At 40.1% G+C, this 115,868-nt stretch overlaps 2 protein-coding genes across 4 annotated transcripts; one reads left to right on the top strand and one right to left on the bottom strand.

The window, feature by feature from the left end:
* Positions 1-10,907: 10,907 nt before the first annotated feature.
* Slco1a2 (solute carrier organic anion transporter family member 1A2) lies at positions 10,908-104,047 on the bottom strand. 3 transcript variants are annotated; one of them, XM_037204008.1, is made up of 17 exons: positions 104,032-104,047; positions 101,140-101,272; positions 60,022-60,201; positions 49,330-49,442; positions 46,824-46,965; positions 44,507-44,639; positions 39,153-39,259; positions 34,970-35,116; positions 30,147-30,245; positions 28,853-29,074; positions 27,172-27,336; positions 25,944-26,139; positions 21,788-21,953; positions 19,701-19,873; positions 16,600-16,664; positions 15,450-15,567; positions 12,073-12,292 (listed from the first exon to the last, which is right to left on the bottom strand). In XM_037204008.1, exons 4-17 carry the CDS (start codon positions 49,387-49,389, stop codon positions 12,073-12,075), a joined length of 2,013 nt encoding a protein of 670 aa, XP_037059903.1. In that variant the 5' UTR covers positions 49,390-49,442; positions 60,022-60,201; positions 101,140-101,272; positions 104,032-104,047. The 3 variants fall into 3 exon arrangements, with proteins under 3 accessions (XP_028735713.1, XP_037059903.1, XP_028735714.1); XM_028879880.2 differs by lacking the exon at positions 104,032-104,047 and having other exon boundaries at positions 10,908-12,292; positions 101,140-101,362; XM_028879881.2 differs by lacking the exons at positions 101,140-101,272; positions 104,032-104,047 and adding an exon at positions 65,478-66,314.
* LOC114700297 (islet amyloid polypeptide) lies at positions 79,606-87,245 on the top strand. The gene is made up of 3 exons (XM_037204009.1): positions 79,606-80,341; positions 80,642-80,736; positions 85,534-87,245. The coding sequence occupies exons 2-3, from the start codon at positions 80,657-80,659 to the stop codon at positions 85,730-85,732; spliced, it is 279 nt and encodes a 92-aa protein (XP_037059904.1). The 5' UTR covers positions 79,606-80,341; positions 80,642-80,656; the 3' UTR covers positions 85,733-87,245.
* Positions 104,048-115,868: the final 11,821 nt, after the last annotated feature.

Below are 115,868 nucleotides of genomic sequence, written 5' to 3'. Positions count from 1 at the left end.
TTCTATTTCCACTAATCCCATAATCCACTTGTTTTATTTTGACTCTTTACAACTTTTCTTAAGGTGTAATATCATCTCAAAATTTATAAAATTAATATATATTTATATATATTTTAAATTTTTGTCATGATAGTAATGGTCATATAGAAAACTAATTACAGAAAAAGGCTTCATCTAACTTCTTGTATATGATTTTAGGTGTGAATATCTATCGGGTAACTAGGAATTAAGCTATTGTTCTTTGGATGTACATTTAAAAATGTGGTCCTTTAACCTCTTTGAGATCTGCTGCATATGACAGGTAAAACTAAAAACTAAACTAAAAACACATTAAAAAACAAAAAAAAATAAAATCTAGGGTTCAGTAAAAGACCAAACAACTAGACAGAGTTTTATACATGGTTATTTATGATCTATATACTATATATGGACAAAAATGTCCCTCCCTATATAGGTGATATGTAGATACACATATTTATATGCAATGCAGAAAGGTGACATGAGCTATGTGCAACTGTACTAGCCTCATCAAACTATTTTGTATCTTGAAAGTAGGATATTTTAAATCACCATTGAAGTAGTCTGCCTGTAATTGGCCCCCATAATCTTATAGGAAGTAGCACTATTCGGAGGTATGGCTTTGTTGGAATGATTATGGCCTTGTTGGAGGAAGTGTGTCACTGTAGTGGTGGGCTTTGGGATATTTTTTAATGCTTAGGATACTGCCCAGTGTCTCAGTCTACTTCCTGTTGCCTGTAAGATGTAGGACTCTCTGCTACATCTGCCTGCATGCCACCATGCTCCCCACATGATAAAATGGACTGAACATCTGAAATGTAAGCAAGCCACTTCAATTAAATGTTTTCATTTATAAGAGCTGCCTTGGTCACAGTGTCTCTTCACAGGCTAGAAACCCTAAGTAAGACAATCATCAAAGTCTTTTAATTTCATATTTATTCCAGAAATCATTTCAACATACCAGTATGATTTCTCAGCAGTATCCACAGCACTAATTTATGAAAATCCTCTGAACAATGCCCATTTAACAAGTAATCCTGAATGGCTTTAAGTTTGCTCTATGTTTTTAAAATATTTTAAAAGATTACCAGAGTTCCAAGTCCCAGGTGCCTCCGAGGGATTATATATGACCATGGACGTCTCTACTGCCTTGCAGTGCGATGAATTCTTATTTAACACTTGCTATGTACCAGTCACTGCATGAAACACCAAGACTGAAAAAGGACACGATAAGCTTGTTGTTCTACAGAGAAGTGAAGTTATTTACTTTGCCTCAGTCACCACACAAAGTTTCTTGGACCCAGATCCCTAGAAACCTGTGGTTTTCCTGGGAAACATAAAATATTTTTAAATAAATAAATGTACACTGGGATAGAAAGGGACCATGTAGACTGAAGTATAATTTACTTGCTGTGAGGAAAGAAAATGTATAGACTATAGATGTAAATTATAGAGACTGTCCAGGAATCTCTCAATGTTAGTGATTATTGTCCTTTCATTTCACCAATATTTATTATGCCTTTACTCAATTCCCATCAGAGTAGTAGGTATCAGGGATCCAAAGATAAATATATTGTGCTTTCTCTAAAGGTCTTAGAAGCTATTGGAAGAGATAGATAATTAAGTGGTGTACTAGTTAATAAGACAATAGCCCCCAAAGAGAGTGGCACCATTAGGAGATGTGGTTTTCTTGGAGTAAGTATGGACTTGTTTGCAGAAGTGTGTCACTATGGAGGCAGACTTTGAGGTTTCATATATGCTCACACCACACCCAGTGAGACAGACCACTTCCTGTTGCCTTTAAGTGAACATGTAGGAACCTCAGCTACTTCTCCAGCACCATGTCTGCCTTCACACCAGCATGTCCCACCAGAATTTTCATGGACTAAACCTCTGAAATATAAGCCACCCCAATTAAATGCTTTTCCATTATAAGCGTTGCTATGGTCAAAGCATCATTTCATGGCGATAGAAACCCTAACTAAGACAGAAGTGTGGTATGGTTGTGATAGGCCTGACCATGTTTTGGTTTCAAAGAATTTGGACTTTGGTACATTGGGTTAGGAAAGCAGTGGAAAGTTTTAAGTGCTGTTTAATGGGTCATGATAGTGGGTGCATGGAAGATTTGAACTATGAAGGCCTGGCTCAAGAGGTTCAGAGGGGAAGAATATTAATTTGTGTCCTGGAGATCATTCTTATGATATTTTGTGAAGAATATGGCTGCTTTTTCCCTTGTTCAGAGTCTGCCTGAGGCTAAAACAAAGAGATTAGCATTAATTCCACTGCCAGTGGAAATCTCAGAACAACTTAGTATAGACTCTGTCATATGGTTATTAGTGGTAACTCTAATGAAGATTTGTAATGAAAAGAAGGAACAAATCAAGAAGAAAGATAACACCAGGAAGCAGAATGGAGCTAAGTCCTATGTTCAAGGAAATAAACAGATTAAGAAATGGAATAAAGGAAGCTGTGACCTCAGGGCAAGATCCCACCCAGCTAAATTTCCAACTTGTGAAAAGAAATTAAAGAAAAACATAGGTAAAGATGTGATAGAATACACCTTTAAGAAGAGGTAGAGAGCTAATGCTTAGGAGTTCTTGCTGCTTGGCCTGAGAACTGCACATTGGATCCTGGCATTGGCCAGAGGATTGTGCATGGGACCTCAGCAAACACATCAGGTAGCATTCAAACACCTGGAACTCCAGCAAGGGATGCCAAAATCCAATTCTGGCTTCCATAAGCAATTGCACACAAGTGCACAGACACATAAGTAAATGAATAATTTTTTTAAAAAAATGATAGTAAGAACAAGCCTATAATCCCAGTTTTATCACTTCAGAGAGAGAGAGGCAGGAGGATGGTTGTAAGTTTAAACTAACCCTGGTCTTCATGGTGAACTCCATGCTAACCAAAGTACACAGGAGGAACCTTCCTCAAAAAGAAAAATATATATATAACAGTTGTAAAATTAATCAGTGTTACTGGAATTGACCTTTTAATATAAATAGAATACTATGCACTTCTGAGCCAGACTGATGTTACATGGTAACTATTTTTGTTAATTACCTAAATATTTTAATTTCACTCTGCACATCTGTTTAGTCTCCTCATTTGCTTCCTTCTCTTGCTTTACATAGATTTGAGTTTAATGAGACAGTCCAAGGCCATCCTAAGCTTCTAAGCAGAGACATTGAATGGCCAACAGGTGCCTTGAGTCACCACTCAGAATGCCCTACTAGCTGCATATTTTAGAGGTCTCAAGCAGTCCTCCAGGTCAGCTTCAGGTCACTTGGTCATCTGCTTGATATGAAAAGACAAGTGTCTCCATTGAATGTAACTCCAGCACAATGTCAATGCTGAAGATTCATAAGCAGCAATGGAAGAGGTCAAGGGATGCACCAGTATGCATGACCCACATCCATTTCTATCATTACTACCATGTCTTCCCCCATGCTATTCTGTCCCACTGGAACATCCTGCTTTCTCTCTTGCAGTATCCCACTGACACCTCAAAGTCAAATATGTATGCATGGATGTGTATGCATGTGTGTGCATACGTGTGTGTGTGTGTGTGTGTGTGTGTGTGTGTGTGTGTATGTGTGGGGGGGCATACACATGAAACCAGCTGAAAATACCTCAGGTCCTAGCCTTTTGCTTTGTTTTTATGTGCTTTTACATGTAAGATTCTGAATTACAATTTCATTCTAATTAATTCATTTTGGTTTTATGTACTTGCACTGAGGATTAAACCTGGGGTTTTGTACATGTGAGAAAAGTACTCTGTCACTGAGCTATCTTTTCTTTTCAATCTACTTAAATTAAATTAAATTTTGGTGAGCCAATTGTGTTTAAAAAAATTCATCTATTTCTTCTTTTTTTCCAGTATTTTAGTGTGTAATTTCTCATAATAGTTTCTTATGATCTACACTGTGTAAATATATGTCACTGTGATTAGTTTAATAAACAAGCTGACTGACCAATAGCTGAACAGGATACAGTTAGGAAGGAAAGCCAAACTGAGAATGATGGGATGAGAAAGGACACAGTCTGAGGAGTCACCAGCCAGATGCCCAGGGAGTAAGAGATGATTCTGCGATGCTAATAAAGGTACCACCATGTGACAGAGCATAAATAGAAATATGGATTAATTTAAATGTAAGAGTTAGCTACCAACAATCCTGAGCTATTCATCAAGCATTTATCAATAACATTAAGTCTCTGTTTGGTAATTTGGAAGCAGCTACTGGGATGGGGAATGGGTAGTCAGGACAGGAAAGCTTCCAACTACCTATGGTGGCCTAATGTTGGGTAGGAGTTACCATAAAAGACCTAAAAATGCTTAAAGTGGATTCTATACACAAAAGTGGACTCAAGAGCAGCTTCATGGTAACTGTCTTTTCTCTGGTAGGCTCTGTTTGCTGGCAGCAAGGAGAGGTGTGGCTCCTTTAAGAGATGGCTTTCTGGCTCAGTGCTAGCAACAAAGACAGGCAGCTTTTGAGAGTCCCTACCAGCAAACACTTATGTGGTGTTTATGAGCATTTGGCGTCATCTACTCTGTGTCCGGCTGGACCCAGAAACTTCCCAGAGTTAGGACAATAAACACGGCTCCCAGAACTGGCGGTAAATATGCCTCAGCCATGAGATTAGACGCTCAGGGAACAACAGGGGAAGAGCCAGTACAAGCATGCCATGATCTGAGCAGTTGGTTTTGTTTGTTTGTTTGTTTTTTGTTTTTGCTCATGCAGACAGAATTGGTTACAGATGTGCAGTAAGTACAGATTCAGATAAAAAGAGCCTCTAAGCAGGTCATGGTATATATATATATATATATATATATATATATATATATATATATATATATATATAGAGAGAGAGAGAGAGAGAGAGAGAGAGAGAGAGAGAGAGGCATGGAAGAGAGAAGAGAATAAGTATATACAGTCTTCGATTTAAAAATACAGTTTTAAAATAACAAAATTAAGTCATTAAAAGGGGAAATAAAGTAATATAAAGGAAATAAGCCATGTAAATATGAAAAATACACAGAGTCTTGATTATATATATTATTGTGTTGTCTTTGAAAGTTTTGGCTAAGAAGGGACCTTGGAATATGGAAAATGCTAGATTAAACCAACTTATAGATTTTAAAATTATCTTCACTTCAATAATAAGTCAAAAGATATGTCACTTTGGGAGAGAGGGTATGCTTTTGTTTCCACAGGAAATAAGAGGTGATGGATTCATTCTATGTTAAGGAAAATCAGATTTGATCCAGGAAGACCCCCTGAAATCGTGGCTACATACATAAAAATTAAAACTATGAAAACTATAAAACATATAACATATATTTTACCTGCCCAAACACATAACAAAAATCATCTTTGGCTGATTTGTGTACAATGGTTAGTCTACACTTTTATTAATATAGATATGTATGTTACCATTAAAATTTTGTGTGTTTTCAGAGTAAGTAAACCACACACCAATAAAAACTGAATGGCCTAGATGATCCAACATCCAGAAGGGCTTCAAGGCTGCTAACTGAATTGATGCAGCCTCACAGAATACTCCAGTCAGGACTTGACCATAATCCTGAATTTTCTCAGGATCCCCCAAAGATTACCAGTTCCCCCAATCAACAGGAAGTAGTCTCAAGAAGTGTGCCACATTCCCCCAAAAAATTAATTATAGAAGTTTGTCTTTGTTTAGGGGGGTTGGTTGCAAGTTATTCTTGGTCATGTTAAAAAAAAAAACTAAAGGAGTTAGATTTAAAGATCTCTTTCTAAAGGAAAGGGAGAAATAGGATACAGAAACATGGGAGAAAAAGGTAGATTATTGAATCTACATTAATTCAAAAGCAACTATTAATCTTAAATATTTCACATTGGTATGGATTTTGGTTTATGGATATAAATTTAAAGTTAATTTTGTTATACTATGTGTATATTTCTACTTTTGTGTGGGTTGTGTTTATAAAGTTTAAAAATTCAATGCATAATAATAAATACAGTTTGATAGTCATTTATAATGGTCAAACATATAGTCACAGTAAGTATATTTTCAAGGTTAAACAGCTATATTTAGACAGAGATATGGTCTTCAAGCACTTCAAAGATCTACTGAATATGGCATTTAATATGTTTAATAACCTAAGGTGTTTCATGACAGTAAAACATATCTTCTCCAGACAGCACTAATCTACTTCAAAGAAGATGATAGGCATCAAAGATACTCCACAGGGAGTTTGTTTTCTTTATGGCAAAAGCTGGCCAGTGGGGCAAGAAACTGCCCTTGCCACAATTGCTGACAATTACTGTCCAAACTGAGCCAGCAGAATACAAAAAAGTCAACTGCAAAACTTTGCCAAGGTAATGTAGGACAGTCCTTCAGAATTCCTTCCTTCATAGGAAGGTCTGTCAGATATGTTAGGCCTGTAGGCCAAGGTTGGATGCTCCAATATTGCAGAGGAAGTTTGAGTGACTATCCAGGCAGCCTGAGGTCCCCATCCTTAGGTAACATTTCACCATTCTGAAGTCTTTGATGAAGCTAAAGACTAGATAGTTATAGTTAAGGTTTTCTAAGTTGTAAGAAGATGTAAATTAGATATAAAACTTTAAACTCTCCAAGATAAGATAGATAATAGAGTATCTTCTCTGATTTTGCTAAATACAAATGGACGGCATTGTAACTGCAACTCTTACTTGATAACTGTTTTTGTTGTATATAATTTTACTATGTTGAAGTTAAGACCTTCTTTTATAATTAGACAAAAAGGGAGAAATGCTTTGGAATAATCCTTCTTTACCCTGTGAATGTGCATTACTCTCATTAGTTAATAAAAAGCTGATAGACAAGTAGTCGGGCAGGAAGTATAGGTGAGGCAGCCAGAAACAGAGGACTCTGGGAAGAAGAAGGCCAGAGTAGAGGAGATGCCAGCCAGCTGCCAAGCAAGCAGGCTCTGTAGAAAATGAGGTAACAAGCCATTAGCCATGTGGCAAAGCATAAATAGAAATATGGGTTAATTAAAATATGAGTTCGCTAGTAATAAGCCTGAGCCATTGACTGAACATTTATAAATAATATTAAATCTCTGTGTGGTAATTTGGAAGCAGCTGCCATGATGGGGAGCAGGTGTTCAGGACAGGAAAACTTCTGACTACAGCTATTTCTGACTCTTTTGCTGGCTTTTGCAACCCTTATCCTCATACTGGGTTGCCTCATCCCACCTTCAACACAATATCCCATGTTTGTTTGATACCTGTGGAAGGCCTGCACTTTTCTGAATAGACATGGAAGAGGGCTGGATGGGGGGCAGGCATAGGGGTGTTGGCAAAGGACTAGGAGGAGAGGAAGGGGGATGCAGAGGGGAGGTGGTAGTGTAAAGACTGGGAGGAGAGGAAGGAGAAGAAACAGCAGTTGAGTTGTAAAAAAAGTAAAATAAAAAGAAAGAAAAGGCAGACAGGTTTGCCTTCTTTACAGGTTTCATATAAAAGAATAAACAGATTTCATGTGTAACTGTCCCCAAAAGGAGCATTCTTTGCAATGATTGTTCTAAGTAAAATTTACTCATGTCTCTGGTAAATGATTAGATTTTTTAAAAGTCCATGCAAGGTCTGATGATATAAAAGTTTAAATAAGTTCCGAGAGTCTAAGAAATAATTTAAGCTATATACATCAGAGTTATTTCAGATTTGTCTGTCCACTTCTATGCTTTGTTACACTGAGATTTCAAAGATTCAGTTTTAACATTGATCAATGGAGTTCTGATAAGCTAGTAGAGCACTGACTACTTACAAGTCAGTCACAAGCTCAAGATTTCAACTTTGCTTTGTTTTTTAAGTGTATACTTAAAGGTGCTTCTCACTGGGCTAAAATCATCTCTGTCTGAGTTATATATCCTGCTCTTGAAATAGAGCAAATAATGCTCATGCTTTTTATCCCGAAGCTGAAGCTTTCACTAGGACTTCAAAGACATGAGTCAACTCCTGCGGTTTTAAAGACAGATGTTAACTGCTTTTTCTACAATGTGGATTTCAGTACATTGATAATGTTAATATATCTAAAACATTTATCCTTTTTTAACTAAAACATTTATGAATTAGGGAGTTAAAAAAATCATCGACTTGAATCCACCTGTCAGAGGTCAAATGGCCTCCAGATAAGTACAGCCTAAGTTTCCCTACCTGTCTATTCCTGAACTTGGGCTCTCTCTCCACTCATCTTAGGATGGGGTGGTCCCAGTGTCCCAGACCAACCAGCTTGGCTACTCCCTAGACCCACATCCTAGGCCTTGGGTTGGCCCATCCTAGCATCTACCCCATTTGTGACCTGCTGTAGTGCATGAAGGAACTTGTCCTGCAGAATGATAACTACAGGATCTCCCTGACTCTGGGCGACAGCGAGATATCCAAGAGGAATTTCAGTGAGGTCCAGTGATGATGGTGCACCAGAGGCCCTGGAGCAGAACAAAGTCTCATTGCACTGATCATTTTGCTGGCGGGGCTGATTGGACAGAAGGGTGAACTGTGTGGCACACCACAGCCTCTAATGACACTGGCATGAATGGAGAGGTGTTGGAAAGACAGAGGAGTGAGGTGGAATTTTTTATTTGTTTGCTTTTTGTTTTAATTAGCATGGGGAGACATTCTGCAGCATTGAGGGGAGGATACGGAGGGACTGGAAGGTGAGCAGGATTGGGGTACACCATGTGAAATTCCCAAAGAATGAATAAACAATTAAGTTTAAAAATACCTAAAGTGGAGATAGCACATCTTGCACTGGCTTTGTCACCCTTTCCCAGCATTCCAATGACTGTTTGAATAGTCGTGTGCATTCTCTCACCATCTTCAGATGGAAGGTTTCTTGGGGAAAGCAATACTGCATCTAGGACACAAACTCAGATTCCAGTGTGTTTTTCATGAGGAGTGGTGGTCCTTTCAGCTAACTCAAAAAGACAATGTTCCATTTAGAACAGCTTAAGGTGCTGTTATTGCTCACTAATCAGTTCCCAAAATCCAGCCCCATGACTTGAATGTGAAGAACTCTACAGTCTGCTCCCATCACTGTCAAGAACATCTTCAAACAGAGAAGGCCCTACATTGATAGATCATGTTTTCTACTATATTAAATCTATCAGTTTTCAGATTTACAGACCAAATTCTAATCTTAGCTGTTTTTTAAGAAAAGTCTGGAAACACTGGCAAAACTCTTTAAAGCATTAAGTCATTTCTTTGAAGTACGGTGTTCATGTGTGCTGCAGCTTCAAAGAAGGGATAATATCCCTGAGATGACTACAGGTGAGAAATGTGGATTGCACTGGGTGTGGTGGCACACACTCGTAATCCCTGCACTAGAGAGGGGCGGCAGGAAGACGATGCTGGCCTGAGATTAAAAAGTGGAAAACTGCTTCAAAAAATGAAAATGTTGAAACCAACATTTGGGTCCTGCAGTGGGCTTTCACTGTTTCTAACTATCAAAGAAGAACCTGTGCTTTTAGAGTGAAAGACTATCTCCTTCATAAGCAGTGAGTCCCAGGCACTGGGTATATGCATGTGAGCACATGTACCTCAAAGATCAGAGACATCATCCCCCAGAGCTGAGGTCAAAGGTGGTTGTGGGTGGTGGGAACCAAACTTAGAACATATGCAAGAGCAGCACATGCTCCTAAGGGTGAGTTCTCTCCATCCCCATGACATTTTCATTTTTAGGACACACTCACTAATTCAGGAAACCATAACATGAAGGTAACTGCAGAAAGACTTTCAGTTAAGTTGTCTACTTTCTCTTCACTGTTGTTTGGGTTTGATCAATCCCCCAATGTGTTAAAATCTTAGTCTTCAGCAAGGTGCTGTTGGAAGGTGGTTGAAGCATTAAGAGGTGGGGCCTGGAAGGAGGAAGTTGGGTCCATGGCCATAAGCCCTTGAAGAGATACTAGGCCCTTTGCCACTTCCTTCCCTCTCTCAGATTCCAGGTCAATGTGAAGTCCCCAACTTCCTTCCTATGAGTTTCTTCCCCAATGTGCTGTATAGACACAGGTCCAAAGCAGCAGGGCTGAGTGAGCATAGCTGGAGAGCTCTGGAGCAAAATAAGCCTTTTCTTCTTGGAAGTGGATTGGTTTCAGTTCCATTAACAGAAACTGTCAACTTAACTCTCCCATAAACATTCTGGTTCCCTTTAATAGCTTTTCAGATTGTGGCTGCCTGCATTCTGCTCTAGCAGGTAGATGTGTTCACTTTATTATGCATAGATAACCACAGCATATTGACCTCCACCCCTCATCTTTCCTTCCTTCATTCTCCCCATCTTTAGGGATTTATGCCATTTTTATATTATGGACTTTCATTACCAAGGGAAGGAAAATGAGGAACAGAAAGAAACAGTTTTGATCATGCTATTATCGTGAACCATGGCTCTACAACAACAGACAGGCTTGTTGTTCCTTAAAATCTCTTCATTCTTTATCAGCCACAAAGTAAGATGACTTCTGTATCAGTTACTTTTCACAAAGCAACCTGTAGAAGAAAGGAGTTTATATTTGCTTATGATTCCAGAGGGATAGAAGTCCCTCATGGCAAGGAGGCATGACAGTCACCAGCAGACATGGTGACTGGAGCAGAAAGCTGAGATTTCAGATTCTCCAGCAAGGCACAAAACACTGGGAACTGGAAGTAGGTGAGGCTTTTACCAATTAATGCCAGCCTAGTGACTCACTTCCTCCACTAAGGGCACACTCCTAGTCCTCCCCAAGCAGAGTTATCAACTGGAACCCAAATGTCCAAATTCCCGAGCCTAGGAGGGACAGTTCTCTAACAAAGTACCACAACTTGATTTTGTTTTTAATGTGCACCTTAAATTTTACTAATCACAATTTTATAGGAAAAGACACACTTTGCAACTTTCTACATTTTTTTATTTATTTATTTATTTGTGGATGAGGAAGTACAAGAAAAGAGGGAATGGAACAGCCTGCAAGAGATGGTTTTCTTTCTCGGTCCCAGGGATCAAAACCACCTTGTCAGGCTTGGCAGCAAACACCTCTTTTCACTGAGGCATCCAGCTGGCCCCTGTTACATGGTTTTACTCTAAGATGTTTTTGAATATTAGTATCCACGTGTTTTGAGGATACATGAGTAAAATGAACACTGGGCCAAAGAGGCCACCAGCACATGAGAAGGTAGTTTTTTTGAGAATATCAACACTTCATCCAGCCTTTATTTTTATTTTATTTTATTATGAGTAGTAAAGTCTACATTGTTGTTGAGCCCAGGGTCTCCCACATACTAGGTAAACATTGTACCAATGACATATTGCCCCATCTCTACAAAAGGGCCTTTGAAAGGCCTGGCTTTCTCAAATATTTGCTTTTAAGAAAGTTTCATTACCAGATTTGTATTTCTAGGGGAACAAAAGTTCCTACCAGCTTTGCTACATGATTTTAAATAGCCAGATTAAATCTATCAGTGCTCTAACAAAATGATCAAACATGTGATGTGAGTAACGAAGAAGGGACTGAAAACAAGAGATGTCACATTAATGAGTAGGCTAACTTTGGAAGCATCGTGTCTAGAATAAAAAAAGAGAGCTTACAACTCCTAAATAGGTAAAGAGGTATTCATATGTCTTGTACATAGAAAAGATAAATTTAAATAAATTATCCCAATGTAACACAACCAAGATGTAAATTTTCAACTCTAAATACCTCTAACATTGAAGTATAAATTTAATGAAATTGAATTGTGTTTCAGAAATGGACAAGCTTTAATGCTTTTTGAAGATATGTGAGAAATATACACTTGCTATGATTGAGTTAAAAGAGAAAATGCTCTTTGAAAATGAAGACAGCTTTAAAGTTCAGTGTTGGGTCACCATAGACTTTCCTGGGAAAATTTTAAGTGCCACCCAATGTTCTAATAATGCTAACAGTAAATATTTTTATCATGAGTAAAATAATTTTTGAGGTCCTTAAGGATAAGAAATGAGTTTGTATAATATTCTCATGATTCAAAAGAACCAAATGCATACTCTGTCATGGGCTTGTGCAGGCCAATAGAAAACTCATTACAGCTTAGTTTTTAGTTCTCTGTCATTCTCAACCTCGGGACTTCTGTGCACATCCACACACTCGCTTTTTTTCTCTTTGAGCTTTGTCTCTGCAAGTTCAGTTTCTGAAGAGTCAATTTCCCCAGGGAGTTGTCGCTTCCTCATGAGTATTAAAATGAAGAGCGCTGGGAGAAAGCTTGATCCTCTTAGTGCTGCAGGCACGCCGATGTAAATGTTCCTAGTGAAAACAACTGATCTGTATTAATATAATTCTTAATGCATTCAGTGGAAGCTAATTTTCTATAGCCTTACAGACCATTTATTCCTGGAAAAAAAAACAGGTGATTACTTTGCCCATGTACTTTATATAATCTATTTTGCTGAGTTATTAAGTCTGTTTAGTAGAATGTCAAAATTTTTTCCAACATAAAATCTTAAATGCATTTTCTTCATTTTGGTGATGGCTAGTTTCCATTGTCAACCTGACTGGATGTAGGATCATTATAGAGAGACATCTCTGGATGTGCCTATGAGAATGTTTTCAGAAAGGTTTAGCTGAAAATGAAGTTCCTAACACAGCATGCAACATGACCATGACCAGCCCCCTCATACTCTGCCACCATTTGTCCTCTGCCATTACGTCACACTCAGCCATGGTTCTGCCATTATCATATGGTCCTTAAATAACGAGCCCCCCCAAAAAAAAACCCTATATCAAGTAAAGGGAACCACTCTTTTCTATTTTGTTTGCTCTGATTTTGATTACACATGTATAAAACACATGTATAGAACAACATACAGTCACTTTTCAAGATTTCTACTCAGCATTTGTTTGCTGCATTATACCAATAGATTTTATGATACTGGAATCATTCTGTATCTGAAATAATCATATTGCTCATTTGTATATTTAGTAGATTCAATTTGTTAATTTTCATGCAGAAGCTTGCTTTTGCAATCAATTACTTTATCTTATAACATTTTACTACCTTTAACTATGTGTATGTGTTGGGTCTCTGTGTAGATATGTATCCACGAGTCCTGGACACCTGGGAGTTCTAGTAACAGGAATTTGTAGGCTGCCCAATATGGGTTATAGGAATTAAACACATGTTCTCTGCAAGAGCAATGTGTGCTCTTAACCCCTGAGCCATCTCGTTAGCCCCAAATCCTTTCCATTTGCTGAACTTGTCCAGTTTAAGCATGAAGACTACAGAAGCTTCCTGAAATGAATTAGGTAATTTTCCCTTTCACCTTTTCTTAGAAGAACTTGTAAACTGTTAAAACTTCATTCCCTGTAATTTGATAAAATATGCCTTAAATTTCCAGACTTAATGAATATTAGAAAATTTTGACATATGAACATTTCTAAATTACTATGAAAAATTCCTTCATTTTCTCAATGTTTATAGTAAAATCTAGTGTGATGAATAGTGTTGTAAACTTAATACAATCTATAATCTCATGGGAAGGAAGTTTTAGTGAAGGACTCACATGTGGATGTGTGACCTGTGAATGTATCCCTGGGAGATATTTTGATTACATTAATTGAGGTGAGAAGACCCAGTTCCACAGTGGGTGGTACCATTCCTTAGGTAGAAAATCCTAAACTATATAAGCATATAAATATGATCATGGCTACTTCTACAGTGGGAAAGTATAAGTTTAGTATATATGTATAGATGCTTAAGACCAGATATAACAGTCTAGAAATATAATTGAGTTTTTTTTCTAGATGGGTAATAGATTAACAAATATCTTAGTTTATTTTCTTGCCACTGTTATAAAAGACCCTGTCAAAACCAATTTGAGGGAGAAAGGGTGAATTTGCTCATAATTCTAGGTTACAGTCTACCATTCTGGGGAAGTCAAGGCAACTGGAGCTTTAACTAATGCAGACACACTGACAGAAGTAGTTGAGCCCTTCCACACATTTACTATAGGCACGCCAGACTGAGAATGGGGATAGTAGCCACCCCCAGCTATACACAGTTGGGGACAGGAAAATAGCCAGCACTTTTTCTTTCTCAGAATTTTTCAGTATCCTCCTCACCCAGAAACAGACAGAACTGGGTCATACCTTCAGAGAGCCAAAATTCCTTTTGGCTGAAGGGGTTTTACAAGCAAGGAGGAGCACAGTGTAGTCTGTAGTCTGCGGGCTTTTGGGGGCCTCCTGCCCTATAGGGACAGCAAGGTAACAGCCTAAGTCTGGCTCAAGATCAGCCTGTCATGACCTCTGTGCGTAGGTCAGCAGGGAACCCATAATTCTTTCCTATACTGTTAGTGACAGGGGCCTGTGTAGAACAAGAGTGGTGGGAACCATGCAGGTAACTGTCTTTAGTCTAAACAGCAGCAATACCCGGATCTCAGAGGCCAGGCCCCCTGGTCTGCTGGCTCTTGAGGTTAATGGTTTCGGTTATGTGTATGTGTGACAACATCCTCCCCCTTTGTGAAACTCTCAGCCGGTTTGTACCACAACCGCTCTACTGAGCCAGGTAATGTCCATGAGGCAGCCAACCACTAAGTGCAGTGGAGCATCCGTGGGTTCCCAGAGATGAGATCCGTCAGTCAAATTCAGGTGGCAGGCCCCTTCTCAAGGAGGCCCCTGGTAACAGCACCTGGCATGCTGTTAAACTGCAAGGGCCGTCCACAGACTTGGGTTCTTATTATATCAGGCTGCAAGCATGAGAGAGCTGTGACCTTTCCAGGAGCTAGAACGTCAGAATCCCTGCTGCTTGAATGTGCTGGGACTGCCATACTGATCCCTGCGGAAGGGAAAAGTCCTTCTCTCTGTCATAGGTATGGGATGGTGGGAGCTGAGATATTTGTTTCCACCAACAGTGCCATTATCTCTGGTCTCTGGATATTGCTGCCCTGTTTATCTCCAGTGTTCTGCCATGCTAGCTCAGCTCCAGATGCAGCTCTCCCCCTACTGCTCCAGGGCCTCTACACAGACACCTGCTCCCTTTTAAAAGTATTATGAAGGGTTAAGTTAGGAAACCCACACATGCTTAATTGTATCAAACATTTTAGAAATAATGGGAAATATTAAAATACATAATAAGGAAGTTATACCATCCACATGCATTCTGAAAATGAAGCCAAATGCCATCTTATCACTCAAGAAAATGTTAGATTATGAATGGGGACATTTTATGCACTACAAAAGTAGGTCTCAAAAATTACCTTTACCTTTGGGTCTGAGAGATGGTTCAGCAGTTAAAAGCACTGACTGGTCTTCCAGAAAACCTGGGTTCAACTCCCAGCACCCACACGGCAGCTCCCAAACTGCCTGCAACCCTACCTCGAGGGGATCTGACCCCTCACACAGACAGACATGCATGCAAATATCCATGCACATGAAGTCCAAGAAAACAGTTAAAGATTATCTTTACCTGAAGTTATTTATATCATACATCCTGCACGCCCCTGGTTCTCCACATTTCAGAGTCCCCCAGTGTAAACAGGTTCTGTCTATCAAGGCACCAAAGTAAATAGGTGCTGGAATGCCAGCTGCAGTGAGGAGAGAAAGAAAAACAGCCCATTGCCAGGAAGAGAGAAGAGAGAGAGATGTGTTATTTTATTTGGAAGTACTTCACTTTTTTCTCTTAAAAACAAACATAACAAATTATGAATCAAAGGTGCTACACTTATGTTTAGAAATTATAAGGTAATTTAATGTTTCTAGATCACAACATATGAAAACTATGTATAAGATGCTAAGAAAGAATCTATTGAGTTCATAGCCATGAGCTTCATGTATTTTCTGAAATGTCTTGTTCTGGTTTTCTATACATCTAAAAGAAACATTTTCCATTTTATTTTATTTTTATTTATTTGATATAAAAGATCAAATTTGTAATTAAGTTCAAGTAAGCTCTTTAAAGACAAGGGGAAATATTTTTTCATGTCTGCAGTTACCTTATTCTCAGACTAATTACAAGTTGCCATTTCTAAACACATGTGCTTGTGAACTCCAGTGGGTACAGCACATGTTCATTGAAGATTCCACCAGGTCATTGGGACCTTCTGGTTGAGGACAACTGGGATAGTGTAGATCCAGAGACAAACTACCTTTCATATTGATCATGCATTGCCCCTCCCTCTGTCTGACTTTATACCCATGTAACTATCACATGAAGCCTTTGATGGGATATATTCACTTAACAGGTTGCTAGCTTCCACTCAAACAAACACTAAGAATGTCATCAGATATCAGCTGACCCTACAGAAGAGAATTCCATGCTTTGCTCTCACCAACCCACTAGATATATTTGAGAAGTGTTGTATTCATGACTTCCTTTGTTCTCCAACTATAAATATAACTAACTGTCACCATGTTGGAACCTGATATTCGGATGACCTGAATCTCTGTTCCCGTTATGATGACTTATGTTTGATTCCAGATCAAAATCTCTTACTCCCTTTAAGATGAGGGTTGTGTTTTGAGTTGACAAGAGAGCTGCTATCTTTTTACTAAGTGAAAAATAATTGGTTTACTAAGTACTTAATATTGGTCTGATATGATGGAGAAATTGTTCATACCAAATATTCTTGTGCAAAATGCATGTAACCCAATTCCAAGTGACTTCTCTTCAGACTTGATACACCTGAAAAATACATATACATAAATAGAAGTTCATCATGCAAACCCATATCTGTCCTAGCATCCTCCCAATGACAGGTGTAGTTCGTGATCCTAATGGTTAAGTTTTTCATTCTGAAGTGAGGATAATACGGTTCTACTATTAAGCCCACACAGAGGGAGGAGAATATGACTTCTGAAAGCTGTCCTGTGACCTCCACACTTGTAAAGCAGGGTGGAGCCCCTTAACCTTGGCTGCTAACCTAGATGAACAGTTTTTTGGTTACCATGAAGAACACCATGCTATCCCCAAAACTTTGAAGCCACAAACCAAATAGATAGATCTTCTTCTCTTAAGTTGTTTGCCAGGCATTTTGTCATGTTGATTAAAAAAAAACTACTGAGCCGGGCAGTGGTGGCGCACTCCTTTAGTCCCAGCACTCGGAAGGCAGAGCCAGGTGGATCTCTATGAGTTCCAGGCCAGCCTGGCCTACAGAGTGAGTTCCAGGAAAGGCACCAAAACTACACAGAAAAACCCTGTCTCAACTCCCCCCGCCAAAAAAAAGAAAAAAATGCCTTTGTTTTACAGAGTTAAAAACATTGGACCTTTGTCTTTCCTGTACTGCCTACAAAATTAGATGAGATGGTTTGAAAATTACATACAAAGGGGAGACTTATAATGCAGTCAGGATAAAAATCTGAAAAATGTTCTTATAAATTAGGAATGTGGAAGTCCTTTTAAAACATTGTCTTTCCTCACCAAATACACATGGGTAAGAAAAGCATAATAAATGCAGCTATTGAGACTTCATTTTGGAAGTGATTCCATGAAGAGTTCAAGAAAACACAACAGATTAGAAGAGTAAAGATTGTGTGCGCACGTAGGACTGTGTCATCCCTCATTGACATTGCAATCATCAGTTCAGCAAGAAAGAGCAAAGAAACATGAGAAAAAAATAATTTAAATAGACCTTAACTTCATTAAATCAAGAAATCATACATTAGGGCCTAAAAGATGGCTCAGTGGGTAAAGCTGCTTGCCACCAAGCTTGACAAACTGAGATCAATACCTGGAGCCTACATGGTGGCAAGAGAACCAAATTTTACAAGTTGTCCTCTCATTTCAACATACATGCCATGGCATACAAACACACACGTATGCGCGCGCGCACACATACACAATGCTTTTTTAAAGCCATACAAGAAGCCACATTTTCATACCCAGTGAAGAGTCAATGTCAGAAGGTAAGATAATTGAGAAAGTGAAGAGCATGACAGTGAGTCATGGAAGTAGGAACAGGCATGCAGTAACAGGAGAGAAGACCTTGAGAGTATTTGGATGTTTTAACAAGAATGTACAACTGCTGACAATTCCCTTCAACTATAATGATCCTCCTCTATGAAGAAAACACATCCTTATCAACTGAGCACGCTGCTTTGAAACGGAGGCACCAGAGTAGTGAAGGAGAAAGAAAACATCATGTAGCCACATCAGCTAAATCAGCCTGGCATGTGATGGGGTGACATATGTCACAGCCAATACTCTCTCACTTATAAGTCTTAAGAACTAGCAATACTGGTGCCTTTATCTGTCTGTGAACCTATGAACAAGGCATATACCACATCTCCATTTGTGTGAATATAGGAACATAACATCTTACAAAGGAAAATGAAAATGTAAGGATAGATAACGAGTTTGTCCTAGTGAGTATCTATGAAGTGTGGAAGCAGGGGAAAGGAAGAATTAGGGGAAGGGAAGAGAAGGGAAGGAAGGGGAGGAGAGGGTGAGGGGAAGGTAACAAAAGGGGGAGGGGAGAGGAGAGAAGAAGAGAAGAAGGCGAGAGGAGAGGAGGGAAGCAAAGGAGGAGGAAAGGGGAAAGGGATTTTGAAAAAGAGTAGAAGGAGAAGAGGATGGGGTAGAATGGGAGTGTTGGCAAGGTAACAGAAAAGCACAGGGAAAGGAAGGAGCGAGTAGGAATCTTGGTCCAGTCTATGGATAAAATACGACAAATCATCAAATGGTACGTAACATTGTGGTTAACTCAACATTGCTTCCGAATCCCAAAGATACAAGAAAAGGTGTTTGTGTGGGAGGGAACTGCTTCCCCGTTGTTTGTGGGTATGAAATTTGCTAGGCTGGAAAGAATATCTACTTAATAAAAATACCTTGAAAATGGGCTTTGAAACTTTAACACTTTATCTTAGAAAGCTGAGTATCTGTTATTGAATTCATATATCTCCTGGTTAGATAGTGTCTATTACTGCATTCATGTTTTTTGTTAAAGACAGGTTGAGCTCAGGATGTCAAGGGAGCCTGGTCACTTTTATACAGAGGGTTTCACACTCTGCCAGTCAGTTAGCTGAGCCTAGGGAATGAGTCCTAAACAACTCCTCTCTCCCTGCCAAAACAAGATGTCCCTTAATGTAGGCTTAAGACATAAGGAGGCAAAATAGGAAAGGGCAGGCAGGAAAATTCCAGAAAATTTTAAATAACTGTTAAATATAGCAATGATCAGTATAAGAACCTTGATAAAGGTATTTCAGAGCATTGAATTTCTGGGAACCTTGACTCCAAGAGTCTTTCTTGGGAAATGGAATTTCAGTAAATGACAAAAAAAAATCTAAATGGCATTGATGGGGTGCTCAGTATGTAAAGTTGCTTGCCAGAAAGGCTATATGACCCAGAACCCAGGAACATATGTAAAAAAAAATAGTTAAAAAGCTCAATTCAGGGCCATACATCTGCAACACCAGCATTCCCATAGTGAAATGGGAGAAAACAGCATTGCTTGGGAACTTGAGGGCCTGGTATGCTGGAGTACACAGCCAGGACAGCAGCAGAGGAAAGAAGAGAGACCCTGCCTCAAAACAAGAGGAGCAGAGAACTGATTCCCCAACACTGTCTTCTGACCTCCTGTGCTCTTAGTGGCACTCAGGAGCCCCACACACACAGAGAGAGAGAGAGAGAGAAAGAGAGAGAGAGAGAAACATCATACACTTGCATATGCACACACTACTAAGAAAAAAAGACAGAAAGATAAATGAACAAATCACTTATTACCTCAGAAGAACCATATACCCAGGTATGGCTGCTAGCGAGTAGATGAAACAGCCAATTACTGACATGATTAAAAAGTACTGCAGCTTGATAGTACAGTCAGGGCCTTTTTTACACAGCCCAAGAATTGCAGATGCGTTTCCTGAAGACTGGATGCAGCTGCAATTTTGAAACACCTGTAAAAAAAATGTCCTATTTAAGAAAGAAAAATATTGGGCATAAATCTTCAGTGTTTTCTACACAGCCAGTTAGATGAAAATGGAGAGTGTTGGGGCCAAAGACATGGCAAATAGGAAGAACACTCACCCAGTTTGAATGAGGACCTTAAATTGAGCACAAGCACCATTGAATAAAAAAAATACTGAATAAGTAAAATAGAGGTTTATTTTCACCTTTATTTTCATCTCTATTTTGGTATCTTATAATTTTATTATAAAATATAAAGGGGTACTGTGGTTGGTATGTAAAGTGAATAGAAAATTTCTTAATAAAAAAATGAAAAGGAAAAAATATAAAGGGGTAGATTTTAAAAATAAGTATTTTTTTCTAAATGCATAGAGTAATTTGCAAAATTCAATTACACTGAATTCACATTTATTTTGTTTTTTATATTTATTTTCATGTGTGTTTGGTCTTTGTTGGTGTGTGTACATATATGTGTGTATGTGTGTTCATGTGTGTGCATGTGTGTATGAATACATGTGTGCCACATCAACATACATATAGAAGTCAGGGGATAAACTATGAGACTAAGTTCTCTCCTTTTACCATGTGGGTTGTAGTTTTGATGGGAAGGTTTGGTGGCAAATGCCTTTACCCACTCTACCAACTTTCTAGCCTGTACATAATTTTATAACAGTCAATAAATACTGCTTTGTTTTGTTTTGACCCTAATACAAAGAACTAAAACAAAACAGATTTCAGAATGATGATGGAATAGTTAGATGCTTACTAATAAACAAAGTCATGTTCCAAGAAAAAGTTTATTTAAACAATATTTCAACTCTTTTTTGAATTGTTATATTTCTCAGTATATTAAGAATCAAAATTTATATTTCACTTTGATTACCAACCAAGTCTGTAAGTATTATAACAAGTTTAAGACAAGGAAAATGCTTAACTACTTCCTGCTAAGCCATCACGAGGAGATGGCACAGTCGATAGAGTCCTACATGAGCATGAGGACCCGAGTTCAGGTCCCAGCACACATGAGAAAGATGCACGTGTGGAGGATGCGCGCGCAACACTGGTGCTCTGAAGATGGGAGCAGGGACTCCCTGGGCATCACTGGCCAGGCAGCTAACAGAATCGGCAAATTCCAGGCCATGAGATCCTGCCTCAGAAGCACAAAGTGGGTGGGACCTGAGAGTCAACACACGAGGTTGTCTTCTGACCTCCATGTGCACAAGCACCTGAATACACACACACACACACACACACACACACGCACACACACACACACACACACACACAACTACAATAAATAAACAAATAAATATAAGACATTCATGATACCAAAAGATAAGTTTTCTGCCTGCCTCAACTACATAGCTAGTTTGAGGTCAGCCTGGGTTTCATGAGATCCTATCACTGAAGAGGCAGATTTTTTTAAGTTGTAATTTTTATGTTTTCTTATGTATCTGCTTCTCTGTCTGTGTGTATACAAGCAGGAGCATGTGGGTGTTTGAGGGAGGCAAAAGAGAGTGTCAGATTGCCAGGAGCTGGACTTGGGAGATGTACAAAGTTGGTGCTGGGAAGCAAACAGGTCCTCTGAAAGACCAGCAAGTGCTCTTAACAGCTAAGCTAGCCCTACAGCCCAGCCAGAGTATTTTAACTCCAATCATTTGAATAATGATCTCAACTGCTTTGAAATTACAAAATAATTCTCAGACTCTGTCAAGGTTTTATATAACATCTAGAAATTGTAAGGTCAGGTATAAATATATAAAAGAATTTAATTATTCATAAAATATATTAATCTATTTTAAGCATGGACTAATTTTTGCTTTTTAGCAGATGTAGGTTTAGATCATAGCACATATTAATGTAGTACACAAAACATCAGCCCAGATCACTGAATGGGTGTTTACCATGTTGATTCCTGTTCCAACAGACTTCTCACAGCCTGCAAGGCAGGCTGACATGTATGCTAGGCCATTCTCTCCACACACTGGGTCCCACGTTTTAGTTAAGCAGTTACACCTTGTGTTGCAGTCAGCAAGGACATTATTCTCCACATACAAAGGCTGCTGGATTCTGAAATGATTGTAAATAATGTTATAGATACTGCAAAAACCACAAAAGTACTTTGTTTTCTTCTTTTCATCCCAGTACCTGCACACACACACACACACACACACACACACACACACACACACCAGAGTGACAGAGAGAAAGGGGGAGTGAAAGAGAGTAAGAGACAGACAGAAAGAGAAACATTTCATCTTCTCCCCAGGACAGAAACAGAAATCAACCATCCAAATATCAACTAGTGGTCTCTATACCGTGTTTCTGTCACACAAGTAGCAGGACTACTTTTTCAATTACTTCAAAAACAAACATTAAGTGCCTACCCTATAAGAAAGTACCATGCTGTTAGAGCTAAAAAGGAAGATGGTAATCTCTAATTGACCTGCATGATAAGAAATCATGAAAGAGGGCTGGCTGGCTTGAGAAAAATCTGCAATTTCCATTTATACAATAAATGCTGTGGTTTCTCCCCCAAAACAGAGTGGTTTGAGTGACCAGGCATGGTCTTCTGAGATATACAGAACCCAGCACTTACAATGGGATTGAAAGAGGATAATGTAGGAGTCTAGAGTCTGAATTCTCATTGTGTCACTCAAACACAGTGTGGAGTCGTCATGACTGGAGATGGAGTGAGAACATACAGCTCTACCTTGGCATTGTTAAAGCCATTTTCTGTAAACTCACTAATTTTCCCTTGAGTTTCAATTTCTACATGTACAAAGTGAAAAGAATCAATCCTGTCTTAAAAAAAGATTCAGACAAAGTGATATATATTTTATAATACAAAAATCTAAGACTACAGCATATATAAGATTGAACTATACCAGTGACACACACACACACAGATAGATAGATAGATAGATAGATAGATAGATAGATAGATAGATAGATATAGATATAGATATAGATATAGATATAGATATAGATATAGATATAGATATAGATATATTCATTAGTTGACTTACAATGTATTAGATTCAGTTGTGCTAAATTTGAGCCCATTGTAGAGCCCTATGAAGACTTGCTGGCCTGCATAGTCAACTTTTAAAGCTATATGCTGTAGAATAATCTTCTTATACATTGTAAAGATGTGTCACTCAAACTGGTTTAATAAAATGCTGATTGGCCAGTAGCCAAGCAGCAAGGATAGGTGGGGTGACCAAACTAAGGATGATGGGAAGAAGAAGGGCAGAGTCGGGAGTTGCCAGCCAGGTACAGAGGGAGTAGGACATGAACATGCCATGCTAATAAATGTACTGCCATGAGGCAAAGCATAAATAGAAATATGAGTTAACATAAAATCTAATAGCTAGTTAGTAATAATCCTGAGCTTCTGGCCAAGCATTTATAATTTATATCACCTTCTGTGTGTTTATGTGGGACTGAGTAGTTGGGACAGGAAATGTCTGATTATATATGGCACTCAAACATTTGGCAAGAATTTTCACATAAAGCCTGAAAAACCTTTAAAGTGGATTCTAAACACACAAAAATGGAGTCAAACTCCTCTTCTTGTTAACCGCTTTTTCTTGGATAGGCTCTGTTTGCTAGCAGCAAGCAGAGGTACGGCTCCTTTAAGAGACAGCATCATGAAACAGTGTTAGTGGCAAAAAATGAGTGGTTCTTTTCAAAAGCCCTGCTACCAAACACTTAAATGGAGTCTATGAGCAGCAGGTGGCACACTACTCAGTGGTGGCATGGACCCAGAACCTCCCTAGAGTTGGAGTGGTAAACATGGCTCCCAGAGCTGGTGGTAAATGTCCCTCTGCCATAAGACTAGCCTCTCAAGGAACCAAGGAGCAGGGCAGAGCCAGCTGCCAAAGCTACTGCTTTGGTCCTAGCCACACTGCTTAGCAGTTTAAAGACTCAAGTGGTCAGCAAAATAGAGAATATACAGTAAAGACAGATTCAGACAAAAAAAAAGCCCTCTAAATGGGCTACAGTGTATTTAAAAATATACATAGGTTTGGGAGAGAAAAGAAAAAGGGTAGAGAAAGTCCTTAAAAAATATAGTAATAAAAATATAATAAGCTACATAAAGATGAAAAATACACAGAGAATCTGGATTCTGTATGTTATTGTGTTGTCTTTAAATTTTTTTACTACTAATGAACAAATAACTGCTGAGAGACATGTGATTATGAAAGATGCTAGGTTAAACCAACCTATATATTTTTAAAAATAACTTGACTTCAAAATTTAAGTCAAACATATGTTACTTTGAGAAAGAGGTTCTGCTTTTATTTCCACAGGAATTGAGAGGCTCTAGATTCATTCTGGGTTCAGAAAAATCAGGTTTGTTCAAGGAAGACATTCTGAAAAATCTCCAATGGTAATAGGTGGCCCAGATGATCCAATGTTTCAGAGATCATCTGTTGCAGTTTCCTCTGAATACTACATCCAGAACAGCTTCAAGGCTGCTGGCTGAGATGATGTAACATCACAGACTACTCAGTCAGGACTTGACCACAATCCCAAATTTTATCAAGGTTCTCCAAAGATTAACATTGCCCCCAATCAACAGGAAGTAGTCTAGAGAATGCCCACATTTCCCAAAATAAATTATGAATGTTTGTCATCCTTTAGGGGGGTTAGTTGCAAGTTTTTATGGATAATGGTCAGGAAAAAAGCTAAAAAAGGAGATTAGATTCAGGAATCTTTTTTTTTGAAAAGAAAAGTAGGTTATAGAAATGATAGATTAAAAGGTAGATTATTGGATCTACTTTAATCCAAAAAGCAACTATTAATCTTACATATTTTACAATGGTATGGATTTTGGTTTATCAATACAAATTTAAAGTTAATATTGGTATACTATATGTATATTTCTACTCTTGTTTAAGGTATGGTGTTTATGCAACTCAATTAAAAATATATAATGTATAATTAAGAAATACAGATTAATAGTCATCTATAATAGTCTGACTTATAGTTATGGTAGATATTTTCCAAGGTCATAAACAGATATATTTACATAGATAGATGGTCTTCAAACACTCCAAATACCTACAAAATAGGCATTTAATATGTTTAATAACCTAAGGTTTTTCATGACAGTGATACACATCTACTTCTGGCCGCACCAATCTACTTCAGAGAAGACAATGGGCATCGAAGAAACTCTGTATGAGTTTTTTTTAATGGCAAAAGCTAGCCATGTGGGCAAAGAAACTGCCCTTGTCTCAACGGCTGACAGTTACCATACAAGCTGGACCAGAAGGATGCAAGAAAGGTGACTGCCAAACTTTGCCGAGACTAGGTAGGACAGTCCTTCAAAAATTCTCTGCTTCACAGAAAAGTCTGTCAGATATTCTAAGCTTGTAGGCTGAAGATGGATGGTTCAATGTTGCAGAGGAATTTGAGGTGACTATCCAAGTAGCTTGAGGTCCCTGTCATTAGGTAACATTTCACTCTTCTGGGGTCTTTGATGGAATTGAAGACTAAATAGTTATAGTTTTCCTTAGTTATAATAGAAAGTAACTTAGATACAAAACTTTACACTCACCAAGGTAATATAGATAATTAAGTATTGTCTCAAATTTTGCCAAATGCAAATAGATTAATAGTGTTACTGTAGTTCTTACTTAATAACTGTTTTTGTTGTATATAATCTTACTATGTGAAAGCAAAAACCTTCCTTTTAATATAGGCAAAAGGGGAAATGCTGTGGAATAATTCTTTTGTACACTGTAAAGATTTGTCACTCGAATTGGTTTAATTAAGTGCTGATTGGCCAGTAGCCAGGCAGAAATTATAGGTGGGGTGACCAAACTAAGGATGATGGGAAGGAGAAAGGCAGAATCAGGAGTTGCCAGCCAGATGCAGAGGGAGAAGGAGTGTGGTCTGATATAGGAATGGTGAGTTGAAGAAAAATACAAGATAACCATGTATCACTGCCACTAATTTGTAATAAAATGATCTTGTCATACACAATCCTTGAAGAAAATAGACTAGCCATTGTAAAAATATTATGATCTTCATTAGGAAGCAACATACCCTTCATAAGAAGTAGTTAAGCCAGCAACTGGGAAATTATCACAGGTCATCATGAAATTAAAGAAAGATAGAAGGTACTCAGTCAGGGATAGGCAGTACGCTATGTATGCAGCTTTCTTGACAGTAATCTTGAACTTCTTCATAATCAGTCCACCAATCAAATATCCAACACATATTGGAGGTAAGTTATAAAGACCTGTAAATGTGAGTAAAATAGTATTTTTAAAAGATAGCATTAAAATAAATATGTTATCAATTTATCTAATACATCTTATTTAAGAAACTATTTAGCTCTAATATAGTGACCCTAACCCCTACAGACTCACATATTAAATAAAAAGAGGTTTTTAAGTGTCCCATAATGTCACTTTAAAAAGACTATTACCATTTATTACATCATTTGCAGCAAGTTATATATAAGTATCACACACATACATATATGATATTAGATATTTCATGTATTTTTTTCACTCTGTTTATTGGGAATTTGACTCAGCTCAAGATGATTTAGAAAGTCACTGTAATGTCCAAGCTTATCAACTGCAGAATATTCCACGTATTGTTGATATTGCCCATTATTTTCCTCTCTGAAGAATGTTTACAGCTCCATACCATTGCATTTAATTTTACCCATCTAAGGGTAGTGGCTGGGATTTGGAGGACACAGAACTCTAGATAATGTAGATGCTGTCTTCCTGTGATTATCAGTTATCAAGAGTAAAAATAACCCAGGAAAAATCCAAAGTTGGATATACCCCAGGATTTAATGTACTAACAAGAAAAGCAGAGTGTGGTTGCACAGACTCATCAGAACAGGGGACCCAGTGACTAAATAAGGAGTAATATAGAGGGTAAGAATTGAAGCCCAGAAGTAAAATCTGGAAATAAAATACCAATGAGTTAAGCCTATTCCTCTCTTAATTAACATATTTACTCTTGAAAACTGACTGATATGAGCATGCCCCAATATTTCCATAATGATGACAATTTTCATTCTGATTGGAGAGAGAATAGAGAGGATATTTCTGGCCTCTCCTTCTCTCTATCGCTTCTTGATTTCCCTGGAGAGTGGAAAGAAAAAATTTACAAGAATGTCCTAACAGATTTTAATTTTGTTGTAGTCTCCTAGTCACATTATCTTACTGTTTATCACGCCCTTGGGGGGTGCTGTTTATCATGTCCTTGTGGAAGGGAGAAGTGGTACTAAAGAAATAATGAGACATCATACCTATGAGAAAGACTATCTCTGCAGTTGATTTTCCATACTGCTGTTCCAGGTATTTAGGCATGAAGGTAAATGTATTGATAAATGCATTGAACTGGAGCACACTTATGAGGATGAAAAGCATGTAAATCGGATTACAGGAGAGGCTCTTCATGAATGGCAAAAAATCTGAAACAAGAGAGTGTCAATACAATCAAGCTAACTTGACCTTGCATTTTATATCCAGTGTTCTCCTAAAATCTTCTCACAAATTCTGTGCTGTGACACAAATATATTTGATAAATCTTTACTCCTTGGGGATAAAGTTCTATATTATTGTTTAATTCACTTCTAGAAGTTAGTGATACAATTGGCCATATAAGAATCAGAACCCAATTGTGCCATCATTCAAAACTATAAGGAGATGGAATCAAATCTATGGCTATACTTTTTCTTTTTCTTTTCTTTCTTTTCCTTTTATTCATATCTTGTATTCACTAGAGAGTGACTAGTCTGTTCTCTGGAATCTGCAAGGTACTTTTTGATGAAATTTGAGTTCAGACGTTGATGCTATCACTCCTTTGTGCAAGAACAGACAAGTTAAACGCTTAGGAATGCTCCAGGAATCATGCTGCAGCTCAGCCTACCACAGCATCCTTGCAGCACTTCACAACAGAACATTCATTAGAATCACCTAGTGATATTTTCAAACATCTCAACACGAGGATTACTATAAGGAATGCTGACTCATTTGGTGTATACTGAGTACTTTTCAACTGATGTAACCAGAACTTCTCCTTGTTTAAAAAGCTGAAAGTCAAGTTTGTAGCCTGTCTCTAATAAATGGACTGGATCTCACAGAAAATAATGAACTTCATTCTTAATAGACTCTTTCCTTTTCCTGTCTTCATGTTTCCTATCTTGATTTTCAAATTTTGTACTATTCTTAATTAAATTACCTAATTTTTTTAGAGAGTAAAGTATAAAGAAGAAACAATTTAGAAGTTAAGGCAAAGAAGTTTAATAAAAAGAAGTGAAGTCTAGTGGTAAAATTATCTTTAGGAATGAGAGGGTTGCAGTCAGAATTTCCAAGGGCTTTTGAACTCACTCATGTTTGCTGACATCTCTGTTCTCCTAAAAGAATTTTCAAAATTCACATTTATTTTCTGTATCTCTTATATTATGCTAAGCTCTCTTATAGTTTTGAAAATCAGGTTGACCTGGCAGACCACACAGTCTAATATAACAACCAGTATTATTCCTTTCAGAATTGTTAACATGACTATGATTCTAAGAATGTTCAAGTCTCTGAATTGGCTCCCAGTGTCCTCACAAACTTATCCCCAATCCTTAATCTTTTGGCTTCAACATGTCCCAACCTCCTACTAAGGCAAAGACTCTCTGATCTACCAGACGCAATAGCTGTAAGAAGTCAAGCCCCCAATGTGGGCAGAGAAGCTTGCTCAACCCTAGTCCATACTGTCCAGAAGACAAAATAATAAACAGAAACCAAGGGAACAAAATCCAAGGAAGACAAACTCAGAAATTGACACCTAGACCGACAATCACCCCAAACCTAGATTACTAGACACCAGCATAAGAAATAATCAAAAACAGCCAAAGGAATATGTCAAAGCATGACAAACACTGCACAAACTGCAGACCCATCTAAACCAAATACAGGGTTTAAAGTTTTTCTGTTTGCCTTTAGTGATTCCATGTTTTTCCTCCTTGGCTTTTCCTCCGTGTTTCTCTTCTTTGTCACTTTTAGTCACATCCACATTATCCTCTAGTCCTTCCTTTGGGAGTGTTTTAGGGAAACAGAAAAAGGGAATGCTGGTCAGGACATTCACTCCCGCACAGATCAAAAAGCCGACCCACCAAGCACCGACCCAGCGTGTGTCAGTGGGAGTTATGGTCAGGTCATCTGTGGAGAAACACAGACATTTTATTAGCTTGCACCATTCTTTCCTGTGTAAACTGCAGAAAATTACTAAGGATCCTAAGCCATCTAAACACAGAATTTATATATTATTTGTAAACTTTTCACACATTAGTTATTCTTATTTGGGCCTTGAACTTATCATCCTCTGCCTCTGCTTCCTAAATGCTGGGATTACAGGCATCTGCTACCCCCTGGGTGAATTCAGACATCCAGAAATAGTGCCTGAGGTTAGTCAACTGGGTGAAGTTGAAATTAAGTAAGAAGAAAAAATTCTGGATTGCTACATGACGTAACAGTTGAAACTTCATTTCAAAAAGATAGAAAAAGATTTGAGACATATTTAAGCAACCAGGTTTAACCCGATGTATTCATATCTCAAAACATCACAGTGGGGAAGACAGGGGGCTGGAGAGACAGTTCAGTGACTAAGAGTTATTGGTGCTCTGGTAGAGGTCCTGAGTTCAAATCTCGGCACCCACATGGAAACTCACTACTGCCTTTAACTCTAATTTTAGGACATCTGAATCCCTCTTCCAGCCTCAATAGGCGCGTGCGCACACACACACACACACACACACACACACACACACACACACACACACACAAAGATAATAAAATAAAACATCACATGTTATCCTTTTTTTATGGTTTGTGTGTGCCTTAAAAAATATTATCTGATTTTATCTAGTAATATAGGTGATGTATTTTCCAGCAGTAAATGAGAATTTCAATCTATCTTGTGAAAAGTTTATAAATTGGTGCTTATCACATAACAAAAAGATCTGTTTCATTTTCCCCAGTGACTGCCTCATTGAGAAAAACCTATGTAAGTAAATCTTTTGAGACCAAAGGTGTGGCTGAACTGTACTGGGAGAATGGTGGATTTTTTATCAGAAGGTGACATTTTGTCCTTGTCTCTGCTCCTCTTAGGTCTGCAATCTGTAAGTACTGATAATTTGTCAACTGAGGATCAAAGGAGGCAGTGGCATAGTATTCTGGAACATTCTCCCACACTCTAGGGACTGGACTGTATAAATACAATGTGTTGTGTTACCTGTATTCACAGACCCAGTGTCTACGTAAATATTTGCACAGAAGGATCCCAACAAAAGTCCAAACAAAGGGCCAATGACCATTCCTGTTTCTAAGATCCCTGGAAGTAAACAAAGAGAGGAAGTTACACAAACACACAAAGAATTTGCTTACACAAAAAAGCCTTGGGGTTGAATTGTTTTTAATATTAGATTTATTTTTCTTCCTTTGCAGAGTTGGGTATCAAATCCAATAGTCTAAGCAAGTGCTCTACACCTGAGCTACAGTCCCCACTACCTCAGATATTTTTATATCCAACATATTAGAAAAATTAAGCTTGGTATGTATAAGTACATATATACATATACATATATATGTGTGTGTATACATATGTGTGTATGTGTTACATGTACACATGTGTGTTGCATGTACATATATTGGTTTTTATAAATATTGAGAAGGAAGCTCCCATTGTTTCACTATGGAATGTTCCCCAGAAACTCTTGTGTTACTGACTTCTTCCCCTGGGGACCCCACTAGAGTTCAAAGGAACCCTTCTGATGCAGGGCATGGTGGTGGGTATTCAGGTCATCTGGAGTAGAACCATAGCCCCTTCAGCATTCTGTTTTGCTTCCCAGTCACAAGATGAATGGTTGCACTCCACTCATCCTTCCACCACAATGAGCTGCCTCATGACAGGCCTCCAAACCACACAGCCCAGTGACATAGATCAAAACTTCCAAAGCACTGAGCCAAATGAATCCTTTATCTTTATAAATAACTATCTCAGTTATTTATTAAAGTGATAAAAATCTGATTGACACAAAAGCTTTATCACTTAAAACCACCTTCCAAATTCTCTTTTATGCTGAGTTGAAGGCAAAGGCTATACCATCACAGGCAATCCCATCAAGCCATGATGTGAGCAAGGTCATTTTAATGCTTCCATAGCCCTGTTTCAAAGGGACTCTGATAAGTAGCTACAATTGTCATCTTGACACAGCATTGATTTACATGGGGGGGGGTAGGATTTTAATGAAGCATTGCCTACATTGGGTTTACCTGTGGCATATCATCAGGAGGCTGTCTTAAGTTAATTGATGTGAGAAGAAGCAGCCCACTGTGGGCAGCTTCATTCCCTAGTCAGGGAGTCATCAGCTATGTGAGAGTGGGGAAAGAGCTGAGCACAACCAGGCAATCAAAGACATATGCGTGCATAATTCACTCTCTCTGCTCTTGTGGGTATGGCCAGCTGCTTCAAGTTCCAGCTACCGTGTGACTTCTCTGTTGTAGTGAATTGTAAGTCAAATGAACCCCTTACTCTCCAAAGTTGCAATTTCTCACAGCAACAGAAATGAAACTCACACAGTTTCACAAGCAGTGTGAGCTGTGATGAATTTCCTGTGATGTGTCTTTTTTTTTTTGTTGTTTTTTTTTTTGTTTTTTTCGAGACAGGGTTTCTCTGCGTAGCTTTGCGCCTTTCCTGGAGCTCACTTGGTAGCCCAAGCTGGCCTCGAACTCACAGAGATCCGCCTGGCTCTGCCTCCCGAGTGCTGGGATTAAAGGCGTGCGCCACCACCGCCCGGCCTCCTGTGATGTGTCTTCATCAAAGCTCTTCTCCTGAAACTTCCTCCCAAAGAGAGAATGTGTCCTCATAACAGCACTTCTCTTGGATGCTATCCTGGTCCTCTTTCTTTTTTCTTTTTACATGGTTTTTTTTTAATTTATTTTACAGGCCAACCACAATTTCCCCTCCCTCCATTCCTCCCATTTCCTCCGTCCAGCTCCCATCTACCCTCTTCCCCATCTATACTGGTCTTCTTTCTTATCTTATTATTTTTATTTTCTTGGTCCCTTCCAACCACACCTGGCTTCTTTGAACCACCACCAGCATCTCCCAACTTATCTGAGTTCAGAATCTCTGCTGAGCCATCCCTACTCACAGAAAAACCAGATACAAACAACTTCAACTTCCTGCCTTCTCTTTACATTTTGATTTTTCCTCTTTCCCTGTGGTTCCATGGGTTAGTCCTCCTCTGTGTGCCTGACTTCTCAATACCAACCCTTCTGTCTTCCTTGTTCTCTCCAACACTCTTCACTGTTTGATGCCCTCTATGCAATGATTCCTATAAGATTTCCAACCTCCACTGAGTTCTTTCTTGTCCTACGTTGTCTGCCTTGACACCTAACCTCTCATTCTGCTCAGACCCTTTCTAATTCTAAGATACTCTCTTGGTACCACCAGTGATCTCCATCATGGATCACTGTCTTCACTTTTGATATTTTTATTGCTTATTATGAGTTTCACATAATGTACCCCCAATCATATTCACTTCTCAGTCTTCTCAAGTTCACCCTCTTCACTGTGACCTCCCCTAAAGAAAAGAAGAAGAAAAAAGAAAAGAATACAAAGTCCAATTTGTGCTGCCATAAAGAAAACTGAGTGATTCCCCACCCCTATTCCTGCCAGAAACCATCAACTATGAAGAGCTATACTTCTGGATCCCTAGCACAAATTTTAAGAATTCTCTTCAATGGATTCCTCTCTGGACAGTTTCTTTTCTTTTGGGGGGAGGCGTGGTTGTGGGGAGAAGAGGCTGTCATAGAAGCCATCTATGTCTCTCATTCTCAACTGTGAGTCGGCAGTCATCAACAGCACTGCAAAAAGAAGCTTTCTTGCTCTTTACAGTCTGTGGCAGAGTGGATCATGGACTTCCATATAGTTTCTGGTGGCAGAACAGACCACAAACAGCAAAAGCACAGCCCTCAGATGCAGCATGAAACACAGACACTATCATGTTCGTCGCTGGCAGAACAGGCCACAGACATCAACATGACCTCCAGAGGCAACATGGGTCAAGGACACCAACATGACTTCAGGTGATAACAGAGACCATGGGCATCTACATGGTTTTCAGTGGTAACATGGACCATAGACATCAACATGGCCAATAGCAGGAGCACAAACAATATGGACATCCACATGGCTTTGGACAGCTGTATGGACCACAGACACCATCATGCAGCCCCCTGTAGTAACAAGGCCCATGGACATCAACATGCCCTTTAGTAGTAAAACAGGCCACAGGCATATACAGGGACCCTGGCTGAAGCAAAAACACAGATACCAGCATAGCCCTTTTTGGCAGCAGGGACCACAGATATCCACATGGCCACAGGCAGCACTACAGGCCACACATATCAACATGAACCACAGACATCAACATGGCCTCCAGGGGCATCACAGACCTTGGAGACCTTTCAAGGAGTCCCAATCCAGAAAAAGAATCATTCTCCATCTCTGATACCCTGTCATTATTCAGAGCCTGGGAGATTTGCAGCTGGGCAGGATGTTGGGGATTATTAACTAAGAGATGCACATTTTTTTCTGATAATTTCAAGTAATACAACTCAAAGAATGTACTTGACTATTTGTTAAAACTATGAAGAACCCTGTCTAGGCTGAGGGATTATAAGGAAGGAAACTGTCATTAACTCTACAGAGGAGCAGGGTGCAGAGCTCTGAGTAGTAAAAGAGCAGATGGAAAATAAGAAACTAGGTATGGTGAACATGACTGAGAAGACACGATTCTGTATCATCACCTTCATAGAGAAGCAGGATGCAGAGACCCAAGAAGTAAAAGAGAGCAGATGGCAAACAAGAAATCCCTTGGTGAACATGGCTGAGAAGACATGAATTTTTTTTTATTTTTTTCATTTTTCTTTATTAAGAAATTTTCTGCTCACTCTACATACCGCCCACAGATCCCACCTCCTCCCTCCTCCCACCCTTCAGCCCTCCCTCCCAAGCCATGATTAAAACCATGCTTGGTAAAGTTTAAACTGCAAGAATGTTTATTAGAATGCAACAAGAGAAAGCACTACAGAGCTAGGCTAATGACTCAGGCACTTGTCCATGAAACCTGGCCCAAAGATTTCCCTTGGAACCCAGGCCAACTACCAAAAGCTGTCTTTTGATCACAACAATTTCATGCAAATTCTCTCTCTCTCTCTCTCTCTCTCTCTCTCTCTCTCTCTCTCTCTCTCTCACACACACACACACACACACACACACACACACACACACACACAGAGTGGGAGGAGAGTAAATAGTGTAAAACTGTATTTTAAAATCCTACAGATACAAAATGGCCAATGTTGGAGACATAATGACATATAGATGAAAGAATGAGAAGCTAAAAGCAGAAAAAAAAAGAAAAAACAATTGAATTTATGGAAGACGTTCCAGGAAATATTGGTGAATCTCTAATGCTTTAAAGATAGTGTGGCAGCATCAGAGGGTGTGTGGATCAGAGGGATTTCCAACAGTGAGAAGCAACTTGATGACACACTTTGTCTGGAACTACCATTTAATTCCCTCATTGAACAATCTTATGACCTCTGCTCATGGTCCTGGAAACCACAATGCATCCAAATCAATAACTGATTTCTACCCTCCCAGAAAGCTTGATTTTTCAAACTTACTATGGCAGTTTGAAAGAAAATGGCTCCCAAAGGAAGGGGCACTATTAGAAGCTGTGGCCTCATTGGAGTAAGTTTGGGCTTGTTAGAGGATGCATGTTACTGTGGAGGTGGGCTTTAAGGTCTCATATGTTGTCAAGCCATGCCCACTGAGACAGTCTACTTATTGTTGTCTGCATATCAACATGTAGAACTTTCTTCAGCACCATGTTTGTCTGCACGGCACCATGCTCCCCACCATGATAATAACAGATGAAGCCTCTGAAAATGTAAACCACCCCAATTAAATGTTTTTCTTTTATGAGAATTGCCATGGTCATGGTGTCTCATCACAGCAATAGAAATCCTAACTAAGACACTTACCAATGTATAAAGGGGAGTTTTCAGATTTAGCAAAATCTTCTATGTAGGAAATACCCAAGGGCATGATGGGAGTTTCACCAATTCCACGTATAACATTTCCCACTACTGCATATATCCACATTAATGATTTAATTTCTTTCACACACTCTGCATTAAAACAAGAGAAAATAGCATGAATATTTTGACAGTCAAGTGTTGCTAACAATTAATTCAAAAGTTTCTGTAAGCCTTTCTCAAGTCACAAGCCCATGATGACCACCAAATGACTTAGGTAACTATGCTGGCTTTGAAACAAGGGATCACCCCTACTGCATATTGGAAAAAAATATTTGGCAATGGAGTAAAAGTGCTGTACTGGAACCAATTCCCACTTGGGTGGGAGAGATGACTCTACAGATAGACACCACTTTCCAAGTCAGTGTTCAGTGACAACATTGATTGTGAGAATTTACACAAGCAAAATAGGAAAACAGTAAAAAATGAGGACTTTCCCTTACTTCCAGGGACCCAGATAGTTAATATGTGCACTACCTCACTCCTCCACAACTTTGAGGAAGAAAAATGGAGCACACATGTACATATATTTCTGACAATTCATGCTGTACTGACACAACACAGAGAACATTAATGCAAGTTTGAATACCCGCCAGCCTCAATTACTTTATAGAAACTAAATAATTAGCTGAAGAGTAAACATATATTTTTTTCTATAGAGTCCATCTTTTGCTATCAACCAGCAGATTGAATAGCAGATAATCAGTGGAATAACACAAACTAAGCCAAATGGACTTGAAAGGCAAAAGGAGGCATCTTTGAAGGTTTTCATGTACCTCCCAAGTTTGTTCTAAGCTAAATGAACTTCCACTCCCTAGGGAAGCTGGACATTGTAGTTTCAGGGAAGTGAAGGACAATGTATCCTGAACTGTGGACTGGATGGAGGCTGCTCATAAACATTCTAAGCACAACTGGGTCATGAGGTTTAACTCTTACTTACTCTTTGTTCAGTAAAATCAGTTTTCATCTCTAGGAATTCAGATTCTTATCTTTGATAAACATAATTTCTGTCTACAGATCACAGGGAGACTATAAATCCTCCTCTAAGGCAGAACTGAAAATATCAGACACTGCAAGAATCAAGTGCTTTGCCAGGGCTCTGCACATGGGAAGATTTTAACTTATCCACCATAACGCAAGGAGCAAAGGGGAGGTTTTTTCAAAAGTCAGTGCAGGAGATGAGAACAAGCTAGCATTGAGGCCACTGTTTCTGGTTGCTTTGCTTAGAGGGTTTCTGTGGCTCAGAGATTCAAAGATGGCTGCTCTTTGATTCTCAAGTTACTTTTATCTCCACCAATTCCCGGAAACAGTGACAGTCTAAGCTTTGGAGACTGCTGCAATTTCTGTGGCATGGATTATGACAAAATGGAGATGTTCTGGCCTGAGGTGATTCTGTTGAGACAGCTCCAGACTAAGTGTCCATGAGACTTGTTGGGTCCTTTAGCATATGTGAGTTTGTTGGAACACAGCCAAAAGAATGATGCATGGTGAACAATACCCTGGGGAACTGTGAGAGAGGCTCCAGGTACAAAGGCAGAGGGCCCTTTACCTCAAGAGCATATCATTCCCCGGATTGTTCATAGACATTATTTTGTGCACCTGTGACAAACAACTACATTCAATTTATAAGTTATGTTGATTCTTGTTGGAAGGGAGAACATAGCTATGGAAGCCAACCTGGTCAGTGTGCCTTGAATCTGGATATTCCCTTCTGCCTTGCTTTCACGCTTTCCCAGATATAATCTACAGTCTGTGCCAGGCAATTGTGTTTAAATTGGCCTGCCCTGAGAAAGATTTGGAGGGGCTGCTCTGTTAACATTTAGTATGTGCTTGCTGATGTTTATTTACATGTGTTTCTGATCCCAAACAATGCTCTCGAGACCATTGCTTTCATTGTTTCATTCATGTATAAAGTCTACTGAAACTGAAGCAAGGTTGTCTCAGTATCAGACTGTATCCACCCCATTCTTCTAGGTTCTCAAATCCTGATCCCAGATACAGCAGATCTGCACAGGTCCACTGAAAAGTCAATAATTTTAATACTTTTTATAAATGTACATGTAAATGTGTGTACCTTCATGTGCATATGTGCAACTTATGTGTGCAGGTGCCCAAGAGGGCCAGAAGAGGGCACCTAATTCCCCAGGACTGGAGTGACAGGGATTGTGAGCAATCTGATGTCAGTGCTAGAAACCAACCCAGTCCTCTATAAAAATGATGTGCTTCTCTGAATGGAAATATCCCCCAGAGGCTCCAGTATTAAATAGTTAGTCTCCAGTTGGTGGTGCTATTTGGGGAGGTGGAGCTGGTGCTATCTGGGGAGGTAGAGGAAGACTGTCACTGGAGATGGGCTTCAAGGGCTTAAAGTCTCACTTTAATTCCATTTTGCTCTCTCTGCCTTATGCTTACAGTTGAGATGTGAGCTCCTCATTCCTGCTCCTGTGCCTTTCTCTACCATGATTGATTCTCACTCCTCTAGAGCAGTGGTTCTTAACCTGTGGGTCATGACTCCTTTGAGGGTCCAATGACACTTTTAAAGAAGTCATCTAAGACCATCTGAAAATACAGCTATACCTTATCATTTATAATAATAGCAAAATTATAGTTATGAAGTAGCAATAAAAATAATATATTGTTGGAGTCATAACAACATGAGGAACAGTATTAAAGAATTCCAGAATTAGGAAGGATGAGAACCACTGCCCTATAACCATAAGCACAAATAAACTCTTCCTTGTATAAATTTGCTTGGTCATAGCATTCTGTCAAGGTCAAAGAAAAGAAAATAATACATACAGTAAGTACCTTTACCCAACATCTGACTGTGTCTGTGAGTCATGTACAGAGACAGGTCACCATGGCTCTGCTATAATCATTAATGAGCTAATCTGTTGATGGAGTTATGAGATGGGAACTATTGATAAGTACTGAAAGGTAGCAGGTGGACCTAATTGGAAGTTAGTCATTGGGGCAGCGTGTACATAAAGGCTATTTTTCACCACTTCCTGTATTTTGTTTTCTGTTCTTCCTGCCTACCAAGAATTGAAGAACAGCATCACCCAACACTCATATCACCATGATATTCTATCCATAAACATGGAGCCAAGTTCCCATGAACCCTCTAAGACAGTGAGTGAAAACAAATCTTTCCTCTCTTGAGTTGTTCTTTGAGGTTTTGATCACAGTGATGTAAAAGTTAGTAATATAGCATATGAAGGGCAGGAGCCAGAATCACAGTGCCTGGGCCCCTAGGATAAGGGAACACCACTCTTTGGTTGAACTGCAAAGTAATGTATCTGTTAAAGAGGGAAAAGGAGACTGAAAGACGAATTTCTGGATAATCAAGGGATTCTGAAATGTGGCATAGTCATGCGCTTTCCCGTGGTACATCAGGTGCACAGCATAGAATGATGGAAGCTTCTTTCTGGCTATATTTCTTATTTGTATAATCACTGGTATGGCTAGTTTTTGTCAACTTGACACAAATCTAGACAGACCTGAGAAGAGGGTATCTCAACTGAGAAACTGCCTTCATCAGATTGGCCTGTGGGAATGAATGTTTATGAGGCATTTCCTTCTTGGTTAACTGATGAAAGACAGCATAAACCACTGTGGGCAGTGCCAGGGCTGGGCAGATTGGCCTATGCTGTATAAGAGAAGTAGCTGAGCAATCCAGTATGCAAGACTCATTGGTGAACTCTGCTTTGTTCTCTACTCTCAGGTTCCTGCCATGGCTTCCCATATGATGGACAGCAATTTGTAAGCTATGTAAACTCTGTCTTACCTGAGTTGGTTTTAGTCCATGTTTTTGCAGCAACAGAAAACAAAATTAGGCCAATCACATAGACCTCATCATGTGTCTAAATCCATCTTTCTAAGTCATCTTCCCTTGTGCACTAATTCTGCAGTGGTGCTGCAGTGGATACCTTTGGCTCATTTTTAAAACACCCACTTTAAGAAACAAAGGAGTCTTAATAAGCATATTCAAACTCAGGAGGCAGAGCATTCTATGTTATTAGACAACTCCCTTTCCTGAAGAGAGAAATAAAGTTTGTCCATTTGTCTTGCGTCCCTACTAAACCCAGTCTCACATTCAAAGCCCTTCATAAAAGAGTAAACATTAGTCAACCTGCTGGGTCATGCGTTGGCGTTAAGGTCTGGGTTCTGTTTCCCGAACACAAGAAACTGTTTGAGGACAAGTTGCTTGCAGGTGAAATTGTTGTTTCATATTCATATCTGTGTGGACACAGGAAACATTCATTGTGAGGATCTGAGTGCAATGAGAGCTTCTGCAAATTAGTGACTCCTGCTTCCCTGAAAACATAGCATCCAGAACCTATACAGACACATTTCCACAGCAGTTGTTGTCATCATCATAAATCCTATTGCAGGGCCAGCAAGATAGATAAGTCAGCAGGTAAAGAACTTTCTGTATAACCCTAATTACCTGAGTTCAATCCATGGAAATCACATAAGGTGGAAGGAGAGGAATGACTCCATAAAGGAGTCCTCTGATCTCTATACTTGAACACCTACACACACACACACACACACACACACACAGAGGCAACTCAAATATATACACAAATACATATGTATTTGAGAGAGAGAGAGAGAGAGAGAGAGACAGAGAGAGAGAGAGAGGAAGCCATCTGTATCATTAGGCTGGACATGTAGTTCTAGATTTAAACTCTAGAACTACATAAACTGGTTGTAGTCACTCATGCCTCTCACCCTAGCACTTGAAAGATGGAGAAAGGAGAATCGGAAGCTGAAGGCCATCTTTATCTAAGCAGCAAGTTTGAGTCCAGTCTGGGCTTCATGAGAGCTTATCTCAAAAAAAATAGGATGGAAAGAAAGAAAACAATGACCTGAATGAATAAAAGTAAGTAACATATATCATCAAAAGAACTTGAAGCCGGGTGGTGGTGGCGCACGCCTTTAATCCCAGCACTCGGGAGGCAGAGCCAAGAGGATCTCTGTGAGTTCGAGGCCAGCCTGGGCTACAGAGTGAGTTCCAGGAAAGGCGCAAAGCTACACAGAGAAACCCTGCTTGAAAAATCAAAAAAAAAAAAAAAAAAGAACTTGATAATCACCAAAAATGTGCCCCTCTTTTACAGTTAGATCTCAAATCTCTACATGTAGGTAACATTGCCTTCAGATTCTCTAATGTTAATGCTCTGTGATTTCTTTTTTTAACTTTATATTTTTATGTATGAGTGCTCTGCATGTTTATCTGCATGCCAAAAGTGGTCATCATATAATTTATAGATGGTTGTAAGCCATCATGTGGTTTCTGAGGACTGAACTCAGGAACTCTGAAAGAGCAACCAGTGCTCTTAGCCTCTGAGACATCTCTCCAGCCCCCTCTGTGATTTCTAAGTGACTATTTCTTAGACATAATTGGGGTGAGATAAAGAAAGAAAGCAAGAAAAAAAAAAGAAACTCACTGAAGTAGAGTTAAGATGATAAAAGTTTTAGAAAGACACAAAATAACACAATAAATCAAGATACCTGCTCTATATTCTCTGAACTGTGGTCCTACCCTTCCTCAAACAATCATTCTCCCGTGTATTCATTAAGCCAAACAGAAGAAAATGTTCACATGTCATAACAAGAGATGACATTATCCATCACCTGACAACACTGTGCCATGGGACCAAAGGTGCAAATAAACTGTGGTCATTTAACTCGATCAGATCACCAAGGGTCAGCTTGTCCTAGAGAGAAATGACAGAGCAACAGTAGAGGAGAATGTGTCAGCTAAGTCCCTCTCCATAGTAGGTATGCTGGATTTATCTCTAAGTGCTTTTGAGAAAAGAGATAACCAGAGAAAACCATGGGCTGCTGAATTCTGTATGAGTAGGGAGCTATACTTGCCAAAATTCTAATTTCTGTGCTGCATAATATAGCACAGAAGTCAGAATCACTTTCCCTTAGAACAACTGCCTTAATATCCCCAAAGAGTTGGCCAGTGAAGTGTGGACAAACTTATGTGTCTCTCTACTCATGATCCCATGAGGCAAGTCAGTTTCAAAGAATGACTTGGGAGAATGTTGGAAAACACAATAATAGTCAAATATTTGTTGATAGAATAGAAACTAAAAAATAATTTTTAAATTCCATCCACAAATTTTTAGTTCCCTTCAAAAACAACTGAGAAGATAAAATATCCTTCATTTAGTTCATTATCCACTTAAAGTTCAGTTGTTCACTCAAGGTCCATTTATTCCCCAATTGACAATAAAATTGCAGAAAAGAGTTTCAAAAAAATGAGGAAAGCTCATTTCCTCAAAAACAAAGAACTCCAGATATGGGGATGATTTCAATTGCTACATTGGTGCATGGCATGCACTAATACTGGGTTTGATCCTGAGCACAAAATAAAACAAGATATGGTGGTCCATACCAATAGCACCAACACTCAGGAGACAGAGGCAAAAGGATTAGAAGTTCATGATTATCCTTAACTACAAAGTGAGGTTGAAGCCACCTTTAGCTAAATGAGACTCTCATTCAAAGAAAATAAAAATAAAAGTCTTGTGAGATACCCGGTGCCTCTATGTGTACAGGTGCTTGTGTACAAGCCTGACAACCTAGATTGTATTCCAGGACCTACAGCGTAGGCAGAGAGAACCTAATCCTGAGAGTGGTTTCCTGACCTCACATAAAAGCACACACACTCCACCACCACAACATATACAACAAAATAGATAAAAATAAAAAAACTGTAAGTGAGAGATTGAAAGTGTAGACAACTTAAGCTCAATCAAATCTTGAGTTTGGGATATGGATGTGAGAATGGTCACCAAATCAGAAGGTAAAGGAAATATAACCATCATGCTTTGGGGAGTAACAGGGTATGTTCCAAGTCTCTATTGAAAGTTGCATGAAAAAACTACTAATACAGGGCCTGGCTGGGCACACAAAGCAAAGTCTAAAGTGTGGGTTAAAGTGCACATAAGGAATAGCTAGATCCTTAGACTCATCCTCCATCTCTCCAAGTGGAAATGCTCACAGACAGGAGAGGAGCCAAACTGGTACACTGGGGACACAGGACAAAAAGGAGGATCATTATGTTTTAAAACTATACACACTGAAAGATGATGTTTCCGTTCCTTTCTAGATAGTAGTCAGTTTCTACCTTTTTAGCAAGTGCAGGGAATTCCTACCTAGGATCACAAGTTATACACATTTCCGAGATAGCTCAGTCACCACCCAGTCCAGCTCAATTACCACCCAGTCTAGCTGAGTTACCAGCCAGTTCAGTTCAATCACCACCCAGTCCAGCTCATTCATCAGCCAGTCCAGCTTATTTACCATCCAGTCCAGCTCAATCATCAGCCATTCCAGCTCAATCACTACCTAGTCCAGCTCAGTTACCACCCAGTCCAATTCAATCACCACCCAGCCCAGCTCAATCACATTTTGATTCATCCTACTGCAAAAAACAGAAGACTCCCATTAACCAAGTCTATAGTTATATACAGAATTTCCAGTTAGCTTTCCATTGTAATTCTCAATTAAATATGAACCAATAACCAAGAGCCATCTATGGGGGAGACTCTATTACAGTAAGTCAAAAACAAACAAGAGCTACACTTGAAGAGACCAGAGACAAAAGAGACAGATAAAGAGAGTCACACAGGAAAAGACACTCAATTCTTAAGAAAATAACAAGATGTCCCCTCAGAGGAGATAATCAAAGTAGAGAGGTGTCCTTGGGTGACAAGCCCATCCAAGAGCCTGATGACAAAGATAAATCTCCCAGGAAGTACCTAAGAGATTCAAAAACGTGAAATTAAAAAGATGACAAGATATGAATGAAATCTAGGATGCCAGTGCTCAAATAGGAGCTGAAAGAGTGGGAGAAGGAGAAAGTTATCATCAAATAGAAAGGAGGGGGAAAAGTACAAAAACTTTACAGACTGTCCTGACTGAAGGCACCTGATGGAGGTGGCAAAGGACTTAAACCAATCGTCATCAGTGTCAGACAGTGGAGCTAAAAGAGAAACCAGTCACAGGAGTCAGAACACTAACTCTACTTCCAAAACACACAAACTTTGAGGCAATGTCTCCAAAGGCTGTAGGGAATCTTTTTTGTGTACAGAAAGAAGTGAGGTAGAGTAAGAGGGAAGCAGAGTAGGATGCTCCTCCAGTGAGTATGTAAGAGCAAGAAAGAGGCGAAGCAAGGCAGTTGTGGGGGCTCATCCTTGGAGTACCAACACTTGGAAGGCTGAAACAGGAGGATCACCAAGACTCTGAGGCCAGCCTGAGCTACATAGTGAATTCTAGCCCGGGCTACACAGCAAGACCCTGTCACAAAAAGAACAAAGCAGGACTGGAGAGATTGCTCAGTGGTTAGAAGCACTTATTGCTTTTGAAGAAGATCTGGGTTCATTTTTCCAGCACCCACATGGTAGCAGACAACCATCTCTAACTCCACTTCCAGAGGAAACGATACCCTTCTGATCTCTGTGGGCCCCAGACACACACATGGTTCACACGAATACAAGCAGGGAAAACACTGACACATGTCAAATTGATGAAAGATCTTAAAAAGAAAAGGAAAGATAGAAGAAGGAAATGATGAAGAGTAGAGGGGAGGTGGGAGGAAGAGGAGGGAAGAAGCAGACAAATTCATATGGAAGAGAACTACGGGGAATTACAAGGAAATGGCACTGAGCTGGCCTAGAGGTTTGCAGTTCAGAGGAAGGTGGAGAACAGCAGACACCAGCGAGAGGCATGCCCGGGACAACCGTGCAGCCCTGACCTGTTCTGAGGGAAGTTCACCCTGCCAGCCTGTGAGAGCTAGGGAGACGGGGAGAGACTCAGAGAGTCAATCGAATGGGGACATGAGCTAAGCATTCAATCTAGAGAAAGAATCGAGCTCCATAACAAAGAATAGCATGACTCTGTGGTAGGAAATATTATTTTGTGTATCATTGAATATTAAGGTGTTAAAAACTAACAAGACACACACAGGCAAACAGAAGAAAGAACTGAAAACTTTTCCCAGAAAGCAGGAAAGTGGGGGGGGGGCACAACATAATTTTACTTTTATACTTTCCTGTGTTATGATACATTGGTAAATGTGAAAATAAATCAGCCTTGACATTGGTCTGTCCCTTGCTGACCCATGATTATGTCACACTGTAGACCCCTTGTAACTGGAGTGTCTAAATAGTCCTGATGAAGGACTCAGCACAAGCTTTGGCAGATTCAGAGAATCTGTTCAGGTGTCTCAACTTCATGAAAGCAATGTCTCAAATTCCCACTTCACAGTGGACAGGACTGGACCTGAAATGGACCCAGGCTGCAAGAGTCACAGATCACACCAGCAGAGTGGAGAACATAACTTCTAATTTCCATATTAGCATTCTGAACTTTAGGGGAACATTGCTCCTCACAGAGACAAAATTCTGAACTTCATTTCCTGTAGGGAAAAGTTGAACCTAAAACATCAAAGAATGGAATACTCACCGGTCCATCAAGAAATGAGGTAGTGATATTATGAAACACCCTAGGCCCATAACCGCACATCCGACACCAATCACGATAGGCCTGTGCAGTTTTGTTCCAAAATAACTCACAAATATAATCAACAAAAGGTTTCCTAGGAGAGAGGAATGAGAATGCTTGTTTCAGTAAAGTAATAGCAGATCTTAGTCAACAGCCTCTCCAACATTTGGACTCTAAGTTTCATTGTTTAAACAACTACCTTAAGGATACAGGAATGGGTGCTTGGGAGGTTTGGGCATTGTGTGTGTGTGAGTGTGTGTGTGTGAGTGTGTGTGTGTGTGTGTGTGTGTGTGTGTGTGTGTGTGTGTGTGTGTGAGTGATCCTTCTCTGGTCTATTATGACCCTGATGGAAGGTTTTCCTCCATTTTGGAGAATATTAAGGGCTCTTTTCAGGATTATCCAGCCCTTGGGAATAGATACAAAAGCAGCTGTCAGCCTGCACATCACCTCTGACCTGTCCTCTCATGTCAAAAAGTCAAACCAAAAATTTATCTGTGGTTTAGGAGAATGCTTAGGTTTAAATAAACTCACTGAGAAATATTATTCTGACAGAGAGGCCTTTGATGAAGATGTTAAGAGATGAAAGAACCAGTGTGGCCTGGTGGCACAGACCTGCCATCCCCAGTTACAGGGAGGATAAGAGAAGAAGACTACAAGATCAAAGTCACCCTGGGCTACAGAGGGCGTTCAAGACCAGCCTGGGCATCTTACTGAGAACTTCTTCAAAATAAAGAGTAAATAAAGGGGTTGGGGATAGAGTGGTAGAGTGTTTGCCTCATGTGTGGGAGGCCCTAGGCCCAATCATCAGTATTATGTACATTAAAAAAAGGATTTGAATAGAACCCAATATATCAGTAAGTTCTCAAAGAGGCACTAATTTTTAATTTGATGAAGAAATTTACTATGATCATACTACACATAAAGGAAAGATCAGAAAACTCAAACATACTTCTTTGATGACTTAGCAAATCTCTAAGTGATCGCAAATATTTGAGAGATATTGAAAGACTTTTTCTTCCAATTCCATTTCTCTCTAGTCTGCTATCTAAGTAGAAGAGATGTTGCTTTATTTTGGATGGGGGTGTGTCCCACATCTATATCCTTATTACCCTAGAGCAGCTTCTCTTTATTTCCAAAGTCCCTGTCACCGAGGTGATCATGCAGAAGGTAATGTCCCAGGACACCCACTGTTTGAACTTTCTGTGCCTCTTGCTAGTCTACAGCTGTACCCTCCAGAACACACTGGATCTTGTCTGAAATCTCTATTGTATGAGAGGAAAAGCATCCACCCTCCCATAACACTAGGCTGACTTTGTCCACACACAAACCATTTGATGTTTTACCTTCTACAGAAATCCCTCCTTCACATTTACCTCTCCATTTCCCCATCTGGAAAACCTTTCCTCCTTTAGGAGACTGTCTTCCCAAGCACAGTGTGTCCCATAGACCTTGGATAACCAATGGGCTGAACTTGCTGCATCTAACACACTAGAATGTGACTGAATCTGTGAAAGGTCTATGGAAGGCATTCATCCTGACTGCACTGTGAAGGCCAAGGACACAGGGGCAGAGCAAGCACTAAGGAGATTGATCCTGGAGACAGGATGGAGCATCCTCAGTGTGGGTTTGCTACTTCACCAACTCGATTTTCTTTGCTGTTTTCAATAAATACGTTAAAGGCAATTTCACCTTGAAGGAAGTAAAAACTTAGATTAAACTAGAGGTGAGAGACGCCAAGATCTCCAGGTCACTTTGTCTAAAGAGGGCATCTTTCCCTCCTTCACCCTTTGTACTCTCGTGTCCCAGTTCATTACACTGAATCAGGGGCTGAAGTTCATTCACTCTTCTTAGCAATCATGTCTGGCACAACTCAAACACAGGAAAGCACCCTCATCTTACAAGTGACCTCACAGACACAGTGGGGGAAGAGAAGCACTTGCTGTCTTCTTCAGGACCCTAGTTCCTCCAGGCTCCCACAGCAACCTTGTAAAATGCCAAGAAAAAGTGCCTAGTGTCTCTTTGAGTTATCAAGTGATAGAATTAAATATTAATTCTCTAAATCTTCTGCCACTTGTCAGAAAAAAGAAACCATGTCAGGGTATGCGGCAAAAATTGGGTTCCATCATGGGGATACTTGAATAAGTATTTTCTTCACACCCAAACAAGGCTACTCAATCATATCAGGAAGGATATAACTCAGTCATACCAAATAGTCTACTGAAGGAAATAAGGAGAGAATATCAATGTATAACAATAAGTAAATGTGAAAATCACTCACCAATCTCAAAGCTGCCATTGATAAATCCAACTGTAGATGTCGGTATATCAAATTGTCTCTCTATTTGTGTGAGCATGGAATTCATATAAGTTCCTGATAGTGATTTGGATACAAATGCCCATGTTAATGCCAACAGAAACATCTAGGAAGAAAAGTATTTAAGAAAAAGTAAGGGCTTTGTTTCTCAAATGTATATCTGCTATCTGTTGACAAAACAGTGTTGTGGGATATCTGTATACTGTGTGAAGGTTTATGGCTGTGATTGGGGTAATGAAAAGTTGAATAGCCAATAGCTAGGCAGGAGGTATGGGGGAAGAGGAGGAGAATCTAGGCACCTGGGAGATACCAGGAGACTCAGAGAGTCAATAGGAGGTGTGAGATGGAAGAGAGGTAACACCACGTGATAAAATATAGATTAACAAAGATGGCTTAATTTAAGTTATAAAAACTAGTTAGGAACAAGCCTAAGCTGTAGGGCAAGCTTTCATAATTAGTCTTTGTGACATTATTTGGAAGTGGTCTAGTTGGACAGAAAAAGACTCCTTACAAAACAGCCTCTACCATGAGATGAAGGATTGTATCCAACATAAACAGTCCTTGAACTTGCAAAAAACTTTGAAGTGTAATCGCTGCTCGGTCATGGTGTCGTAACTCTGGAAAAGCAGGGTTAGAAGAGCTGGCTAGCAGTGCTGAGTTCTGTAGGCTTTGCTCATGTATCAGTGTCCCTTATTCACACAGAAAGACAGGCAGTTATTCTATGCAAGACACAGCTATTGATTGCTCTTCAGTACTATACAGTTATCTGCAGGACAAGTGTTGTCCACTTTACAGAAGGGAAGGAACAGGACACAGAATTACACCACGGCATCATTTCTGCAGCAAGCCTACTCTGTTCTATCTGCAGGAATGACAGGTCTCTGGATGTTCCTGGCCAGTTCAACATTTTGCCCTCTTTCTCTGCATCCTTGAGAACAACAAGCTACATTCTCACTGATGGAGGCAGCATGACCTGTTTTATTTTTCTTCCTGGGGCAATATGTCCTATAACCCTTTATCTCAGTAGTCCAAGTGGTGTTCATGGCATGAAGACACAGGAAGAACATTCTGGGGGTCTCTTGGGTGCAGGATGAAATGTGGCTGTGTTCTTATAAGACTCCCCACTACCTGCCTGTTACTAATGAACTCGTGAGTGATGTAGTAAATGAGCTTCCTGTTTCCCTCAACTTCTCTTCCAGCAGCTGGTTGATGGCAAGTGTCATCAATCCAGCGTCTGTGTACTATCAAAAGTCTAGAGAGTACTTCCATATTATCTCCTCTGAAATAATAGGCAGATCATACTGTGTTAGTGTCACCAGTACCAATTAATTTGGATAAACGAGAACAGAAATAAATGAATAAAAAAAAGAATTGAGAAACATGAACACCAAGTTCAGTATAGCTCAAAAGTACTCTATGATTGTACGAAAGTGTGACTCCAGCTCTAGAAGTTTGTCTTCTAACTCCAAATGCCATTTGCAGAGAAGTTCTCTCTTCCCCCTACAAATCCTTCAGAGGATGTGATTGACACTTGGTAATTTTCACATGGGTTTTATAACTCAGGTCCTATATTTAAAAGCAAGATATATCAAATTAAAAAAAAAAAACAAGCTTAAGGAGATCTTTTATTTGATTTGTGTTTTTGAAGAGAAATCTAAGCAGGTAGTGAGCACAGTGCTCTTTCTCTAAAGCGTTAGGTTCTTGGCAGAAAGTGAACAAAACCAGTGTCCATGCTGGTTCAGGTCCACTGATACGCAACATCTGTATTTATAAAGCTAATCCTGCTGACTGTTCACCTCAGCACTCTAGAGTCTGAAGAAAACTCCTTTGGAGCTGTCTTTTTATTTCTTAAGGGAGTTCTCTTTTTTCTCTTTTTTCTTTCATTCTTTTTCTTTGTGTATGTGTGTGCATGTTAGTGTAGGATGAGTTTATGTGTGTACATGCACATGGGGAGACAGAAGACAGTATAATACACACCTATAACTTTTTAGATCTCACCCTCCTTTAAGACCCTCTAAATCAGTGGTGCTTGACCTTCCTACTGCTGCACATTTAAATACAGTTCCTCCTGTCATATTGACCCCAACTACAAAATTATTTTATTTGCTACTTCATAACTGTAATTTTCCTATTGTTATGAATTGTAGTATAGATATCTGATATGTGGTGTATTTGATATGTGACCCCTGTGAAAGGGTCATTTGATTCCAAAGGCATGGTGACAGACAGTTTGAGAACCCCCACTCTAAAGCATTCTTACTAAGTTTCCTGGATGAATTATCCTGGTTAGACATCCCTAATTATAAAACCAACTTCTTTAAGGCAAGAAATTAACAACAACTTGGGTAGAGGCAAAATGGCTTTTGTGTTGGAAAAATTCTTGTAATCTGAGCAATGTTACAAGGACTATCAAAACTTTCTTAAAAGATTCTCGTGCACATATACATGCATACAAACTAACAATCCATACCTTGATCTTGGAAAAACATTTCACTCCATGAGTCGCAACCCTGTTCTCAGGTTCTGCCATGTTGTTCTTCTGATTCTTCCCAGATGTCTATGCTTTAAATGTCCTGCTGATGTCTTTGCAAGAAAACAGACAGTTGTTAATTATTACTAAACAAATCATTAAAAAAAAACCTCTCAGAACTGGAGTGTATCTTTTTTAAAAATATTTTTAAACAGAATTCTTTATTGATTCTTTGGCAATTTCACAACATGCACCCCAATCTCACTCACCTCCCAGTCACTCCGTATCTGCCTATCAACTCTACAGCATACCCTCCCAAAATTAATTTAAAAAATCATCACTCCTCCATCTTTCCAGCACCTCTTCATTCATCCTAATGACATCAGAAGCTGCAGCAGGTCATGCAGTATACTCTTTTGTCCAATCTGTCCCACTCACAAAATGTTCATGGGTTTTTTTTTTTTAGGTTTGGGGGGGTTGTTGTTGTTGTTGGTTGTTTATTCTTTGTGTCTTAAACATCATGCCTCCAGATCCCACCCATCTTCTTCCCCACACCAAAATAAAATAGAAGGGAAAAAGAAGGGGAAGAGACAAAGAAGGGGGAAATCTCGTCATGGAAGCTGCAGTGTGACACAATGACTCACAAAGTAAACCTGTTTATCCATATATATTTAGATGCAGATTTTATCAGAAAGAATCATTTGTCTGGTTCACGGCCCCTGGTCTCTGCTGCACCATTGATGATGGTCCCTCACTGGGACTCTTCCTCGACATCCTGTTGCTGCCCTGTGTGTGGAGATCCTGCACAGGACTGACACCCCCACTCCCTAGCCCTCATGCTCCAGCAGATCACAGATGGGGTGAATGTTGGAGTGGGTGAGCACATAACCCTGCTTCTGGGCCTGTGTGGTTGCAGGGTTGGTCAGTCTGCCAGCTCTCCCCTGTCTTGGCCACCATCTAAAGAGGTGAAAAAGGTGAGGAGTGGGATGAGGTGTTTATTATTTTTTAATGAAACATTGGTCTGGTTCAAGGCCTCTGGCACACCATTATCACTGGACCCTCACTGAAACTCCTCTCAAATATCCTGCTGATGCCCCAAGACATGGGGAACCTTCAGTTATTGTTCTGCAGGACCAGTCTTTACATGCAGCAGGTCATAGAGGTCATAGATGGGTAGATATTATGATAGGCCAACCAAGACTCAGGATGTTGGTCTGAGTGGAAGCTGAGCGGGTCCTCGCCTCGTCACTGGGACTGCCACCTTCAGGCAAGGGGCAAAGCCAGCTCTCCCAGGCCCATGGTGAAAGGTGGGGCCATCTCTCCCAAGTGTGTGGGGGGGGTACAGCTCTTTCATGGGGGCATGGGACCAGCTCTCCTGCTGCAGTGTCCAGCAAGTGGCTGGACCAGCTATCACAGGGCCAGTGTGGGGCTGACTGGCTCAGTATGGCCCTTGGATTTCAACAAGAATGGTTCTTATTTCCCTCTAAGGTAATGTGGGTAATGGACATAATCACAGACTCCAGCTGCAGCAGGAACATGGACCCAGACATACCCTTGGCAGCCACTCAGGCCTAGACATCACCATGGCCCTGGTGGCAGCACAGGCCACCCAGATCAGTATGGCCCCAGCAGCAGCAAGGCCCTTCCTTGGACACCAAAATGATCTCAAGTGGCTATCCAGACTCCAGGTATCTGTATGGTCTTTGGGAGGACCATGGGCCCAGACATGGTCCCTGGCAGCAGCCCAGACTCAGATGTCACCATGGCCCCAAGGTGGCAGCTCAGACCCTTGGTGTTGGCATGGCCTTTGCTGGTATCAAGAGCCATGACATCAACCCAAACTGTGGCTGCAGAAGGGCCACAGAGGCCTGGGGTGTCTTACTCAGGGTGTCTATTACTGTGAAAAATACCAGGACCAAAAGCAAATTTGAGGGGAAAGGGTTTACTTTTGCTCACAGTTCTGTATCACAGTTCATCATCCAGGGAGGTCAGGGCTGAACTCACAGCAGCAACCTGGATGCAGGGCAGATGCAGAGGCCATGGAGGAATGCTGCCTCTGCTTTGCTTCCCAGGGTTTGCTCATCCTGCTTTCTTATACAACCAGACCTGTCTGCCAGGATGGCCCCAGCCACAGTGAGCTGCGTCCTCTCACCTCAGTCATCAATCAGGAAAATGTACCACAGGCTAGACCATCAGTCAATATCCTGGGACATTTTCTCAGTTGAGGTTCCCTCTTCCCAAATGACCCTAGCCTGTGTCACATTGATATAAAACTTTCCAGTCCAGCTGTGGAGGTTGTGTAATGGGTAACATGTTTGATTCCTAAGCTTGAGAATCTCAGTTTGAACTCTTAACAACCAAGTAAAAACCAGGACTTTCTTTGCACCTGTCTGTAACCCCAACACTGGGAGGACCCAGACATCAGGATCACTGCAGTATGCCAACCTGGCACTCTAACAAAATGAACAACAGACAAGTTCAGTGAATAGACTCCATTATAAAACCTAAAGTACAGCATTCTAGAGGAAGACACTCAGCATTGACTTGTTGCCTTCATAATATGCACACCTGTTTATGTGCACTTGCACCTGCACACATACATGTATATATACACGCAAACCTATTCACTGCATGCACACACACACACACACACACACACACACACGGTGAAATGTGCTCCAACAAATAAAGCTTGCCTGGAAATCAGAGTGCAGAGCTAGCCACCAGAGGTAAGGCAGTGGTGGTACACGCCTTTAATCCCAGCACTTGGGAGGAGGAAACAGGAAGTGATATGGCTGGGTGGAGAGAGGAAGTGATAAGTGAGGTGGAGATAGGAGCTCCCCCTTTTGGTCTGAGTATTCAGTAGAAGTAAAGAGTCTCTCTAGTGGCTGGCTGCTTTGCTTCTCTAATCTTTCAGCATTTACCCCAATATCTGACCCCAGGTTATTATTAAGATCAATTAGAACTTGTGATACTTCTGGGATCCAACTAGTGGGGCATGAATTCACAAAAAAAGCTGCTTGCCTTTGTAGCCATGGCACAGGCTGAAACTACATGAGGCGGGAGTCACTACCCCAATGGCTAAGTTTCTGTTGCAGCCTATCTGCAGCAAACGCCATAGGCTTTTGGGCTCCAAAAACCATAGGAGTTGGCTGCTCTTGCACATTACCCACATACAGATGGCTGGCTCTTTGGCTTCTTCTCTCCTGGTGGGTTGTGGGCTCTCCCTGGAACCACTCTGTGGGCTGCTACCACACTAGGTAGCTGCCTTGTAACCTGTCCTAGCTTCTACTGTTCTACACAGAAGCATTCAACTTCACATTTGAATCATCATTGTCAGCAGATTTGGTGAGACAATTGGGGGAATTAATTAAAAGAGAGTTTTTTCCCACATTGAAAAATTGGAAACACTATTATAATGGAGGAAGTTAGGTCTCTGAATGATGATACACTGGATGGTTTGAAAATGGAACAATTAAATGAAAGGGTAATTAATTTAGATGGGATTTATATAATGTCAATTATAAATATTATCTGTTATTTTTGTTTATCACTAAAATATTTGGTTAATATGAGTGCTAAGACACAAGTTTTAGAATAACTTACTAAAACAGATCATAGAGATATTCAGACCCAGACAGAATAATTTAAAGGAATACCAATCTCAGCATTGCATTATAAGGATAGAGAGAAATAGCCTAAGGTTTTCAAACAGCCAACCTTAATTTATCCTGTAACCTTACAGGAACTGCCAAATGATAGATAGCCTCAAGGCTGTGTGCAAAGGCAGACACTGAACTAATGAATGTAGATCAACAAGAGACAGACAGGGTAACCTTTTGCCATTGGGAAATGCCTTGGTGGCCTCTCACAGACCACCATGTCAAATTCAGTTCAGTCATTTCCTGTCATCATTAAGGAAACTCCTTCCCAGAGCAATTAAAGAACCCAATGCATATTGGAAAAAAACATACTGCTCTGGATGATAGAACAGCTGTAGAAGACAGAACAAAAAATTCAGGAGAAGCCATAAAGCAAATATTTTGGCAAGCTTCTATAAATGAACAAAGACCAAAATTAAAAATACATATAAATGACATCATCATTGAAGGTCTTGTAGACACAGGTGCAGATGTAACAATAATTGCACCAGAATCTTGGCATTCAAACTGGCCTCTTCAGGAAGTAAATGTTCAGCTTTTAGGGATTGGAACAGTATCTCAGGTAAAACAGAGCATGATATGGGTCAAATGTATAAGGCTAGAAGGACAAAGAGGAAAAATTAAAGCCATATATGACTAACATAGCAATGAATTTATGGGGATGTGACTTGTTACAGCAATGGAATACTCAGATTAACATTCGTCCAATCTCAGAAACAAACTATAAATTAACAGATGTTTCTGGGAAGAATATTAGAATATAAAGAACAGTCACCTAACATTCAGGTTGTACAAGAACAGGGCACAACAACTGCTGATATTTCAAAGGCAACAACAGCTCTACCTTTAAAATGTTTAACAGACAAAGCTATATGATTTGAGGAATGGCCTTTAACATTAGAGAAACTACAGGCCTTAGAACAGCTGGTGTAGAAGCAGCTAAATGCTCAACATACTGAAGAATCAGCCAGCTCTTGGAATTTTCCTGTATTTGTTACTAAAAAGGAATCTGGAAAATGGAGAATGGTAGCAGATCCAAGAGCTGGTAATAAGGTGATTCAGCCAATGGGCTCTCTACAGTCTGGAATTCCTTTGCTTTCTCTGTTACCTAAAGGAAGTCTTCTTATAGTTATTGATTTAAATGACTGTTTCTTCACTATACCTTTACAAAAAAAAAGACAGAGAAAAATTTGCCTTCATGGTGCCTACTTATAATAATTCTCAGCCTGTTAAGAGATATCAATGGAGAGTTTTCTCACAGGGAGTGTTAAATAGCCCCACCCTGTGCCAATATTTTGTAAGTCAACCATTGGGAATGATACATACACAATTTCCTCAATCTATTAATTATTTAGGATATAAAATATGTCTTCAAAAAATTAGACACCAAAAGGTACAAATTAGTAGAGATCAATTGCAAACTCTTAATGACTTTCAAAGATTGCTAGGAGACATTTCCCATCTACAGTCCACTATTGGAGTAGAAAATAAAAAACTGATTAATTTGTTCAAAACCTTAAATGGTGACAAGGACTTAAACAGTCCAAGAAAATTAACAACTGAAGCTGAGACAGAATTGGCTTTTGTGGGAAAGAAATTACAGGATGCACATGTGGATCATTTGGATACAGAGCTTGACTGCATTCTGATTATTTTACCCTCTACACATTCTCCTATAGGAGTATTAATTCAGAGGGAAGATATTATCTTAGAATGGATCTTTTTACCAATAAACAAAGTAAAACATTAAAAATGTATTTGGAAAAGGTCTCTGAGTTGACCCTAAAAGGAAAATTGAGACTTCATCAATTAGCAGGAATAGACCCAGCAGAAATTGTAGGACCTTTTACTAATGATGAAACTGACAAATTATGGGCATAAAGTGAACCTTGACAAAGAGCTTTCAGTAATTTTTTGGGAGAGGTTAACAACAAATATCCCCAAAGCAAAAGAATTCAATTTATAAAAAGAAGTAACTGGATCCTTCTAACAATTGTAGGAGGTACACCAATTTATGGAGCCCCTAAATTCTATATTGATGAAATGAATATAGAATGAATATGAATCAGAAAAGGCAGGTTAAAAATCAGAAAATTTAAGTAAAGCCCTTATGATTCCATCCAAAAGTCAGATTTATATGCTATTTTGATGGTATTAATGGATATTACAGAACTTCTTAACATAGTTATTGACCCTAAGTAGGCAGAAAAAGTTGTTTTACACCTTGAAATGGCTAAATTTATCCCTGATGAGTCAGAACTAACTTTACTATTTATTCAGTTATAAGAAATAATCAGGAATAGGGATGATCCCTTATATACAATAGACATTCAATGCCATACAGGTCTGCCAGGCCCTCTAGGACAAGATAATAAATAAATTGATCAACTACTGATAGGAAATTTGCTTGAGGCCTCAGAATTTCATTTAAAAAAACACCATGTGAATAGAAAGGGTTTGAAAAAGGATCTTTCCATCACTTGTCAACAAGCCAAGAAAATTACAAGTAAATGTTCTACTTGTTCTTTATACAAACCAAACTCCACTACCTACAGGAAATAACCCAAAGGGTACTCAAAGGAATAAAATTTGGCAGATGGATGTGTTTCATTTTGTAGAATTTGGAAAATTAATATATGTACACCACACCCTTGATGCCTATTTAGTATTTCAATTGGCAACTGATTTGAGTTCTGAAAAGGCTGATTCTGTAATCACGCATTTGCTAGAAGTTATGGCCATCATGGGTATACCTGCACAAATTAAAACTGACAATGCTCCAGCACATGTCTCTGGTAAATGAAACAGTTTTTTCCTTTTTGCAATATAAAGCATATTACAGGTATACCAAGCAGTCATAGAAAGGTCAAATCAAACACTTAAGTATATGCTAAATAAGCAGAAAGGGGTAACAAAACCCCCCAGAAATAGATTACATAATGCTCTGTTAACTTTGAATTTTCTCAATGCTAGTGAGAAAGGAACAACAGCTGCAGAGAGACATTGGGTAATAAAAAAAAATCTACAGAACTAAATCAGCCTATATACTTTAAGGATGTGCTGACTTCAGAATGGAAACCAGGATATATGTTACATTGGGGAAGACGTTTTGCTTTTTTTTCTACAGGAGAAGAAAAGCTATGGATACCATCAAAATGGATAAAGGTTTGATTTGAACAAGAGAGACCTCTTAATTAGAAGAGATGATAGTTCATCAACCAGCATGACCATTCAGTCCAAACTAACTTATATGACTAGCAAATGCTTTTCATTTCCTCAGATGTAACTTGTCAAAAGGGAACCTCCCCAAAGTTAGGGCTGGGAAAGTGTTGTGTTTTTGTCTTTTCAGGAGAATAAAAGTTAAGGGATCTGAAGACCATTGGACAAATGAGATATCTGAAGAAAAAGGACAAGTCACCCAGAAAAAAATGTCCCAAGAAAGGGAGTAAATTGGCCTATTGATATATCACATTTTCAATTAAATAATATTTCATAAGTCTCCCTAAATGTTTGTTTCTGCTGTTCTCTACAGACACATAAATCAAATGGTCTGTATGTAGTCCCAGTTCAATTAAAAATTAAAGCTGGCTTTGGAGTTGGAGTGTGGCTCTCTTCTTCTCTAAACTCAAGCATCCTTGTTAAAGTAAAATCCAAAATCTCTGTCTCATGTCAGAAGAGCAACCTGATATGGAACAGAAGAAAACCAAAATTAAGGGACTATTTTATTGCCACTAATTTCACAATCCTTTGGTTTTATTTTAACTCTTTAGAGCTTTTTTTTAAGTATAAAAATTATCCCAAAATTTATAAGATTAATATATTTAAACTTCTTGTCATGATATTAATGGTCATATAGAGTACTAACTAATTCTAGAAAAAAAGCTTCATCTAGCTTCCTGTACATGATTTCAGGTTTGAGGCTCTATCAAGTAACTAAGAATTAAATTTTTGTACTCTAGATGTACATAATAAATATTGATCCTTTAACCTCTTTGAGATCTGCTGCATATGACATTTAAAATCTTTAAGTTTTCTGCAGTGAACCAAGACTATGCCTAACAGAGAACTTTGAAGTCTCCAAAAGGATGATGGGGCCGCACAACAATTCCACATGAACTGTGAAACACCACTATGCTGAAAAGCACCACCTGAAGATCGGCTTTGGACTACAAACTGCTCAAGGTGCTTGCTGAGATGATCCAGCCTCACAGACTACTCTAGCCAGGACTTGAGACAAGTTCTGTACTTTCCCATTACTTAGAAACTAAACAACAAATGATACTGTTATTTCTCCCAGGACTTGACAATTAACCCAATTTTTTTTCTTTTCAGGATCCCCTAAAGATGCCATTGCCACCAGACAGCAGGAAGTGAACTTAAGAACATGACACCCACATTCCCAAGAGGTGGGGGTGGGTGGTTTTTGGTCTTTCAGTGGGTTGTGGATATTTGTCTTCATTTAGGGTGGTTAGTTACAAGTTGCTATTGCTGATGGTCAGGAAAAAAATCTGAATAAAGATTAGATTCAGGGTTCTTGTTTTAAAAAGAAAAAGGGGGGAGCCGGGCGGTGGTGGCGCACACCTTTAATCCCAGCACTCAGGAGGCAGAGGCAGGCAGATCTCTGTGAGTTTGAGGCCAGCCTGGTCTCCAAAGCGAGTTCCAGGAAAGGCGCAAAGCTACACAGAGAAAGCCTGTCTCGAAAAACCCAAAAAATAAGAAAAAGAAAAAGAAAAAAAGAAAGAAAAAGGGGGATATAGATATGATAAGATTTAAGGGTAGATTATGAAACCTGCTCTGAAAAGAAATAGGGGGGATATAGACATAGAAAAAAAGGTAGGTTATTTTATCACTTTTAAACCAAAAAAGCAACTACTAGTTTTAAATATTTTACATTGATATGGACCTTTGTATATTGATGCAAAGTTGAGATTAATTTTAGAGCATACTGTACATAACATTTCTAATCTCGTTCAAGGTGTTATACATATACATCTCCTTTAACAATGTAATGCAAATTGCTTGTCCTTGAAAGTTATTATTACCAACTATTTAGAATAATGAATAAATGCATGTTCGTAGTTAACCACCTATTATAATCAAACTTGTGGAAATCTTAGGTATGTTTTCAGAGTCAAACAAATATATTTTAGGTAGACAGGTGGTCTTCAAACACTTCAGAGATCTACATGCTATGGCATTTAGGATGTTTTAATAACATAGGTTCTTTTTTATGACAATGAGACATGTCTGCTCCTGGCAGCACCAATCTGCTTCAGAGAAGATGATAGGCATTGAAGAAACTCTGTATGGAGTTTACTTTTTTTTTTTTTTTTTGTTTTTGTTTTTGTTTTTTTGAGACAGGGTTTCTCTATGTAGCTTTGCGCCTTTCCTGGAACTCGCTTTGAAGACCAGGCTGGCTTCAAACTCACAGAGATCCACCTGGCTCTGCCTCCCGAGCACTGAGATTAAAGGCATGTGCCATCACCACCCGGCTTGGAGTTTACTTTCTTTGTGGCATAAGTTAGCCATTGGTCAAGAAAATGCCCTTGTCTTAATTGTTGGCAGTTACTATTCAAACTGGACCATCAAGATACAAAAGAAAGGGGAGGCAGAGGCAGGCAGATCTCTGTGAGTTCCAGGCCAGCCTGGGCTACCAAGTGAGTTCCAGGAAAAGGCGCAAAGCTACACAGAGAAACCCTGTCTCAAAAAAACAAAACAAAAAAAAAAACCAAAAAAAAAGATACAGAAGAACTACTGAACTTGATCAAGACAAGATAGGACATCTCTTCAAATATCTTGCTTTACAAAAAAGTCTGTGAGATATGCTCAGCCTGTAGTCCAAAAATGGATGTCCCAACATTGCAGAGGAACCATGGGTGACTATCCAGGCAGCCAATTGTTTCTGTCATTGCTCACATTTTTTGGAAGTTCCTTGTTTGCACTTTCTGCTTACTCAAGTAATATTATTTTCTTCTTGGGTCTCTGATGGAGTTGAAGACTTCATAGTTATTGTTATAGTTTTTCTTGTTACCAGATTCAGAAAAGAAATTCACTAAGGAGGTGTAAAGTATATGAAGTTGAAAGATATTAAAAGATAGTTTTGGAATATTTCGAATAGAAAGTGAATTAGATATAACCTTTTGGACTCAACAAGATAGGATAGATACAGAGTATTTTCTCTGAATTTGTCAGTTGTTAATTGACTAGACAATGTTGATATATTTATTGCCTATTTTTTGCATATAGATATTGTACTTATTCTATATAGTTTTTCTTATATTAGTTATAATGTGCTTTTTTATTTTAGACAACAAGGGGAGAAATGTTGTGATTTTTTGTGTGCTCTAATAAATAAAGCTTCTCTGGAGATCAGAGTGTAGAGCTAGCCACTAGAGGCAAGGCAGTGGTTGCACACATCATTAATCCCAGCACTTGGGATCTCTCATGCCTTTGACCCCAATACTTGGGAGGCGCATGCCTTTAATCACAGCACTTTGGAGGGAGAAACAGGAAATGATATGGCTGGGTGGAGAGAAGAAGTGATAAGGCAGGGTGGAAACAGGAGCTTGACCCTACTGGTCTGAGGATTCGGTAGAGGTAGAGGTAAAAAATCTCTCTAGTGTCTGGCTACTTTGCTTCTCTGATCTTTCAGCATTTGCCCCAATATTTGACTCCGGGTTTTTTATCATTAAGACCAAAGAGAATTCACGCTACACACTCATACACACACACTCATACATACACACACACGCACACACACACATACACACACCACTTGAAAAGGAACAACTTAACCAGTACCTTGAATATTATAAAACTATCTAGGAAGTTTTGATTCTGACTGACCTTGAAAATAATGCCATAAGGGAAGATTTGGCTTGTTTGATTGGCTTTTTCAAAATGGTGATATTAAAGCTAGCATCAGAGCTTGTTAAGCTCTGACTTTAAGCCAATGACAATATGGTTAAAATAAAGCTCTTCAATTCTTTATCAAAGTAAATGAAACCCAGATGATGCCCTTTAAACTCACTTGAAGGCTGCAGCCTTTAAGAACTCGAAGACATCCACTGTGTTTGTTATAAATCTCTGCCTTAGTGAGACCACAAAGGCCCTTTAACCAGGCTTCCTTTTTGAGTTCTTTGCATTCCAAGACTTCCCTGAAGTCTCAAGAAGAGATACAATTTCTGGGATGCTGCTGATTCACAGAAACCTGGGGAGACACAGAATTTTAATCAAGAAAACAACCTAAGTAAAAACAACAAATAAGTCAATGATCAGGGACAAATCCAACACTTCCAGCTTTAAAAATGCAGGGCTATGAAAAGACCAGACACCCAAACAAAGATTTATACATGGTTATTTATGACCTATATTATGTATGGGTGAACATATCCCCCTCTGTATAGGCTACATGTAAGTTCAAGTATTTATATGCAATGCGGAAAGGTGACTTGAGCTCCATTCAACTGCACTATCCTCATCAATCTATCTATTTTGTGTCTTGGAAGTAGGATATTTTTCATCACCATTAAATATTTTAATTTCACATTTATTCCAGAAAAATCTATTTCAACATATTTGTATGATTTCTCAGCAGTATCCACAGCACTAATTTATGAAATCTCTGAACAACATCCATTTAACAAGTAATCTAAAATGACTCTAAATTTATAAAACACTTAAATAAAACTTTACCAGAGTTCCAAATCCCAGTTGTCACTAAGTGATTGTGTATGACTGTAGTTATCTTTACTGCCTTTCAGTTACAATGAATACTTATTGAACACCTACTATGTGGCAATCACTGCATGAACCACTAAGATTGAACAAAGAAGAAGAAAAGATTGCTGTTCTATGGAGAATTGAAGTTGTTTGAGATGCCTCAGTCACCACAGCAAGTTGCTTGGACTCAGATCCCAGGAAACCTATGCTTCTATTGGGAAAAAATGGGAATAAAGTTGACAATAAATAATTATAAATAAATAAATAAAGGTGCACTGGTACAACTTACTTATGTGTAAATAGGAAAAAATTCATAGGATATGGATGAAAATTATAGGGACTATCTTGGCAGTTACGAACATACATAGGAACAAAACCTCAGACTCAAGGCTCCCATGTTGCTGGAGGGCTTCTCTCCAGGTTCCACCAAGCCCCGCAGTCCCACAATCCACGTATAAAATAATCACTCAGACGCTTATATTACTTATAAACTGTATGGCTGTGGCAGGCTTCTTGTTCTTTTATCTTAAATTAACCCATTTTTATAAATCTATACCTTGCCACATGGCTGGTGGCTTATCGGTGTCTTTACATGTTGCTTGTCCTGGCAGTGGCTGCAGTGTCTCTCTCCCCTTCTTCCTGTTTCCCCAATTCTCCTCTCTCCTTGTCCCACCTATACTTCCTGTCTGGTCACTGGCCATCAATGTTTTATTTATATAGATCGATATCCACAGCACTTCCCCTTTTCTTCTTTTTTTTAAAAAGGAAGGTTTTAACTTTAACATGGTAAAATTACATATAACAAAACAATTATCGAGCAAGAATTACAGTTACAATATTAAGGAAGATGTCCTATCTATCTTATATTTGTGAGTTTAAGGTTTTATATCCAACGTATCTTTTATCATAACTGAGGAAATTACAAATATCTAGTCTTTAACCACATCAAAGACCTCAGAAGGATATAATAATACCTGAGAAATGGGAGAAGGATGTATGTAACTTTCGGGAGTCTTACAGGGTGGACAGAGACAGCTGACAGCCTGGACAGTCATTCAAAGTTCTCTTGTAAAGTTGGGGCATCAGTCTTCAGTCCGCAGGCCTAGAGTCTCTCATTCACTTTTTTCTGTGTCCTGTAGAATGTCTGGCAGTTTCCTCTGTAAATCAGGATCCTGAAGGATCATTTTGTCAAGCAAAGTTCAGTGGTTACCTTCCTATGGGTCCTGCATGTCCAGTTGATCAAGCAGTCCAGGCAAGAACAGTTTCTTACCCAAATGGCTATCTTTCCCAAGGTGAAGATAAACTCCATATGGACTGTCTTTAATACCCATCCTCCTCTCCGAAGTAAATCCAGTGCTGTCAGGAGCAGACATGTCTCACTGTCCAGAATGTCTAAATTTTTAAAACATTTTAAATGCCATATTCTGTAGGTCTTTGAAGTGTTTGAAAACTACCTATCTATCTGAAATATATCTATGTATACCTAGAAGACTTATCTAACATGGCTATAAATATGATTATCATAGATGACTAATTATTAATCTATTTCTTAATTATCCATTACAATTTTAAATGAGTTACATAAACATAATACCTCAAACAAGAATAGAACTATATATACAGTATAACAAAATTAACTTCAAGTTTGTATCAATAAACTAAAATTTATACCAATGTAAAACATTTTAAACATAAACTAAAATCTATACCAATGTAAAACATTTTAAACAAGTTGTTCTTTAAAAGTAGGTTCATTAATCTACCCTTTTATCTTATCATCTCTATATCCTATATATCTATATCATATCACCTTTTCTTTTTTAGAAAGAGATCGCATTTATAATCAACCTGTTTTAAATAAAAATATTGGTTTTTCTCTGTCCCACACCCAGAGTGCTCTTCTGATTTGGGACACAAGAATCTCTTAACCATTTTTTTTAAGCAATATGTCTGGGTTTAGACGGGGAGTGAGCCAATTCCACCTCTAAAGCCAGCTTGGTATATTTGGGAATTTGGGCGTAGCATCTCTTACTACTTCCTGCTGAAGGGGGGCACTGTATCTTATGGGGATGCAAAGAAAATTTTAGGCCTATCCTTGAGGCTGTATTGTGGGAGCCAGTTGCCTTGAAACTGTTCTGGGTGTTGGATCATCTGGGCTATGGTGTCATCGGAGATCTTTCAGGGGGTCTCGGCTGGTCAAACCTGATGTATCTTAATCTGGAACAAATCTATAGCCTCTGGCTTTCTGTTGAAACAAAAGCAGAACCTCTTTTCCAAAGCAACATATCCTTATATCCAAATTTTGAAGTCAAGGTACCTTTAAAATTTACATTTTGGTATAACTGAACAGCTTTTACAATCAAATGTTTTTTCTTTAGTTACGAATATCAAGGACAACATAATCCAGATTTTCTGTGAGAGCCATCTTTACGTGGCTTATTACCTTTACTGTTTTTTTAAACACTTTATTTTTAGATACTATTTGTTTATATAATGGTATATTTTTTTCTCTTTTAAGCCTATGTACATTTCTACATGCATTATAAACTATTTCATCTGAATCAGTCTTATTGCAAACCTATTGCTTTAAACTGTAGCCTTTTAAGCCTGAAATGGCACTGTGGCTGCTGGCTCCACCCCCTTCAGGTTTTCAACATGGTGGTGGTACGTTTTCTCCAGCTCTGGGAGTCATCAAGTCTCAGAAATAGTAGGTCTACACTTTTATCAAAGCAGTGTGTAGCCCAGAAACCTCTTTTTTTTAAAATACTAGTAAAGACTAAATCTACCACACAGCTTAATGTGCCACTGGCAGACACCTCATTCCCACCATACTGCTGGTCAAATGCACTTGCCAGGAACCCGCTAGTGTTCAAACCTGCGTTTTGCGGCGTCTAGCTGCCCGTATGAGACAAGAAGCAAGAACCTGATTTTGGCTCTGTTTAGAATTGGTTATTTAATATTCTCAGGTTTAAGATGGAAACTTGAGCCGTTGGGCACCATTTGTTGCTGGAGGGCTTCTCTCCAGGTTCCACCAAGCCCCGCAGTCCCACAATCCACATATAAAATAATCACTCAGATGCTTATATTACTTATAAACTGTATGGCCGTGGCATACTTCTTGCTAACTGTTCTTTTTATCTTAAATTAACCCATTTTTATAAATCTATACCTTGCCACGTGACTGGTGGCTTACCAGCATCTTTACATGTTGGTTATCCTGGTGGTGGCTGCAGTGTCTCTCCCTCCTTCTTCCTGTTTCCCCAATCCTCCTCTCTCCTTGTCTCGCCTATACTTCCTGTCTGGTCACTGGCCATCAGTGTTTTATTTATATAGAGCAATATCCACAGCACTCCCACATAAAACTTCAAGTTCATTTAACTTCATGGGAGGACCTAATATTGTTTTTTGACAGAATGGTAGAAGGGGGTGATTTCCAGGAGAGAGGAGACTCATGATTTAAATCTACACCAATATAGATGAAACATCAACCACTTGACTCTCCTCACCTCACTCTCTTTTCCTCATCCATAGTACAATCTCTCATCAGTCTTTTCTTTCTTCTCTTCCTTCTTGTCCATGCCTGAATCTGGGATAATCTCCCTACCCATAATTAAAAGAACTTACTCTTCTCCCTTATCAAAGTTGTCTTTGCTTTCCTTAGTGGCTTAACATATAAACATTCTCCATATCTAATTTTCATTTTTTAGCCAAGAGAAACTGGAGTTAACATCTAGACGATCATTAGATGGCTCTTTCCATGCACACTAAGTAGTCATCTGGGTAGTTTTTATCACAACCTTGAAGATTCCTATCAAAACACTTTTACTGTGTCAGAGAAGTTTTGCAAACAAATGTCTTGACTGTAAATAAAGCCTACAAAGCCAAGCACTTGAAAACAGATTCAATGTTACTGAACTAACCCGCACCTTCCTCTAAGGTACCCACACTTTCAGAAAAGATATGTTCTGAAAAACATATCTTTTCAGATGCATTTTAAACATGTCTATAGAAGAAAAGAGACAAAGCAACATCTGTTTCATTGATTCAACAAAACCTGTGAAACTCAATGCTGAATCATGTCACATTTCCTTGCTGAGCACTTTGAACCTAAATGAGAAATGAGCACAAAGTAAGTGGCAGCCACATGAACAGTGTCCCTTTGTTAGCATGGCATTGTTTAAACAATGACTTCTGTTCCCAGGATCACACAATATCACAGACAAATCCACATCAGTCATCAATGCTCATGAAAACAGGACATTACACTTTTATTAAGCAGACAACACTCTCATGGCTCACCCTCTTTTGCATCCACATGAGGAGTGGGAACATACCATTCTCATTCTCAAGCAAAAGAGTCCACAACTCTGAACCATTTACATTGTTTGTGTTATTGTAAAGATGTATGATGGAACGTCAGCTCTCTCAAACTTTTTACGAATACAGTGCAGAATTTCTAAGTAGTTAGGTGAGCACACTACAAAACAAATCTCTAGAGCAGTAACTACCTTGCAGTATTGGCACTCTAGACACACTGAGCAGAAACCCTGGAGGGGGGACCCTTTGGTTGATGGTCCTTAACAACATCTCAATCACAGGAGAATACAACTCTTTACAAAGTGAATAAACACACTCACTCATGCTCATTAACCACACAGTTTGTGCTTGTCAGAAAATGCATGCTGTTCATTCCACCTTACTCTGTATTATGAAATTAATAAAACAAAGGCTTTGCTTTACCATGGCCAAGCAAATAGTACATACATGAAGAAGCCTGAAGACATGGTCCTCTCGCTGGTGAGGGAAAAAGAAAGTCACAGCAGTGAAACTCTTATGAAAAGCACCTTTTTCTGGAATCCTCAAATTGCCTTTAACTACTAGAGACAGCCTATTGGGTGCTTTCCAGCTGAAACAATTTCAACCACTACCAAGCCAAGAAAGGGCGTGGAGAATCAACAATGACTTCTTGTTTGTTGCCCAGCAAATAATTTGACTTTGGTCAGATTTTTCCAATCAGAAATCAAAGGACACAATACTGAATTCTACCTGTTAAGTCTGACACATATAGGAACACTTTTACTTCCTCCATTCAAGGCACCTGGAATGGGCTGCTCTGAGGAAAACTGAAACAGACATCAAGAACATTACCTACTCCTGTGGTTTCACCATGCAAAACAAGACTGGAACACAGACAAACCCTTCTCCAGAAATCTAGGCAGTTTGTGACTTTGAGTGTGTTCTAAATCTAGACTGAGATGCAGAATTGGAAATTTGAAACACCTGTTCTACCTTTAATGGAGCTAACTGTGAATATCATCAATGTCACTTCCTGTACTAAACATATTTAGAGAATGAGCCAGTTCCCACACTTGCTTTGACTTAGGTCTGCCCAGGCAGCTTTAAGATCTCTAGTGCACAGTCCTGTGGAGCCCTGGACTCTCCAGTTAAAGCAGGAATCAGGCCAAGCCAGTGTGGAAAATGCTCACTCTTGATACCTAGTTGCTTCAATGTTTGGTCCGTTTCTGCTCCCCCCTCATCAATGCCAGCAAGAACTATCAGGCTGGCTTAGCTAGCACTAGAACAGCTGGCATGCTGTTTCCTCTGGAGGATCCCCCCTCGTCTGTAAGTCTCCACTGATCTTCCCTGCATCCAGAACCTCACCCTGTCTACACTGAAGCCTTCTCTCCAGTTGCTGCAGTTCCTGAAGAAAGCGCACCTTACTCCACTCACTATCCAATACTGGTTTTTCTCAGAGAGCAATACAATGAGAATTATAAGTTCTTCAGTTTGTCTCAATTATTTCCTTCCTTTGATCTATACAGGCATAGTTTGGGGGACAATAGTAGGTAGCTCTAATTAATCTCATGGAAAAAATAGTTGAACTCCTTTTTTCTCATAGAAGAGTATACTTCCTTCCAATGTACTGCTCATATCTGAAAATACAACAAAATCCCAGCACTTTTCCCTAATCCATTTATGTATGCACCTTCTTATTCTCATAGTAAAAAGGAGGAGACAGCTGGAGAGTGTCAGGTGTGAGACATCATTCTGACTTTATTCCCAGATGAGCTGACTTGTCTATATGGGCTTTTAGCCTATTTATGTTAAAAGCCAGGAATCTTTATGTCTATCATGCATGAATGTTATGAAGACTGAAGTATAAAACTGTCATCAGCACCCCCACATGGGGCTGGAATGAAACAGTCACCCTGTCATGGCAGTGAATATTATACATTCATTCCACAAATATTTATTAAGACTTGACTAAATTCCAAACACAGTTGGTGTGAGGGAGGTGAAGAAGAATAGCCTATGCTTGCTCTTAAGAGGTCTCAGAAGCTGTTGAGAGAGACAGATCATTAATTGGTAATGGGTAACTGTTGCCATGATTCAGTCAATGTCAGAGGGATTTAAAAGATTAATGAAAACCATTCTCCTGCCTGTGTCATTTTGGTGAAGTATATTTGTTTTAGAATAAGCACAAGTTTGAAAATCTGTTTGCAAACTAACCATGTACTTTTGGACAGGACACTCAGTTTCTCTATCACAAATGAAAACAACATCCATTGTTCTCAAAGTACAGATAAGAAAAGAGAGTTCGTGACAGATACCAGAAAACAGTCACAAATGCACAAGAAGAGTTAGAAAGCCAAGCTGGGAAGCAGGGTAAAGGCTGTATCAGAAAGGGAAAGAGCTGAGATGAACAGGCTGAGGTTCTCAAGATCATAAAGCTACCACTGGAAGCTAGGAAAGCTCTGGTGTTTTCCCACTTCTCCACAATCCCAATGTTACACAAATATTTCCCAATAACACAATCTAACAAAGTCTGATGGACAGGGAACCGTAGTCTTCAGATGTCAGTCTCTGAGATACAGAATGGATAGAGCATGGGAGAGAATATATGTGAGACCAGATGAACACTGACCAAGACAACCGTAATCCTCACTGTGGAATTAAATATGCCTAACACATATTATAAAACGGGTGCACAAGCAACATCCAACCAATGATAGCTATTGGCTGCTGCAGAATAGACTTAAAGTCCTTAGTGCTGTTTAGACTGCATCAGGAGACAGGTCCTTACATATATCAGCAGCTCTCACTTCCTATACTCACATCTCTGAACCACACTAAACACAAGATTTGCCATAAAGCCAACTGGTTTCTTTATTGACTTGAATGTATGGACTCATCTCTTCTGCATCACTGCAAAAGGAGCCATAGTCACCAGGTCTTCACAGAGCATGGTGTATCCACAAGGAAAAGACTAACTGTTCGGAGGCTTACTGCCAAGGAATCCACTTGCCAACAGAGACAAGCCATCACATTCCAAAACACCAGATTATTGAGTACTCAGTGATATTTTGAACTCCATGTATGATGTGTGTGGTTCAGTTGAGTGACTAACACATAAGAAAAGTGTAGGAGACTTTGTTCCTGAAGTACCACTGCTACATTTGAAAGCCACAGCTCTGATCTCATTTAGATAACACATTATCCTGAAAAAGCTGAACATCATGGGAGATTATAGACAATAAATAATAAACATCAACCTGACTTACTCTTCACATATTTTAAGCATTATTTTGGAAACTTTTGTTATATAAGTGCATTCAATTATTATTGAGGACTATGGGGGTCCAGCCCCTCGATAGTCCCCTCCCAGGGTCCAGGAAGAATCTACAACCAGCTGATAATTAATCTTTGATGAAAAGAAATGAATCTATGTACATGAAACTCCTAGTTCATATACTTTATTATTCTGTGATAGTTCTCTCTCTACACAGCTTCTACTCTGCTCTCATGCCTAGCTCCTTTCTTGCCCAATTTCTCTGTATATTTATCTACTGTCCCCTCTAGGTTCTACCTTGATTCCTTCATCTAGTTCTGTCCCTTCTAGGTTCTCATCAATCTAGTTCTTTCCCCTATCAGCTCCTCTCCCATCTCCTTCTCTCTCATCTGGCTCTTCCTCATCTTGTTCTTCCCCGTCTGGGTCTTCCTCATCTTCCATCTTGTTCCTCTAGTCCTCTCTTCTAGCCCTTCAATCTAGTTCTTCCCCATCTCAGTTTGTTCCTCTCAAGTTCTTACCCATCTAGTTCTTCCATTCTCTTTTCTCTTCTCCGTCCTGTCATGCCCTGGGAGTCCTGGTATATATACACTTACAAGCAGCATTCCCTTAGCAGTGCAAAACCAGGCTTACAGGGTCAAATGGAGGGGTGATAAGAATCACATAGGGAGGCAATAACCATTAATTATCATTTGCAACCCCAAAGGGAAGTGACCAATGGGGAAATGAATTAACTAAAGGCTAAATTCAGGTAATATCTAAGAAGAGGGCTCTTATGTGCTGAACTATAATCTTAAACGTGATTGGTAGAAAGTGTTAAGAATCTATAAGTTGCTAGGTCAATAGGAGAAAATAAAACTGTCTTCTTTTTTCCTGTGGCTCCTATCTGTCCAAGCTATCTGCCGTTTTTCTGCAGGGTGGGGGAAAGTGTGCTCAGTCGCTAGGCAACCTGTGTTCAGGTAGATGCCTCTGGTGATAGTTAAAGGGAGATCTGGAACTGGAGGTAAGGTTTGGGAAAGGAGGAAGTAAGGCTTAATTGGCACATCTGCCAGGCCTTCTCAAACAGGTAGCCTGGATGCTTAAGTCTGTTCTTAGAGAGTACAGAGGTATCTCTGATAAAGTACTTTCTTCCATCTGGGGATGGACCTGGCTGGATGCTACTAATGATAATTACAGGGAGGCTTGAACTGGAGTTCTGGCTGAGCAGTCAGCGCAGAAGGTTATCTAAATATTCCTAAAAGTGGTTAGGTAAGGAGTTAGCAGTCTATAAAGTTGGTAAGGCTATAACAAAAGGAAGGTCCAAGCTGAATATCGTCCACCTGACCTAGGTGGTGTCTCCTTGTGGAATTTATCTTAAATCAGGAGACTAGCATGTGGACTGTTATTACTGCTAGTCCTTGAAAGTAGCCAAGGGAGATATCTGATTCCAGAGAAAGCCTAAGGCAGTTCTCCAAATACCTGGAATGTGTATGTCCAGAGAGTGATCAGTCCACACTGTTAGCCCTTCTTAGGGAAAAGTCAATTGGGAAAGCTATGAAGGCACACATGATTTTCATAACAGAAGACAGCTGATATATAACAAGCCAAGTAACACCAAAAACTCCTTGGGATTTGGCTTCCTCTGGAGGAATTCCCTGATTCCTCCAGGTAGTGACTTTGCCATAACCAGCTGAGTTCTTATAATATTCCTGTGGCCTGCAGCAAATTATCATAAAGCCCTGTGACATGAGTACTGCCCTCCCAACTTTAAAGGTACATGATTTAAAGCACAAAGGGGTCAAACAACTGTCTGAGGTCACACAGGTCATAAGTGGTAAAGTCAGTGTTTACCCCTGGAGACTCTTACCAACTGCAGCAAGCTGTCCCTTCTAAAGTACGTGTGTCTGTGTATAAGACCTAAGAATCTTCTGAATGGGTTTACAATTTGTTTTCCTTCTCCTTTGGAAATTCCTATGCTGTTTTCTGTGAGTGTCACTGGAGAGAGATTTTCCTGGTTAAAAATGGTGGAAGCATTAGCGAGCTGCTACTTAAGAGCTCTTGCTGCTTGGCCAGAGAACTGCACATTGGGCCCTGGCATTGGCCAGAGGACTGTGCATGGGGTCCCAGCACACACATCAGGTAGCCTTCAAACACCTGGAACTCCAGCAAGGGATGCAGAAACCAAAGCATGTTTATGGCTTACATGAGCACCTACACACAAGTGCACAGACACATAAATAAAATAAATGTTTTTTAAAAAACCCATAAAGGGAACACAACCCTACAATCCCAGCTTTAGTATTTCAGAGGCAGAGGCAGAGGCAGGAGGATGGTTGTAAGTTCAAAGTGAGCCTGGTCTTCATGGTGGACTCCATGCTAACCAAGGTACACAAAGCCTGCCTCAAAAAGAAAAAAAATTTAGAGACAGTTGTAAAATTGACTCTTTAATATTAACAAGAATACTATGAACGTCTCATCCAGACTGATGTTGAAGCTTAGCTATTTTTGTTCATCATTAGCTAAATATTTTTATTTCACTCAGCACATCTATTAAGTCTTCTGATTTGCTCCCTTATTTTGCTTTGTATAGATTTGTGTTTGAGACAGTCCAAGCCCACCTAAATTTCTACCCAGAGACACTGGATAGCCAACAAGTGCCTTGAGTCACTGCTCAGAATGCCCTACTGGGTGCATTTGCTTGGTGTCAGAGCAGCATGACTCAGATTTCTAGGTGAGAGATGGAAAACAAAACACTCCTGTAGACTTCACAAAGGGAACAGCATGTGGCTCTGAGTAAATACCGGGGATGAGCAGGGGCTGGTTTCATCAGGGGTGTCTCTATATATAGCTTGTCATCATCAGCATCGTACCTCGGATCATTAGACAACCTCCAGTGTTCATTTGTGGCCATGTGCCTTTGTGTTTACACTTCTAACGGGCTGTGAGATCAGGAGGGAGGCATGAGGAGCTCTGATGGTAAGATAGAGCCTCCTGAGCTTAAGAAAAATGACTTGATAAATTACTTTCTCCTGATCCTCAAATTTCATTTGTGATTCAAAATTTTATCTAGTTTTATTTCTCAGAAATCAATTTTTGAAAAGTAATTAATAAGGAAATTTGTATATATCTAGGCATTTCATAATTTAACTATCTGCCAATAAAGATACAAAAAAATCTCTTGCCTCCTTAGTTTTAAGGAAAACGAACATTGTAAAAGTTGATTCCTTAAAAAAAACATTCTAAGTCTTTGGGTGTGAAATTTGAAGCATGATATAACCAGCTTTTTCTAATCTTAACGACTTAACATATAGAATAAATGCCAAGTTACAGTACAAAATCTTTGAATTTATTTCACAAGTCATTTTCACTCACATAATGTTAATGGACTAGTAAAAGTGTATATCATATATTAAACTGCATCATATGTAAGAAAGAAATTTGTTTATAGTACGTATTGCCAGACATCATAATAAACTTCATGCATTATCTGTACATTATCCTAAATAAAACACTTTAGGTGGAGCCATCTATTTAAAAACAACCATTTTAGAAGTTAATGATAAATATAAGTAACATCTTTGGGGATCAACTTAGATAAAGAAGAAAGAGCAAAGTTCAAAGAGAACCCAAAGACTGCTGCCTCAGCAGCTCTGAGAGCTGACATATAGAATAACGTAGGGAGGGAGGTAAAAGGAGGAAATTCAGATTTTGATAGAGTGTTTCACAGTCAGGTGGGTATGCCCAGTAGGTAATGGGACATGAATCTCACAGTTGATTATCAGCATAGTAAGTGACCATGTCACCCCAATGCAGAAAGATGGGCCACTGGATCAGAAGGGGAGAGACTAAGTTGCCCTGCTGCATCTGGATTTGTAGCCCTCATCTTTTTAATTTTTAAAATTTTAATTATTATTGGTGTGGGTGTGTGTATGTTTTCTGTGTATGAATGCAAGCACAAGTGTGCCATGGAACAGTTGTGGAGGTCATAGAATAAATCTCCAGAATCTGTTCTTTCTTTCCATTGTGTGAGTTTAGGGGACCAAAATGAGGTTCATCTTACTAACTCCAAACCTTTTCATCCCATCACATCCTTATCTCCCTGGCTCATATGACTGACTGCTTCTCTCGTGTCTCCTTAAAAAATTTGCAACACTAATATTTCCTGGTCCTGTGATGATTTCTTCCTGCTCTGAGATCAAACCTTATTATCTTCTACCCACAGTAGCCATGGCAAGATCCTATATACAGCAGGTGATCAATAAACGTTCATCTCTATTATCTATAGTCATATAAATATCTCCATAAAATTTTATTCCTTTTTGTTGTTAAGAAACTTCTGTTTCTCAATTTCAACATCTTACAAACTTCAGACTACTTCAGGGTTGACTTTGAGATATAAAGGGCAGCCCTTGTTCAGGGACTATCTTCCACTAAACACGCCACTCATTGCAGAAAACAGAAGCACTCATCTGTTTCTCATTTCAAGGAAGATTAAGAAGTTTATGGAGGTGAGATTCCACAGAGAATTAGGGTGACAGTAATACGGCATGACAAATCTGATTCCAGTTGGTATTGAATGTTGAATTTCACACCTTGGTCTAGTTACAAAAAAAATACATCCAAGAGAGTGACTAAGAATAACCAAGTAGACTCTTACTGTTGGATGTCTTGGCAATTTTCTGTAACAAGGAGCCATGGAGCATGAAGGATTTGAGTTCAGTTTTCCTTGGAATGGGTGACGGGTATTTTTTTTTACTATCATTGAAGTTCTAGGATCTGTATGGGATAATCACACTTGAAGGGTATGGAGTGTGTTCAAAGAAAAGCACATTTACTTAAAGGCCCTGGAAGAATGGGGTATATCCCCTCAGGTTCTCTCAAGGCAGCTGTATTCTCTTTGCTGGACTTCCATTGTTACATTGGATAAAGGATTTTCATTATCACAAAAATCTACGAACCATTCAGCCCTGGATTTTCTCAAACTCTTAAAACACCATGAGCAGGACGCTTACTTTTTGCCATTCTCTTGGCATTCTGGTCTTCAGTTTCCTACCAGAGTTATACATTATGTTCTGCTTAAACCTCTCTAGACATTCTCTTGAGTGAATCTCCAGACTCTTCCACCTTCACACAAACCAGTTCCAAGGAGTAAGGTCGTGTGCTCAGGTGTATCATCGCAATGACACCATTCCTTGAGGGAGATTTTCTTTGTAATTTTGACTTTGTGAAGGCACATGTGTATGTGAATGTTGGTACATGTGCTATAGTCCACATACATGGAAGTTAGAGGACATTTATGGGAAGTCCATTCTCTCCTTCTACCATCTCTGGCTAGATTCTGTCCATGGCTGAAAAATAGAGTAACAGTGAACTAAAAGGAAATGGATTGATCTCTTTGGTGGAGTAAATCTCATGATAGCACAATGGTCAGGCTGGAACATGGCTACTGCTTACTGCTCTCATTCAGATCTCCAGTGAGAAAGAGGAGAAAGACAAAAATGTGAAGTTTGGTGGAGAAAGTGTGTGAGCAAGTTTAAAGGGGAAGATGAGGAGGGCACAACAGGTAGAAGATTATGAATTAAAACATATATGCTTGGATGTCAAGTTGACAAGTAGATTAGGATGGTTAATACCAATTGTCACCTTGGCAGATCTAGAATCATGACAGATCGAGAATTGCCTAAGAAACAAATGTCCAGGTATGTCTGTGAAGGAGTAGGGTTAACTGCATAGGTAAAACCAACCCAAAATGCAGCACCATTCAATGATCTGGGGTTCTAAATATAATAATAATAATAATAATAATAATAGAGTGAGCTGAGCACCAACATCCATCTATCTCTGCTTTCTGAACACAGATGCAATATAACCGGCTACATCAGGCGCCTGCTATGATGCCTTTCCTCAAAGTAGAAGCCAAAGTAAGATTTTCTTTTCTTCTGTTGACCTTTTCATGTATTGAGTAGAAATTATTCAAGACATTAAAAGAGGTTGCTATTTATCAATAAACATGTTTACTGGATGCTGTGTATATTAGAGCTCAAAAGTTATCATTAGTAGAATATGATAACACCATATGACAGAAACCTATGTAACTTTGGAAATTAAATAACAAAACATATAGAAAGGTGCACATGGTAAAACAATACAGAAAAAAATTGCTGAACTGTAAAAAAAAATCCATGAACCTTTTTAGATGCACCTGTTTTATGTTTCTCTAATGAAGCCTTCTTAGCATTCTGGAAGCATCTCCTGCTGTGGTATTTGCAGCATGGCATCACCAATGTGATTTCTAAATACTGGAGTCAAATGTAGCCATTTGGTATTTCATTTTGTGTGAATACCAATTATCTGTCTGTAACTCCATCAGGGATGTACATGAGGCTTTTATACTAATATCTTTTCTTCATCTTTGAACTTCTGTGTGAGTGTATGTGTGAGTGTGTGTGTGTGTGTGTGTGTGTGTCTGTGTCTGTGTATCTGTGTGTCTATATGTGGTTGGTGCATGAGTGTATGCATTCATGTTTGTGTGTGTTCACACATGGGTGTGCATGCCTCTGTGTGTATGTGCATGTGTGTAAATGCATGGGATCAAAGTGACCTAGAAAATCAAAGTGAACAAAGCATCATGGATGAAATGAAAACACTAGCATAAACTTTATGGTCACCATAAAGATTAAAAGCAGAAGTTAAATAGAAGTGAGTGAGGAATCAGTGAGTCCAACTGATTTTTCACTCTGAGGATATGGATGAGAGGTGTTTGCAGAGAAGTTAATCAAGAGCACAAAAAGTGTGCAGGAAATATTTGGTATGTTTTAGTGTGTAACTGCTCATAACAGTTTCTTATGATCTTTTGTATTCCTGTGAGATCCACCATGGTGGGAAAGACAGTGTCAGAGCTCAAGGCAGCCTATCACATCACACTCTCAGTCAGGAAGGGGAAGAGATAAAGATTGGCACTCAGCTCACTTCCTCCATCTCTGCTGAGTTAACAGCTGTGAAGACTCAATTCTGTATAGCTATATTTGAGTTTCGACATGTTTACAGGTTAACAAACATGAATTATAATATGAACACCACAAGGCAATGGTCCAAGTTTCATCTATTCTAAGCTGTTCCCCATGAGTCAATGGTTTCTGGAAACCTACAAGCAAGTGACCTTGTAGCCTCCCATTAGGGGTGTTTGTTAGAGTTGGCAGAAAGAGAATTCACTTATGCAACCCAGTTGAGGATAACACTTTTATGAATGGAGAAATGAGTCAACAAAGACCAATGCATACCCCAAAATGAGGGAAATAGCCCCAACAAAATGGCAGTGCTCAGCTACTGAGGAGGCTGAATGTAAAATTATATAACTACAACAAAATTCTTCTAAATCACTTAAACCAGATGTTTCTGCCAACAATTTTTAGATAATTACCAACCTTCTTTAACTTGGAGAATGAATAGAATTAATTTCAGTATATCAAACAGTTACAACATCATCTCCAGCTTACCAAGAAAATTTTAAAGCAACTCCCTAGAAGATATTATTTTAAGAGTTTATTTTTTATTATTTTAATTTGTGTGTGTGTGTGTGTGTGTGTGTGTGTGTGTGTGTGTGTGTGTGCATATCTGCATGAGGTCAGGAATATGTGAGTAGAGGTGCCCAGAGAGGCCAGAGGTGACAAATCCTTTGGAACTGGAGTTACAGGCAATTGTGAGCCTCCCAACAGGTGCTGGGAACTGAATTGGAATCTTCTGGGGGATCACTAAGTGCTCTTAATCACTAGATCCATCTCTCTAACTACCCTGAAAGATGCTAACATGTAACATAGATAGACATAGGTTAAATACAAACTGCAGCCTATCTGAGTTCATCTAATCTTGCAGTTCTTAGCACATTAACTGAGTCACAGGAAGGAGTCTTAATTCACACAACCAAAGAATCATGGTGCAAATTGGCTATGGCCACAGGCTTCATTTCCCCTGAAGTTTTTGCAAAAGACCCTTAATCATGACTCATCAGTACTAGCTAATATAATTAGATGAAGTTTTACATTTATTACTAAACAAGCTGTAATTATGCTTTTGTGGACATGCATCTTTTTTCAATTTCATCTGCGCATAGCTGAAAGGGTCTTGGTTGGACAATGCAGCAGATTGATGTAATTTACTCAGATTCCTTTTCTTTGGAATCCCATTAGACCTACTATCATGCAGTTACTCCTTTCCTTTCCTCTGGATGACAGTGTTCATCTACCTGGTGCAATTTTAAGTAAACCAGCTCCAAAACATTACTTTCAGGTAGCTCAGGTTTCCCATGCTTCTCTGTAAGGAGGCACTGAGGACTTTCCATTAAGAATGTACTTTAGGATGTGAGGGTGGTGTGGCTGTGAAATCTGTCATGCCATTGATCATCAGGGTTAATCTAGTTGGTCTGGCTAGCTAGGGAGGTACCCTTTCCACTCATTCAGTTCAGGAACCCCTGTCTAGGAATGATGCTACCCACAGTGAAGTTGTCATCCAATATCAATTAACATAAACAATCCTCCACAGACATGCCCACAGGCCAACCCAACACAAACAATTTCTCATTGAGACTTTCCTCCAAGATGAATCTAGGTTGTGTCAAGTTGACAATAAGCTAACCCTGATGCCAGCTTAAGCTATATAGGTGAGTTACAGACCATCCTGGATACATTGTAAGACCCTGTCACAAAACAACCAAAAGAAAAGAAAGGGGAAAACAAAAGCAAGAGAAAAAGAAAGGATGAGATGGATCAAACATTTCTTTACCCAAGAAGTAACATCCTTTGACACTCCTAAAAATTACTCCTGAACACTGAGAATTGGTACTTCCATAAATAAATTCATGTATTTTCAAAATTTAGATAAATCTCATTCACCAAATGACTGGGGGAACTAAAAAATTATATGTACTGCCTTTGAGGAGATTTTGTATATCAATAAGACTGAAGGAAGCACAATACCACACCTTTATCCACGGTCCCATAGACCCCCAGTAGATCTGAGCATCGCTGGAGCCTGAGACACAGTGCCCTACACCTGACCCACTGTCCACAGCCTTCCTTGGCAAGCTCTACTTTAGCTGCCAGAAAGATTACCTAATTAGTAAATTCTTACTAATGTATTACTACCTTCAACTTTAATTTTGTGTTTCTCCCAAGCAGATACATATTTAAATAAGGGTCTTTTTGTTGTCTTTCTTTTTTAATTAAAAGGACTGGTTTACCTCTTTTGAGAATTTTAACATACTCAAAGCCAAAGAGGTAAGTATATTAAGTCTAAATGATCTTTTGAGATCTGTCATAATTATTATATACATTATAATATTATAAAAAATATAACTACTTATTCAAATGAATACCACAGAAAATAATTTGCATAAGGGAAATAAAATGAACAGGTTAATCACACAGACTCACTCCATGCAAGACTCACAAGCATTCAACTCATTAGGTTTTAGCTTGTATATACAGGACACTCTCCCTACTCCATATTCACATAAACACAAAGATACTGTTTATTCATGGAAAGTATTTCTTCCCCACAGTTCCTCAAGCTCTGGCCAGCAGAGAGCTTTTCCTTTGTGCTGCTGGACTGCACTGGCTTTTCTGTTTGGCTGACTTCAGCTGGAATGACCACTTCGGCAGCCATTGTCTGCATGCTACCCTGAAATTACTTTAGAATGTTATTCACCATCACTCCTTTAATTGCTAATGCTAAATGCCTCTAAACCAGCTAGACCTGAAGCTCTATCAAGCAGGAACTTAATCCACTTTACCTCTAATTCACCTCCCCACAGCTCTTGCACCTCAGTATCTGGAACAAAAGAGATACTGGGGGCTGGAGCTAACACTCAGTGGTGGAGTGCTGCCTAGTGTGCAAGGAGCCTGGGGTTCAGTTCCCAAGTAGGAGGAGTCACGTTTATATATTTACAATGTTGATTTTTCAACTCTTTTGATGAAAAATAAAACCCAAGACACATCAGACAAAATTTCACAGGCCAAGAATAAAGAAAAGATCCAAAGGGAGTCTGTAGAGTGTTTTAAAAGTCACCCTGAAGAATCCGGAATGCTCTCTCTCTATAAGGAAATCACTTTTCTTTACAGACATACCAGTGGTTAAGTGGTATAGCTGCTAAAGTGGTCATTGCTGACATATAATGCCTTTGAAAGTCTAAATATAAATTAAGCGACCTATCATAAAGATCCACTTATAGCAGAGAAGACATGCCTAAAAGCCAGGAATGGCATCTGGAATGCTAACACTCAGGAGATGAGGAAAGATGAGGAATTCAAAGTCATCCTTGGTTACATGTGGAGTTCAATACCAGACTGGCCAACATGGGGCTGCACATCAAAACAAAATAAAATGTTTTAAATGGAATAAAGATATGATCAGAAACAAAAGACCATGAGTTTTCCTGTGCTCTTTCTCTCGGACAAACTCCATTTGAGTAAGGGGATGGGGACTGAGACAACTCAGTCATAAAGTGCTTGCCTCACATAAGGGCCTGCCTTTAGAAGCCATATAAAACTGTGGGGTGCTGTGGGATGGTCTGTATGTCAATTACTCTGATTGGTCAATAAATAAAACACTGATTGGCCAGTGGCTAGGCAGGAAGTATAGGCGGGACTAACAGAGAGGAGAAAAGAAAGAACAGGAAGGCAGAAGGAGTCACTGCCAGCTGCCGCCATGACAAGCAGCATGTGAAGATGCCAGTAAGCCACAAGCCATGTGGCAAGGTATAGATTTATGGAAATGGATTAATTTAAGCTATAAGAACAGTTAGCAAGAAGCCTGCCACGGCCATACAGTTTGTAAGCAATATAAGTCTCTGTGTTTACTTGGTTGGGTCTGAGAGGCTGTGGGACTGGTGGGTGACAAAGATTTTTCCTGACTGTGGGCAAGGCAGGAAGACTCTAGCTACAGTGGGGTGTGGTGGTATGTGCACCTAACCCCAGAACATGAGAAAGTGAACCAGGAAGGTCCTGGGGCACCCTCACCAAAAATGTCTGGCAAGTTTCAGGTCCATGACAATTTGGTCCTTCTAAGGATGACTATTAAGATTGTCCTTGGGCCTCTACATGTATGCACTCAGAACCACACTTAAATATGTACACACACACACACACACACACACACACACACACACACACAAATAAACAAACAAATAAATAAGACTGTGTCCTTTTGTACAATGAGAATTCTCTAACTCCTGATAAATAGTATTTTAGATGTAAAATCACTGGATTTATGTCTTTGGTGTTCCCCCACTTCACTATAAATGGTTCCTATTATCTTTATATATATATATATACACATTTCTTTGTTTCTTGAGAATTCCATGCATGCTTACAATGTACTTTGATCAAATCCATTCTCCACTCCTTCCCCTCCAACTCCCCCCAGAATGCCTCCCACTTCTTGTACTCTCTCTCAACTTCCTATAATCCTTTTTTTTGGGGGGGGGGCGGCGGTTAGAGACAGGGTTTCTCTGTGTAGCTTTGGAGCCTATAATCCTTTTAAAGGCCACTGAGTCCATTCAGTTTTCCATTTTATGAACTGTTTACAAAATAGTACTTACAGTTTTACAAACTCTTTCTGAGTATCCATAGCCTTGAGAGAGTGGCTATAACTCCCCTGTTTCTCTAGCATTCTCTTTGCATATAACCACACTTTATTGTTATTCCTTAAACTTTTTAAAATGTCACTTGATTACCGTTACACTAATTTTTGAAAATATCACTTATATTTCACAAAAATGGAAACCCCAAAATTTCTTCCCCTGATGGACCATTAACCCCACAAAGGCACTCAGTATGTGCTCTGCTAATATTTACCCAAGTGTTAATGAGATGATGGCCCATGTGCTCCTGCTGCCTATGAAGCACTTTCCATCCATAAGATGGAAATTAATGACAGAGCCTCCCTGGTGACAGAGCTAAGCAAGGCGAGGGGTGTATAAAAGCCAGCTTGCTAGTTGTCAAGCCGGGCGAGCGGAGTTGGGCTGTGGTTTCTGAAGCTTCTGGCTATCAAGGCATTTTCTGATATTGCTGCCACTGATTACTAAAAGGTAAAGAACATCCTGTGCTTGGGAAGAAGTTGTTTACTAAAAGAAAAGTAATCTTTGTGCTACATGTAGGAATTACTTCATGAAGAGAGTAAAAGAATAATGTGTTATAATAGAAATTTTCATGTTGTTTTAAAAAGGGACTTGAACGTTTTGAAACTATTTCAAAATTGACAGGCATAAGTAAAAAATAACAGAAGTCCTTGTAAAGTACGCTTTAAATTTTCTTTGAAGGTTTTAATTTAAAATTGCATCAATCAGAACTGAAGGACGTGGCTTGACTTGAATGTTTTCTCTTCTCAGGGAACTTGAGAAGCAATGCACATCCTAAAGCTGCCAGCTGCCCTCCTCATCCTCTCTGTGGCACTAAACCACTTGACAGCTACACCTGTCAGAAGGTTGGTAACCTGAAAACCCCTACTTCTTTTGAAAAGTGTGGGGAACTTAGAATTCAACACCGCTGTGCAACTAACAGCCCTTGTATTCTTCAATTTCTAAGCAATTCTTGCCGTTAGCAGTACTTGAAGGGGAAGGTTTCCCAATTCTGTGTACTTCCAGGACAAAGTCAGTGACTGAGGAATGACTGGTAGAACTTCTTGTAGATGGCCATGGATGGTAACATTTGTCTGGAATGTATTAGAACCTACAGGGGCCAAGCCAGAGTAAGATGCCAGGAAAACTGACAGGCAGACAGTCATGCTGTTTGAACCCAATACAGAAAGAAACTGAAGGGATTGAACAAAACATTGGTTTTTATGTCACTTGGAATTCTGCTGCATATTTAAACTGCTTGTTTTTCCTCTTCAGAGGGGTCTGGAAGTATCCAAACTTATACATCTCCTTCAGGAATTTGAAACTATAAGAGAGGAAGCAAATGAAAGATGTTTTTAAGAAGTTAAATTTCAGAAATAGTTAAAAAGTCATTTGCTATTTGAAAGTCATTCCATGTTGTGGTCACACAGAGATATAAATTCTGCACAAGATGACTCTGAGCATCTGTGAATGTTAATTAGCAATACTTGAAATATTGTCACTGTGTAGACTGTACATAGACATCAGCATGATTTCTGAGGAAGGCTTATTGGAAATATCAAAGGGAAACAAAACTAAACAGTGGTTTGAGGAAATCTAAGAGAGTTAAAGGCAGCTGGTGAAATAGTAGTGATTACAAGCTTCAGATGGAAACCACTAAAAACTGTAATTCTCCATCTATTTAAAAGATTCCTATTACCAAATCCATTAATCTGATTTAAACAAAGTAACAAAAATTTATGCCTAAATCAGTTTTGCTCCATATATCTTAGGAGACCAGACGTAACCACTCTTGACAGCACAAAGAACTAAATGCACCTTTGAAAGAGAATGTGATTTAAGTCTCTCAATAGAATTATCATCATCATCTCTTTCTTTGTCTCTGGGGTATTTGTTCTTGGGTGAAAGTCTGTGTCAATGTGCAGACATTTCTATAGCACTAGCTATGATTAATAGCAGGAATTATTAGAAAATGGTTTTTGTCATCTGAAGACTTACCTGGTTTCACACAGTGTTCTCTGAACTGACTGTAATTTTCAATTGGCTTTTTCATGGCTAAAAATGACTGTAAAACCAATATGAAGTTTCTAATAAGAACAATTATATCATGATGGAAAATTTAACAGTATTACCTAATGTGTCTGCCAGTGTGTTTGATTTTTTTTTTCTACAAGTATATATGGAGATTTGCTCAGCACCTCTACCAAGTGTGTCTGTGGGTGCTCACATCTTATACAGTGAACTTTACTCTAAAATAGAATAAATCACAGCATTACTGTCTGTCATATTATTTTCCTGTTTTCTCATAATGATTTATCTTGTACACACTCATAAGACATCCTTAAAATGCCTTTTAATGCATTTCTTTACATCAGTACCTGTTTGGGGGATGGAGGACACACACACACACACACACACACACACACACACTCACACTCACACTCACACTCAAACCTAGCTGGATCACTAGCAGTTTTCAGCAGTAGCCTCACATCTCTACAAAAGAATGTTAATGTAGACAAGTCATTAAGAAAAGAAACACCTACAATGGAGATAGCACTTCTTGCACTGGCTATATGACCCTTACCGGACATTCCAAAGATTGTTTGAAGAGTTGTGTGCATTCTCTCACCATCTTCAGATGGAAGGTTTCTTGGAGGAAGCAATACTGCATCTAGGACACAAGCTTAAGAGATTCCTGTGTGTTTTTCATGAGGAGTGGTGGTCCTTTCAGCTAACTAAATGTGAGAATGTTTTATTTAGATAACATAAGGTGTTGTTATTGCCCTCTAATCAGTTCTCAAAGTCCAGCCACTTGCTTGTGGAGAACTCTACAGTCTGCTCCCATCACTGTCAAGAACATCTTCAGAGATTGCCCTGCATTGATAGATCATGTTCTCAACTGTCTTAAATCTATCAGTTTTCAGGTTCACATACCAACTCCTATGCCCAGATGTTTTTTAGGAAAAGTCATGTTATTTAAAATTTAATGTCATGTGTTTGGAAACACTGGCAAAACTCTTTAAAGCATTAAGTCATTTCTTTGAAGTACGGTGTTCATGTGTGCTACAGCTTCAAAGAAGGGATAATTTCCCTGAGATGACTACAGGTGAGAAATGTGGATTGCACTGGGTGTGGTGGCACACACTCGGAATCCCTGCACTAGAGAGGGGTGACAGGAAGATGATGCTGCTCTGAGATTAAAAAACAGGAAACTGCTTCAAAAACTGAAAAAAAAAATTGAACATTTGAGTCCTGTTGCTGGAGTCCCACAGTGGGCTTCCTTTGGCTACTGACTGTTCCTTTATTTACACAAAACAGATCGCCAGATCACTCGATGCTGACGGAATCTAACTGGGGGAAATACAGCAGTAAAGAGACAAAATAATTTTAAAAATTCATATAAAACATTTAGGCCTAGGGTATCTCTGCACAGAGGCAATGATGATTCAACACTCCCACCCACAAAGTCCTCACAGAGGCATTCATAGCACTTAGTTCCCAGCTGCACATCCTCTACATTGTCCTGGGCATTGAGATTTTAGCCCTATAACTTTTACTTTACATGTATCTAAATCCTTTGTTGTTGTTGTTGTTGTTGTTGTTGTTGTTGTTGTTGTTGTTTTGAGACAGGGCTTCTCTCTATAGCTTTGGTGCCGGTCCTGGATCTCACTCTGTGGCCCAGGCTGGCCTCGAACTCACAGAGATCCGCCTGGCTCTGCTTCCCGAGTGCTGGGATTAAAGGCAAGTGCCACCGTGGACCAGCCTAAATTTTAATAGTAATTTGATTTCTATGGCGCTGAAAACTACAGCGCTTCCCAGGGTGTTCTAAAAATCAACCCAGTAGTCAGCGTTTCTAGTCTATATCCATCTGAAATGCCATTTTGAAAGCACACTGATAAAGTTTATTTCTGAAATATATTTCAAAGCCCCAAGTCTCAAAAGTTTGGTCCCTACAGCATGGTACCTATAAGAGGTAGTAGAAACTTGGAGAGGGGAAGGCAGAGCAAGGGTTTGGGGCCACTGTACTTGTACCTTCAAAGGAGGTTTGGAAACACAATTTATTCTTCTCCCTCTTTTTGTTTGCTTCCTAGTCACCAGGCCGCTACCAGTGTGCTTTATCTCATAATCACCTGCTGGTCACGTGTCCTTAGTACCAAACAACAGGACCAATGACCCTGGGCTGAGCCCTCCAAATGGCAAGCCCAAATGTTTTTCCTGTTTGTAAGTTGATTTATTTCAGGTGTTCTTCTACAAGCAGAAAGCTGACCAACCAAGACATGAGATATTCCACGTCTATAGAGTTGAAATAAATAAATGTCTCAAATAGAGGTACATCCGGGTGTGGTAGCACATACCTGTAACCCCAACACTTGGGAGAAGTGGAATAATCATGTTGGAAGCCAGCCTGGACTACATAGAAAAGTCAAGGCCAGCCTAGGCTACATGGCTAGACTCAAAAATAATAATAAATAAGTGTACCAAAATTCAAATGAATTTTAAATCACAGTTATAAGTTTTGAGTTATTGCTAGTGTTATTTTAGTGGCTAAAAATGTGGTGATCCTATGCCCTCGATATACAAAGACTCCAGTTGTCACAGTTAGCCTAGCCCTAACATGAAAATTTTTGAAAAGTAGAGGTCTACATATTCATGCCAAGGACTCCCATGGTGCAACGAGCACTGGATCAGTGATCAATTCATTTGTCCTGTGACTGTATAGTAACTTTTAGATGATCTTCTAATCACCCAATATGATCTATCTTTTTTGGGGGGTAGCTTTGGCTGTCCTGGAACTTGCTCTGTAGACCAGACTGGCCTCAAACTCACAGAGATCTGCCTGCCTCTGAACCCCGAGTGCTGGGATAAAAGGCGTGCGCCACCACCGCCCAGCCTTATCTGTCTTTTTAATGTTTCTATACTGTTTATTGTAGTAAGAATACTCAATGTGAAATCTGCTCTCACAAAAAGTTTTAGCATGCAAAAATTTTGTACTGCTGACCAGTGATCTTAAGAACACATTCACCTTGCTGCCTACTGCTTAGTAACCAGCAATTTGCCCCTTACCTGGTGAACAGCATTCCAGTACTTGATTCACAAGTTTGACTGTGTGTGATGTCTCCTTTGTGTTCACTCAATATGTAATTTCCTGTACCTGAGTTATCTCACTTTAAACAATGTCTTTAGTGTTGTATATAGCAGAATTTCCTCATGGCATCTTTCTCTTGTTATTTTAACTGAGTAATCTCAAGAAACATAGAAAAATATTGTTTAATTTTTGTCAAAAAGATAGAGGAAATGAATGCACCTTTAGAATCTCCACATATTCCAGGCTAGATTTAAATCATACATTCCAAATCCTTTATGTATAACAGAAAAAAAGTCCACCAACAAGACTTAGAAGATAGAGATTTTTTATTATAAGAACATGTGCCCCAAATATCCAGAGATTACTCCTTGTATTGTGAACTGCGATGTTGACCCCAGTGGAAGGTGCTGTGTGGTTTTGTGGTCAAAAATTGATTCTTCTACATGTTCTAGGTGTCAGAAAGAGCCAAAGTCCTGAGTGACATCTATAAAAATACTCCCCTTCTTTCACTGCATGAGGTAGTGGAGATGACATGGCTACCTCTCAACCTGGTACTTCTTTCTTATTTGCTCAGTGGTACCAACCACCTGGTGGACAAACGGAAGTGCAACACAGCCACATGTGCCACACAACGCCTGGCAAACTTTTTGGTCCGTTCGAGCAACAACCTTGGTCCTGTCCTTCCACCAACCAACGTGGGATCGAACACATACGGCAAGAGGAATGCAGCAGAGATTCCGAACAGGGAATCTTTGGATTTCTTACTCCTTTAGAGTCAATGTACTTCTTCATCTCTTGTTACTTTATGTGTAAATGCTCTGGTAATTTCATTAGTAATTTAACAGTGCCTTTTTCATTTACACTATGAATGCAAGATGATGTGTCACATGCTTTCTGGCTGTGTGTGTAAATCCTCATTCTAAGAATTGTTTTAGGACTGATCAAGGTCAGGCTACAGACAGTGTCTCTTCACACATGTTCTTGAAATACTTAAAATTTCTTTTTTTACCTTGTAACTTTATGATTCAAATTCAACAATAAAGGAGACCATAGGAGCATGAAACCTGACAAGTCATTAACTGTTAATAGCAAAGTTCTGATTCTGGACATTGGAAAAGCAAGTATTCTAGGTACCTGTTCAGATGCCATTTCAAAATAAATCAGCAAAATTGTTGCAGGATATTTGATCACACTGTGAACCCCAAGATTGTGTTACTTACTGGAAAAATCTGTTTCTAGTGGTAGTGTGGCTTAGCCCTAGCACACACACCTTTAATCTAAGAGCTTTCTAGTTACTGTAAACAGGATTAAATAAAGTCAGTCATAGGTCAAGAGATGGAGCAAGCATCCAGTTGACAGGAAGTGAACATAAAAAAAAAAACAGAGAGTAGGAGGGAGTCAGGAGGAGGATGCATAAAAAGATGCACAGGACGCAGAAGGGAAGGACATTCGTTTTGAGGTTTTTTGTTGTTGTTGTTTGAGACTGCTTAGGAGAAAGGCCTTGTTTTCTGGGACACCAGTGAGGAGGAAGGTCAACTGGGCGTTTGTTCTACCTCTCTGAGCTAGCAGGCTTTCACCCCAGTGTCTGGCTCCCAGGCCTTTATCGTTAAACTCAAAAATTTGAGATCTAATTAAAAACAACACAAAATCTTGTTCTTATTTAATTAAAAAAAATTTAATTCTGTTCTTTACTGTGCTTGCTGGTACTAAAAAAGGTGTTTTGAAAGATAAAGGTGGTTTGTATCCATGAGGGGTTCATTCCATTTTCTGCAGTGAGTTTTAATGACGTGTCTATGACTTTATTCTGTTGAATATTTACACAACCATATTTATATCCAGCATATTTCAAAAGGATCCTGTCTTCTATTATTTATGTCTTCAACTAAGAGACCACAGATTCTTAGAACTCAAGTCTATATGTCAACTTACTCTCTTGGCTAAGTTAGGCAAGTTTCTAGATGAATGGTATGACTCTGTAAGTCAGTGTTACAATCTATATGCTTTTCCCTGACTATAAATTGGAACCACTAGAAACAACATTAATGTATACAAATGTCTATTACACTACCTTATATCATCTTTTTAAAATGTAATCTCATTATGGAGCCACAGTTGTCCTGGAGCTCGTTATATAGACCAAGATGGCTTCAAACTCACAGAGATCTGTCTGCCTCTGCCTCCCAAGTCCTGTGATTAAAGCTGTGATCCATGACACCTGGCACTGTTATTTTAAAAGAAAATAATAGGGGCTGGTGAGATGGCTCAGAAGTTAAGAGCATTGGCTATTCTTCCAGAGGTCCTGAGTTCAAGTCCCAGCAAACCACATGGTGGCTCATAACCATCTGTAATGAGAACTGGTCCCCTCTTATGGCCTGTAGGCAAAACTCTGTATACATGATAAATAAACAAATCTTTAGTGTTTCATATACATAGATAACATATGATGATCATATTCTTTATTTCCCCCTCCAACACCCCTGAACTCTCCCAATATGTCTCCCTCCCAATTTCATGTCTTCCTTCTTTCTCTCTAAAGGAACTTAGCTTACACTTCCAAAAAAATAGAAAATAAAATAGTGAATCTCATTCTTAGTGAGAATCTGACTTACAGACATGACTTGAACATTGAAATTCCCTTCATGAAGTGTGCTTTACATTACCAAAATAATTTTTTTTTGCTACCGCTGTTGATTTTAGTGTTGGGATTAGGAAAGGATACTTATGTGAATGTTATGTTATTAGTTTCATATTTAAATGAACAAGTATGTAAATTTCTCTTTGTGATGTACCAACATTGATCCTGCTTTGAAAACAGACTCATTCCCAGGATTTCAGGTGGGGTGTGGTTCAGCTTATTTCAAAATGTGCCACAATAAAGTCAATAAAGCTTTATTGTATATCACATCTCTATGTAATAGTATCTATAGTACAAGAAATAATATTATAGCTGGGCAGTTGTGGTACATGCCCTTAATCCCAGCACTTAGGAGACAGAAGCAGGTGGATCTCTGAGTTCAAGGCCAGCCTGGTCTACAGATCAAATTCCAGGACAGCCAGGTCTACACAGAAAAAGTAAGGGAGAAAGAAAGAAAGGAAGGAAGAAAGAAAGAAAGAAAGAAAGAAAGAAAGAAAGAAAGAAAGAAAGAAAGGAAGGAAGGAAGGAAGGAAGGAAGGAAGGAAGGAAGGAAGGAAGAAAGAGAGAATATCAATTAAACTATATGTGTTATATAATTTCTATTATAATTAGGTTTTATATTAGTTGGGGTAATCTAGAGGAACAGATAAGATATATATACATATACATGCATAATACACACACACACACACACACACACACACACACACACACACACACGCACACACACACATATTATTTATATATATATATATATTCCCAAGCCCCAAGATGAGCAGCTTTGCTCTGCCACACCCTTTCACTATGATGTTTCAGCCCCACCAAATTTAGGGAAGTCTGTTGTCTTTCTTCATAGATCTATAAACTAAATCATGGATGTTTAAAAAGAAAGAAAGAAAGAAATCAGAAGAGAATTAGAAGGAAAGAGGAAGCAAGGGCTGGAGAGATGACTCAGCAGTTCTGAGTTATTCTTACAGAAGCCTCAAGTTTGGTTCCCAGCAACCACAGAGAGTAACTCACAACCACCTGTAACCCCAAATCCAGGAGGATACAACTCCCTCTAATGATCTCCACAGGCACCTGCAGTCACGTGCACAGACACATACATTCACAGAGTAAAATTATTAAAAATAAATATTTTTTAAAGAAAGTAATGGGAAAATATCTAGGCATATTTATATCTTTGTTATGTGAGTCATTATTAATCCTCATAAAACCCTGTAATACTAGTACCTTTATGGAATAACATCATTGGGCTGATTCATTTAAGACCATGTAGCTAAGAAATACAGTAGGCCCAGAGCTACAATCCAGACACTAAGGTCCAGCTAATTTCTGTATTTTATAAGCAAACAGAAAGATTTCTCTCCTCCTTCCACTGTGCACCACAGCTTCTCCTTTACGGAGCTGTGCCTGATAAGTCTCTTTTGAGATGACCCTTAAGTCGGCAAACAGCAATGGAACTAAAATACTTATTCAAATTGTGAAGAGCTTGACATTGAGAAAAATGGGTCTTTACCCACACACTATGAACGGGATTTCTTATCTTATATTTTTAGAATCCAAACTGGAAAAAAAAAGTTTGAAAAACACTAAATCTAACAAACTTAAATACTTCCAACATTGAAAGATTGCTCACAGTGTATATTTTTCCTTCCAAAATTATAATTATTTTAATGGTATATTTCTACAATCCAGTGTGCACCTGTGTGTGAGTGTGTGTGTGTGTGTGTGTGTGTGTGTGTGTGTGTGTGTTTGGTGGACATGTATGTGGGGGGCACATGTGTGCTATAGTACAAGTGTGGAGGTCAGAGGATAATGCTGGTGTCAGTCTCCACCTTCTGCCTTGTTTGAGGCTGGCTCCTCTGTTTGCTGGTCCCTCTGTGCAGATGGAAGACTTCCAGTAATTCACCTCTCTCCTCCTCCCCTCCAGCCACCGGAGTTCTGAGATAAGGGAAGCTAATCCCAGGATCCACACGCAGGTGTTCAGGCCTGTGTGAAAAGTCCTTTACCCACTGAGTCCTCTCTTCAGCGCTGTATTCATCTTCCTAAGACTCGTATTTCTGTGTTTGGTAAAAAGCTGGGAAAACTTTCTTTTTTGATTCAATGAGAACTTTGATGCTAGAAATGTTACCCTTGGGCACCTGACTTCTGTCCATTTCATACCTCACACTTGGCATACCTCCACCTCCTGGCTCATATATCCTGATCACACAAAACAGCTTTCTCCACCTCTGGAATATGCTCAGTTCTGTGCAAATGCTACACACTCTGTGTGTGTGTGTGTGTGTGTGTGTGTGTGTGTGTGTGTGTGTGTGTAACCTCTCCTGCTCCATTCAACTTTCCTCTGAATTCCAAGTTAACTACTTCTTTGTAGATTGCCAGATTGCTCAAACATTCCCTCAGTCACTGACAACTGTGTATGTAACTTGTTTTTGAATTTGATACTGTCATAGTGATTACAACCTCAAAACTACCTAGTAGAAGTCCATAGTTTCTTATATTTTGATCATCATGCTCAATTGTTATCTCTCTGTCTATCCGGCAAGCTTCCTGAGATCAGAGCTATATGAGAGCTAATATAATCCTCATAATATTTAAGATGATTATTTTCACAAAATAGGCATTTGATGCATAGAGGTGTAATTACCATCATCTATGAATGATGCGTGAGTAAATGCATGAATGAATTTTGGTATAACAATAATTTTGTATAGTACAACGAAGTTAAAGAGACTAGATTTTTTTTACATTCTCTTTATAAAACAAAGATAGTAATGCCTTCCACACATATTTTTATGAAAGATTAGGACTAAAATAAAGCACCTGGCAAGTTTTTTGTGTTTAATCGGCCATGGCTATTTTAGCCATGATGAGTGTATCTAAACAAAGGGTAGGGTGGCTTGGTATTATGGAGTATACTTCTGTTGTTGACTAGCCTGACTGGAAAAATGAGAAAGGGTAACCTGATAAAGGTTGGCAGCATAAATGGACATAAAACAATATTGGAGAAAGCCTTGAAGATAAACAAGGAGAGAGATAGAATGACAATAATCCACCCACATACTAGGATATGCACCACCAGATCTTTTCCTGCCCCAAGAGCCAAGTGACACAAAGACATACGTACTGTACAATTACATCTAGAATTACAAAAATTTGACAGAACCCTGCAAGACCTAGGCTCTGCAAATCCACCTCCTTCCCTGTGAGAACATTCCTACTGTTCTCTAGTACAAAAGCTAGGATCTCCAAGGAGCCATGAAAATCTTAGTTATAAGCAGATTAGGAAAATAGGAGGATGGAGCTTAAGTCAGCAGAAATTTTACCACATGCCTTGGCTACTCTTCTTGCTGTGATAAAATACCCTGACATGGGACACTTTCAGGAGAACGTGTTTGTTTTGATTTATACTTCGAGAGTACAGTCAGTCCATGTAGTGGGGAAGTCAAAGCAGCTGGAGCTTACAGCAGCTGGTTGTAGCAGGAATCTTAAAAGTTCTTATTAATAAAATCAAACCAGAGGCAAGTTATTGGGGTCCATGCTGGTAGATCAGAGAGACAGAACAAGCCACAGCTATCTCACCTCGCCAGATCCTCATCTGGTCTTGTCTCCTCAGACTGGAGGTCTCTGAGTCCTCATCCGGAATGGGTCTCAGCTGAATTACTGCTCAAAAGCCTGAATGCTTAACCAGCCAAATGCTTAACCAGCCAAAAGCCTCTAGTGTCTGGTCCTCATGCCTTATATACCTTTTTGCTTTCTACCATCACTCCCTAGGATTAAAGGCGTGAGTCACCATGCCTGGCTGTTTCCAATGTGGCCTTGAACTCACAGAGATCCCAGATGGATTTCTCTGGAATGCTAGGATTAAAGGTGTGAGTGCCACCATTTTCTAGCCTTTGTATCTAGTGGCTGTCTGTTCTCTGACCCCAGAAAAATTTATTAGAGTACACAATATTTTAGGGAACACAATACCACCACAGCTGGTCACATAGCTGGTCACATGGCATCTGCAGTAGGAGGCAGTGAGCACGGAACACTTGTGCTCAGCTCATTTTCTCCTGTTTCTACAGTCTAGGATCCCATCTTGGTTAGGGTTTCTGTTGGTGTGGTAAAATCATGACCTAAAGCAACTTGGGGAGAAAAGGGGTTGTTTCAATTACTTACTCTTCCACATCACAAATCACCATTGAAGGAAGTCAGGGCAGGAACTCAAACTGGGCAGGAACTTGGAGGCAGGAGCTGATGCAGAAGCCGTGGAGGAGTGCTGCTTACTGGTTTGCTCCTCTTGGCATCCTCAACTTGCTTTCTTATAGAACCTAGGACCACCAGCCCATGAGTGGACCCACCCACAATGGACTGGGCTCTCCTACATCAATCACTAATTAAGAAAATGCCACAGCTGGATCTTATGGAGGCATTTTCTCAATTAAGGTCTCCTCCTCTCAGATGACTCTAGCTTGTGTCAAGTTGACACAAAAACTTAACCAGCACACTACCCAAGGAATGTAGGTAGGTCTTACCACTTCAATTAATCTAGTCATGATAATCCCCCACAAGCACGCAGAGGCTGATATTCCAGATTATTCTAGATCTCATTAAATTGACAATTAAAACTATCATACTACATATATAACAAACTGTTAACAAATTAAGCTTATTTTAAATTAACTCCATGATCAAGCATTATAAAAAGGAAAATTAAGTCCATCAAACATGTGAAGTTAATTTTATATATGTGTGTATATTTCAATCTATAGATAGATGATAGATAGATAGATAGATAGATAGATAGATAGACAGACATGTAAATGACAGATAGATATGCATATATACTTCAATCTAGGCTCTACATATGACAGAAAACATATGATGACTTCTGTAACTAGGCAGTTTTTTGAAATTAATTCTGTGTGGGACATGATGGTTCACATCTATTACCCCAACACTTGGGAGGCTGAGGCAGGAGAATTGTTCAAGGCAGGCCTGTGTTCTCCAGAAAGACCTATCTCAAAACAAAACCAAAGGATTGGTGTGGAGGGGTAAGGGTTAATTTCTGACACATAGAAGAACTTTGAAATTCAAGAGTCTCTAAAATAAACATCCCTCTGGCAGGGGAAATTCTTACCAAGTAGTAATTGAAGTTAGTTAGCAACTATCTAAGAGCTGTAAAGGAATGGATAGGCATAGGTACAGGATAAATGATGGGGGAAGACTCCAGGTAAGGTGAGAGGTCAAGAAGAAGGTACTAGAAAAAGGCATCAAGGAGTCCTGGCCAATTTCCAATACCTCTGTGCAGCTCTGGACTCTGAACACATTCATAGCCATTTTCTTTCACATAAATAGGCATGACCCTTTTTTAAAGCCTCTCTTCCACTTCGCAGTTCAAGATGCTAGAATGCTAATCTTGGGGTGCAGATGATCTGTTGGGACAGGATAGGAAAAAGGCAGTAGAAGCAAATTCATTTCTCTGAGGCTTTCTCAGACAAGGTTGGAGTCTTAGGCTGTGCCTAGAAACTCCTACTCCATTTCCAGAATAGTTCTTAAAGAGTTAACACTGATGCTGGGCAGTGGTGGCACATGCCTTTAATCCCAGTACTTGGGAGGCAGAGGCAGGTGGATCTTTGTGAGTTTGAGACCAGCCTGGGCTACAGAGTGAGACCCAGGACAGGCACCAAAACTACACAGAGAAACCCTATCTCAAAAAAAAAAAAAAAGAAAAGAAAAAGAGTTAACACTGAGGGGTGACGTGGCTGTGAAACAGGACCAGCCCTTGGAGTATGAAGAAATTTCAAGTCTGGCTCTAGAGTTTTACTTGATATTGAGTTTATTATTTACACATAAGTTTTCACCTAAGTGTGTTCAGCTTCCCAAGTGTTAAAGTAAACATTGGATTTTCTATTAGATGGTAAAGAGTCAAATAACAATAAGGCATTGAAAATAATAATAGCCAGGCCACTGGCATGCTAAGCAAATGGCATGCTGAGAGGTGTGGGCTTCGGGAACAAGGCAGGGCTCTCTGAGCATCCTGGGCATGTTTTCAAACCTTTGTGCACATTCCTAGCATTTTTTAGCTTCAGTCTCTCCATTTGTACAAGAAATAGTGATGTGCGTGCATACATATCAAGACACAAGAAAAGATGACAGAGCAGAGCAGAGGCCTTCAGTAAATGACAACACTTGGCAGGCTAACAGCGTGACGTTTGCACTCTAGCATTTTATGGAATTGTTGAAAGCATGAAATGTTGAAGAAAAATATCAATCAACAGTTTTCCCACTTGGTCCCAGCTTATTGCCAAGCCTTTTGAGCAAACAATGAGAAAGAAAGTACAGTCATGGGTCAATGTTTGAGATATTCTAATAGCTACATCTGGTAAATTGCTGCAGGCCTAGGTTCTGGAATATATCTGGATACAGAGACAACCTGGCTGTACCTCACCACTGTAAGCATACACTACAGTCCAATGACTACCCAAGGTGGCTGTTTTGAGACACAATGTGCTGAGCTTCCTTAATGTCTGAGATTGCCCTCATCTCTAGTGCAGGTTATCCTTTGGTTAGCTGCAGGGGTTGAATTGTCCAATACACTGTGTTACCTCCAACAAAGAGCTTGGTCACTGTGATCAGTAAACTGAAGTAAATAATTTTTTCTATCTATGAGACCTAAAGTTAACACGATATGAAGACGACTTATTTAAAAATTTGTCTTCATCATTCACGTTACCCTGTACTTTTCTTACTGTGGATATAGCCTCAGAAAAGCTTTAGAGCTTTTTCTCTTTTTTACGACCACCCATATACTTTTCTTTCTAGTGTTTTCTGGGAATATATTAGGAACTATCCACCATTAAAAACAAAAAAGGGTATTTCATTGGTCTGAACTCACAAGTAGGCGATGCTGGCTGGTTAGTTAGCCCTGGGCTGCACACAGCTTCATCTTTCCACCACTGGATGACAAAGCCTTGCCATGGACTCTGAGGGCCAAACTCAGGTCCTCCTGTTTGCAAGGCGAGCACAGTGCCAGCTGAGCTGCCTTTGCAGACTCAAGCAGGGCATCTTTACACACACACACACACACACACACACACACACACACACACACATCATTAGTTAAATTTATTCATTTATTTTACATTTTGACTGCAATTTCCCCTCCCCCCTTTCCTCGAATTCCCTCTCCCATCTCCCACCACCCCTCAATCTTCACACATTCCACTCCTCCTCTGAGTCTGTTCAGAAAGGGACAGGCCTCCCATGGGTGTCAACAATAGCATGACATATTAAGTTGAGGTATGACTAAGGTCCTCTCCTTGGCTGGGCAAGGCAACCCAGTATGAGGAATAGGTCAGAAGCCAGCCAAAGTGTTAGGGACAAGACCTCCTTCTACTACTAGGAGTCCCACAAGTAGATCAAGCTACATAACTGTCACACATATGTAGAGGGCCTAGGTGAGTCCCATGTAGGCTCCTTAGCTGTTGATCCAGAGTCTGTGAGCTCCTATGAGCCCAGGTTAGTTGTTCTGTGGTTCCCTTGTGAAGCCCTTGATCCCCAGGCTCATACAATCCTTCCTCACGCCCTTCAACAGGATTCCTAGAGCTTGGCCCAGTGCTTGGCTGTGGATCTCTGCATCTGTTTCCATCAGTCACTGGATGAAGGCTCAAAGAAGTTATCTTAACAAGGGGAGATCCAGCATTAGCTTAGTGAATGGTCAATGCTCTGGTTAGAAAATGGAAAATTGTCTGATGTGTGAGCCCTTCTTTATATATGTATATACATATATGTATATATATATATATATATATTTCTCTTATGTATAGAAAAACATCATTATAACAGAATCAAAGCTATATTCATGAAAGTGTGTATTTCTGACACTATAGTGCTCGATGAATTCAAATATTCAGTAGCCATACCAATTAACTTCATTTAACACCAAGATTTATAGACTAGAGACCAGGAACATACAAACAGAAGTGACATGTCACTGGGACATTTTAAAAGGATATCACACACATGTGTGTGATATAGATGAAAGACTTCCTCTGGGCTTTTCATAACATTACCTCAGATGTTGTTTTAAGAGTTTTGTAGAATATTTAAAATGCATAAAGAAACCTTCTGCGTAGAGAAGCATACAATGATCACACATGTGGAGGCCCACAGAGGTTTCCTAGTGAGATCTGAGCTTGCTTTGTCCAGCAGAGCTGCATTAGAGGATTGCTTGACCATGTGCATGGTTTCTAGGTGACTGGAAGGGTCTACACCTGTCTGAGGTGGGGGAGGAGAGCTTTTACTCCACCCCTTGGCATTCCTATAAATAGCCCTTAGAAGAGCCAGAAGGGGCCGGTGGATAAGGATCCAGGCCCTCCCAAGGCTATCCTGTGTTTCTATCTGTCTCTCTCCCCTCTATCCTTCTATCTAAATCTCTTATCCCTCACTCCTCAAGAGTTCCCTGGGGTCTGAGCTCCCACATACCCGTGTGCAAGATGTCCAGTGTCAAGCTGTTGTCACTTTATTGTATTTTATACATATAAATACAAACCTCAAACTCAATCTATGCTATCCAAACATGGAAGGAAGAATGGGAATTTGTATAAAAGAGTTTTACCAAGACAGCATCTCACTTCTTTAGCCTGTTTTTCCAGGCTCCTCTTACATAATTTCTTCTCCCACATTTCAGATGAAAGCCTTATCTCTCACCTTCTTAAAATGCCCATTCCTTCCCCTTTATCAAAGAATTCACTGTTATTTCCCCAGGGGACACCCATGAGAACAGGCTTCCTGTGCATGTCCTCTGTAGTAGGAGCCAAATACTTTAGCTTTGTAGTTAATTTTCCTACAGGGGATTTCATTGCATTCTTAAAAGCACAATACCTATGTGTTTATAGAAGGAAGGCAAATGCTCTCCAAAGCCATTGAAATGGCAACACCCTAAACCTTAGGAAGCTGTTTCCTTTGTTTAGGAGGGATATTCCTGCTCAGAGGATGATAAACTCTAATTTTTTTAAAGCACTGTTGATTTATGAAGGAAATGTCTCATCAATCTAGATACAAAATTCTCCAAAAGCTATTCTTCAATCCATCTTGAATCTGTGTTGAAGCATCTCAGAGACTTCCAGATTAAAACAATTATAAGTTAACAGAAGCAAATATACCTTCCCTTAACTTATTAGGGAGTAGGGAAGTCCCACATTAGACATATCCAACTAATTATTTGGTTAGAGTTGATATCATCTAAGTGGGACAGGTGTGGTCAATAATCCTTTCATACATCTAGAGAATATATTTCAAAATATTTCTCAGAAATCAACAAAGGAATGATTCTCATAACCAAATAACAAACTTCTCTATGAATTTTGATTGTTTTCAATAAACTTTAAGAAAATTAGCATTCACCAATAATCTTGGTATTTTGGGTTTTTTTTTTCTGGTTATGTAACTGTGAAGAATTCAAACCAACAGGGGTTGGTGGAGGAAGCATGTTTGTGATTCCCGTGCTCAGGAGGCAGAGACAGAAGAATTGCTGTAATTTCAACCCTAACCTGGCCTACATAGTGAGTTCCAGGTTATCCTGGACTAATAGGACTCTTTATTTTTAAAGGAAGGAATTTATACAATTAAATGGAATTCATAAAACTAGCTCTTTACACAAAACAATAAGAGTTGAAAATGAGGCCAGGTGGTGGTGGCACACACCTTTAATTCCAGCACTTGGAAAGCAGAGGCAGACAGATCTCTGAGTTCCAGGACAGCTAGGACTGTTACACAAACAGAGAAACCTTGTCTTGATAAATAGATAGATGATGATAGATAGATAGATAGATAGATAGATAGATAGATAGATAGATAGATAGATAGATAGATGATAGATAGATAGACAGATAAATGAAAATGAACCTTCTGTCTTTTGTGAGCAACAGAAACTCCCGCAAAGCCAATTAACTGACGTGAATGTCAGTGGTTGTAGAGAGGTTAGAACGTGACAGGTCCAAAGACAAATAATCTTGGGCCATTTTTATCCCTCTTAATAACTGTGTATTACTGTTCTCTGTGCTTGCACACAGCTTTGTGCTCATTGCTGAATCATTTGAAACGTACAGAATGCCGGCTTTATACCCAACCAAAAGGTTAAAAACACTGCTGGAAAATATCCAGGCCTACAGCACAGATGTCTCCACTTTGTTTTAATCCTCCTACCAAATGTTTCCACTGAGGGGTTTGAAAATGAATTGATCTATGAATTTCTTTGTTCTGTTTCTCTAAACTGTTCCCACATTGGAGCGTGGACCTTGGGGTAGCCTAAGCCTGTGTTTGTGAGCCGTGGTCACTCATTTTTGACTCCAGACTAAACTATCCCTTATCCCGTCTTAGATGAAAGTTTTGTTTTTGCATCAATACTTTTGATCAGTAAGTCTAACACAGTTGTAATTCAATGACAATCTTCACAGAGAAAAGTTGAGTTTCTGGAAGTGGTGAACTGTTGCCCCCACAGACAAGCATTAAATCCTTAGGAACGTCTGAAGCAGACTCATCACGTGACTGACTCTACAGGCATCTTCCCCTCTTTCATGTCAGCTTGATGAAGCAGCTGATCGAAAGCATGAATTGTGACTTCACTTGAGGGCAGCAACTAGAGTAAGTGTCCCCTGAGCAGTTCTAGAGAGCTCTACAGACTCACCTTTGGGAAGGACAAAACATGCCTTAACAGCCCCTCCTTGGCTGTCATGGATGAAAATGTCGTCCACAGGTTCAGGTGGCAAAGCCGTTTAGGAGGTGAAACCCGTCTGAAGGGCGTAGGCCTTTGTGGAGATGGTCTGTGGTTTCTAGTCTGGCCCTACTTCTGTCCCGTCTGTTTACTAGTCCACCAGCAACCCCCTCCTGCACATGCCACCATGATAGGTTGTACTTTAAACCATTAGCTAAAATAAGCCCTTCTTCCTCTAACTTCCTTCTTGTTGGGTATTTGATCACAGTAATGAAACAGTAGTTTAGTTGATCAAGAAAGCACATATAACAACCTTAGATATTTATATATTGCTAGTACTTAGAAACAGTCTTTTACTCAAGCCTCTGGTGGTCAATGGATAAGAGAACTGGGCACATACGATAAGAAATCTCACTGGTCATTCTGTGCTAGGGATGGGAGAAGATAAAATAGCATAGCAGAAGTCTCACTAAGTTCTGCAGTATCCATGAGAGAAGCAAGCCATCCCCACAACAGCACTAGGATTAGGTAGCAAAGCAGCTTTTCTAGCCTATTAGGACAAGAAATGAAGTGTGTGTGTGTGTGTGTGTGTGTGTGTGTGTGTGTGTGTGTGTGTGTGTCTGTGTGTGTTAATAAAAACAAAATTGCTTTAATTATGGAAAATTATGAACACGTGTAAAGCCCACAATTTAGGGCTGATGAGATGGGTCAGCAGGTAAAGGCACTGACAGAGAGGCTAACAGCCTGAGATCCATTCCTGGAAACTAGGCACTGGGAAGAAAGAACTGATTTTCTTGGCATGCACACACATGTGTTACATGTGCCACACATATACACTCACACAGACACACACAGACAATAAATAAATAAATAAATAAATAAATAAGTAAAGTTTTAACAAATAAGTTGTGCTGTTGGATGGTCTGTATGTCAAATTACTCTGATTGGTCAATAAATAAAACACTGATTGGCCAGTGGCCAGGCAGGAAGTATAGGCAGGACTAACAGAGAGGAGAAAAGAAAGAACAGGAAGGCAGAAGGAGTCACTGCCAGCCGATGACAAGCAGCATGAAAAGATGCTGATAAACCACGAGCCACATGGCAAGGTATAGATTTATGGAAATGGATTAATTTAAGCTATAAGAACAGTTAGCAAGAAGCCTGCCACGGCCATACAGTTTGTAAGCAATATAAGTCTCTGTGTTTACTTGATTGGGTCTGAGCGGCTGTGGGACTGGCGGGTGACAAAGATTTGTCCTGACTGTGGGCAAGGCAGGAAAACTCTAGTTACAAAGTTGAAATAACTTTAAAAGTTAAGTCAAAGAATAAATGTCAGATTTGCCTATGAATACTGAAAATTGTAGGCACTGCCATATGAGATCCATTCATGGCACTGCTTTAATTAAAACAGTATGCTTTGAGCACAAATACAAACAAGCAGGCTGCTGGCAGAAAACCGAATCCAACCAGAACCAGGATCGATGGAGGTATAATATGTAAGAATAGCTTAACAGGAAAAGCAAAGCATTAATAAATGGTCTTAATCATGTATCCAAGTCCCCTCTAGCAAAACCAAAAAAGAGATGGCCCTGGCTAATATTATGCACAAAAATTTAAAAGGCAAGAGATCAGAGATTTTAATAAACAAAAATTTTAAGTTGCAAAAACACTAGGGAAATATCAAGCTGAGGAAAAACATCTTTTAAAAGATATTATTAACAAGGGGGGGTGCAAAAACAACATAAACCAAACAAAAAGCATAATGAGAAAATGTGGACCTATTGCATAATAACACTATAAATAGAGTAAAAATGATGTCATGGGGAAATGTTTGAAACATATATGAAAAGCAAAATGTTCCATTCTAATGTAGGGGGGAAATCCTGTAAATGGGAAAAAACACATAGGGAAATGACCAGAGTGGGGTTTTTACAGGGGTTGCTGGTGCTGAGGAAATGCACCCCAAACAACATATGCCTCTGAGTTTACACAGCAAATGAAGGAAATGATGAGGTGCCCAATACTCAGTGGCTGGGGGACACACCTGTTGTCACCTAAGGACCAAGCATGAATTAGGTATACATGCTAACACTGAAAGATTTCCCCAAGGCAGCATCAATGAATGCAGCAACATATCCTGAATATCCAATGGTCTTAAACTCATGAATGAGAGACATCTCCATGGTTACATGTAATGACATATGCTTTCATACGTTCTTCATGAATACAGAAATAAATATGAAGATAAGCAGCAACTGACTGTGCTTTCGTGTCTGTTGTTTTTAAGTAATGGTCTTGCTTTTTCATTTTCAACAGAAATGCCCATGGTATGTGTGTGTGTGTGTGTGTGTGTGTGTGTGTGTGTGTGTGTGTGTGACTGTCAGCAGTGTGCAGTGTGTGTGGACAGTGTGGGTGGTCATAGCTCCAGGTTTTAGACTTGAAGGGTGTGGTGACAAGAACATATGGAGAGAGCAAGGCTTATAAGAAAGAAACTAGATAAAGGAGGGGAGGCCTTCCAGGACACTGGCAAAGCAGAAAGAAAACAGCACTCCTGAGACTCAGACTCACTTCGAATCCACCCAACCACTTGTAGCTATACATTTAAAAACTCCAGGTGCACCAAACTTTGTTTAGGAACAAGCAAACATCATGCTGCACTGCACAGAATACATCCAGTATTAAATACAGTTGCTGTTACTATGAGGAATTTAAAGATCAAATATTAGAAAACTCAAAAGAATCTTAAATTTATAATTTAGGATTAAATCTACCTTGTGTTTCTCCAAGCAAAAATTGCTGGATTGCACCCACAACAACCAGAGGAAATGAGCAACTTTTACCTGAGCGTTCTTCACCATTGACAGTGGCTTCTGGTCTGTAAGCTCATCAATGCTGCCATGTCTTACCTACTGGGTGATTGGCAGGAGAGAAGCAAAGCAGAGTATAGGCAGGAGCCTCCTGTTCCTTGGAGAACTGGAGGGACAAATAAAGGGATCTTTGTTTACATAACTTTTAATCCTTTGTTAAAGTTTCTTTGGTTCTGAGGGTTGCATAAAGCAGGTTATAATCTTGGAAACAGACTCCAAGATTAGCCACTTGGAGCCTGGGGCTCCTCCTTCCTGATCTGTGATTTCAGTTAACTCCTCAGTGGCCTTGTCTCCTATTGCAACATCTTATCAAAAGACCACAGAAAGCTCCCTTGATGTTCCTTCATGTTTTCTTTTCTGATTAAGAAGCCTTGAACCAGCCTCCTGTACTGCCCACTTGATGAATTCAGATGTGCATAGAGGGTTGGAGAACTAGCCCAATCAGGAAAGTATAGGCATGATACAGCTGCCAGGTGGCTTCTCTGTCTCCATCAGTTAAAGAATTAAAAGACAGAGAAATGAGACCATGTACAGTGAGTGTGTTTATGAGCAAGCCTTGCAGACTTCTTATACAGAAGAGGAGCCCTCAGAGCAGGGCAACCATCGGCTTTAAAGGACCTGAGGCTTTCTTTGTGTCTAGGATACCCTCCTTGGCTAGTTGCCCTCTTTCACTTTTCTTTGCTCTGAAGATGTCTCTGTACCCCTTCTCTAGCAGAGATAATGTTTCTGCTTCTGGAATTGGTGATCAACTAGGGTAAAAGTGGGTCCCTTGACCTCCTCTGTGCTTTGTGGTGTAGCCAGTACAGAGAACCCCACTCTATGTGAAGAAAATGGGCTATATTTTAGAGAAATAGAAACTTAAACTGCTATAGACAAAGGCAACCACAAAAAAGGGGGGGTAAGAAAAGAAAGGAAGGAAGGTAGAAAGGGAAGGAGGGAGAAGGAAGAAGAAGGGGAGAGAAAGAGAGAAAGAGAGAGAAAGAGAGAGAGAAAGAAAGAAAGGAAGGAAGGAAGGAAGGAAGGAAGGAAGGAAGGAAGGAAGGAAGGAAGGAAGGAAGGAAGAAGAGGAAAGAGAAAGAGAACTTGCTACCTGTTGTTGGGGGCAAGAGGTAATTTTTTAAAAAGCTCAGTGGAGTTGTGCCCCCCTTTCTTCCATCCTCAGTGCCCACGGCCTCAAAGCTGGCTTTGATGTCCAGAACCCACCTTTCAAAAGCTGGTGTGCTGGCCTACACTCACAACCTCAGCACTTGAGAGGGAGTCAGGCCGGTCCCTGGGGCTTGCTGTTGAGCTGTCCTCACCGTCTCAAACACTAGGATAGATGGTGCCTGAGCAATGACACCTACAGCTGACCTCGGGCCTGCACAAGCACACATACCCGCACTCCCGTGGACAGGGACCGGCACACACAAATGTACGACAAACAAACGAAAAGAAGGAAATGAAGATAGTGGAGAGATGCTTAGTGTCAGATCCCCAAAGAAACCTGAGACAAGCCTGGCGGTGGTGGCGCAGGCCTTTAATCCCAGCACTTGGGAGGCAGAGCCAGGCAGATCTCTGTGAGTTCAAGGCCTGCCTGGGCTACAGAGTGAGTTCCAGGAAAGAAGCAAAGCTACACAGAGAAACCCTGTCTCTAAAAAACAAAAAAGAAAAAAGAAAAAAATAACAAACCCGAGACAAAGTCTCACTCAGTACTGTAGTTCGTCCCAACACTTCCCAACTCTAATTTAAACCTCTCCAAACCAGGGACTGGGTTTCACTCTCCATCCCCAGCGTTTGGGATCCCTGTCCACCTCAGCTATTTTGGCTGTGCCCTCTTGGTCTCTTTGCTTTTGGCCTGCTGGTCCTTACAGCTCCTCTCTTCCTCCTCTCTTAGTCCCCTCTCCCTCTCTCTTTCCTTCCTCTCACTGACCTCCCCTTACATGGTCCAGTTCAGCCTGGATCCTTCCAGATGCTCTGTCTGTTCTCTCCCTCATATCTACAGTAGAACCTTCTCCTCAACCGTACCTAGGAGCAATCATGTCCTCAATTTCGTTCACTTAGCAGGGAAGTGTACTTGTTGCTCTTTCAGAGGATCCGAGTTCCCAGCACCCACTTGGCCGCTCACAACCTCCTGTGACCCCACCTCCAGGAGATCTGATGTCCTCTTGTAGACTCTTTGGAAGCCAGCACATGTGTCATACATTGACATGAGTAAAGAAAATATTTTTAAAACAATGAAAAGATGTGCCTCAAACAAATGTTCCATTTCCGGGTAGCTGGAGGGGCTCAGACAAGCTTAACAGGAAGAAGTGGAAGGGCTGAGTGGAAGGCATATGCTCGTTTCCCAGGATGCTGCTGATGCTTGTGAACACCAGATTGTCTTGAGAGAACCAGCGCTCGAAGATTAGTGGACCAGTGATTTCTCTAGCTAGATTGAGATAGTCTGTGTCAGGCCGCAAGATAGTCACACCCCAGAGAAATCTAGGACAGAATGAAAATGATAGTGGATCTTAAGGTGAGAAATGTGACATCATGCAAAGGCTTTGACACATCCCAGCTCTAATAGTGACTACTTGTAACTTGAGACTAGGTCATTAGCCTGTGTTTTTAATTTCTTTTTAAGATTTGTGCATTTGTATGGTGTGTGTGTGTGTGTGTGTGTGTGTGTGTGTGTGTGTGTGTAAGTGTGGTGTATGGTGTGGTGTGTGTGTGTGTTTGTGTGTGCTATGTGTGTGTGTGTGTTGTGTGTATGCTTGTGTAGTATGTGTGGTTGTGTGATGTAAGATGAATCTTAAAAGGTTGAATTAATAGAAAAACCCAGAGCCAGATATTGGGGTTAAAACCTGAGATATCAGAAAAGCAGAAGGAAGCAAGCCACGTTCTTACCATTTGGAGATCCTCAGCCAAAGAGACCTACTTCCTGTATACTCACGCCTATATGCCTTTCTGTTCTGCCATCTCACTTCCTCTCTCCACCCAGCTACAATGTGTTCTGTGCTACGTGCTGTGTGTGTTTGCGTGGTATGTTTATGTATGTGTTTGTATTATGTGTGTGTGTGTGTGTGTGTGTGTGTGTGTGTGTATGTATGTATGTGGTATAAGTTGTGTGGGTGGTATGTGTGTGTAGTGTGTATATGTGGTGTGTGTGTGTGTGTGGTGTGTATGTGGTGTGCTGTGTGTAGTGTGTGGTATGTATATATGTGTGTATTGTATATGTGTGTGATGTGTGCATATGATGTGTGGTGTGGTTGTGTGTGTGTGTGTGTGTGTGTGTGTGTGTGTGTGTGTGAATGCACAGCCTAGTGAGGAGGGATGCATGCTTATGCATGTGTACTGACCATAAGAGAGCACTGTGTCCTCCTCTGCTACTCTCCACCCATCCCTTTGAAGCAGCAGTTTGAACCTGGAGTTTACATTTCTGGGCTCAGCTGGAAGCCTGCAAGCCCCTAGGATCTGTCTCTGCCTGCATCAGACCTAGAATTGCAGAAGTCTCTGGGACAAGGGCTTATTATGTGAGTGTTGTGGTCCAAATTTTGATCCCACACAACTGTAACATATATGCAGAGTGCCTAGGTCATGCAAGCTCCTTGGTTGTCAGTTCAGTCTCTGTGAGCCCCTAGGAGTCCAGCTTTGCTGATTCTGTGGGTTTCCTTGTGGTGTCCTTGACCTCTCTGGCTCCGACAATCCTTCCCCCCCCCTCCCTTCTGCAGGATTCACCTGACTCTGCCTAATGTTTGGCTGTGGGTCTGCATTTGTTTCCATCATCTGCTGGTTGAAGCCTCTCTGATGACAATTGGTCTAGGCACCAATCTGGTCACAGGAGATGGCCAGTTCAGGACACGTATCTACTATTGCTAAGAGTCTTAGCTGGGGTGATCCTTGTAGATTTCTGGGCGATTCCCTTGCACCAAGTTTTCACCTGGTCCTGAAATGCACCTCCCTTTCCAGTAAGTCTCTTTCAGTACTCTCCCACTTCATCCCCACAACCCCTAAACCTAATTCTTCATGTTCCCATCCTCACTGGCCCTCAGTTCACTCATGAAATCTCTTCTATTTCCTCTTCTCAGGGAGATCTGGGAGTCCCCCCATGAACCTTCCTTGTTACCTAGTCTCTCTGAGTCTGTGGATTGTAGCACAGCTGTCCTTTATTTTACAGCTAATATCCACTTATAAGTGAGTGCATATCATGTTTGTCTTTCTCTGTCTGGGTTACCTCACTAAGGATTTTTTTTCTAGTTCCATCCATTTGCCTTCAAATTTCCTGATGTTCTTTTTTTAATAGCTGAGTAATACTCCATTGTGTAAATGTATTTGGTTGAGAGACATCTTTGTTGTTTCCAGGTTCTTGCTGTTACGAATAAAGCTGCTATGAACATAGTTGAACAAGCATCTTCCATAGGACACTTAACCAAATCTTCTGGAACATGTTTCGAGTCTCCTTTGGTCTCCGATGTCACCAGCCCCACACATCAGCTGCTGCTGTTGAGATTTCTCATCATTTCAGTTCTTCCATCATCTCCAGAAAAACAGACTCCCCAAATGCCTGAAGAGCAGCAAGCTGCATGGGTGGAGCTGGGCACTGCTTCCAGCGTGGGAGGCTGGTTGATCTCTCCAGTCACCTCACCCAGGGCAGACTTGAAGTTCCTACCTTTCACCTCTCTCCACGGGCTGGATGGTTTTCTCTTCTCTGGTAAGAACGTTAACATTTCCTAAGTGCTTCTGTGCTCAGCCGGACTAGGAGCCCATGTGTGCAAACCTCATGTTTTAATCCTCTCACTAACAGGAATTGGCTACTGTCATGATCCCACCTCTGTAGAGGAAGACTGAGTGTAAACAGGCCCTGATGGCCCCGAGATCACATGCCTGGTAAGCACATGGTGAGTGTTTGGTTTGGTGTCAGGAGTCTACACTGCACTCCTTCTAGGTAACTGACAAACAGCGGACAGATAATTTTGTAGAGAGCTGCACGTGCTCTTTCCTTCTCTTGTTACAATTTTAATAAACCGTCAAAACCTTGGAGAACCATACTCAGGAAAAAGTTATGGCAGGTCATGCATTCATATATGCCACCTCTCTTCAAAAGAAACTCTAACAGAATTACCTCTGTCCAAAAAAGTGGGTCTCCCTCGGCTGCCCGATGCCCTCCTCCTCCTCCATCTTCCTTCCCCACTTCAGCTTCTGACAGTGTTTCCCCAATGATTTGGTGAAAGGGTTTAACAAAATGGCCTGTGAAAGGCGCGAGTGTTATGAAAAAAAATCCGAGTGGCAGGACTGAGTGGCAAGGAGCCCACCCAGTGTGGTGGTCTGGGAAGGCGTGTGAGAAGGCGTGTGAGAAGGCGTGTGAGGAAACAACGCTTGGACCGAGATGAGTGCAAGAGCCCAGCCCTTAGACATCCAGAGACAGAGCCTTCAAGTGTGTGGTGCTGATCGTGCAAAAGCTCAAGGAAAAGGGAAACAAGCACACAAGTCTGACAAGAAAGGCACTGTTGACAGAGAAAGGTGACTCACCGAGGAGCCAAGAGACAAGAAACGAGAGCAGTGAGCACTGGGCCATATCAAATAAGTTCCTAGACTATGAAGCAGGAAAATGACCTGATTAAATTCTTATGGTTTTGCTTTAGATTTTTTCCTATACTTGGCTTTTTTTAAAAAAATGCTATTTTTATTGGCTGTAGGTGTAGTCAAATTTCTAAACAGTCTTAGTAAATCAGAAACACAGAGCCAAATATAGGGGTGAAAGCTGTAGAGATCGGAGAAATATTGACAGCCACCGCTAACCTTACCCACCAAGCCACCGTTGCTTCCACAGAGAGAACCGAACCAGCTTCTTCCTGTCCAACCTGCGCCCTTATTGCCTTGCTGTTCTGCCTTCTCATTGGCTCTAAGCCCAGCCACATGACTTCCTCGTCACTGCCTGTCTGTACAGACCTCCAGGTCTCTATGGTTGGTACTGGGATCAAAGGTTAGGGTCACCACTCTTGGCTGTGTCCTTGACTACACAGAGACTCTGCCTGCCATGTGATCAGACTAAGGGCGTGTGCTACCAATGCCTGACTTTTGTTTATGGATGGCTCTCTATGTCCTCTGATCTCGAGGCAAACTTTATTTATTAACATACAAATAAAATATAACCACATTTCAGCCCAAATAAAACATCACCACATGTAGGAGTTTTCTGATGGCATCTTTAGGGTTTTTCACGTATAGAATCATATATGCAAAGAAATATAATTTGAATTCTCACTTTCCCATTTGTAACCATTTTATCTTTCATAGTGCTACTGGGAGAAACAGATAAACACCAATCGCACCAAGCTGTGAACCCTGTGAATTATAATATTGGCTGGCCTGGCAAGACGTGCCCACTGGTTACTCATGGGAATAACCAGCCACTTTCTGATTGGATTTAAGGTACCCTCTGCAATATGAAACCCAGACCTGGTTTCATCTCTGGGCTAAGAACCTATGTCTAGATAGGTCATAGACCCTAGGGGAGAACCTACTCCTCTTATGCTGCCAAATGGACATAGTATTAACCCAGCTCCTAAGGACTTATCATTGTACCCATACATAAATGCATCTTTCATCCCTCATCTGAGAAGCTTCTATTTGCAGTTGTGCAGATGGTGGTTAGCACCGAGACCCACAACTAACCAAGAGAACAAAAGAGACTGCAGAGTGCTCAGCTCTGAAGGGAACATATATACGCAGCCTCCCTGGCCAGGGCTCAAGGGTCATTGCAGAAGAAGTGGTGGGAAAAGTGTGAGAGCCAGAGACGGCGGATGATTACAAGGAAACGGCACCTCCCACCTTCAGGAGCACAGCCACACATAGGAACTCACAGTGATGGCAGCAGCACGTGCAAAGCCTATGCAAGTCCAGTCCAGACCAAACTCCAGCATGGAGAGTAGAGTTGGCCATGAAAGCCCACCTCTAGCCATGGAGTTATTGGGCAACCGTTAGCTGCTGTGAGAAGAGACAGTTTTCTCTAAGACTGTAGCCCCGGTTCAGCTGACCACACTCCAATGGATGACCACACATCCAAGAATATTTGAGCAGCACACATTAGTCTCTTTTCTTTCTTTTTTTTTTTTTTTTTTTTTTTTTTCCGAGACAGGGTTTCTCTGCGTAGCTTTGCGCCTTTCCTGGAGCTCACTTGGTAGCCCAGGCTGGCCTCGAACTCACTGGCTCTGCCTCCCGAGTGCTGGGATTAAAGGCGTGCGCCACCACCGCCCGGCTCCTAGTCTCTTCTCTTAAAATAAACTTTGTTATTTAAAAATACAAACTTGTAAATAAGTAAAATTATCTCATACCAAAATTAACTAGACCCAAACTCTATACAACTTAATAAACTTAAATAAATTAGAATTGCCATTCAAAATGGACCCTATGAAGCTCCACATTAAATTTTACAAATTTTATGTACCTTTCCACCATCAAACCCAAAAACTCCATTACAGAATTAAAATTAGAACAATAAGTAATTTTAACTGGTCTTGGGGAAGCAAAAACCAAAACAAAACAAAACAAAACAGAAAGAAGTAGTGTGGGTAGGGAAGGGGAGATGGACCTGCAAAGAGGTAGGAGAGGGTGTGCATGCAATCAGCACATCTAAGAAACTCTCAAAGAACTGAAAAAACATCATGTAATTTATTCTTTGAAAGTTTCATATATACATGCAATATATCTTGTTCATATCTATCCCTCACTTCTCCTTCCAACTCCTCCGGGAACCTCCATTGCATCTCTCTCCCAACTCCATGTCCTCTTTTCATATTTATTTAATGCTGCCCACATGCACATGTCAGGGGATTGTCATCACTGAGGCATGGGGAACCTACCAGTGTCCACACTCCTAAAGAAAAGTAACTCTGCCTTCCCCCAAAGCCATCAACTACCAATATTCTTTACACAGGAGTGGAAGCCTTGGGGCCTCTCCCAAGTCCATGCTAGAATTTTTAATTGGCTTGATTTTGTGCACATCTTGTGTAGGTGACCATAGCTGCTGTGAATCTGTGTGTACAACAGCCCTGGCACATACAGATGACAGCATTTCGTGGAGTTCCTCTGTCCTCTGACTCTTACCTTCTTTCAGCCTCATCTTACCCGATGTTTTCTGTGCACGTTCAGAATACTTTGGGGAGATACACCAAAGACTTACTGATCCATGCTTTCCAGAGGAATGGTTTAGAAAACTCCATGGTAATTCCCCAGATAGGGCTCTCAGCAGTTAGGACACCATTATTTTTTCTTTTTCTTTTTAAGATTTATTTATATACCACGTATATAGTATGCCTGTACACCAGAAGAAGGCACCAGATCTCATTATAGATGGTTGTGAGCGATCGTATGGGTGCTGGGAATTGAACTCAGGACCTCTGGAAGAGCAGCCAGTACTCTTAAGCCCTGAGCCATCTCTCCAGCCCACCATTGTTTTTTCTAGCAGTCATCATTCTGAGAGGTTTTTTTTTTTTTTTTTAAATACAAAGTCATTATCCTCTGACAAACTGACTGAGTGACAAAAGAAGGTTGTCGTTCTGGAAACCATCTCTGCTGATAATTGCCACTTGGTTACAAGCAATATGTTTCCCCCATCTTTTTGTTTCAGTCAGCTACCCTCATTTTTTTTCAAATCAGAAATAATGCCTCCTCTTTGAATACTCATGTATCAAAGGTCACCATCCTTCCCATGGATGCAGAAAACAAAGTGGATTGCAAGACACCATGGTTGTCTCTTACTCTGAGTTGAGATTCTATGTGGTTTCCTAGACCTCAGTACTACCCTACCATACAACAGTGCAGCCAGATGTGTGTGCCCTTCTGGAATTTGAATGAAGGTCTTGTGTATATACTCAGCACTTAAAAACTCCTCAAAAATGAAGGAGTAAGCCAACAAAAGAATGTCTGGGGAGTCGGGGAAAGGAGGGATACATGTAAACACTGAATGCTGATCGTAGAATTATAATTGCATTGATGTATCAAAAAAAAAGTTTTCTAAAATCCAGTGTAGGCTCTTGACTAATGTCAAAACTCGGGAAGTAGAGGCAGGAGGGACACCACAAGTTCAAAACCAGACAGCTCTACACAACAAGTTCCCAGGCCAGCAGAAGCTACACAGCAAGGTCCTGTCTCTAACAGCAACCCCGAATAAAGGAGGATGCATTGCGCATATGTTGGTACATGGGAAAGTGAGTTCTATCTAGTGGGTGATTTAAGAAAGTTCCATCTCCTGTAGAAGCAAAACACCTTTTTAAAAGGGCAGAAGCCAATCTAGCTTTTATCTTTTTACAATAAAAAGGGAGAAATAACACAAGAAGCTATGAAAATAGTTGCGTCCAAGGAGAGGGATTTCATGTTGTTGTTTTAAGTCTTGTAAAATAATTTGATTTGTTCAATATCTGTAAAAGGTTCATTTAAAACAAGATAAAATAAATACAAACCATATCATTAGTAACACACAATGAGAAAATAAGTAGAAGAGAGGATGCAGCCAATATCACAAAGAAATTAAATCTAAATTTAAGAAATTAAATGCTGGGGCTGTAAAGATAGCTGAGCAGTTAAGAGCACTTGCTGTTCCTGCAGAAGATGGGAGTTCAGTCCTAGCACTTCCACTCAACAGCTCACAGCTGCCTGTAACTCCATCTGCTCAGGACAGCTGACACCCTCTTCTGGTCTTGGAAGGCACCTGCATGCATAGACAGAAACATGCTTATAAATAAATACAAAGGCTTTTTAAAAAGACATTAGTACCAAGTTTACTAAAAGATATTTGAGAAAATACCAGAAACACTTTTAGACCTTACTGTGAGTGTGGATAATAAACATATTTACAAAGTACAGGTAATGGGTAAACTTGTAAAAATAAGATATTGACCTTTGTTGTAGATCTGATTGGATGAGGGCACTGTGAGGCCTCAAACTACAGGGCACATAGCTCCTTCCAAGAAAGCATACTTTTCTGCACACTGTGGGTGTCCACAGAGGGAAAGAAAAGAGACTTACAGTTCTAACATCGTTCAGCCCTGCCCTCATCATAGGCTGCCTCTGGTTACTCTAGAGTGAGAACAATTCTAGGCAGCATTTAGATGTAATGTCTTAGTCCAGGGACAGCAGAGGGAAGCTAGTAAAGGGCTCTTTCACAGAGCCAAATCTCCAGAGGAAGTTTCCAAGTTGATGTTCTGGTTGTCAGCAGAGACAGAAGGAAACTCTGCCCATATAGTGTGTGGTCCAGTGATGATCTCCACAGACAGTGAAAAAGCAAAAACCTTTTGAGTGGGAATCAGAAGAGATAATCAACATGGGATGACAAAAACTTTTAGATTATAGAAACCTCAGACACAGATTATAAAAAGTCTTACATAAAATCTTTTAAGGGGTGAGAGGGTTTCCACTGAGGGCAGTACTAGTCTAGATAGTTATGGTGGTTTGAAAGAAATGGCCCCCATATGGAGTGGCACTATTAAAAGGTGTGGCTTTGTTGGAGTAGATGTGGCTTTGTTGGAGGAAGTGTGTCATTATGAGGGTGGGCTTTGATGTCTCCTATGCTTCTACTATGCCCAGTGTGGTACACAGTCTCCTTCTGCTGTCTGTGGATCAAGATGTAGAACTCTCAACTCCTTCAGCACCATGTCTACCTGCATGCAGCCATGCTTCTTGCCAAGGCAATAATGGACTAAACCTCTGAAACTGTAAGCCAACTCGAATTAATTGTTTTCCTTTATAAGAGTTGCTGTGGTCATGGTGTCTCTTCACAGCAATAGAAACCCTAAGATGATGGCATGTTAGTGAACTACCAGCCTGTGGGCTACATTTGGTTCATAATCTGTGTTTATGTGACTTGTAAGTTAAGAACAATTTTTATGTCCTTAAATGACCTTTTAAAGATGTAAGACGAGTACGCTGTAGTCCAGGAAAATCACATTGATGTGCTTTGTCTCTGGAAGGTAAATAGATAAGTACATGGGGATATGACAGGCCCTGGAATCGGCCTAATTTCCTTTGTTGTGTTTTGTTTTTCTTTCTCTCATATAACCAGTTTTGCTGGAGAAACCAGGAACCCAAAAATAAGATTCAGCACAGAAAAAAAAAAAAGGAAGAAAGAAAGAAAACAAAAACATCTTTGTTCTCCTTAACTAGAAGATCAGGGTGGGGCAACCTGGCCAGACAAGAAACTTAGAGACATTTGCCTCTCTTTTCTAGCTAAATACCAGAGAAATGGGGATGACCACTGCTATCAACAGAGCTGGAGTAAGATCCCAGCCTTACCCCTTCCCCAAAATAATTCTCCGTGTAGTGGCATCACAGAACGAAAAACAGGAGTCAGAATTATCCAACTGGCCTGCCACCCACAGCGGTGTCACGAGAAAAGCCTGAACTTCCATGCGGCACAGCAATAATACACTGCTCCTTTTTCTTCATAGGCAAGCCAAAAAAACCCTTGGAGCATGAAGACCCTTAGCATCTCCCAGTAGTACCAAGGCAGCGCCCACTGAAAGAACCACCAGGGAGTAGCATCCTCTCCCAGCACTAAGCAGGAGGCTCAACCCCAATCACCCAGCTACCAAGGAAGCCACAGGTGAGACTGATTTCATCCTCCTGGCTGTGAGTGATAACCATCCACTCCTGAAGGAGCAGCAGAGAAAGCCATCTCAAATGAGTTTAACAATAAATGCATGCCAAAAATTGGGATCTCCAAATGATCAAGGGAAGAGAAAAGGGGGCAGTTCCAAAAGATTGCTTAATTGCCTGATTCTATTTCCATAATATTGTGTGGCAGAATTACAAAAGCAGAAAACAGATAAGTGGTTATGAAAACATGGAAGGGGGTGTATAGACATGGCTGTTAAGAGAAAGGAGGAATTGGTGTGAGGGAAACATTCAGTGCCTTTCTCGTACAGGTGTGAGTAGCTGTCTGTGATACTGTACTGTAGCTTTCAAAATGCTTCCTGCAAGAAAAAGTGGGTAGAGGGAACATAAATCTTCAGAGAAAGCTGGGTTCGGAACTGGAGATACAGCCAGTGGGTATAGTACTCACTCAGCATGTACAAAGCCCTGATCTCCAGCACTATTTTTTAAGGTGTTGAGGTCTGTGTGTGTAACCCAATACTTTCAGAGGTGGAAGAGGAGAATTAGAAGCCAGCCTTGGCCATGGCTACATAGCAATTTCCAGGACAGCCTGGTCAAAAAAAATGAAGTAAAGAAGAAAGACAGGAAGGAGAAAGGGAAGGGAAAAGGGAAGGGAAGGGAAAAGGGAAGGGAAAAGGGAAGGGAAGGGAAAAGGGAAGGGAAGGGAAAAGGGAAGGGAAGGGAAAGGGAAAGGAAGGGAAGGGAAAGGAGAAGGGAAGGGAAGGGAAGGGAAGGGAAGGGAAGGGAAGGGAAGGGAAGGGAAGGGAAGGGAAAGGAGAAGGGGAGGGAAGGGAAGGGAAAGGAGAAGGGGAGGGAAGGGAAGGGAAAAGGGAAGGGAAGGGAAGGCAAAAGGGAAGGGAAGGGAAGGGAAGGGAAGGGAAGGGAAAAGGGAAGGGAAGGGAAAAGGGAAGGGGAGGGAAGGGAAGGGAAGGGAAGGGGAGGGGAGGGGAGGGAAGGGAAGGGAAAGGGAAAGGAAGGGAAAAGGGAAGGGAAGGGAAAAGGGAAAGGAAGGGAAAAGGGAAAGGGAAAGGAAAAGAGAAGGGAAAAGGGAAGGGAAGGGAAGGGAAAAGGGAAAGGAAGGGAAAAGGGAAGGGAAGGGAAATGCCCATCTATCTGTTTTTTGAGATGAGGTCTTACCCTGGAACTGAAGAACCTCCTCGTCTGCCTCCGGAGGGCTGTACTGGAGTACAGCTACTCTAATTCATTCCTTTACTACTCGTGACTGTCCTTACATCTCAATGACAGAGTCAATACTTCATTGCCAGAGAGACTACATGGCTCTCCAAGTCACACAATTACTCTCTTTGCCTTTATTAAGAAGAAAATCGTTGACTCATATAAATCATATCAACAATGAACCCCAGAAAGATACATGTACACATGCATATACATACATACACACAAAAAAAGAAAATGAAATGTGATGCCCTCTCCCATTATTAAATGATGTTTTTGTCCAGAAGATATTTTTTATCTAGAATGAACAGTGGAAAAATCTGACCCATGGGGCCACAGCAATGGCTCAGCAGTTAAGAGGCCATAATTCTTCCAGAGGACGGAGAGTTGGTGTCCAGCACCCACATCTGGTGACTCACAACCAGTTCCAGGGCATCTGACACCCACCTTCATCCTCCACCGTCACTGTACACACGGTGCACATATGGACACACATACACATAAATAAAATTCATTTTTCCCTTTTCTTTTTCAAGACAGGGTTTCTCTGTGTAACTGCCCTGGCTGTTCTGGATCTCACACTGTGGATCAGACTGGCCTCAAACTCACAGAGATCTGCCTGCCTCTGTCTCCCAAGTGCTGGGATTAAAGGTGTGTGCCACCATGCCCAGCTTAAAATTTTAAAAAGAAAAACTGATCCACTTCTATCAGTTGTGGGTACAAAATTCCAACTAGAGTGAATTTACGAGAAAAGAAAAGGAGTGTTCCTTTTAAGGTCAGTATGAATGAGAATTCCTAGAAATCAAAAATTGATTGGCCAGTTGATGCTTCAGTGAAGGAAGGGGTTGGAATGTTGCAGTTCCATAAAATGTTAAAATTTATCTTGGGTAATCTCTAGCCTACTATATAGCCAGTCTTTGCTCCCCTCTATGTGAAAATCTTCACAGTGACAGGCTTTTCAGTCATGCTGAGTAACCTCAGTCTAGAAAGGGTGTGGGATTTGTGTCTCACAAATGTGCCACACCTTCCCCCAGTGTAAATCCACTAAAGGAACAGTTTGTGTTACAGTCAGGAACAATTAACTACCAGCATGGTCAGGGAGTGCAATAAAGAAATCAAACTCATGTCACCAAGGTCACCATGCTCTTCCCCCCACACCGTGAGCATAATGGCAGCTTAATCTATATATTTAAATATCCTCAGCCCTAATATCACAGACACATTCCAGAAAGGGAGAAGGAAGCAGAGAAAAGAGCCAGCAGTGAGGGCACCTGGAGAGTGAAGGTTTCCCCTAGTTCCCGGCTCACACCCACTTGCCCATCAGTCAAAACTGCATCAGGTGACTACCTTAGCTATAAAGGGGGTATGTAGGGGCTGAGGCTAGAGCTCACTTATATTCACACATTATAGATAAAACCAGAGGTGGGTGTACGTACCTGTCATCCCAGCACTTGGGAGGTGGAGGCTGAAGGATCAGGAGTTCAAGGTCAGTTTGAACATTACCTTTAGTAGTAGGAAAAACTGGGCCAAGAGGTAGACATGTGTGTAATTAGCAACCGTGGCTAAAGTGTGGCCTGACTGATCATGGTCTCAACGCTTTTGCAAGGAACCTAGAAGTTATCTACATTCTGACTTGAGGGAAGTGTAAGAGTCAAAGTTAACCTGTAAACCCCACTTGCCCAAAGGCAAGATAACTTCCTGGAATGCTGGGAGCTGTAGTTCTTGGGAAATAACAAGCCACAGGTTTTCATTCTCCTAAACAAGTTTGTTTGCACCAGATGTGCTTGACCGGATGAGGGTAGGAGGTACATAAACAGGAAATATGTCAGGATGTATGTTTGCCCTGATTGGACCTCTTGAGAAATGAAGTGGATTATGGATTTTCCTTTTTTAGCATCTGCAAAACATGACTCCCAGGC

Source organism: Peromyscus leucopus, chromosome 3, assembly GCF_004664715.2.
Source record: "Peromyscus leucopus breed LL Stock chromosome 3, UCI_PerLeu_2.1, whole genome shotgun sequence".
Taxonomy (NCBI): domain Eukaryota; kingdom Metazoa; phylum Chordata; class Mammalia; order Rodentia; family Cricetidae; genus Peromyscus; species Peromyscus leucopus.
This window is presented reverse-complemented; position numbering and strand designations above follow the sequence as displayed.

Bases quoted from the DNA above. Each gene is read 5' to 3' on its own strand.
- Slco1a2 (XM_037204008.1), bottom strand. From the start codon at position 49,389: ATGGCAGAACCTGAGAACAGGGTTGCGACTCATGGAGTGAAATGTTTT. The intron at 26,140-27,171 runs GTATGATGTCTC...TCACATTTACAG, and splicing joins AGAGATAGTCTTTCTCATAG to GTCTTTATAACTTACCTCCA. The intron at 15,568-16,599 runs GTATGAACAATT...TCCTCACTGCAG, and splicing joins ATTTTGCACAAGAATATTTG to CTGGCATTCCAGCACCTATT.
- LOC114700297 (XM_037204009.1), top strand. From the start codon at position 80,657: ATGCACATCCTAAAGCTGCCAGCTGCCCTCCTCATCCTCTCTGTGGCA. The intron at 80,737-85,533 runs GTTGGTAACCTG...TTATTTGCTCAG, and splicing joins ACAGCTACACCTGTCAGAAG to TGGTACCAACCACCTGGTGG.